Consider the following 144,179-nt stretch of genomic DNA (forward strand, 5'->3'; position numbering starts at 1 on the left):
TCCTTGCCTGAAAAATCACATGCACAGAGGAGCCTGGAGGGCTACAGTCCATGGGGTCGCAAGCAATAAGACAAGACTGGGCGACTAAGCACAAAGCATGAATTACTCTCTTGAGAAAATCAAAGCCATAAATAACCTGCAGGTAAATAAAAAGCTTGTTGATGCCATGTGCCTTCTGTCGCTTTTACAAAGCTCTAACTTTCATGCAAACAAGGCCTGCCTTGAGAGAAAACTTCAGCTATGTGTGGAATGCCCCACAGCATCTTGTAAGTGACTCTGTGATGTAATAATAAACCTTTGCTGGTTTAAAGTTGTTGTAACCCCCAGTGTGATTTAGTACTGGAGGGGTTCCCTGGTAGTTCAGTTGGTAAAGAATCTGCCTGCAACGCAGGAGACCCTGGTTTGATTCCTGGGTTGGGAAGATCTGCTGGAGAAGGGATAGGCTACCCACTCCAGTATTCTTGGGCTTCCCTGGTGCCTCAGCTGGTAAAGAATCCGCCTGCAACCCGGGAGACCTGAGTTTGATCCCTGAGTTGGAAAGATCCCCTGGAGAAGGGAATGGCTACCCACTCCAGTAATCGTGCCTGAAGAATCCCAATGGACAGAGGAGCCTGGTGGTCTACAGTCCATTAGGTTGTACAGAGTTGGACACAACTGAAGCATCTTAGCACACACCCACAATTGCTTTACAATGTTATGTTAGTTCCTGCTGTATAGCAAAGTAAGTCAGCTATACATATACACATATCCCCTCTTTTTTGGATTTCCATCCCATTTAGGTCACCACACAGCACTGAGTAGAATTCCCTGTGCTATACTGTAGCTTGTCATTAGTTATCTGTTTTGTGCATCAGTTCAGTTCAGTTCAGTTCAGTCGCTCAGTCGTGTCCGACTCTCCGCGACCCCATGAATCACAGCACGCCAGGCCTCCCTGTCCATCACCAACTCCCGGAGTACACTCAAACTCATGTCCACAGAGTCGGTGATGCCATCCAGCCATCTCATTCTCCGTCGTCCCCTTCTCCTCCCGCCCCCAACCTTTCCCAGCATCAGAGTCTTTTCCAGTGAGTCAACTCGTCTCATGAGGTGGCCAAAGTATTGGAGTTTCAGCTTTAGCATCAGTCCCTCCAATGAACATCCAGGATTGATCTCCTTTAGAATGGACTGGTTGGATCTCCTTGCAGTATAAGGGACTCTCAAGAGTCTTCTCCAACACCATAGCAGTGTATAAATGTAAATTCCAATCTCTGAATTCATCCCACTCTTTCTTTCCCCCTTGGTGTCCATACGTTTGTTCTCTACATTTGTGTCTCTATTTTCACTTTGCAAATAGATTCTTCTGTGCCATTTTTCTAGATTCCACATATATGTGTTAGTATATGATATTTGTTTTTCTGACTACATCACTCTGTATGACGACATCCTTGGAAGACTCCATTAGAATGCATCCATCATGCCTTTAACACATAAAGCCCAAACTCCCACGTTATTTTCATCACTTGTATTTTCCTCTCTCTATCCTCTCAGGGATCCAGATTCACACACCTCCCTGACCTGACAAACCTGTCTATTTTATCTTTGTAATTTAAAATCTGCAGTCAAGGAAATCCCTTAGATCATACATCTCTTTTCTGAATGGTCACTGTGCTTTCTTGCTTTCTCTGCAGCATTTTTTTGTTTATTTTTTAACTTTTGTAAAGTAAACATACCATAAACTTGCCATTTTAATGATTTTTCAAATGTACAGTTCAGTGACTTTGTTGTGCAATCAACCCGCTATCCACCTCCTGGATATTTCCCCTGTAGCCCCTTTGACTGATACTATTTCTGTCTCACCTGTCAACTCTACTGGACAGGGAAGGAGAAGGTGTTTCCTCATTGCTGTTTGGGAACATTGCTCTTCCATTAGTTACTTATTGGACAACCCCAATTTACTGAAGCATGTGGAATGAGATTCAACTGAACATCAGGCTAAACCTCTCTGAGTTGAATCATCCACAGACCCCTAGTTACAATGACCAGATTTTAGCACCATGGTCACTCATTATAGAGTTAAATTAAAGTTTAATATAAAGTTAATATTTTTCTTTTCTGATTGGCTTAAATTGTTTGGGAACACATTTGCCACGAGAGAAGGGAGGTGGGATTGGCTTCTTCTCCATTGTCTTTCTCCCAAATACTAGGCAGCTGCTGACTCCTTCAGGGTGGAAGAAGAGTGGAGTGGCTTCACGGAGAAGCAGGAAGTGTTTACTTGACAATTGTCAATCTGTAATTGAGTCCTTAAAACTGATTTTTGTCTTAGGATGGCAACTTAAAAAAAATAATGTTTGACTCTTAAAAAGACGTTGAGCTTAATAGTAACAGAGCCAAGTCTGTGATTCTTTTACTTAAAAGAAAACTGCATGATAAAATAATTTTTGATATATAATTTCAACCACATTGCTTCAGGATGAGATCTCATTGGCCGGAATGCATGACAATTAGACCGTCCTTGCCAGGGGAGATTCTCTGGCAGGTTTTGGCTCAACTGTTTGTTTAGAAGGGGATTTAGCCAGATTTCATTTGGGAATTGATCAGTGAAAATACAGTCCAGTTTCTTCATGGGAAAACCCTGGAGTTAAATAATTAATTGGTTCTTAGTTTTATTTATGTACCCAGGAGAAAATAGCACTGGAATCTATAAGTAATAGCAGATAAATGCCATTTCTACCTATTTCCTAATTCTAAAGGTAAATGTTGTATTTAAAACATTCAAACCAACAAATGAACAAATACACTTTTGGGACCAATCCATTTCAAATAGCAAGCCAGGTATTACTTATTGTTAGTACCATTTGATATATCTTTTTGTCTGTTTTAATGGCTAATTGTAGTTGGAATTACAGGAAATTAAAATCAGAACATCTAGAAGATAGAGTTTTCATAGCTAAGAATTTGTGTGAAAATTTTTCCTTTGGTTTTTATTCACTGGATTTTTTTCATTTTTCTAGTTAAAAAAAAGACCCTCATTTTTCTTCCCTTTTAGGATAAAAGTATAAATTCAGCTTAAACACTACCATGAGTTTACTTGATTTTGTAAGATAAAACTAAAGAGACATTTGGCTTCATCATGTCTAATTCTTTTCCTCTTCTCATTTTTAAGGAGAATGCTGTGATGGTGAGAACTATGAGCCAGTGTAGCCCCTGGGGGGCATGGTTAGGAAAGCTGCTCCTCTTGATCGTGTTCACTCATTCAGCCCTCAAGCCAGCAATGTCTCCAGTGTTCAAACAATGACCTTTTAACATTTTCTGGGCTGCCCCAACAATGCAGTGTCAGCATTTCTTCAATGTGGATCTGAATCTTCAGTTATTTAATATTATATCAAATCCTTTGGAGACTCAGAGTGGATCAACAATTGCCGTAATTTATCCAAATGAAGTAGGGTATTATCCTTATTTCTCTCCAGAGGGAGAATCCTTTAATGGAGGGATACCACAGAATATATGCTGGACTGGATGAAGCACATGCTGGAATCAAGACTGGTAGGAGAAATATCAATAACCTCAGATATGCAGATGACATCACATTACGGCAGAAAGCGAAGAACTAAAGAGCCTCTTGTTGAACATGAAAAAGGAAAGTGCAAAAGTTGGCTTAAAACTCAACATTCAGAAAACTAAGATCATGGCATCTGGTCTCATCACTTCATGGCAAATAGATAGGGAGACAATGGAAACAGTGACAGACTTTATTTTGGGGGGCTCCAAAATCACTGCAGATGGTGATTGCAGCCATGAAATTAAAAGATGCTTACTCCTTGGAAGAAAAGTTATGACCAACTTAGACAGCATATTAAAATGCAGAGACATTATTTGGCCAACAAAGGTCCATCTAGTCTAAGCTATGGTTTTTCCAGTAGTCATGTACAGATGTGAGAGTTGGGACATAAAGAAAGCTGAGCACTGAAGAATTGATGCTTTTGAACTGTGGTATTGGAGAAGACTCTTGCGAGTCCCTTGGATAGCAAGGAGATCAAACCAGTCCATCCTAAAGGAAATCAGTCCTGAATATTCATTGGAAGGACTGTTGCTAAAGCTGAAACTCTGATTCTTTGGCCACTTGATGCGAAGAACTGATTCACTGGAAAAGACCCTGATGCTGGGAAAGATTGAAGGCAGGAGGAGAAGGGAAGGACAGAGGATTAGATGGTTGGATATCATCACCAACTCAATGGACATGAGTTTGAACAAGCTCCGGGGGTTGGTGATGGACAGGGAGGCCTGGCATGCTGCAGTCCATGGGGTCTCAAAGAGTCAGATATGACTGAGTGACTGAACTGAACTGACCACAGAATATGAGCCTTCTTACACACCTGAGGAAGACTGCTGATGACATTGCAAAAGTTATTCCTTGGTGGAGATCAGAAGGTCTTGTTTTCATTGACTGCGAAGGCTGGAAACCACAATGGGACAGAAATTGGGGCAATAGTGTAGTAAAAACCACTCTTTAGACTTTACTAGAGACCACCATCCTGATTGGTCAGAAATGAAAGTGAGAACAGTTGCCCCAAAGGAATTTGAGACTGCTGGAAAGAGTATTATGAATGCTACTCTCACACTGGCTTTAGAAATGAGACCAAAATGTTTATGTGGCTTTTATCTCTATCCAGACTGCTACAATTATGATTATAGGATAAATCCACAGACCTACACAGATAAATGCCCAAGTGATCAAATTTTCTTCAATGACCAACTTCAATGGCTATGGGAAAAAAGCAGTCTTTATGCTTCAGTATGTCAAGATCACATGCTTTGAAATTTGTTCATTATTGAGTTAGAGAAGCTATGAGAATTGCTGAAATGGCTAGATACGGCTATGTCTCACCAGTTGTTATTTTTTTCCAGACCATTTTATTTGCATAGTATTGAAACTTTGTCACAGGTAAGAAAAAATGCATTCACATGTTTTAGAAAATAAAATTTAGTAGAGTATAAATTTAGGAAAAACTGTTTTAGAATGCTTATTAAAGCTACCCCTTCAAATGTCAAGCCAATTCTGGAACAGTGTCAATGACAAATAGATCTTTACCTAGAGTTTTTAGATGATGATTCGTACCAGCTTAACATTTAGAAGGATTTCCTGCAGAACAATTGTTGAGCATAAGCTAAATTATGTAACAGATAGATTCGCTTGAACCAGGGAGAAATTTCATTTAAAAAAAGCTCTTAATACCAAAGAGTAGTAGCAATTTTTCAAATAAGAAAGACAAGAAATAGAACTTAGGTAAATTATTAACCAACTATATAATCAGCATATTGCATTTTAATGTTTTAATGCATTAGGTTTCTTGAAAAATAACATAGATCCTACTGATTTTATTGTTGAGAATCGACAATGTGATCTAGTAGTGAGTGTCAAGGCCCTAAAAATGGTTTATATAAATATAAGTCTTTGACTGTGTGGATCACAGCAAACTGTGGAAAATTCCTAGAGAGATGGAATACCAGACCACCTTACCTGCCTCTTGAGAAACCTGCATGCAGGTCGAGAAGCAACAGTTAGAACTGGACATGGAACAACAGACTGGTTTCAAATAGGAAAAGGAGTACATCACGGCTGTATATTGTCACCTTGCTTATTTAACTTATATGAAGAGTACATTATGAGAAACGCCTGGGCTGGAGGAAGCACAAGCTGGAATCAAGATTGCCGGGAGAAATATCAATAACCTCAGATATGCAGATGACACCACCCTTATGGCAGAAAGTAAAGAAGAACTAAAGAGCCTCGTGATGAAAGTGAAAGAGGAGAGTGAAAAAGTTGGCTTAAAGCTCAACATTCAGAAAACGAAGATCATGGCATCCGGTCCCATCACTTCACAGCAAATAGATGGGAAAACATTGGAAAGAGTGGCAGATTTTATTTTTTGGGCTCCAAAATCACTGCAGATGGTGATTGCAGCCATGACATTAAAAGACGCTTACTCCTTGGAAGGAAAGTTATGACCAACCCAGCCAGCCTATTAAAAAGCAGAGACATTACTTGGCCAACAAAGGTCCATTTCGTCAAAACTATGGTTTTTCCAGTGGTCATGTATGGATGTGAGAGTTAGACTATAAAGAAAGCATAGTGCTGAAGAATTGATGCTTTTGAACTGTGGTGTTGAAGACTCTTGAGAGTCCCTTGGACTACAAGGAGATCCAACCAGTCCATCCTAAAGGAGATCAGTCCTGGGTGTTCATTGGAGGGACTGATGTTGAAGCTGAAACTCCAATACTTTGGCCACCTCATTTGAAGACCTGACTCATTTGGAAAAACCGTGATGCTGGGAAAGATTGAGGGCAAGAGGATAAGGGGACGACAGAGGATGAGATGGTTGGATGACATCACCGACTCGATGGACATGGGTTTGGGTGGACTCCAGGAGTTGGTGAAGGACAGGGAGGCCTGGCGTGCTGCGGTTCATGGGGTTTCAAAGAGTCAGACACGATTGAGTGACTGAACTGAACTGGTGTGAAGAGTTGACTCGTTAGAAAAGCCCCTAATGCTGGGAAAGATTGAAGGCAGGAGGAAAAGGGAATGATAGAGGATGAGAAGGTTGGATGACATCACCAAGTTGATGGCCATGAGTTTGAGCAAGCTCCGGGAGTTGGTGATGGACAGACAGGGCTGGTGTGCTGCAGTCCATGGGGTCACAAAGAGTCGGACACAACTGAGCGACTCAACTGAACTGAATATTATTTTGAGACTTAACACAATGTGGGAAGCACAAAGATGTGGAAATGAGCTGTTTCGGAAGATAATGAATTTGCAGACATTTGAAAGTGTTCAAATTTTAGCTAGATTGTCATTTAAATAGGACGTCGTGGTAGGAATTCAATCATTGGATGGGGTGGCTAGGTGAGAAACTCCTTAAATTTCCATTCATACCTGTGAGCTCATTATTTTGCTATTCTAGTACCTAACATGGAGAAGGAAATGGCAACCCATTCCAGTACTCTTGCCTGGAAAATGCCATGGACGGAGGAGCCTGGTAGGCTTCAGTCCATGGGGTCGCTAGGAGTCAGATACTACTGAGCGACTTCACTTTCACTTTCATGCATTGGAGAAGGAAATGGCAACCCACTCCAGTGCTCTTGCCTGGAGAATCCCAGGGATGGGGGAGCCTGGTGGGCTGCCGTCTATGGGGTCGCACAGAGTCTGACATGACTGACGTGACTTAGCAGCAACAGCAGCATCTAACACAGAAGTGCTGCAGTCTGTTTATTGGGTTGCAAAGAGTTGGACATGACTGAGCGACTGAACTAACACAAAAGTGGGGCCATTGAATAGATAATAGATAGCTCACCTTCTTGAACCACTTATATTTGAGATAACAACATTTAAATATAGTATCAATTCTTCCTCAAATATTTTAGAATTAAATCTATTGATCCAAACACTGTTGATTAGACCTGACATTTCCATCCTTGAAGGATTACTCAGTATTACTCAAAATGGAGTGTTCTCAGATTTAGGAGGAAAAGAAACAGCACCATGACAAAAAGTTGAGGGTGGCAGAGGTACCTAATCTTCCTCTCACTCAAACATGCATCTTTTCTTACCTTTTTAAAGCACTTTTTGATAAGGCTTTCTGTATTCCAGAAGGAAAACTGCCATATGGGAACAATAATAATTCCTGGAAATTATTGAGTAAGTTGAGTCCTTTCTGCCTCTGGCTAACTTCATACCACTACTAGTTCTAACCCTAACTTCTGGTGCAACACTGAATAAATCAAATCCTTATTTCAAAAATCAGTTCTCCAGGTATTTGATGATGTCAGTCATGCCCACCAAATTTGTCTCAATGAGCTATTTCTCAACTAACAGATCTCTCAAATCATGTCATATTCTTAGATCCTTTTTAGAAAAAGACTAGGTTATATTTATTCATTCAAAAAATATATTGAGTGCTTACAGTGTGTTAGATACAATATATTATTAGTAACAATGAGTGGAACATAATAATCCATGCAGTCAGATAGTTTTTCTTGAGATAATGAGATGAGCTACATTTTAATGAAAGTCTTGTTTATAACTTTCCCATTTTTGGGGGTACTTTTTGATTTTTAAAGTAAATTAGGGGCTAAATATCACCTCTGAGCTCTACTTCAGTAAACCAAAATACAGAATTATCTGAATAATAGTACATTGAAATGCCTTAATGCTATCTTATTGCCTTCCATGTATCACATATCAACAAACAGCATGGATCTTTCTCATTTATTGTCTAAATAACATTTATTATGTCATAATATAATTTCTTACATTCTCCATAATATAATTATGAAATTACTCTAAACCAACTCTGCTGGATATTTTCTTTCCAGTGTCTCAATTTGAATGAGAGACTTGATTTCATTTAATGAACACAATGCTAGTTACTATGACAGAAGAATGATTTTCTTTCTCATTTCATTACGTAGACAAATTGTGAAACACAGTGCTAGGTTACTGGAGACTTCATATAATGCAGAGGAGTTTTGCTGTAGCATAGCCTTTTTCTCATTCTTGCTTTTGAACATTTTTCCTTTATACTGGATCTCTGGTTCTCCACACCTTGCAGGGAAGGAAAGAATGCAGACTGTCCATCAATCATTGCTTCTGTCTTTGATCTCTCCCTATTTCCTGCTTTGTTCTTGGTCTATAATCATGAACATGACCTCCTCTGTTTCTCATCCTGGTGAGTTATAATCTACTTAGTCATCCCACTTGAAAGTCACTTGGATGCCTCCCTTCTCTCTCCATTATCCAGTAGGTAACTAAATCTTATCCATCTTAATTTCCAAAGAACCGTTCAATCTGTCCTCTCTGCTTTACACAGACTGACCTTGCCTTTGTTGAGATCCTTATCATTTCTCACTGAATGGTTTACATCATCTCCTAATTGGGGTCCCTGCCTGACATCTTGACTTCTCCCTCCAATATATCTTTATGGGACAGTCAAATACCTATCAAGATTGCAAATATGTGGTCTTGTACTACCAAAATTTTCTTATAGTTAACCCCTCATACTTTAAATAGCTTAAAGAATAGCAGAAAAGACACTGTATTTGGATTTTATTTACATAAAACGATCCAGATGCCTTTACTTCTCCCCAAGTCCTCTGTACTTTTTATCATAAGAGTTACTGACACCTCTCTGGATGGACCAGGCTTATCCCTGTGTATGAGTCTGTGCTATTTTGCTTCATATTGGATATAAAACTCTTATGGGACTTTATAAGGGATTAGTCTATCATTTAAATGATTAATACTCTTTGTATTTTGGTAAGGCTCTTTCTCCTGAGTCTTACCAAAATACAAAAGTTACGTATTAGTAATACTAGGCTTTCCAGGTGGCGCTAGTGATGAAGAACCTTCCTGCCCTCGCAGGAGACTTAAGAGATGCGGTTTTGATCCCTGGATCAGGAAGATCCCCTGGAGAGGGGTGTGGCAACCCACTCTAGTATTCTTGCCTGGAGAATCCCATGGATGGAAGAATCTGGTGGGCTACAGTCTACAGGGTTGCAAAGAATTGGACACGACTGAAGATACTTAGCATGCACACACATGGATAATGGAATCACATTTTGAAAGTGATCTAACTAGATCTCTGTTTCCCCTATAGGGGACCTGCTTGTCTGTGCAAAATATTATTGAAGGGCCATTGGGCTTATGCTGTTAATGTTAATATGCAGTCAAAGTCTATGTAACAATAATGGGGGATGTGTTTGTAAAACAACTGAGTCTTCCTCCTGTCTCCATATACCTGAAAGTAGCAGTAAGAAATACATCCAAAATAAGACCTTGAGGGTCACCATTTCACTAGCCAATAAACTGTAGACAATAAAGAGCATAAAGGATGGATTTGTGTGTCACTGCTGTTACTGTCATGGTTGGCGTAGAGACTCTTGCCAGCAACATTCTTCAGATGTCTTGAGAGAGAAGAACAAGGCTCCTATGGCTAACTTCTGATTATCAGTTTTTCTCAGCACGACCTTATCTGTGACTCTGTTAATTGTTTTTCACCCCCTATTGCACGTCAATTTTTCCTTGAAATACTGAAGAGTAGAAAATGCTGATTTTTTTTCTTTAACTTCAATTTACTTCTTTTTTTTATTTTTATTTTTTTTAAAACCTTTTGCACAGCAAAGGAAACTATAAGCAAGGTGAAAAGACAGCCTTCAGAATGGGAGAAAATAGTAGCAAATGAAGCAACTGATAAAGGATTAATCTCCAAAATATACAAGTAACTCCTGCAGCTCAATTCCAGAAAAATAAATGACCCAATCAAAAAATGGGCCAAAGAACAGACATTTCTCCAAAGAAGACATACAGATGGCTAACAAACACATGAAAAGATGCTCAACATCCCTCATAATCAGAGAAATGCAAATCAAAACCACAATGAGGTACCATTTCACGCCAGTCAGAATGGCTGCTATCCAAAAGTCTACAAGCAATAAATGCTGGAGAGGGTGTGGAGAAAAGGGAACCCTCTTAACACTGTTGGTGGGAATGCAAACTAGTACAGCCACTATGGAGAACAGTGTGGAGGTTCTTTAAAAAACTGGAAATAGAACTGCCATACGACCCAGCAATCACACTCTTGGGCATACACACCGAGGAAACCAGAATTGAAAGAGACACGTGTACTCCAATGTTCATCGCAGCACTGTTTATAATAGCGAGGACATGGAAGCAACCTAGATGTCCATCTGCAGACGAATGGATAAGAAAGCGGTGGTACATATACACAATGGAGTATTACTCAGCCATTAAACAGAATACATTTGAATCAGTTCTAATGAGGTGGATGAAACTGGAGCCTATTACACACAGTGAAGTAAGCCAGAAAGAAAAACACCAATACAGTATATTAACGCATATATGTGGAATTTAGAAAGATGATAACGATAACCCTGTATGTGAGACAGCAAAAGAGACACAGATGTATAGAACAGTCTTTTGGAGTCTGTGGGAGAGGGCGAGGGTGGGATGATTTGGGAGAATGGCATTGAAACAAGTATATTATCATATGTGAAACGAATCACCAGTCCAGGTTCAATGCATGATATAGGATGCTCGGGGCTGGTGTACTGGGATGAACCAGAGGGATGGGATGGGGAGGGAGGTGGGAGGGGGGTTCAGGATGGGGAACGCATGTACACACAGGCAGATTCATGTCAATGTATGGCAGAACCAATACAATATTGTAAAGTAAAAAAAAGAAAAAAAGAAAAAAATTTACTTCTAAAATATTTGTTACCTTTAAAGTTTAAAAAACAGGTAATCATTGGCTCCATGCATTGATAGAGCAAGTATTTATTGGATGCTTACCTCATGTAAGGCACTAAGTATAAGGATGTGAAGTACCAAAGTCTCTGTCCTTGGGGAGCTTAACTTCTTATAGGAAAACGAATGAAAATACATAAACAAATATGTTTATATCAAATGGGGCTAAGTGCTGTGGAGAATAACAAAGCAGGGTAAAGGGACTGGGGAGAGCACTGGAGAATGTATCCAGGGTCGTCAGACACAGCTCCCTCATGGGAGGACCTGAAGGTAGGAGAACCAGATGACAAGATGTCTGAGAAGAGCATTCTTGGAATAGGGAAGAACAAATGCAAGAGATTATGTGAGAGCAGGTTTGGAGGGTTTCAGGTCCTCAAGAAGGCCAGTGTGACTGATGCAGAAGAAAGAGTGGGTCAGGTCATTAATTAAGTCTATTTGAACTAGAATCTGAGTGAAGTGAACTTTAAAAAAATAATTTAAGAGAAATTTCTGGAGGAAAATGAGTCAAGAGTATCTAGATTTTATTATTATTTTTTAAATAAGTATCAGTTCAGTTTAGTCACTCAGTCACGTTCGACTCTTTGCAGCTCCATGAACCGCAGCACGCCAGGCTTCCCTGTCCATCACCAACTCCCGGAGTTCACCCAAACCCATGTCCATCGAGTCGGTGATGACATCCAGCCATCTCATCCTCTGTCGTTCCCTTCTTCTCCTGCCGTCAATCTTTCCCAGCATCAGGGTCTTTTCAGATGAGACAGCTATTCGCATGAGGAGGCCAAAGTAGTGGAGTTTCAGCTTTAGCATCAGTCCCTCCAATGAACACCCAGGACTGATCTCATTTAGGATGGACTGGTTGGATCTCCTTGCAGTCCAAGGGACTCTCAAGAGTCTTCTCCAACACCACAGTTCAAAAGCATCAATTCTTTGGTGCTCAGCTTTCATTATGGTCCAACTCTCACATTCATACATGACTACTGGAAAAGCCATAGCCTTGACTAGATGGACCTTTGTTGGCAAAGTAATGTCTCTGCTTTTTAATATGCTGTCAAGGTTGGTCATAATTTTCCTTCCAAGGAACAAGCGTCTTTTAATGTCATGGCTGCAATCACCATCTGCAGTGATTTTGGAGCCCAGAAAAATGAAGTCAGCCACTGAGGCCACTGTTTCCCCATCTATTTGCCATGAAGTGATAGGACCGGATGCCATGATCTTAGTTTTCTGAATGTTGAGCTTTACCAACTTTTTCACTCTCCTCTTTCACTTTCATCAAGAGACTCTTTAGTTCTTCTTCCATTTCTGCCATAAGGGTGGTGTCATCTGCATATCTGAGGTTATTGATATTTCTCCCGGCAATTGTGATTCCAGCTTTTGCTTCTGCCAGCCCAGCATTTCCCATGATGTACTCTGCATATACGTTAAATCAGTTCAGTTCAGTCGCTCAGTCGTGTCCGACTCTCCGCGGCCCCATGAATCACAGCACGCCAGGCCTCCCTGTCCATCACCAACTCCCGGAGTTCACTCAAACTCATGTCCACAGAGTCGGTGATGCCATCCAGCCATCTCATTCTCCGTCGTCCCCTTCTCCTCCCGCCCCCAACCTTTCCCAGCATCAGAGTCTTTTCCAGTGAGTCAACTCGTAGCATGAGGTGGCCAAAGTACTGCAGTTTCAGCTTTAGCATCAGTCCCTCCAATGAACATCCAGGATCGATCTCCCTTAGAATGGACTGGTTGGATCTCCTTGCGGTACAAGGGACTCTCAAGAGTCTTCTCCAGCACCACAGTTCAAAAGCATCAATTCTTTGGCGACCAGCTTTCTTCACAGTCCAACTCTCACATCCATACATGACCACGGGAAAAACCATAGCCTTGACTAGACGGACCTTGGTTGGCAAAGTAATGTCTGCTTTTCAATATGCTATCTAGGTTGGTTATAACTTTCTTTCCAAGGAGTAAGCGTCTTTTAATTTCCTGGCTACAATCAGCATCTGCAGTGATTTTGGAGCCCAAAAAATAAAGTCTGACACTGTTTCCACTGTTTTTCCATCTATTTCCCATGAAGTGATGGGACCAGATGCCATGATCTTTGTTTTCTGAATGTTGAGCTTCAAGCCAACCTTTTCACTCTCCTCTTTCACTTTCATCAAGAGGCTTTTGAGTTCCTCTTCACTTTCTGCCATAAGGGTAGTGTCATCTGCATATCTGAGGTTATTGATATTTCTCCCGGCAATCTTGATTCCAGCTTGTGCTTCTTCCAGCCCAGCGTTCCTCATGATGTACTCTGCATATAAGTTAAATAAGCAAGGTGACAATATACAACCTTGACGTACTCCTTTTCCTATTTGGAACCAGTCTGTTGTTCCATGAACAGTTCTGACTGTTGCTTCCTGACCTGCATACAGGTTCCTCAAGAGGCAGGTCAGGTGGTCTGATATTCCCATCTGTTTCAGAATGTTCCTCAGGTTATTGTGATCCACACAGTCAAAGGCTTTGGCATAGTCAATGAAGCAGAAATAGATGTTTTTTTGGAACTCTCTTGCTTTCTCCACAATCCAGTGGATGTTGGCAATTTGATCTCTGGTGCCTCTGCCTTTTCTAAAACCAGCTTGATCATCTGGAAGTTCACGGTTCACGTATTGCTGAAACCTGGCTTGGAGATTTTGAGCATTACTTTACTAGCTTGAAATGAGTGCAACAGTGCTGTAGTTTGAGCATTCCTTGGCATTGCCTTTCTTTGGGATTGGAATGAAAACTGACCTTTTCCAGTCCTCTGGCCACTGCTGAGTTTTCCAAATTTGCTGGTATATTGAGTGCAGCACTTTCACAGCATCATCTTTCAGGACTTGAAATGACTCAACTGGAATTCCATCACCTCCACTAGCTTTGTTCATAGTTTGTTTGTGTTTGTTTGTTTGTTTGCTTGCTTCCTAAGGCCCACTTTACTTCACATTCCAGGATGTCTGGCTCTAGGGGAGTGATCACATCATCATGATTATCTGGGTCGTGAAGATCTTTTTTGTACAGTTCTTCTGTGTATTCTTGCCACCTCTTCTTAATACCTTTTGCTTGTGTCCTTTATTGAGCCCATCTTTGCATGAAATGGTCCTTTGGTTTCTCTAATTTTCTTGAAGAGATCTGTAGTCTTTCTCATTCTATTGTTTTCCTCTATTTCTATGCATTGATCGTTGAGGAAGGCTTTCTTTTTTTTTTTTTGGTAATTAATTTATTTTTTATTGGAGGCAAATTTTCTTATCTCTCCTTGCTATTCTTTGGCACTCTGCATTCAATGGGTATATCTTTCCTTTTCTCCTTTGCTTTTTGCTTCCCTTCTTTTCATAGCTATTGGTAAGTCTTCCTCAGACAGCCATTTTGCTTTTTTGCATTTCCTTTTCTTGGGGATGGTCTTGATTCCTGTCTCCTGTACATTGGATAGAACATATACTTTGATTAGATGTTGCAAACACCTGGAGTAACTGGCAAATTTGGCCTTGGAGCACGGAATGAAGCAGGGCAAAGGCTAATAGAGTTTTGTCAAGAGAATGCACTGGTCATAGCAAACACCCTCTTCCAACAACACAAGAGAAGACTCTACACATGGACATCACCAGATGGTCAACACCGAAATCAGATTGATTATATTCTTTGCAACCAAAGATGGAGAAGCTGTATACAGTTAGCGAAAACAAGACCAGGAGCTGACTGTGGCTCAGATCATGAACTCCTTATTGCGAAGTTCAGACTTAAATTGAAGAAAGTAGGGAAAACCACTAGACCATTCAGATATGACCTAAATCAAATCCCTTATGATTATACAGTGGAAGTGAGAAATAGATTTAAGGGACTAGATCTGATTGATAGAGTGCCTGATGAACTCTGGACGGAGGTTCGTGACATTGTACAGGAGACAGGGACCAAGACCATCCCCATGGAAAAGAAATGCAAAAGAGCGAAATGGCTGTCTGAGGAGGCCTTACAAATAGCTGTGAAAAGAAGAGAGGCGAAAAGCAAAGGAGAAAAGGAAAGATATAAGCATCTGAATGCAGAGTTCCAAAGAATAGCAAGGAGAGATAAGAAAGCCTTCCTCAGTGATCAATGCAAAGAAATAGAGGAAAACAACAGAATAGGAAAAACAAGAGAGCTCTTCAAGAAAATTAGAGATTCCAAGGGAACATTTCATGCAAAGATGGGCTCGATAAAGGACAGAAATGGTATGGACCTAACAGAAGCAGAAGATATTAAAAAGAGGTGGCAGGAATACACAGAAGAACTGTACAAAAAAGATCTTCACGACCGAGATAGTCACGATAACGTGATCACTGACCTAGAGCCAGACATCTTAGAATGTGAAGTCAAGTGGGCCTTAGAAAGCATCACTACGAACAAAGCTAGTGGAGGTGATGGAATTCCAGTTGAGCTATTTCAAGTCTTGAAAGATGATGCTTTTAAAGTGCTGCACTCAATATGCCAGCAGATTTGGAAAACTCAGCAGTGGCCACAGGACTGGAAAAGGTCAGTCTTCATTCCAATCCCAAAGAAAGGCAATGCCAAAGAATGCTCAAACTACCGCACAATTGCACTCATCTCACACGCTAGTAAAGTCATGCTCAAAATTCTCCAAGCCAGGCTTCAGCAGTATGTAAACCGTGAACTCCCAGATGTTCAAGCAGGTTTTAGAAAAGGCAGAGGCACCAGAGATCAAATTGCCAACATCCGCTGGATTGTGGAGAAAGCAAGAGAGTTTCAGAAAAACTTCTATTTCTGCTTTATTGACTATGCCAAAGCCTTTGACTGTGTGGATCACAATAAACTGTGGAACATTCTGAAAGAGATGGGAATCCCAGACCACCTGACCTGCCTCTTGAGAAACCTGTATGCAGGTCAGGAAGCAACTGTTAGAACTGGACATGGAACAACAGACTGGTTCCAAATAGGAAAAGGTGTACGTCAAGGTTGTATATTGTCACCTTGCTTATTTAACTTATATGCAGAGTACATCATGAGGAACGCTGGGCTGGAAGAAGCACAAGCTGGAATCAAGATAGCCGGGAGAAATATCAATAACCTCAGATATGCAGATGACACTACCCTTATGGCAGAAAGTGAAGAGGAACTCAAAAGCCTCTTGATGAAAGTGAAAGAGGAGAGTGAAAAGGTTGGCTTGAAGCTCAACATTCAGAAAACAAAGATCATGGCATCTGGTCCCATCACTTCATGGGAAATAGATGGGGAAACAGTGGAAACAGTGTCAGACTTTATTTTTTTGGGCTCCAAAATCACTGCAGATGCTGATTGCAGCCATGAAATTAAAAGACGCTTACTCCTTGGAAGGAAAGTTATGACCAACCTTGATAGTATATTAAAAAGCAGAGACATTACTTTGCCAACCAAGGTCCGTCTAGTCAAGGCAATGGTTTTTCCCGTGGTCATGTATGGATGTGAGAGTTGGACTGTGAAGAAGGCTGACCGCCGAAGAATCGATGCTTTTGAACTGTGGTGTTGGAGAAGACTCTTGAGAGTCCCTTATACTGCAAGGAGATCCAACCAGTCCATTCTGGAGGAGATCAATCCTGGATGTTCATTGGAGGGACTGATGCTAAACCTGTAACTGCAATACTTTGGCCACCTCATGCGACGAGTTGACTCACTGGAAAAGACTCTGATGCTGGGAAAGGTTGGGGGCGGGAGGAGAAGGGGACGACGGAGAATGAGATGGCTGGATGGCATCACCGACTCTGTGGACATGAGTTTGAGTGAACTCCGGGAGTTGGTGATGGACAGGGAGGCCTGGCGTGCTGTGATTCATGGAGTCGCGGAGAGTCGGACACGACTGAGCGACTGAACTGAACTGAACTGAACTGAACAATGGTCTTTAGATTCTAGTTGTTAACAACAAATTGGGAAATTTGTAATAAGGTCGTATGAGATATGGAACCCACAATAACATGGGAGCTAAGGAAGGCAACCGTTGTGTTATAGCTGTTTCTACTCCAGGGATTGGGAATTCTACTTGACACAAGAAACCCCAGGTTATCAAATCATGGGTCAATAGGGAATCTATAGTGAATACTACAGGGCTCAATTTCATTCCAAATAATTCATTTGGCAATCATCAATATCAGAAGGTAAGTCCTATTAGACTCTCATAAGTTGGAATTTATATAAGAAATTCCTTGATGTGATGATACTTGCTTGTTTATTAAAGTATAGTATATCTAAGCAATTTATTTTCTCTTAGTTTTTAATTCATGGCAAGCCATTTGAAAATTTCTCAATGCCCCTTGATCTGACCTAGTTGTAATTCAGATAATTTTCTTTCATAAAGACTCAAAGGAGATTACAATCCCAAATATTGTTTTCCTCCTTAATTTAGGGGATGTGTTATCTTGCCTTATACTTTTCAAATATTAGACTTTTGTATGTATTTTATTCAGGCATATAGAACATAGATAGGTAGATCCCTTTCAGATTCAAACTTCATTTGTTTGTGTATTCATTCATTTTCAAAAGAAGTAAAAGTTAAAGGGGCAGTGAGCCAGATTGGGGGCTGTTTGTAAGTTCACCTATTTTGTTGGTATCCTGCTGTTGCAAAGCTGCAATTGAAGTAATTAGGTTCTTGTGCCCAGGCAAGACGGAGAAGGCAATGGCAAGCCACTACGGTACTCTTGCCTAGAAAATCCCATGGACGGAGGAGCCTCGTAGACTGCAGTCCATGGGGTCGCGAAGAGTCGGACACGACTGAACGACTTCACTTTCACACATTGGAGAAGGAAATGGCAACCCACTCCAGTGTTCTTGCCTGGAGAATCCCAGGGACGGGGGAGCCTGGTGGGCTGCCGTCTATGGAGTCACACAGAGTCGGACACGACTGAAGTGACTTAGCAGCAGCAGCCCAAGCAAGAATTTTTTTTTTTTTTACCACTGTTAATAAGTTGGTGCTAAGTCATGATAAGTGAAAAAGAATAGCTCCTTCTATCCTTACAGTGAAAACTTTTTCAACAATTATATGAGTCTTGATATGCAGTGAATTCCAATAAGGCAGGCAAATATATATATTAATATATATTATCACCATTTTGAAGATAAAGAAAATAAGAAATATGATATGGAGCTATTAGAGATATAGCAAATTTTACCCACTAATCAGTGAATATGTAAAAGATGTCATCAGTTCAGTTCAGTTCCAGTCGCTCAGTTGTGTCCGACTCTCCGCGACCCCATGAATCACAGCACGCCAGGCCTCCCTATCCATCACCAACTCCCTGAGTTCACTCAAACTCATGTCCCACAATAACATGGGAGTCGGTGATACCATCCAGCCATCTCATTCTCGGTCGTCCCCTTCTCCTCCCGCCCCCAACCTTTCCCATCATCAGAGTCTTTTCCAGTGAGTCAACTCGTCGCATGTCACTAATCTCCATTGTTTAGCAGTGCCTCCAAAATAGTCAAGGCATAAGAAAAAGAATTAAGGTAGATAAAAGAAAAAGGGAAAACATATGGAAAATACATAGAAAATATGACCTTCAATTCTATTACCCACAAATGATCAGTTAAGTTTTTATAAATTAAAAATTTTTATTTCACTTTAATAGCGAGACAAAGAAACTAAAACCAAAGGATGGCATATTTCTAACAATCGATACTTCAAAATTTTTTGTTTGTTAAAAATAATCTGCTCAAGTTAAACATAGATTGTGGAAAACACTGAATTATTGTTATTTATTTTGACTTGTGTAACTTTGGGTTTCCAGACAACTGTCTCACAAAAAGTTATGTCTAATCCAAAACCAAACATAAACATTTCCATTTTTCTTAAAGATCAGAATTTAAATACCATTCCTATGGCATAATTCTCCAAGAGACTTTAATAAAGGTTACAAATGTAAGCAAAATATCTTATAAACTCTACAAACTATTTTAGTAAATGAAACATACCTTCTAAGATGACAGATGATATCTGTTAGAAACCCTGAGAGTTCCCATCTCCTTCCTGAATTAAAGATACTTTGTTCTCTAATTCAGTGTTGTTTCTTACCTTCAATTAATTGCTAAAATCACAGTACCCTTGATTGGAGACCCATGAAATATTTGTTTTCTTCCAGTGTTGTAGTTGTTCTACACCATACATTTTTTAATCAGAAGGAATATGTGTCTTCATCTCAGAAGCACTATGTCATAATTATACTTTCTGGTCTTTAGCACATTCATATCATTGTGCTTATTTGCATATGGGAGCTATTTTTCACAAAGCCTCCTAGTTTTCTCTTCTCATTTAGACTCTTGTATTCAGCTCAGGATAATTTTCTTTCATAATTTTTCAAATGGTTCCCTTTCTTTCATTCTCTCTGTTCATTTAAGAAATTACTATCAGATAGGCCTTTGTCCTTTTAGATCTATACTTGGTATTGCTTTTCTATCATGTGTTCTAAGGCTTTGTCTTTCTCTTTGTATCATAGATTTGCCCACTTTTTCTTCTAGAATACTACTTGAATCTTCACCATGTTCTGACACTCATGTTTTTAATCCCAAAGAATTCTTTTCTTGTGTGTGAAATGTGACCCTTGGCTATCCATTTACAGCTATGAAGAAACAGAGTGATTCTCTGTCATTAAGGATCTCCCCAATCCCGCTAACCTCCTGCATTTGTTTGGATATATATTTATGCAACAGGACTCTTATGTTGAAAGGGAGAATGGGCTATAGACTGTGAAAGGGGCTGAGGTATGTTGACAAGTAAGATTCCATCTGGAGCAAGTGAGCAGAAAACAGGCAGGTTGCTAGGAACCCTCACAATTATCAAAGTAAGGAAAAAATTATCTTGGAAGAGCAGTATAATTTGCTTAAGGACTGAGCAGCCTTTCCCTTTTGCTCCTCTCCATGGGCTTTTCTGGTAGCTCAGACGGTAAAGCGTCTGCCTACAATGCGGGAAACCTGGGTTTGATCCCTGGGTCGGAAAGATAACCTGGAGAAGGAAATGGCACCACACTCCAGTATTCTTGCCTGGAAAATCCCATGGACCGAGGAGTCTGGTAGGCTACAGTCCATGGGGTTGCAAAGAGTCGGACATGACTAAGCGACTTCACTTTATGCCTGCTGGGGAGATCCAGCTATATCCAGTTTAGCACTGCTCTTTTATTTGGCCCCAAAGCCCCTCTTAACCCTCCCTGGGAAGATCTTTCTCTATGTTTAAATGTCCTGGGGTCACATGTCTCTTTTACTTGTCCTTCTACGTACTCTGGGAAGCTGAGTGGTCTGACTGGTTTTGCTGTCCAGGAAGCAGTGTTTTAGTTGACTGCTCCGACAATTGGTCTTTCACGCACTTGTGTTTTGTGGATCTGTTTGTTGTCTCTGCGCCTAATGATTCTCTCCCCAGTGGAAGTGGCATTCACACCTCTAAAGTAAATTTCTACTGTTAAAAATTTTCTGATTCAATTCCTTCTGTTTTCAATCTTTGAGTTATGTCACCCCTTCTGATTTTCAACTTTAATTGTACTTTTTCTAAGGACATCTACCGAAGATAACACAGGAAACACAGGTTCCCAGTTCATCTTGAACCACCGGTTCTGGTAAATTAGTGTATTTACTCAGGATGATAACTAAGACCCCACTAAGAAGCTGTCATTCCATTATCGTCAAGGATAAGTGAAGTCACTCAGTCGTGTCGGACTCTTTGCAACCCCATGGACTGTAGCCTACCAGGTTCCTCCATCCATGGGATTTTTCAGACAAGAATACTGGAGTGGGTTGCCATTTCCTTCTCCAGGATCATCAAGGATAGCACATTTGGAAATCTTTCCAGTTTACAGCTATTTTTACCTCTTCATTTTCCAACTAAAGTATCAATCAGTTTTCTTTCAACCTCTTCAGTCAGTGAATTTAAACTGGGTACTTTCAGAAAGCAGTGGTCACTTGTACCTATGTGCTTTTAAGAGAGTCTGAGTTTGGTTATAAAGGGATGTAATGCCAGCCTCCAGTTTAACTTGGAGGACTGAGTCACCTCTGTAATGACATGTTTCTCTGAACAGCCACAGGGCATCCTTTTGCCACTGAATCTCTGCTCTGCATCAGGTGACTAAAGGACTGGCAGCAAACAAAAGCAAAGGTAAAAATATACTTTTTGTTTAGTTTGAAAATTTTTTAGACTGTTTTTAGAAACACGCTCTCTCAGAGGAGTTTAGAGGAAAACTAGTTTTGTTTCATTTCTTGGTATACTCCAATTTCTTTTACAGCTGAACTTATATTTGTTTACTTTCCAAATTCAGTTATCTTTCAGAATGTGAACTTGCTATTCTGAACCTAACATTGTAAAAAATACATTTGTTACTGATACATAGAACTTAAACTCCAGTTCATTTTTTATTTACTATAAATTTGTATTTGAGGATTATTTTCACATCAATAACTATTCAAAACTTGTTTCATTTCTCTTCTACATGCACAATTTCTCTGAAAAGCATCTATGTTGGGTTATCATAACCTAGTACTTCACTTACAATAACATCAGAATGTATTCTCTGAGGCAGGTTAGTAAACTAACTTATATAAGACATAGAATATATGGCTTTATGAGAGAGCCAATAGCTGTGAAGAATTCTTCAAGCTAACTTTATATACCTAAATGTTTTTCTTTAGAGTATAAGTGTATTTCTTTATTTGATAAAGGTTTTATTTTTGCATGATTGTTTTAATAAAAGTGTACTTTAAAAGATATGTTACATAGTTTTCATACCTACTGTATTGGATAGTATTAGAGAACTGTTATTTGGAACACGTATTGCAGTTTTTAGGAAACATATGACATTTAAAATGGTTCAGAAGATGGTTATTTTGGAAGAATAAAAATAGGTTTAAAATTTTCTTTCCAAATACTAATAAATAAAGGGACTGAATACTTAGAGATAAAAATCAAAGGCACTTCATATAAGAAAATCAGTAATTGAGAAGAGGATGTAAATGTATACATACATAAAGATAGATAATTTAGATTTTCCAGGAAAGAAAGAACAAGTACCAAAACAATACAAGAAAGACAAATGGAGTTAAATATACCCTCTCTAACTCCTTCATTGCCAGCTCCTGAACAATGAACTTCTATCTAGAACCATTAGTAAGATATTCATGTTATTAATAAATATTTATATTGTAAAATACTTGAGAGTTTAGTCACATGATTTATTTCAGCCTCATCTATAAATTAGAATTCAGTCTGATGACAGAAAGTAGGTTCCTTGTTATAAAAGAAAGTGAAGTCACTTAGTTGTGTCCAGCTCTTTGCGATCCCATGGACTATAGCCTACCAGACTCCTCCGTCCATGTGATTTTCCAGGCAAGAGTACTGGAGTGGGCTGCCACTTCCTTCTCCAGGGGATCTTCCTGACCCAGGGGTCGAACCAGGATCTCCTGTGTTTCAGGCAGGTGCTTTACCCATATATTCTTAACATTTAAATAGAGTCAGGAGCAAAGAGTTGTAAAGATGTTAAGTGGAGAATGTCAAAATACTTAAAAAACAATAAGCTATAAAAAACTTCATGTTCAGAGATTCAGGGTTAATGTCCTTTATAATGTTTTTGAGAATCATAACATATACCATATTTTCTTAGCAATAAACTTCCATGGGAACCTGATTCTTTTTTGTGAAAAACTTCAGCAAATTCAGTAATTAGATTTATAGTTATTATACTTACATCATCATCTATAATTACTAGTTTGTTGAACCTAGTCTCCTTAAGCACATTCCTTGAATTTTTCTACATATAATTGAATTGCAGATGCTATGAATTGCTAACAGGAACAATTTTCAGTAGTCTTTCTCACAGACTGAAGTTTTTCACCTAAGCATTGGTCCAGTGTTCATAATAGATTCAAATCAATAAATCCTTGATTGAGTTCCCTCTCATCAAGTATATTTAAAAACACACACACACACATTCCAATTTTCAAGGACCACCATTTTCTAGACGCATTATATTGGGTGGTTTAAGAACTGGCTGTTATTCTAGGCTGAAATTACTCTGCTTTTGTCATAGGCATTCCAGAATAAACTTGTTGCAGCCTTAGTGCAACCCAGATCCTAAGACTGGATTTCCAAATTTTCTTATAGTATTAGGAAATTCTCTCAAGGTTACATTTGGAAACTAAAATGTATTTAAAAATATTTTCAAGTTATATGGTTTATGTTAAGCACATGTGTGCATGCTGTCACTACAGTAGTGTCTGACTCTTTGTGACCCAAAGGACTGTAGCCCACCAGGGTCCTCTGTCCATGGGATTCTGCAGGCAAGAATACTGGAGTGGATAGCCATGCCTGCTTCCAGGGGATCTTCCCCATCCAGGGATAGAACACTCATCTCCTACATTGCAGGCAGATTAATTACCTCTGAGCCACTGGGGAAGCCCCTATGGTTTGTGTAATTGCATACAGTTAATGGTCAGTCCTCTTGTCTGGAGAATCCCATGGACGGAGGAGTCTGGTATGCTATAGTCCATGGGGTCGCTAAGAGTTGGACACAACTGAGTGACTTCACTATCACTTTTCACTTTCATGCATTGGAGAAGGAAATGGCAACCCACTCCAGTATTCTTGCCTGGAGAATCCCAGGGACAGGGGAGCCTGGTGGGCTGTCGTCTATGGGGTCGCACAGAGTCGGACACGACTGACACGACTTAGCAGCAGCAGCAGCATCAGCAATGGTTTTGAACAAATTAACTTTTTAAGGAACAACAAATTCATTGTGTAAAAAAGCATTTACTTCACATTTATGGTTTGTATATACTACTATAATTAATGTATAAACTCAACTTTCTTTACTAATATTAAAGTGCAACACATTTCTATCACGTGAATGGGCAATTCAGTAGAGAATTAGTTCTATAATGATCTTTTTCAAATTCATACAAATCAGTGACTAGTTACTATATTTGGTGTTTCAACAGTTTATTATAATTTTTTTAGAAAAAGCATAATTTCTTCAATTTCACAATTGTAGATATTATTTCTTATTAAAATCTAATGGAGCTCAGGCTGACTGGCACATTTGGTTGCAACGTTAAGAACTTTACCTTTCATTCAGCAGGTGTACCTGAAGTGGAAGCCTGGAACCTCAAAAGGAGATATGAGATATCTAGGTAGCTAAGCATGTACGATCCAAACCTGAAAAGTGAAGAATACATGCCAACACAATTTCTCCAATGTTTACTTTTTTATGTACCACAGTCTTTTCAGAAAGCTTAACTGTAATGGGTTTGACAGTTTATAGGCAAGTTTACTGAAGGCTGACAAGGATGTTAGCTGCAATGCCAAAGGGCACTGCAAATTCAGGTATGTATCGACTGAGTATCAGGAAGTCAGGCCATAGTGGAGAGATGTCCAGAGAGCAATTCAATTCAGACGGATTGCCATCTTGGTTAGAAAATCTGTCCTGTGTGAAAATGTCAACAGAAGGCTATAAAGTTGCAGAGAGGCGTGGAGGGAGGGGTGATGGGTTAGATTCCATTCCATATTCATATATTTAAAAATTACAGTTCACGTTCACAAGAATAAATTTCAAAAGCTGAGGAACAGAGGATAGATATCAGTACTATATTTAGATATATAAAATGCAATCATTATTTATCATCATACCCTTGTCCCTACCCTCCTGGAAATACAGTACTATGATATGCAGTGAAGGCAAATTAAAACTATATAAATAAAAATCGAACAGGTGAGACAGTAAAACTTTTCCTAGTGGACTGATGGTAACTGGTCCTGGAACCTAAGATTTTAACCTCTGCTCCATCCTGACTTCTGTTATATTGCACAGAGATTTCCTTATTTTGTGCTGTAAACACACCAGGGTAGTCGGACAGAACTCAAGGAAAGAAATATGGTTTGGGAAAGGATTTATGGTAGAGAGGCATGCGGAAGAATAAAAAATAAAAATAATGCCATAAAAACTGAAGAATTCTTTTAAAAAAAGGTCAGAAGTAAATTTCTGTCCAAAAGGTACAATTGGACAAAATACAGCAGAACTGAAGTGCTTAGAAAAACACAAGAAAAAAATGATCTGAAGTTGAACAGGTAAAATCCAATTCCCTGTGTTATTTAAAATTAGTTGGGTAAATCACCAAAATTAAAGTATAGGCAAGGAAATACAAAGAACACTCCAAGCATCATTTTCATATCCAGTATCTCTGAATACCTCTATCATTCTGACTAGAGCTTTGCATTGTTTACAACCAGGGAAGGCCTATTGCTCGACAGCATATTTTCTCACTTGTAATAAATGATATAGTGGTACTGGGCATTGCCTTTTGTAGAAAGTAATAACACTAATAAATTTTTTCAGGTCTGTCTACTGTTAGTTTTCCTTTACCACAAATATTTAATCTAAAATTAGCTTTTAATACTCATGTGTCAGAATAGAGTGGTAACTTGAGTTACATGGCTGATACTATTTACTACAATTACAAAAAAAAACCCTCTTATTTACTGAAAAGGGCCTTTTCTTGCCATATTGCAGAAAAACCTACCATTTTTTTCAAATAACTTCATAAAAAATTATCTTTGTAGTAAAATCAACTCAAATGTTACCATTTTTAATCAAGTTATGCCTGATTCCTTATAGTCAGTATTAATGTACCACTTCTTTCTTTTCTAAAGAACTTTATTTTTTTTAATTTGAGTAATGGTTTTGAATAGCTGCTAAATCAACATAGTACAAAATCCAAACAGAAGTTTCCTTCACACCAAAATCTCATCCCACCTCTGCCCATTTCTTTCCTTCAGCCACAAGGTCTTTTTCCTGGAGGCAAACAATACAACTGACTATTCTTCCAGAGATACTCCATAGTACACATATCACAAATCTACACATACACATTACACATATAAAGTGTTAGTCATCCAGTAATTTGTGACCCCATGGATTGTAGCCCATCAGACTCCTCTGTCCATGGAATTCTCCAGGCGAGGATACTGAAGTGGGTAGCCATTCCCTTCTCCACGGGATCAATTGCAGGCATATTCTTTACCTTCAGACACCACAGCCTACACATACTTATATATACATGTACATATCATTTTCTCAGAAAAATAATGGCAGCATTGTGTGCATCAGTTCAGTTCAGTTCAGTCGCTCAGTCGTGTCTGATATCTATTTCTGCTTCATTGACTATGCCAAAGCCTTTGACTGTGTGGATCACAATAAACTGTGGAAAATTCTGAAAGAGATGGGAATACCAGACCACCGGACCTGCCTCTTGAGAACCTGTATGCAGGTCAGGAAGCAACAGAACTGGACATGGAACAACAGACTGGTTCTAAATAGGAAAAGGAGTACGTCAAGGTTGTATATTATATGCATATCTAGCTTAAAATTTTTTTAAGTATATTTTAAGACATATACATAAAACAAACATATACCTTAAAGAATAGTTATGAAACCTGGTGAATATCCTTATTGATAAGGAGAAGAAACCTCATTCTTTGTTTCAGCTGCATAGTGTTTCATTGCGTGGAAAGCCATGGTTTATTTAACCAGTCCCTTGATGATGGACATTTTTTTTCCAAGTTGCAAATGATAGGCAATGCTGCAGTGAATAACAAAGAAGTGTGATTTCTGGGGGAAAGTTTTTGTGCATTTGTAATTCATATAGAAATTTCCAGTCTTCTGTTTCTTCATTACAAACAGTTTGGAGCCAGTGCCTGCACATTTCACCTTGCTCAAATTTCCTACCTTGCTAAAATATGTATGCTTGTACAGAGAAATGGGTGCTGTGAGCAAAACCAGGCCAACCCTAGATTCAAAGCCATTCCAAGACAAGGGCAGAAATCAAAATTAAGTCATGCTTACCTAAAACAAAACACTATGACCTGGCCACAACCTTTGTCCTTCCACATGCCTGTCCTGCCACTCCAGTGCGCAGCCTGACATTCAGTTCTGGTATCTGGTATCTGACATTCAGAACCGAGATCAAACTCCTATTTAAATATCATCGCAGTCCCTGGACCTGAGGTTTGGCCTCAGGCTCTTGTTCCTTGTTTCTGTTGCTTATTCTGCCTGTATCCCAGCTCTTCTAGTCAATGACTTGCAAAATATTTTGGGGTAATTGGGTGTTTTAAGTTATAATCTTGACCATGGACATTGAAAACAATCTTAGTAACATTTCATAGGCCACTAAATTGTTTTATAGTTCAAAAACTTTGAGTAGAAAACTGAGGATTTAAATCAACCTAATGTTATTTTAAGGAGCTTAGTTAAAAACGGCTTGACAGAGGGAACATTTTATTCAAAATGTGGTCCTAAGATTTTGTATGCTTTTCCAAGAAAGCTGTTGATCTTGACTGAAAGAAATTTCAAGTTCTGAAGGAGAAGTAACACTTCTTGACAATGACTAAGTGTATATGCTTATGTAAAGATAGTTACTCTTTCAGGTTGTAAAATGTTCCTGCTTCATAAAAACCATGGCCTTTCACACTGAAGAGTGAATTTCCTGTTAGCACAATAACACTGAAACAGGCATTTTCATATACTTACAAAACTTAAGTTCATTTTTAGGAAGGGAAGCATTTTTGTACAATCAGGATAGTCTAGTAGTTCTAAAATTTGTGCAGATGGAGGAACACTCGTGTTCTTCAATCATGATGTAGAGTTAAAATAAAATTCAGTACCTAATGATGAATTGTGAAACTTACAGCGATCTCATCATATAGTAGATTATAAACTTATATGCATCAAGTTGTTAAGAAAAATGTATAGGAAATCTCTATCCATTACAATATAAATTTTCTTCTGCTGGAATAATTAGGTCTAGCTTTTACAATATTGATATTTCATGAGAGAATAACTTAAGAACCATCAGGATAAGACAGTGATTAACTGACTAAGGCAATAATATCCTTCAGAGGAAAAAAATGGGAGCCTGTCATTGGCTTTTTCTCTAATTAGCAGGTTAACAATTATTTCTACAAAGTTGATTTGAACTCAGCAGCTCTGCTCTGTTTAACATTCTGACAAACATTTAGCATATATATATATTTATTATTGGCAACAAAATACCACTCAGAAAATACTTTCCTTAAAGGTTTGGAAGTAAAACACTGCATTTTAAAATTTCCAATAAAAATGGGAACCATGACCAGGATGTCTAAACAGGATGTCTGTTTAAACCCTGTGGATTTAGGGGCAGGCACTTGGAGTCTTAAAGGTTTTGAAAACAAATACCAATAGCATGAAAAAGAAAAAGAAACAGAAGAGTTGTAGATTAGGGAAATTAATTCCTTTCACTAATATATTAATATTGAGATGCATGTGTATGTTTTAGGGGAATACTTCCCAGAGTATTTCCTCTAATCTTACGGATTAGTATGAATCACCATGTTCTATGGAAGAAAAAACTACCTTGAGTGTATAACAGAAATTTAGAGTGGCAATCAAAATTAAAACTAGCAGGATTAATTTATGGATGTAAAATATTATTATTTTTCTGTGTTGGTGATGGTGAAAAATACTGTGAAGTTCTTCCAAATAACTGGATCTTGCCACTCTCATCTCTGTCCTGGATTGACAAGGGCCTCCTCCCAGGCTTCCTGCCTCTTCTTTCCTGTGCCCTTTCCCTTTCAGGCTGGACTCAGCACAGCTGCCTGAGGAATCTGGTTAAACCGAAGTCATTCTTCCCTCCAAACTCTGTAATTCCTTCCCATCTCATTTAGACTGATGGCCAGAGCCTCAACAAGGTCCTGAAAGACCCTTCTCTTATCTCTCTGTCCGTTGTCTTTAGTCACTGGGATCTTTGAAGTCCCTGAAACACGGCAGGCATGTGCCTGCCTCAGGGCCTTTGTATCTGCTTTGCTCCCATACTTCTCCAGACATCCTCCAAGCTTACACTCTATCTTCTTTTCATATCACTTCTTTTCAGAATGCTGAGGCATTCCCATCTAAACAGAATCCTTCCTTAATTCTTTTCTTTGCTATTAACGCTTTCCAATGAACTGTATATTCATTTGCTCACCTTGTTTATTGTCTGTTTCCCTTGCAAGGATTTAAGCTCTGTGAAGGCAGACGGCTTTTGTCTGTTTTGCTCACTACTGTATTCCTAGTACTTGGAATGGGAACCTGGTATACAGAAGGTGCTTGATACAAATTTCTTGAACACTAAATACTCTGCTTTCACGCAGGTACTGGGGCCCCAGAGACCACCAGGGACACACCTGTCATTCTGTGAGTTGGGTGATGACATGTGGTAGCAAAGGAAGATGCACCCATGGGAGCTGGAGTGTCTCAGTGAGAGGGTGTCAGAGTTTAGGTTGAGTTGGGTGATTTGGCAGAGGGTCTGAGAAAACAGGGATTTGCTCTGGATTGGAAGTGGTCAGGACACAGGGGCACTTCTATGTGAATAAAGAACAGAAGTCATTCATTTAGCAAGAGAGGGATGTTTGATGTTCTGAGGGTAGCCCCGGGTTCCTGGTTTTATCTCTGCTTAGACATGATGAAAAAGTGGCCTTGCTTAGTCTCATTTTCTTATGGTATGAGAGTAAACATGTTTGAAGTTTGCATTCTGTGAGATTGTTTATGACTAGTATGAGAATAACAAGGCCTAGTTGTGAGTGCTGACAACTTCTGAAATCAGAGGTGGTTAGGGGAATGCTTTTTTAAGAATGTATCACAAGCAAGTAAACTTTGGGGGAGGAAGGCATGAGAAGGAACATAGGGATAAGCAGAGCAGAGAGACTTCTTTTTAGACTCTTGCACCTGTACGTGACAGGCCTTGGAAAAGCCTCTGATACTGGGAAAGATTGAAGGCGGGAGGAGAAGGGGATGACAGAGGATGAGATGGTTGGATGGCATCACTGACTCAATGGACATGAGTTTGAGCAAACTCCAAGAGTTGGTGATGGACAGGGAAGCCTGGCATGCTGCAGTCCATGGGTTTGCAAAGAGTTGGACAGGACTGAGTGACTGAACTGAACTGAACTGAACTGATGATGGGCCTTCTCCCCCAGAGGTCCCCTCTCCCTCCTCACCATCCTTCACAGTCAGGACAGAGTAGGCTTACTGAGATGAAGTCTGAAGCCTGCTTGATAGTAAACAGTCCCCACCTTTTTGCTGCTGTCACACTCTCCTCTCAGTGGATGAAGAAGGTCAGAACTGAAGCGAAGGTCAAAGCAGTGGCAGCTAAGCCTTCATCACTAAGACTTCCTTCTACCAGAGGAGGTTCTGAGGCGAAAACTACTTGTCTTTACCCTATGGCTTTCATGTACATGTCACTTTGCTGGGAATCATTTATCCAGGGCCCTTCAAAGTGCCTTCATTGAAGTTTCCCAGTTGGAGGAAAGGAGTTTGTCCTTACTACATGCTCAGAACAAACCTAAAAGGAGAAAACTGGTTGATAAAATTTAGGGGAAGAATCCAGGTTGCACTATTGCATTCCCACTCCTAATATCCTGCCAGTTCTTCCTAAAATGTCACCACTTAGAGATTTCTTTAAAGGAGTAAAACTTCCTGGACAGATTGTGAGAGGGAGGAAGGGAAAAAAAACAAGGAAGGTGTTCCTGGTGACTCATGGTTAAGTGTGGATAATTCACAGATTGCTATGCTCTGACGACTAGTCAAGATACAGGTAGAACTGGGCAGTTAGGATTCTGACGGCCTGAGTGGGGTGAGGGGAAGCGGTCTAGAGAGATTCTGAAGCAAAGGGTGGGCCTGGAGAAGTTCCCCTGTGAAGGAAGGAGGGTGGGAGAAGCACACAGATAATGATTGCACAATGTGGGGAGGGAACAGGAAAAAGTGTCTGGAGGTGCCCAATGAGGGCGTCTCCTCTCAGCAAGCCATGGTTATTAGGAGAGTGACTGAGAGGACACCAGGGCCATGACCTGCCCACGTGGGAAGCAGAAACACAAGACAAACAGCAAACAGAAGACACAGGCAGTGAATTTTCCTTATTTATTTTGCCTGTATTTGCTTCCACTTGCACATTTTGTCGGGAGGTCTGCCAGCCGACTGCCATGGAATGTGCGCCTCCTATTAACTGGAATAAAAAGATGAACAATGTTCATGAACAATGAACAAGGGATAGGAGGCAAGAACCGCTTGGTAACTTTGTAATAAATGAAAGAAGACCATAGTGTGACAGTGATGAGGCAGCTGACCAAAGAGGGAACAATAATCAGTGGAAAGTGATGTTCTGAATAAATGCAAAAGCCAGAAGCATTCTGGGAGGACAGATTTTTTTTTTTTTTCTGTATCCATATGTAAACTTCTCTAACATAAACTGAGAGAAAAAGTTTTTTTCTATTAATGTACCACCTTATGTGCATTCATTTTTTGTTATCCTAAGGTAAAATATAATAAAAAAATTCAAAGATAAGGAGCACTTTTGAAGACTACAATTCTTATTGTACTCATAAAATTACACTCCCTTGAAAATATTGTTCTCTTCCAGCCATAATTTATGCCTTCAGTATATTTCATGTTACTAAGTAATCTCCCTCATCGGTGTGGTGAAGAGGAATACAGATATTTATTCAATGAATGGGTGAGGAAAATACCTAACTCCATAGCTCTTAAAAACTGATATTTTGCACATGTTCATTAACTCGTGCGGTGCTGTGCTTAGTTGCTCAGTCGTGTCCGATTCTTTGTGACCCCATGGACCGTGTCTCGCCAGTCTCCTCCGTCCATGGGGATTCTCCAGGCAAAAATGCTGGAGTAGGTTGCCATGCCCTCCTCCAGGGGATCGTCCCAACTCAGGGATAAAGCCCAGGTCTCTTGCATTGCCGGCGGATTCTTTACCGTCTGAACCACCAGGGAAGCTCATTCATTAACTTAAGACTTCTTAAATGTCTTTGAATAAATCTTACTTACAATTTTTGTTTACCTCAGTGTCCTAGGTCTGAGAAATCTTGTAAGGTTTGGCTGGTGACACCTGGTGGTTAAAAATGATAATTACATACAACATGCCGCCCATGGTGATCAATTTTGCTGTGAGAAATACAAGCCACAGTTTCCTTGGAAAGCATTTCTGTCTGAGTTCCTGCTTGGAAGCAACCAAAACAAAGCCTCTCTGACCTGAGCAGAAAGGCAGTGTTCCATGAGCACAGTGCGGCCACCTAACGTTCATACCGTGGATATCAGATTCTGGATGCCCCGTGTCCACTCCTGGACACCGGAATTTCTGTTACCACTGGCACCATCTTTTAGCCCCTTTGATATTCCCAAGATCTCAATTCAAAGTCTAAAGTAGGATAAATATAAGTGACCTGGCCACAGTCACATATCAGCACCCTAGCTGCAAGGAAGGCCAGCAAAGCAACCAGACATTTGGCTTACTGAATGAAATAATGAAAGGTATTATAAAATTAAATAAATATTTATTCAAGACCTAAGAACAGAACCTGAGATTTGATAGATTTTCCAAAATGGCAGTGAATACTATTTTGCATCTTTGATCATAAGGTATTTTTGAAGGCAAGGACCACATCTGAGTCATTTTGTATTCTGGACACAGCGTCTGATGCTCCATGAATGTTTGTTGAATTGCATTGCTTGCCCTTGATTAGAAACTGGGTCACTGCAATCACTTTTGTGTCTCAATTTATTTATAGGGATCTTTAAGACCTTCGGCCACCTCATGCGTCGAGTTGACTGACTGGAAAAAGACTCTGATGCTAGGAAGAATTGGGGGTGGGAGGAGACGGGGACGACAGAGAATGAGATGGCTGGATGGCATCACCGACTCGATGGAAATGAGTTTGAGTGAACTCCGGGAGTTGGTGAGGGACAGGGAGGCCTGGCGTGCTGTGATTCATGGGGTCGCAAAGAGTCAGACACGACTGAGCGACTGAACTGAACTGAACTGAACTGAAGACCTTTAAATAAAATGCACTTAGTGAAAGTGAAGTCGCTCAGTCATGTCCGACTCTTTGCGACCCCATGGATTGTAGCCTACCAGGCTCCTTTGTCCATGGGGTTTTCCAAGCAATAGTACTGGAGTGGATTGCCATTTCCTTCTCCAGGGGATCTTCCCGACCCAGGGATCGAACCTGGGTCTCCCGCATTATAGACAGACGCTTTACCGTCTGAGCCACCAGGGAAGGGATATAAATATATAAAAACTATAATAACCAGCTAATGTGTTTTGAGTCTTTTTCCTCACAATTATCACTAACAAAAAATTAAATCTCTCCACAGGTCTTCCAGAGTGATATTAAAGTGGAAGATAAGATTTTTATCTCATCATGAAACCATTATCTGAAGGACAGCTAAGGTTTTATGTTGTTCAACCAATACATCTCATATCATGGCTATTCATACTTTTCATTCTGAAGTCTATCTCTCCCCTGAAACCTGCCCGACTTCCAGTTTATCAAAGAAAGCCCTTTATAGCTGCCTGGAATGCTCCAACAGATCAGTGTTTGATAAAATATAATATAAGGCTGAATTTGAAAATGTTTCAGGTGATTGGAAGTCCACTGGCCAGGGCCAGGGGGCAAAACGTCACTATATTTTATGTCAACAGGTTGGGATACTATCCATGGTATACACCCCAGGGAGTTCCCATTAACGGAGGTCTCCCCCAGAACATAAGTTTGCAGGTACATCTGGAAAAAGCCGACCAAGATATCAGTTATTACATCCCTTCTGAAGATTTCAGTGGGCTTGCTGTTATAGACTGGGAATACTGGCGACCCCAGTGGGCCAGGAACTGGAACACAAAAGACATCTACAGACAGAAGTCAAGAAAGCTTATTTCTGAGATGCAAGAGAACGTATCAGCTGCTGAAATTGAATATTTAGCCAAAGCAACCTTTGAAGAGAGTGCAAAAGCTTTCATGAAGGAAACCATTGAACTGGGGATTAAGAGCAGACCCAAAGGCCTTTGGGGGTACTATTTATATCCTGATTGCCACAATTATAATGTTTATGGCCCAAACTATACTGGGTCATGCCCGGAAGAAGAAGTTTTGAGGAACAATGAGCTCTCTTGGCTCTGGAACAGCAGTGCTGCTTTATATCCTTCTATTGGTGTCAGGAGATCTCTCGGAGACAGTGAAAACGTTTTGCGTTTCTCACAATTTCGGGTGCATGAATCTATGAGGATCTCTACTATGACATCCCATGATTATGCCCTGCCTGTGTTTGTCTACACAAGGCTAGGCTACAGAGACCAGCCTTTACTTTTTCTTTCTAAGGTAAGATGCCTCTTGCCAAAGATAAAGAGAGTTGTTCTTATTTCTGAAAGAGACATTGCTTTGTTAATTATGTTCTTTTAAGGATTCTCAAATAGTAGTCCATTAGGAGCATAATTCCTCCTTTGAGTAGTCATCCACTCAGATCCTCCATTTATACAGACTGGATTTGGATTATCTTATTCATTATTAGTCTTTCAAGGAAGAAAGTATGTAGGGAAGGGGGTTAAAGGACAATGTCAGTAACTATTTCTGCTCCCTAACTTTGATTGCTCTCTTGAAAAGGTTATTAAAATGGTTGGGGGTGATCAGGTTGGAAAATCAGAAAGGACACTGTAAAATGGAATAGTTTGCTCATATGTGTGGAAGCAGAATTGTAGGCATTTCTGCTGCTGGCATCACCATTAAAAATCTTAAGAGAAGAAAACTATTTTCTTTTTAACGAACAATAGCAGGTTTGATGAAAGGCACAAGGGAAGCACAACAACATGAATATACTTAGAAATAACTAAGATAGTAAATTTTATGTTTTTCTCCACAAATAAAATTAAAAATAATTTTTAAGGGTATAAGGGAATTATGAATCTGCTAAAAGTAGGTAGCCTTAGAGATTTAACCATCTGGTTTATTCTTGAGTCTATGACCAGAACTCATGGAAAGTTGGTAAGAGAGGTATGAATTTCTGAGTTCAATAATAAATTCATTACTAGTATATGGCTTTGTAACTCTAGGTTGAATCTTACAAATAGAAGTTTTGTACTCAAGTCATATATATAACCAAAGACCTCACACAATCTGTCACTTTTAAGATAGATGAAGCTAGCTAAACTTAAGTTACTTCAGTCCTGTCTGACTCTTTGCGACCCTATGGACTGTAGTCTTCCAGGCTTCTCTGTCCATGGGATTCTCCAGGCAAAAGAATAAACTTCTCCAGGCATAAACTTTTTATGATGAGGAGGCTTGAGCCTGGTTCACCTTCACATTTGCGGAATATAGGTGTCTTTAGATACTGCTGTAACACTAGGGGTGGATCATTTTTCTTTTTTCTCCACCATTATGAGTTTCAATTCACCAGCATGTATTAACCTGTAAAGATGCTCTGGTATTAAGCATCCAAAGGAAGAGATTCGGGAAACACCCTCGTGAGGGCTCTACCATGGCCAGTAGGTATCTGTGGAGCAGACGGAGAGTAGAGCTTACTTCTCCGAAAGCACAATGACACGAATCATCAGGATTTGGTAGCACTATGCCTCTGACACCGTTGATGAGATGAGTAAGGAAAAAAATTCTCTCTTGTAAACTGATCATCATACTACCTAGAATAATCAATCAGCAACAACTGATTGAGAAGGATAGGAAAAGTTCTTTAGAATTGAAAATTAAACAACACCTTCTTAAGTATGAAACGTCTTTTGCTTTTCAATGTTTGCCTCAAGCAAGTTCCTTTCTTTAGTGATAACACATTAAGTTTTGGAAGAAATAATAAACTTTAAAAGACAAAGTGTTCATTTTAAAAGATTAGTTTAAACAACTGGTACATTCTGTGCATTCTGCAAGCTGATGGTAAGCTCCTTCTTGAATAACTACAGCCTCAGAGACGTACTGTTCTAAGGGAATAAGGAGCAACAGTTAGAGTCTCACCCCGAAACAATTTTCTTTGTGAGTCCCATGGTATCACTCTGTAAACTTTCTGGATGCAAGGCATTTCCTCATGTTTGAAACCATCAAACCACCACTTTATTCCATCTTCCATAAAAATCTGCCCATAAAAGTTAAAAAATCTGATATTCATTTACACCAAATTGTAAGTACTAGTAATGACTTCCATTTCTGACTTTCTGAAGATATCTGCATTTTAGAATGTGTGTGTGCATGTGTACACAAATATAATTAAGATTAGAAAAACAATTTATCAATAAGTGGCAAATCTCTTATCTCTCCAGACCTCAGCACCTCGCTGCTTAATCTACAAAATGGCACAATATTACCTACCTTACCTACCTAGGAGAAACATTATGAAAAGTGAGAATATAAAAATGAAAATTTAAAACGTTAGAAAAACATATATGGTGTAGCTGCTCACTTTCTAATAAGTATCAGAGCCTTGAACTTGAAAGAGGAATATGTAAGAATGAAATTTCAGTCAGTAGCCATTATATGTGGAGAAGGCAATGGCAAGCCACTCCAGTACTATTGCCTAGAAAATCCCATGGATGGAGGAGCCTGGTAGGCTGCAGTCCATGGGGTCGCTAAGGGTCGGACACGACTGAGCGACTTCACTTTCACTTTTCACTTTCACACATTGGAGAAGGAAATGGCAACCCACTCCAGTGTTCTTGCCTGGAGAATCCCAGGGACGGGGGAGCCTGGTGGGCTTCTGTCTATGGGGTCACACAGAGTCGGACACGACTGAAGTGACTTAGCAGCAGCAGCAGCAGCAGCCATTATATGGGGGCTGTAAAACCTCATTTCACACAATAGATTGCCTAAACCACATATATAAATGCAATGTTGATATCACTTGAGCTGTGCTTTAAAAAAAATAACAAAAGGGATTTTCCTGGTTAATGATTTAAAGGTGTTTTCCCCTGTAATTAATATTCCCTCTGGTAACACACAAAGGGAGCTCATTAGTGATGCTCCAGCTCCCCACAGTGGGCTCCTTACTTACATGCACTGTGGTAAAACTTCAGGGACTAAAACCCAAGTGTAAAGGATAAATCCTCTGTGTGCCCCTGATTTGTATTTCCAAAACCTTGATTTGAGCAGAGAATCGTGGGCAGGGCATAGCAGCCCTACAACATGTTGGGACCTGAAAGATGTGTTGCTATTATGTCATATGCTGTCCATTTACTTCTCCTTTTGTGTGACATCACTCATGTGGTCCAGCTCTCAGGTGGTCCCAATTTACTCCTAGAGGCATCTTACTTGTGACTTCAAGCACTGAGTAGTGTCCTTGCTTTTCTGGTCCTCTAAACATAGCTGTTCTGTGATTATTCAGCACCCTGCTCTCCACTAGGTGACAGTGAGCTAATTTGGTCACTAAGAGGATTTGGCCTAAATATCTACTAATGACTCCTTACCTCCAGTTAACATGCTAGAAGACTTGCCATTTTGAATCATTCCCAATAAACTCTCTTTGATAATGACTCTCAATGGCACATTGGAAAGAAACCAACATTTCCTCCTGATATCAGCCTCAGAATGGGTAGCCTTCACCACGAATATCTGTAGTTTCCCTAGTTACTGCACATGGATCAACAACATATAAATAAGAATTATAAATTCTGTGTCTCCCCCGCTCCCTGTGATGACAAAGCCTTAAACTAAAGGAATTCATGGACAATTTCTGTTTCCAGTTCAGCATGCAAGAAGCTTGAAAGTTGCCACTCAGCCCTAATAAATAAAAGGTTAAACAAACTGAAAAAAAATCAGCTCGTCTTAGAATAATAAGAGAAGTGTGGACACACAGGGAAAATTGCTGCCTTCAAATCTGGAGAGATAGACAGGTGAATACAGAGAAACCCAGCTTACCAGATCAGAAACCCTTGAGCAGAATCCTCTGTGGGAACCACTGACAGAGTTTGGAAACCTGAACTGCAACAAGACTGAGAGATTAAAGACTCCAGGGGCACCCAGTAATGGGGACTGGGGGAGCACACTTTCACCTGCAGGAGCTCACTAGGTCCTTCCAGTGAATATTGGAGAAACCCTCCCCTCATGGATCTAATAGGTGAAGGAGAAAAAGAACCATTTTGAGTATTCCAGAGCATTCTGTTCTTCTAAACAGAAGGTCCACCCCCATGAAAAACTGTTTAACCACAGCCAAATTGCGGAGGTTTTACCAGAACCTAACTGATCTGCAGAAAAGGAAATACTCAGCTCCATCTGGTTTTAGATTTCCACTTGGAAGAAGGAACATACACATTTCTAGCCCCATCTGGCCAGCCTGTCCCACCTAACAGGGAGTGGGGGCAAAAACTGAGAAGCAGTTGTGAAGTTCCCAGTCCAGAGGCAAAACCTCACTAAGACTGAGATCTAATCATAGGACTGTAAAGGCTTCCATTACGCCCACATCTTACTGGCATATTACTAAAGGTCTATTTATAGCAGCTACTCTTGACTCAGGGTAAAGAATCCACCTGCAATCCGGAGACCTGGATTTGATCCATGGGTTGAGAAGATCCCCTGAAGAAGGAAGTGTCAACCCACTCCAGTATTTTTTCCTGCAGAAACCCCATGGACAGAGGAGCCTGGCGGGCTACAGTCCATGGTGTCACAAAGAATCAGACACAACTGAGTGATTAACTCTTTCACTTTTACCTAGTATGAGCTATCTATTTATGGAGAAAAATCAAATCATATCTAGCTATCAAGGAAACAATTACAAGACATACTAAAAGGCAAAAACACAACTTGCAGAAACAGAGAAAACACCAGAGCTTGACTCAGATACAGCAGGGATGTTGGAATTATCAGACCAGGAATTTAAAGCCATTATGATTAATATCATAATATTAAGTGAGAAACAGATTTAAGGACTAGATCTGATAGTCAGAGTGCCTGATGAACTATGGATGGAGGTTAGTGACATTGTACAGGAGACAGGGATCAAGACCATTCCCATGGAAAAGAAATGCAAAAAAGCAAAATGGCTGTCTGAGGAGGACTTACAAATAGCTGTGAAAAGAAGAGAAGCGAACAGCAAAGGAGAAAAAAAAATATACCCATTTGAATGCAGAGTTCCAAAGAATAGCAAGGAGAGATAAGAAAGCCTTCCTCAGCGATCAATGCAAAGAAATAGAGGACAATGATAGAATGGGAAAGACTAGAGATCTCTTCAAGAAAATTAGAGATACCAAGGGAACATTTCATGCAAAGATGGGCTCGATAAAGTACAGAAATGGTATGGACCTAACAGAAGCAGAAGATATTAAGAAGAGGTGGCAAGAATACACAGAAGAACTGTACAAAAAAGAGCTTCATGACCCAGATAATCACAATGGTGTGATCACTCACCTAGAGCCAGATATCCTGGAATGTTAAGTCAAGTGGGACTTAGAAAGCATCACTACAAACAAAGCTAGTGGAGGTGATGGAATTCCAGTTGAGCTATTTCAAATCCTGAAAGATGATGCTGTGAAAGTGCTGCACTCAATATGCCAGCAGATTTGGAAAACTCAGCAGTGGCCACAGGACTGGAAAAGGTCAGTTTTCATTCCAATCCCAAAGAAAGGCAATGCCAGAGAATGCTCAAACTACCACACAATTGCACTCATCTCACACGCTAGTGAAGTCATGCTCAAAATTCTCCAAGCCAGGCTTCAGCAATATATGAACATCCAGATGTTCATGCTGGTTTTAGAAAATGCAGAGGAACCAGAGATCAAATTGCCAACATCTGCTGGATCATCGAAAAGGCAAGAGATTCCAGAAAAACAGCTATTTCTGTTTTATTGACTACACCAAAGCCTTTTGTGGATCACAATAAACTGTGGAAAATTCTGAAAGAGATGGGAATACCAGACCACCTGACCTGCTTCTTGAGAAACCTGTATGCAGGTCAGGAAGCAACAGTTAGAACTGGACATGGAACAACGGACTGGTTCCAAATAGGAAAAGGAGTACGTCAAGGCTGTATATTGTCATCCTGCTTATTTAACTTATATGCAGAGTACATCATGAGAAATGTTGGGCTGGAAGAAGCACAAGTTGGAATCAAAATTTCCAGAAGAAATAACAATAACCTCAGATATGCAGATGACACCATCCTTAAGGCAGAAAGTGAAGAACTAAAGACCTCCTGATGAAAGTGAAAGAGGAGAGTGGAAAAGTAGGCTTAAAGCTCAACATTCAGAAAACTAAGATCATGGCATCTGGTCCCATCACTTCATGGAAAATAGATGGGGAAACAGTGGAAACAGTGTCAGACTTTATTTTGGGGGGCTCCAAAATCACTGCAGATGGTGATTGCAGCCGTGAAATTAATAGACGCTTACTCCTTGGAAGGAAAGTTATGACCAACCTAGACAGCATATTAAAAAGCAGAGACATTACTTTGCCAACAAAGGTCCGTCTAGTCAAGGCTATGGTTTTTCCAGTGGTCATGTACGGATATGAGAGATGGACTGTGAAGAAAGCTGAGCACCGAAGAATTGATGCTTTTGAACTGTGGTGCTGGAGAAGACTCTTGAGAGTCCCTTGGACTGCAAGGAGATAAAACCAGTCCATCCTAAAGGAGATCAATCCTGGGTGTTCATTGGAAGGACTGATGCTAAAGCTGAAACTCCAATACTTTGGCCACCTCATGTGAAGAGTTGACTCACTGGAAAAGACGTTGATGCTGGGAGGGATTGGGGGCAGGTGGAGAAGGGGACGGCAGAGGATGAGATGGCTGGATGGCATCACCGACTCGATGGACATGAGTTTGGGTAAACTCCGGGAGTTACTGATGGACAGGGAGTCCTGGCGTGCTGCGATTCATGGGGTTGCAAACAGTCGGACACGACTGAGCGATTGAACTGACTGACTGATAATTAATATGTTAAGGGCTCTAATGATTGAAGCAGAATGAATGCAAAAACAGACAACATAAGCAGAGAGATGGAAGTTCCAAGAAAGAAGCAGAAAGAAATGCTAGCAATCAAAAACATTGTAACAGAAAGGAAGGAAATCTTTGATGGCTTTATTATTATACTAGACACAGCTGAAGAAAGAATCTCTGGCCTTGGAGATATCTCAGTTCAGTTCAGTCGCTCAGTCGTGTCCGACTCTTTGCAACCCCATGAATCACAGCACGCCAGGCCTCCCTGTCCATCACCAACACCCGAAGTTCACTCAAACTCATGTCCACAGAGTCGGTGATGCCATCCAGCCATCTCATCCTCTGTCATCCCCTTCTCCTCCTGCCCCCAACCTTTCCCAGCATCAGAGTGTTTTCCAGTGAGTCAACTCGTCGCATGAGGTAGAAGCCTCCAAAACTGAAAAAGCAGAGAGAGCAAAGACTGAGGAGAAAATTAAAAAATACAACAGAACAGAATATCTAAGAACTGTGAGAGAGCTAAGGTGTAACATACACATAACAGGATATCACGGGAGACTGTTAGGGGATTTTGCCTCTCTGAACATGTCGTGTGATTATGACATCTCTATATTCAGGAAAGTTTCATTGTCGAGTGGAGGGAGAAGCTCTGCTCCTTTAGGTCTTTGTTAAAAGAGGCAATGGACCTGGACCCAGCAGAGACCTCATTCTGGGCTCTGCATCACTTACTCCTCCTCTTTCTAGTATTTCTCATATCATAGATAATTATCAAAACCATTTCACTTACACTATCTCATTTGAACCTCACAAAAACTCCTCCCCTTCCTGTTATGTCATCTCTGATCTGTTCAGCAGACATCGTGGTCCTGGGAAATGGAAAGAGATATGAACCTGAAAACAAATTAAACCAAAATTACCAGAAAATTGCCCAGAAAAAAATTTTTTTTGAAAACTGAGATTGTAAAATCTTTCATTTAGTGGACTATGAAAGTGTGGGTAAGGAGGCATCTCTCTCAAGTATTGATATTAATATAAAATGCCCAAGATGAACACCATTTAAAAGTTCTGCTTTTAATTTCTACCAGATTGCCCAATGATATTTCCAGCACATAACTGATGGAAATTAATCCTTCAAGTAAAAGGTTAATGCTTAGCATTCAAAAGAATGAGAGAATATATTATAACATAGCAAACTTATTTAGAAAGTCAATTGCAGAAACTTAATTTAGGAAGCCAACTGTACACATTCAAGTTTTAATTACCCTCTGAAATTACCTAGATTCATGCTAATCTTTAAACACTAAAACAGTAATCCTTCAGGATTACAAAACCAAAACTCTCTGCTGAAATTTTGTTTTCATCTATCTTAACCATATTGAGAAAAATCCCAGTGGCCTTACCCTGACTGGATGAATCATAAATAAACCCATTAATCAGGTACAAAGAATTAAATATAAATAATTTCAGGGACCAAATAAAAGCGCCAGATCAAATCAGATCCTGCGGATCTATAACACTGTGTTCCTTTGACTAGACAGGGAATCCAAATGACACAAAACCCCTCTAATAGAAAATAAAAATGAAAAAAAAAAATACAACCCCAACTCTCCCCACCCTCCACCCCAAGCCTGTAGAAGCAAAGTTTTCAGGAGAGTTGCAAACTGAAAAGGTAATTTGGCTGAGATGACTGCAAGGCATTCCTCACATTTAGAGAAGGAAAACATTTGGATTCTGTTTCCAGGTCATATACTTATTATTGATTTGTGTGTGTATGCCCCTGGTCAACTTTGATGGGAAGTACTAGTTGCTCAGTTGTATTCAAGTCTTTGAGACCCCAGGTACTGTAGCTAGCCAGGTTCCTCTGTTCATGTAACTTGATTAAACAACTTTAAATGGCTATTTACAGGCTGTCTTAAAAATAATATCCTGTTTGGCAAAATATGTTTTAAAAACATATATTTAATATGCTTTCTGTATGATTATAGAGTATAATTTCTGAGCCCTGGTTCATTTGTTTATAACATTTGCATTACTCTAAGAAGTTGGAGAATAGGGTCATCCTATTTTATTGAATTTTGCTTCCAATCCTAATTCCTGGCATGCTGTTTTATATTCAAATGAATAATGAACTCTACTGTCTTCAATCTAGCAAGATCTAATCAGTACTATTGGAGAAAGTGCTGCCTTGGGAGCTGCGGGCATTGTTATTTGGGGAGACATGAATTTGACTTCATCTGAGGTAAGACAGTACCTTAGGGGTGTATTTACTATTATTTAAATTCTTGCTCTGTTTTCCAATAAAACTTTAATCAGATCTCTCAGGTCTCCCATAGAAAACCTGTTTTATGATTAAAGTCCAATTTAGCACCTGATACATAGAAGGAGTACAATAAAGGTGAACTTTTGCTAAGATATTAATCATAATACTGACCATTGTTGAATATTTACTATATGCTAGGATTGTACTAAGTGCTTTTTTGTTTTGGATTTGCTCACTGATCATAAAACCCTTATGAGGTAGGGACTAGCATCCTCATTTATAGACGAGGAAATGGAAGGAAATCTGATATAAGAGCTACTTAGGTTTGCTAATGGTGAAGCTGCCACTAACCATAAAGTGTACAACTTTGGAGCCCTTCCATTTAGCCATTATGTGAAATGTGTGATAGCATATTTTGAAAAATGGAATCAGATAGTAATTTTTAATGTCTACACTGAACTTATTTTTCTTCCTTGGAGAAATTAGCTGAAAATTAATAGTATTTAAAGTAAGGTTTATGTTTTTTTCAAATTTCTTCCAGCTTAAATACTATCTACTCTGTCTTTCTAGTTTTCTCCAATCCACATTAATTGTAATCTCCTCTGTATTTCCAGGTGCTGTCTGTTCATCTCTATAGTGTAATACATTTTGCTTTGAATTATACTACTTGTTTCCTCAATGATTTTGTTAAATTGAATTTTTGCAAGTTCATGGTGATTTGATATTTTTTTAATTTCACACGCTCAAGTTGTTGCTACTGAGATGCTGCTCATGAAACTATTTGTGACAATATAAAGTCTCCTCTGTCCACATATGAGAATTAGGTAGACACTGAGAGGATCAGTACCTGACTCTCCAGCTGTGATATTTCCCCTTCAGTCCATGTGACTCCTGAAAAGATGGTCATCAGGAAGCTGGGTACACAACTAGGTGGCCTCCATTTAGAACACACAATAGGAAGAATGCACAAATGACCTGGTTAGCCTTCTAGACATCCCTGTCTTTGAATTGTGCAGAGGTGGCTAGATCCCAGGGTGGCAGATATTTGAGCATAACTAACAGGAAAATCCGAAAGGCTCAGGTTGACAGTCAACAATAATTTGGTAGAACAGGAGGATTCAGGTTCTAACACAATCCTGAAAGGTACACACAGCTGAAAGACGGCCAGAAGACAGAACTCTGGTGTGATTTCTAAATTTCGGCTTGTTCATCTTTTTTTCACACTGATTAACTTGGGATCTAGAAGGAAGAGGAAACAAGGATATAAATTGTAAGAAGGCATGGTCATGTATGCTGATGCTGGGGCCCATTTCGAAGCTCAGTTAGCCTACACTAACCTAATCACCATCTCCTGTCACGACCATCTCTCATTTTTTCAGGTCTGGGTCCCCTGTGTTACAGCATCTGAGCCTGACTTCACAGGCAGGAACCAAGCCATTAAGTTTCAATCCAGTTCAAAGAGTTGCCTTGTGTCTAGATGAACCAACCCTACCAGCACCAGAAAAAACTAAACTCCATTTGTTTCTACAATTCTAGGGCAACTGTACAAAGGTGAAGCAGTTTGTGAGTTCTGATTTAGGGAGCTACATAGTCAATGTGACCAGAGCCGCAGAGGTGTGCAGCCTTCATGTCTGCAGGAATAATGGGAGATGCATAAGGAAGGTGTGGAAAACACCTGATTACCTTCACCTGAACCCTGCGAGTTACCACATAGAGGCCTCCAAGGATGGGGAATTTACTGTGAAAGGCAGAGCATCTGATACAGACCTGGCAGTGCTGGCGGAGAGATTCTCCTGTCATTGTTATCAGGGATACCAAGGGGCTGACTGCAGAGAAACGAAGACGGCTGATGGCTGCTCTGGGCCTTCCTCTTCTTCGGGCTCACTACTCACACTATGTCTGCTGGTTTCCACAGGTTATCAGAGCCGTCAGTGGTGATATAGTTGAGCTTAAAGGGAATTGTGTGGCCTCTAGAATCATCACTTAGGGAAGAGATGAAACTTGTGACAGTTTTTTTCTCACATGAAATCCATTGAGAGGCACTATTAGTAGACATGTGTGTCACTTGATATAAACAGGAAACACTGCATTCTTTGGCTAAGAAGCCAGATCCAGGAGTAAAATCAATGCACTTTTCTTCCTTACTGGAATGTTTAAGCTGTATTTAACCTAGAACTAATATATTTTAGTCTTCACATGAATATAGATACATAAAAGTATACACATAAATACTAAATTATTGAGTTCAAAGACTGGTTTTCTAGCAAGCAATTTACTTAAGTATATATTACTAAGCAATTATCTGATTTAACAAATGGGGTCACCTCAGGGTGTGACCTGGTCTTCTGGTCCATTGAAGAGGATTAAATGCAGAATTCCCATTCAAGCCTATGTTCAAACTTCTTCTGCTTCTTCTCCTTGCCTGGGCTCGATGAATGTAGAACAAGTGGCTGATGTAACTTCTCACACGGGCACAGGAACTGAGGCAAGGGGAGCTGTAGTCAACTCCCTGTGAAGGCATCTATTCCAATATGGCACCTCTCTCACCCACCATGAGTCTCTCCCTCACAGACACTGGTCATGTAGATACAGTGAAAGACTTCAGGATAGTATTCATGCTTGCCTAGGCTGACATTGCTCTAGATGTAGAAACTGGAGCCATGCTAATAACCCAAAGTCATTAATAAAAAACATTTTAGTAAACAACATTTAAGGGACCCAGAAGTGCAATTGTGAAGGGATCCTACTAGGAAATACTCAATATTTTGGTCCCCATATATGAGTTTAGAGTAGTGGTTTTAGAATCAGTTTAAGTTTGGTTTCAGTCACTGTTTCACTATCCTTCTGGCCTTGTAACTCTGGGCAGGTTACTCATAGTCCTTTTTAATCTGAAATTTGTTAGTATAATTCCTAACTCAGTGAATTTTTCTGAGGAATAAATAGAATAACACATCCCATGCGTACTTCAGCTATTAATACCATGTTGCTGATCTTCAGTTATCTTTCTTGAGCACCAAATAGAAACACTGGAAAAAGCAGAGTCTTGGGCAATTTTGTCTTTCTGATGCTATGTTCTATGTATAATCACTTATGCATGTGTTCTCTTGAAAGACCTGTTTCAGTTGACAGGATTTCCTTCTTTTGGAGATGATCTACTTGGAAGGTAAACTCAAGAAGGTATGATGCTATTATGGAAGGCATGAGAGTTGATTCACCCTCCGCCTCTGCTTCTGTTGTCTTTCTGTGAAAGACAATACAGGTGTGCCCTTTTCAGCTTGGGTCCCTGCTTGTCAGGGGTTACTGACATTGTGACACTGTGAAGGTCTAATTTCTAAATGTAAAATGCAAAACAAAAAATTTTATAATACCACTAAAGACAGGTAGCATCATGTAGATTAACTTTTTAAAAATTTTCATTTTTTAATTTTCATATCAAAGATATGAACCCTTATAGAAAATTTGTAACTAGAAGAAATAATGGAATTCACCAATAATTACTATAATATATACTGGTAACTTTTGGTATATTTCCTTTTAACCTTTCTTATAAAAACGCTTTTTTAAACATGATTGTAAATAAAAATACATGCTTACCTTTGCATATTGTGTTTTTCATTTATCTATACATTACTGAGGAAGGCTTTCTTATCTCTCCTTGCTATTCTTTGGAACTCTGCATTCAGATGCTTATATCTTTCCTTTTCTCTTTTGATTTTCGCTTCTCTTCTTTTTACAGCTATTTATAAGGCCTCCTCAGACAGCCATTTTGTTTTTTTGGATTTCTTTTCCATGGGGATGGTCTTGGTCCCTGTCTCCTTGGAAGGAAAGTTATGACCAACCTAGATAGTATATTAAAAAGCAGAAACATTACTTTGCCAACAAAGGTCCATCTAGTCAAGGCTATGATTTTTCCCGTGGTCATGTATGTATGTGAGAGTTGGACTGTGAAGAAAGCTGATCGCCGAACAATTGATGCTTTTGAACTGTGGTGCTGGAGAAGACTCTTGAGAGTCTCTTGGACTGCAAGGAGATCCAACCAGTCCATTCTAAAGGAGATCAATCCTGGGTGTTCATTGGAAGGACTGATGCTAAAGCTGAAACTCCAATACTTTGGCCACCTCATGTGACGAGTTGACTCACTGGAAAAGACTCTGATGCTGGGAAAGGTTGGGGGCGGGAGGAGAAGGGGATGACAGAGGATGAGATGGCTGGATGGCATCACCGACTCTGTGGACATGAGTTTGAGTGAACTCCGGGAGTTGGTGATGGACAGGGAGGCCTGGCGTGCTGTGATTCATGGGGTTGCAGAGAGTCGGACACGACTGAGCGACTGAACTGAACTGAACTGATACATTATAGTTTTCATGCTAATTCATAGTTTTAATAAATATTATTTCAATTATTTTAAGGTCACATCTGGATATAGCAATTTTCCTTAAATTTTGATTTTTAAATATCAAACTTTTACTATTTATTCCCTTCATCACCTCATGGCAAATAGATGGGGAAACAATGGAAACAGTGACAGGCTTTATTTTCTTGGGCTCCAAAATCACTGCAGATGGTGACTGTAGCCATGACATTAAAGGACGCTTGTTCCTTGGAAGAAAAATTATGACAAACCTAGATAGCATATTAGAAAGCAGAGACATTACTTTGCCGACAAAGGTTCGTCTGGTCAAAACTGTGGTTTTTCCAGTAGTCATGTATGGGCGTGAATGTTGGACCACAGAGAAAACTGAGCACCGAAGAACTGATGCTTTTGAACTGTGGTTTTGGAGAAGACTCCTTAGAGTCCCTGGGACTGCATGGAGATCCAACCAGTCAATCCTAAAGGAAATCAATCCTGAATATTCACTGGAAAGACTGAAGCTGAAGCTCCAATACTTCGGTCACCTGATGCAAAGAACTGACTCATTAGAAAAGACCCTGATGTTGGGCAAGATTGAAAGCAGGAGGAGAAGGGGATGACAGAGGATGAGATTGGATGGCATTACTGACTTGATGGACATGAATTTGAGCAATCTCTGGGAGTTGGTGAAGGACAGGGAGACCTGACATGCTACAGTCCATGGGGTTGCGAAGTCGGATATTACTGGGCAACTGTACAAATCAGCCCCTCATTCAGTTCAGTTCAGTTCAATCGCTCAGTCATGTCTGATTCTTTGCGATCCCATGAACCACAGCACACCAGGCCTCCCTGTCTATCACCAACTCCTGGAGTCCGCCCAAACCCATGTCCATTGAGTTGGTGATGCCATCCAACCACATTATCCTCTGTTACCCCTTCTCCTCCTGCCCTCAATCTTTCCCAGCATCAGGGTCTTTCCAAATGAGTCAGTTCTTTGCATCAGGTGGCCAAAGTATTGGAGTTTCAGCTTTAGCATCAGTCCTCCCAATGAACATCCAGGACTGATCTCCTTTAGGATGGACTGGTTGGATCTCCTTGCAGTCCAAGGGACTCTCAAGTCTTCTCCAACATCACAGTTCAAAAGCATCAATTCTTTGGCACTCAGCTTTCTTCACAGTCCAACTCTCACATCCATATATGACCACTGGAAAAATCATAACCTTGACTAGACGGACCTTTGTTGACAAAGTTATGTCTCTGCTTTTTAATATGCTGTCTAGGTTAGTAATAACTTTCCTTCCAAGGAGTAACCGTCTTTTAACTTCATGGCTGCAAGCACCATCTGCAGTGATTTTGGAACCCAGAAAAATAAAGTCAGCCCATCTGTTTCCAAACTGTTTCCACAGTTTCCCCATCTATCAGCCCCTCGTTAGAGAAGACAATTTTTGTATCATCTTTCTAATTCATTCATTCATTCACCTATTAATTAATTTATACATTAATCAACATAATAAACATTACTTCTCATCAGGCACTGTTGTGGGCTTTGAAACATATCCTGAAGAAAACAAAAGGCCTTGCCTTCATAGAGCTCATAGTCTTTCTGGGAAACAGACTTCCAACACACAAATAAGCAGTTTGCATCAGATGTTAGATCTATGGGAAAAATAGAACAGAGTCAGGGAGGGTGGATTTTCATATGTTGGGTGGCTTTGAGCAGATAATGTTTGAATGATAGAGAGTTGGCTGTGGGGATATTTGGGGGAGGGTATTTCAGGCAAATGTATCAGAAGTACACATTTGGGAGTGGGCCTGGTATGTTCAAGGAAGAGCCTAGATTGCACTGCGGTGGGATACTTCCCTTTATCATCAGTTTGCCTTGTTCATTTTCTGGTCTTTAGCATTTATTACCCGGAGAAGGCAATGGCAAGCCACTCCAGTACTCTTGCCTAGAAAATCGCATGGACAGAAGAGCCTGGTGGGCTGCAGTCCATGGGGTCGCTATGAGTCAGACATGACTGAGCGATTTCACTTTCACTTTTCACTTTCACACATTGGAGAAGGAAATGGCAACCCACTCCAGTGTTCTTGCCTGGAGAACCCCAGGGATGGCGGAGCCTGGTCGGCTGCCGTCTATGGGGTCGCACAGAGTCGGACACGACTGAAGTGACTTAGCAGCAGCAGCAGCATTTATTACCATCTGACGTAGTACAGATTAAATATATTTGCTTATTTTCTGTCTTCTCTTACTAGAACGTAAACTAGGAAAATGAGGATTTCATTTTGTTCACTGCCAGAACACTACTTGGTACAGTACCTGACACACAGTATGTGCCCAATAAGTACTTGAGTGAATAAATCAATGAGTGTTTCAGAAACCTGAATCAGTGCAAGTTATGCGTTACAGGTTTTTTAAAAAAATTCTGCACATTGATAGTTACTGCAAATAATTCTCCAGTGTTGTTCTCTTCTTATCCTAGTGCATGAGCCTCTGAAATTACATAGTTCAACTTCCCTGTGAAGAGCTGAGGCCTGAAGAGAATAAATCACTCAGCAAAGTCAAAGAGCCAGTTTGCAAAAGAGAGCAATCTGGAATCTGAGTTGCCACATTTTCTCTTCACCATAATTCTTGTTGCAACAGAATCCAAATATATCCATTCAGCTTTTGACCATGAACTTAATATATGTTTATTAATTTGGGCTGTGACTACTGATTATGTTGTCAGTCTCCAGATCTCCCAGCTGCAGACACTCTGTTTAATTTGGCTCAATGCTCCTGGATAGGAAGTCCACCTCTAAAAGCTGCTTAATGATGGCCACAGCTTCTTGGGACTGTCCTAACTTCCCTTTATGGAAACAGCAAGGTGTTCAGGCTCTCCGACCTTCAGTGTTCTCCTTGACAGAAGGAAGATCATAATGGTATCTCTTCCCCTTTTATACAGTTTTGATCGTATCAAGTAGATAAAATACTTAGCATAATACCTGGCACACAGAAATCCCCTACCAAATGTATTACCAAGCACTTTCAATAGTACAGTGGGATAGCATTTAGCTTAAAAAGGAATGAGGAAGCTCTCTATCTGCTAATGTCAAAGACATCTAAAATGCAAGTGTTTTGTTTAGGTTTTATTTTGACTTCTCTCTGATCATATTGAGGGAGACTCAATCTTACCCATTTCCAATTACATTTTAGAAACAATTCCCAGAGATAGTTAAACTAAAGTTTCTTGATCATCTATTGGGGATGGAACTCTAAAGTACACAAATATAAAAGCCATAAATGGCTGGCCAACCACAATAATCTCATTAAGAAAAGGGAACCAGAAGAAACCATTATCAAGCCATGTACATCAAATACAAAGTGATATATAGAGCTATCAATTTTTAAGCTATTTGCTTATTCTAAATGTTGAGCAGCAACTTTATTATTATAATTTAAAATTACAGAATAAAATCTAATACTTGGAAAATATTTTCTCAAAGTGAATTCTTGTATTAATATTATCCCTTTTGTTTCTATCAGAGGACTAAATATATAAAGTTACTTCATCCTTTGTCTTTATTACTAATCTTAAGAACTTGGAAAATATTTAATGCTACTGAATGTTCATTTATGAACTTGACACTTTGTTCCTCTCTGCGAGTCCAAGAACCATCAATTTTTCAAGTACCACTTTTATTGTGCAAACTTAGAACAGGGTACTCTGTTCTTTGTCTGGAAAGTAGAAGTCTTACGTCATTATTGAGACCAGTTACTGCATTTAAAAATACTTATTTATTCCGCTGTGTCAGGTCTTAGCTGTGACACATTGGATCTTCGTTGCAGAATGCTGGATCTTTCATTGCACTGGAACTTCTCTCTACTTGTGTTGGCGTGGTCTCCAGAGGACCTTCCTGACCCAGGAATACTGGAGTGGGTAGCCTATTCCTCCTCCAAGGGATCTTCCTGACCCAGGAATCGAATTTGCACTGCACGTGATGAGCTCTTAAGCAAATCAATTCAAAACAACTCAAACCTAACATGGGAAAAGGAGATGGACCAAAAATTAAAGCAAAGAAAAGATGCATAGCCCAATTTCTCAAAGTAAAATAAATTATTATTAAATGAGATACCATTTTTACATTACTCAGATTGGCAAAGGCTGTGCAAAGCATAATAATACAGTGTTGTTTGGGTATGGGGAATAAGCACTAATTTTTGGAGGAAGCGTTAACCGGGACAATCTCTTTAGGAGTCAGCTTTATATATTATACACCGTAAAACAGATAAGAATTGTCTTTTTAACTCTGATTGCCCTTTCTCATTTTTCTCTTTGAATTCTGTAACAGCATTTGCTGCATTCCGAATGTTTGTGCCCATCAATCTTCATATGCTGACCTCCTAATGCCTTTTGTGATGATATTAGGATGTGGGCCTTTTGGAGGTGTTTAGATCATGAAGGATGGGTGCCTTTATAAAGAAGGCTCGAAGAGTTGGCAAGACTCCTTCCTCCAAGTGAGGACTGCAACTCCAAAGAGGGCCCTCATCTGATCATGCTGGAACCTTGAGCTGAGGCCTCCCAACCTTCAGAACTGTGAGAAACAAACTTGTGTTGTTCATGAGCTACCCAGTCTGTGGAATTTTGTTACAGCAGGTCAAATGGATTAAGTCAGCATTTATCAGTCTGAAAATACTTGTTTACTGTTTTTCTTACTGTTTGTTTCTTCCTATTAGAATGCAAGCTCCAGAAAAATAGATCCTGGTATATGTGGTATCCTCCATGTTTGTGCTTGGATGTGATGAATGCCCCACTTTAAATAGTTGAATCGTTAAGTAATTGGCACTTGTAGTGTGGTTTGAAATGACCCAGTGATTCTAGAACACTTCCTCTATAGCCCCCTGCAGTGTCTGAAATTCTCATTTAGGCAGTTAACACACAGAGAGAGCCTATTAAACTATTCCTTCATGAAAATATAAACAGAAGTAAATTAGCTAAGGAACTGGAGCAAGAAAGGAGTAAACTTTAACTGAGGCTGTGGACAAGTTGAGATCAGAATCATGCCGTAGATTTTAATTGATTGCAAACAAGTAGATGACAGATCTTGGAGGGAGGGTGGGGAGCCTCACTTGGGTTGTGGAGATTATCCAACCCAAGTAGGACAAAAGATGTCTTAAGATAGTACAGAAGAGAAACCAGATTCCAAACCAAAGCAGATGGAAGACTACAGTGTCCATCAGAATGCTCTGAACAGGGAAGTGAAGGCAAGGGCACAGAGGAAAATTGAACGCATTGGAACAGTTCAAGCAGACAGAAGCAGCAGATTAGAACAAAAGCCTAGAGAGAACAGCAGGGCTGAGTGTAGAATCCATTTTCTGGGTGAAGGGGAAGCATTTGAGGTGCAGTGATTTTAGACAGAAATAAAGGAGACTCCCCAATTTTACCACTAGTAGGAATATGGAAGGGGCAGGGTTGAGGTGTGGAGCAGTCTCTGTCCTTCCTTGTAGGACCCTCTGTCATGGTCCAGATGCTGCCAGGGCTACACTTGACTGCAGACCAACGCTACAGGAGACAGAGGGCTCCGGACACAGCCTAGGTTCAGCCAAACTGCTGGTTTGGCATTTTGGTTCCAGCCACACCTCTTCAGGCACTTCCTACAGTTGTCTTTCTCAGATTAAAAAAAATTATTCTAAGGGAGAGTTCCTTGGTGGTCCAGTGATTGGGATTTGGTGCTTTCACTGACATGGCCCCAGGTTCAGTCCCTGGTCAGGGAACTGAGATCCCACAAGCTGAGTGCTATGTCCAACATTTTAAAAATGATAAAAGTTTTAGTCTGTGTCTTTGAGGATAGAACAAGGCTTCAATATATAACTTTAATTAATCACTATTGGCAAAGTTAGAAGGTCACAACATTAACCAGATCAAAGACCTCCACAAATATTAATAATTCAACTCACTTCTACTTTAGGTAAAGTGTTGGTCTCTTAGTTTAAAGGACTTCGTGTTCTAACTTCCTGGGTCCCAGGATGTGGAAAGTTAGTAAATGTTAATATAGCATTTCCATTTTCTGAATCAAGACTGAGGAAACTAACTTAAAACATAAGACATAATTGTCACACTAACACTCCTAATCATTTGGAGCACACATACACACACACACACACACACACACACAAACACACAAATAGCTGTGTGAAAAAAATTAATAAAAGAACAATTCTGTAAAAGTTATCTAAATCAAAAACAGGCAGATAATAGGTTAGGGGCAAGACAACTGCACTAGGATCTAACTAAATGCATACCTTTGGAGATATTTCAGTTCAATCGCTCAGTCGTGTCCAACTCTTTGCGACCCCATGAATCACAGCACGCCAGGCCTCCCTGTCCATCACCAACTCCCGGAGTTCACTCAAGCTCATGTCCATCGAGTCGGTGATGCCATCCAGCCACCTCATTCTCTGTCGTCCCCATCTCCTCCCGCCCCCAACCCCTCCCAGCATCAGAGTCTTTCCCAGTTGGAGATATTTAGACAGTTTTAATTCCTTTTTCTACTACTACTACTAAGTCACTTCAGTCGTGTCCGACTCTTCCTTTTTCAAGTGAGGTTAATTCTAATAGCCAAATGATGGCTAAATATACAAACAGAAAGATGTCCATCTTCATACTTAGATAACTAAGATATTCAAGCACCCATTCAGGAAAATGTCCTATGTTTGTCTCATATTTTCATCTCTATGATAGTGGCTCATATAATAGAGAGCATTGGGCAAAGCTTGAACATGAGAATTAGCTAGAACTGGGTTTTCTAGCTTTAGGATGGGTGGGCCAGTTATTTAATCTTTTTCTAATGCTTATTTCTTCATTTGGGAAATGAGGATAATTCCTCCACCAGGGCACTACTAAAATATTTAAATACCATAATTAACTGTTTACTGGAAGTCCTTAGATAATTTCATGATCGATTGTTGTCTGATTTTTAGAGATTTGGTTGTAATCACTTCCTTGTGAACACACTCTCTTGAATTTTGATGAAACTCTTGCTATTCTCATGTTAACATTTAAAATTTAATATTTCACACTTGATTGATGGCAGTTTAGGCCATCAATAAATACTACTTATATCTTGGGTTTTTTAAAAATTTTATAAGTTAAGCATTGAAATCAACTAAGCCATAAAAATGAATAAAAACAATTTTCTTTGTCCAAACTATAAACATTCATTAAGAAGCTAAATTATTAAATAGATGCAACCTTGGGAGACCCACAGCCTTATGATTAAGTTGACAAGTGAGTACAGGCCTTTGAAATTTCTTTTTAAGTCTTTGAAGTTATCTTATTATCCATCTATTCTGGCTTTTTGTTATTGCTGTTGTTGCAACAACCGTGGGTCTTATGAAGCTCTTTGAACTGTGGTGCTGGAGAAGACTCTTGAGAGTCCCTTGGACTGCAAGGAGATCCAACCAGTCCATTCTAAAGGAGATCAATCCTGGGTGTTCATTGGAAGGACTGATGCTAAAACTGAAACTCCAATACTTTGGCCACCTCATGCGACGAGTTGACTCACTGGAAAAGACTCTGATGCTGGGAAAGGTTGGGGGCGGGAGGAGAAGGGGATGACAGAGGATGAGATGGCTGGATGGCATCACCGACTCTGTGGACATGAGTTTGAGTGAACTCCGGGAGTTGGTGATGGACAGGGAGGCCTGGCATGCTGTGATTCATGGGGTTGCAGAGAGTCGGACACGACTGAGCGACTGAACTGAACTGAACTGATACATTATAGTTTTCATGCTAATTCATAGTTTTAATAAATATTATTTCAATTATTTTAAGGTCACATCTGGATATAGCAATTTTCCTTAAATTTTGATTTTTAAATATCAAACTTTTACTATTTATTCCCTTCATCACCTCATGGCAAATAGATGGGGAAACAATGGAAACAGTGACAGGCTTTATTTTCTTGGGCTCCAAAATCACTGCAGATGGTGACTGTAGCCATGACATTAAAGGACGCTTGTTCCTTGGAAGAAAAATTATGACAAACCTAGACAGCATATTAGAAAGCAGAGACATTACTTTGCCGACAAAGGTTCGTCTGGTCAAAACTGTGGTTTTTCCAGTAGTCATGTATGGGCGTGAGTGTTGGACCACAGAGAAAACTGAGCACCGAAGAACTGATGCTTTTGAACTGTGGTTTTGGAGAAGACTCCTTAGAGTCCCTGGGACTGCATGGAGATCCAACCAGTCAATCCTAAAGGAAATCAATCCTGAATATTCACTGGAAAGACTGAAGCTGAAGCTCCAATACTTCGGTCACCTGATGCAAAGAACTGACTCATTAGAAAAGACCCTGATGTTGGGCAAGATTGAAAGCAGGAGGAGACGGGGACAACAGAGAATGAGATGGCTGGATGGCGTCACCGACTTGATGGACATGAGTTTGAGTGAACTCCAGGAGTTGTTGATGGACAGGGAGGCCTGGTGTGCTGTGATTCATGGGGTTGCAAAGAGTCGGACACGACTGAGCGACTGAACTGAACTGAACTGATCCCCATCCCTCAAACTCACAGTTGAGCCATCCCCCAATCTCAAACTAGGTTCAAACACTTCAAAAAATTCTAATCATGCTTTACAATGGTAGGCAGAACAGCCTACCATCCTAATGAATATTTCTGGATATTTCTATGGCTGATTTCCCCGTCTTCCCAGAGTTCTGTCTTCCCTGTGCCTTTTCCCAGCTGGTGAACCTCAAGGACACTCCTATCCTGTCATAAACTGGCCAGATTCTTAGCTGCCTGTCACAATAGCTCTGTGTTCCTAATTCTCTGGTCTCAGGTGGGAATCATAGGCGACTCCTGTTTACCTCTGTTCTTGGTCAGGAGACAGAATTGACTGCTGTGCTCATCCACGAGGGTAAATGTGCTCGGCTTTTTATGGAGTAGTGGAGAGGGGCAGAGATGACAAGAACTATCACGCACCTTTGTAATGCCACTAGGAAGCTGACATCGTAGTTGGTTTTTCTTTTTGATAGCACCTGTCACATGTTTTGATATATATGTGATGTGCTAGGTGTATTATTTATTTTGATAACAGCAATAATAATGGTTATTAATGATGATTCCTATTGTGTAGATGTAATAAACCTGCTAACAGCCAGAGTAGGTTTGATGCTGAGAGATACTCCTGTTAACTATTGCTGCTTTGGTTTTTGGTAACTACTCTTCTTTCTTTTCTGTGAAATAGAAGCCTGTTTGGCCATACTAATATCTAAAAAACTAACACTGTAAAAAATCTGGAATCTATACTAATAATTTGTTTTAAAATGTTACTCACTTATATGCCACTTGCTTGTTCCATAATCCAATTTAAAAGACTGAAAAGAAGTCATATTTGACAGGTCAGAAAAACATTCCAGTCAGACTTAGTAGACTTTTCCACCAGCTGCAAAGAGGCAAACAAATAAAAAAGAGAGGAAGACATATTAATGCAACATACAGCACACACTAAGGCTTGAGTTAGTCTGATGTGCTAATAAAGCACACGGAGACCTCAGAATCCATGGAGACCTCATGCAGGCTCCCTCTCAGGGCACATAGTGCAGTGATAACTGAGGCACAATGATACCATTAGATCTGGCTTCTCTGTACTATGACTGTGCTTAGTATTTCATTTCCACCAGGACAACTGCCTGTGGGTCACACATTTACATTAAAAACTTGAGGGGAGCGGGCAGTGGTTTCCTAGAGAAGTTTTAATGTCAGCAGGTCTGTGAATCATTAAATGGTCTTTGGGTTTCCATTTCTTTCATGTTCTTCTTTCCTTTTATATAGAAGAGGGTGTAGATGAGATGATTTTATTAATGACAACAGGAACAGCTTCCATTTATTTGGTATGTACTATGTGTCTGGTGTAATAGTGGAAAAGGAACTTTATCCTCTTAGGTTCTATAACTGGAGCCTGCGAATTCAACTGGAAAAAAACCAGATGAACAGGAGAAAAGCATAAACTTTATTGAATATTTTTACATGCACATGGAAGCTTCCATAGCAAAAAGGGAGACCCAAAGGAGAAGTTAGGATCAAGAGTTTACAGATCTTTTCAATAGAGAATGATAAATTATGAAAAAGTGACAAGAGAAAGAGCTTTGATGAGCAGTAAACTGTGACTAGGAAATATCTGAGGGAAACTACTGGAAGACAAGGGTCATTTTCATAGGATTGTGCAGATCCATTTTGGCATCAACTACCTTCCTCTGGTGATAAGATGTTCCCTGCATCCTGCTAGAGTACACATTTCACATGGGAAATCTTCAGGAAGAAAGGGGGAAGTTCAGTTCAGTTCAGTTGAGTTGCTCAGTTGTGTCCGACTCTCCGCGACCCCATGAACCACAGCACGCCAGGCCTCCCTGTCCATCACCAACTCCCGGAGTTCACTCAAACTCATGTCCACAGAGTTGGTGATGCCATCCAGCCATCTCATTCTCTGTCGTCCCCTTCTCCTACCGCCCCCAAACTTTCCCAGCATAAGAGTCTTTTCCAGTGAGTCAACTCGTCGCATGAGGTGGCCCAAGTAGAAGTTAGAGAGACTCTATTTGCTGTTGCTGCATCACCTTCAGCTCAAAATAATCACAATAATATAGGAAAGTGGCACATTTGGGGGTAGCATGCTCTGAACCCTTCACGGGCTTTGTGTTAAGTGGTCAGTGCACTTTACCTAATGAAAATTTCACAACAGACCTGTGCGAGTGCTGCTATTAATACGTCTTTTTAGTTGGAAAAAAAATTAAAGACAAGAAAAACTAAAGTGTTGTGAAGTTAAATAGTTTGGGCAAAGTCACATTGCTCCCAAGTTGAGAAGCCAGATTCCAGGCCTGCTGGTCCTCACATAGAAAACTAACTTGCTTAGTCCAGCAGTTTATTCATTTACAGACATGAAGGAGCCCTGAGACAGCTCAGAATTCTGTTGTGGTTGCTGAAGAGGTTAAAGAGAATTAATAACATACCCAAGACCACATAATTAGAAAACAGCTGCACTGAGGATGCAGTATCCAGGTGTGTCAGGCTGAAAGCTTTCGAGTATCAAAGTGGTTTGATCCATTCCACAGTAAAAAGTACATCTTACACTGTGACCCAGTGCACACAGGTATAATATATATAGAAAAGGTTTGTAAATTCATACTCATGCTTACTGTATGGGGGTGTAGCACTTTCTGTGTTTCCTATTCTGTCCCATTGTATTCTATCTTACTGTATTCCACTCTATTATTGTCTATTTCACTTATTTACTTTAAATGCTCATTCCAACTAATTAAATCAATTCCGAGGTCCACTGTTTGTGACCTACAATTTGGGGAAAAAATGTTAGGGGTAAGCCTACTCAATGTCACTTTCTTAATCATGTTCACAGTTACCCTGCATTTGTGCCTAAAGTGCACAGACTACTTAGGTGATTTAGTTTCTGCTCTGAAATGCTCTCTGTGAGTGGATTTAGACCAGTGACGATCTCAGTGAAGAGATTAGCTGTGCTCTTATGGAAGCACTGAGTGAGCTCTCCTATTTCCTTACTTCACTTGGAATACACTCTAGGTTCATCCATCTCATTAGAACTGACTCAAATTCATTCTTTGTAAGGCTGAGTAACATTTCACTGTATATACATATCTTATTTATCCATTCATCTGTCGACGGACACCCAGAGTGCTTCCATGCCCTAGCTATTGTAAACAGTACTGCTGTGAACACTGGGATACATGTGTCTTCTTCAATTATGGTTTTCTCAGACTTATATGCCAAGTAGTGGGATTGCTATGTGATCAGTTCAGTTCAGTTCAGTCATGTATGACTCTTTGTGACCCCATGGACTGCAGCACAACAGGCTTCCCTGTCCATCACCAACTCCTGGAGCTTGCTCAACTCATGTCCAACTGTCAGTGATGCAATCCAACCATCTCATCTTCTGCCTTCCCCTTCTCCTCCTGCCTTCAATCTTTCCCAGCATCAGGGTCTTTTCCAATGAGTCAGTTCTTCACATCAGGTGGCCAAAGTACTGAAGCTTCAGCTTTAGCATCAGTCTTTTCAATGAATATTCAGGACTGATTTCCTTTAAGACTGACTGGTTTGATCTCGTTGCAGTCCAAGAGACTCTCAAGAGTCTTTTCCAACACCACAGTTCAAAAGTACCAATTCTTCAGCACTGAACTTTCTTATGGCCCAACTCTCACATCCATACATGACTACTGGAAAAACCATAGCTTTGACTAGACAGACTTTTGTCTGCAAAATAATGTCTCTGCTTTTTAAAACACTGTCTAGGTTTCTCATAGCTTTTCTTCCAAGGAGCAAGCATCTTTTAATTTCATGGCTGCAGTCACCATCTGCAGTGATTTTGGAGCCAAGAAAATAAAGTCTGTCACTATTTCCATTGTTTCCCCATCTATTTGCCATGAAGTGATGGTACTGGATACCATGATCTTAGTTTTCTGAAAGCTGAGTTTTAAGCCAGCTTTTTCACTCTCTTTCACCTACATCAAGAGGCTCTTAGTTCCTCTTTGCTTTCTGTCATAAGGGTGGTGTCATCTGCGTATCTGAGGTTATTGATATTTCTCCCAGCAATCTTGATTCCAGCTTGTGCTTCAGCCAGCCTGGCATTTTGCATGATGTACTCTGCATAAAATTTAAATAAGCAACATGACAATATACAGTCTTGACCTACTCCTTTCCCAAGTATTTTTTTTCAAGGAATCTCCATACTGTTTTCCATAGTGGCTGTAGATAAACTGAATATTATTCAATAGATAACTTGCCTTTGGGAGAATGTGCTGTGTTGTGCTTGGTTGCTCAGTAGTCTGACTCTAGGTGACTCCCATGGGCTGTAGCCCACCAGGCTCCTCTGTCCACGGGGATTCTCCAGGCTTGGAGATTACTGGAGTGGATTGCCATGCCTTCCTCCAGGGTATCTTCCCAACTCAAGGATTGAACCCAGCTCTCCTGCATTGCAGGCAAATTCTTTACTGACTTGAGCCACCAGGGAAGCCAGGGAGAATGGTAGGACAATAAAACTGATGCAGTGAAACTTAGGGAAAGGAAAAAAAAATAATTTGATAAAAGGATTAACAGATAGATTCACTTATTCACCCACTCAATTAAATACTTAGGGACCTCCTACTACATGACAGGCACAGTACTGGAAATTAGAACATAATAGTGAATTTACAGTCTGTCAGGGAGGCAGACATTTCAAATTTGAAGAGAAATTGTGGCTGGTGCTAAGAAACAAGTACATTTTTTCTGACCACTTTGGTACACTTAAAATAGCCTTGGTGGCAATCAGAGATTAACACTTCAGTAGTCAGATCTGTTGATATTTGGAAAGGCTGCACAGTGGGAACAGTCATATAGAGTTATATCCCTAGGCTTATAATTGAGATTTTTAAAATCTAAGAAGATTAACATGAGAGGTACACAACAGAATCTCACTGGAATAAGACATATAGAATTTCCATATAGAATTAATTCTGTCTATAAGAGCCTGTAACTCCCCAAACTTCTCCTTCAAAGGAATAGGAACTTTCACGTACACTGAAAAATTTGTTTTATTTTTGTTTGCATCTTGGCTGAAAAGCTGGCCTAGACTGGATTGTCACACGTTCCTGCTGAGAAATCATCTAGTTGCTTGAGACTTCAGCCATGGTTTTTGCTTTCATAAAAGCAAAGCATGGTTATGCATTCTTATGGTAGACTGAAGAATGTGGCTTTTAGGGTGATAAATGTTAAATCACTTAAAATTCTGACATTTTTTAACCAGTCCTCTATTCTAAGAAAAAAATTCAGTCTACATCTTGGGTGCTCCATGTAGAAGCCTGATATCTCTGTAGGCTTCAGATATCTTAAACAGATATGATGAAAACATCTGTTTGTTGTATTGTCTTCTGAAGCTGAGCTCATCTTTTTCTTTAACATATTTATCTTCACCCTTAGTAAATGCGCTCATGTATATTTAATGCCACTGGGTCCCTCTTGTCTTTGGAAAAAGGAAATTTATGAATAGACAGATGTTTTCTGTTGATGTTAGAGTATAGTGACCATTTGAACCTCTGCTATAATCCCATATGTAGAAGATTTAGTAACTGGGACTTTGATGATTCAGAGAATAAAACCCAAGAGTCATCTGACTCGTCAAGGGAGGAGAAACAATGCTTATGGCTAATAGGAGGCCAAGTGCAAACTCATAGCCCACGTTATATCTATTTTACTGCTGTGAATTTCATTGTACAAAGCACTGGTAAGATTGGAGGTGTTCATTATTCTTCCTGAACTTGAACTTGACTGGTATTGTCCAGAAGGGGAAACTATTCCTTGCTACCCCTTTTGAGTTTTTGTGCATGGACAAGTAATAAAATTGACATAAGACAGATTAACAGGACAAAAATTAATTTCATGTACACCAGAGATCACAAAATGATGCTTAGTGATCAAAAGTGGGCAGCTTTTATATCTTTTATGTAAAGAATAAATTTGTGAGCATTTACCATCATTGCTAACCCTCTTGGTTAGGAGGCACTTGAGTTTCTAGGATTCAAACACACATATTCAAACATATACACACATGTATGGGCACACACAAAAAAGCCCCTTTCCCCCCATCATACAATAACATCTTAAAAGATTTAAGTCTTTATTTAGCTAACTGGGCAAAGATCTGCCTTTTCTCCCAGTAGGTTTAAACACTGCAGAGCTAATAGATTGAAACAGTTTCTAACGTACTGACTTCTTAGAGGAAAACTTTTAAAGGTGCTTCAAAAATAAGTTGTTTTCTAAAATTGTACTGCATAAACTTAGGGAAAATGAGGTATGGCTTTTGGTGAAAAAAATTAGAAGTTCCATAATGTGCTGTTTTTAAGACTAACACTCTGGGTTTGGAGGTTGTTTGGCATTTAATTGTGCTTACTAGAGGCTTCCCGGGTGGCACTTGAGGTGAAGAAACTGCTTGCCAACTCAGGAGACATAAGAGATGTTTGATCCCTGGGTCGGGAAGATCCCCTGGAGAACAAAATGGTAATCCACTCCAGTATTCTTGTCTGGAGAATCCCATGGACAGAGGAGCCTGGCGGGCTACAGTCCATAGCATTACAAAGAGTTGGACATGACTGAAGCAATTTATCTTACAGGGGATACACAGATTAAGAATTAGCGATTTCTTTAGCCTTGAGGGTCTCCAGTCTGTGCAAATTTAATCTGTGGGAGATACTGACAAACTTGAGACAAAGTAGAAGGAACGAATAATAAAGAATACTGGTGATGATAATAATAAACGGAAAAGGAGTCATTGGAATGCAGCCACAAATGTCATTAACTTCTCTTATTGAATCAAGTTTATTATCTATTTCCGGCCACATTACTTATAAAACATTATGACTTATTCTTATTAACAAGAATTGGTTATGATAATGAAGATCCCAGCCAGTCCAAATATGCTCTTTGCTACTCATAAAGCTCTGGACTTAGGCTAGTTCCTTTAACTGGGTCTCAGAAGTGAATGTTGAGAACCTCGAAGTTTCTGCTTTAAATGTAATTCATTTAGTTCTCTGACTATAGTCAGAAACCTCTGATCTGTGATTTCTCAATCGTGCCTTTGTATTTTAGACCTAAAAATGTTCCTGTTTCATTTTCTCTCACCTATGTATTAACACAGCAGTCTCCCAACTATCTATTTGCTTGGAGAAATTAAATTCCTGTAGATCTCTTCCTAGGGCTTCTCTGGTGGATCAGCAGTAAAGAATCTACCTGCAATTCAGGAGATGTGTGTTCGATCCCTGGGTCGGGAAGATTACCTGGAGAAGGGAATGGCTACCTACTCCAGTATTCTTGCCTGGAGATATCCATGGACGGAGGAGTCTGGCGGGCTACAGTCTGAGGGGTAGCAACTGCACACACACATACAGAGCTATTCCCAATGAAACTCAAACCTGCAATCAGTTTCAAGCTCAAGTGAGTCTTCCTGGCCTCATGGGTTTTTGCCTCTGGTCATTGCCTTGGCTCACACAGACACCAAACATCTTGCTGTGTATGAAACAGTGACATTTGAGGTTAGGTTGACGATCATCAGGTGGCCCAAAGGATGGAGTTTTACTTAAACTCGAAGACTTCAAGAAGATTTTATTCCACAGAATGAGTCTGAAAGATGCAGTTTCTGGTTCTGGCTCTGTCACTGGTTTGTTATAATTAGGTCAGTTTGAGTAAAAACAGTTACATTATGATGCATATAAACATGCTAATTTTTAATCTTGACGAGGAAACTGGTTTGAGAAAAGAAACTTGTAGAAACTACAATCCTTTTTACCTTTGGTGATTAGAATGAGTTTTCTAGGGTTGCTGAAATAAACTGTAATTAACTTAGTGGCTTAAAACTACAGAAATTTATTATTTAGTTCTGAAGGCCAGAAGTTCTAAATCAGGGTGTCAGCAGGGTTGTGTTCCCTTTCAAGACGCCAGAAAAGAATCTTTCCTTGTCTTTACCCAGCTTCTGCTGGCTCAGGGCATCCTTGGCATTCTTTGGTTTGCAGCTGTGTTAGTTCACTGTCTTCATAGTCACATGGCCTTCTTCCCTACATCTTTGTGTCCTTTACTCTTCTTATATAGGTACCAGTCACTGAATTTAGGGCCTCCCCTAACTCCAAGATGATATCATCTTATATCTTTAACTATTTATATTTGCAAAGACTCTACTTCCAAATAAGGTCATATTCTTATGAGGCTTGAGGTGGAATTGCAATTGGCGGGGGCACACTGTTCAACACATTAGAGTAACTATCCTCCTTTAAATGTCACAGCTTTGTTACTTTTTAAAATTTAAATTCACAATTAAGGATGGAAGTGTCCGTTCTTTTTTTGACAATTTCTGTAAGTAGAGATCGTCCCATTAGGCTCATTCTTTCCCAAGCTTTTCTTATATAAAATGATCATGTGGAAATTAGGTTTGAACATTATTTCAACAAGTTTAACCTAATCCTTTCTTTATTCCATGTAGTTGTCTCACTAGCTGCCATTCAGGTGTTTATATTGGTAGTTTAAAGGAGTGTTTCCAATGCTACTTTCGGTGAAGATTTTCCAGGTCCTAAGGGTACCTCATGCGACGAGTTGACTCACTGGAAAAGACTCTGATGCTGGGAAAGGTTGGGGGCAGGAGGAGAAGGGGACGACGGAGAATGAGATGGCTGGATGGCATCACCGACTCTGTGGACATGAGTTTGAGTGTACTCCGGGAGTTGGTGATGGACAGGGAGGCCTGGCGTGCTGTGATTCATGGGGTCGCGGAGAGTCGGACACGACTGAGCAACTGAACTGAACTGAACTGAAGTAAGAAAGTTTATAAGGGCTTAAACTGTGAAAATTTTTGGTTCTTTTACATGTTTTAAACATTAGCAGGGAAAATCCATTTTCTTCAAAGCATGAGACTGTAATGGCTCTTAAGATTTTATTTTATTCTGTCTGTGGTGGTCTCTTTAGAGTAATTCCTTTTTCAGCAATGGGAATAAATGGATATCTATGCTAAGACCACATGTTCATGGGAAAAACGTTAAATTCTCATTATACAGTTACATAGCAGTGTGCTAGTAATCCAATTCAACATTCTAGTTTCCTCCTAGACTCACAGAACATTTAAATATGTCTTCTTGCAGGTAATTTTTACAAATACCAAATGTTAAATAATACATAGCTTAATTTCTTATCCTTGACTCAGACTGTTTTATTGTACCACAAAATGTGCCCTAACACTTCACACTGTGACAATCAAAATGATATAATACAATCTCAAAATAGAAGACTATAAAAGGCCAAAGTTCATATATTTCTTTTCATGAAGTAGGCCAGAAGCGATCCTTTTACTGGAAGATATAAAGTCATAAAATATTTTATTAACTTTAAACACAAATGTACATTACTTTGATATAGTATGGAGCACTGTTAAAATAGCACTTCAACGTACCCCTCAAAAGGCGATTTTATTTGATTCAATAATTTCGAGCAAACATTTGACTTATTTCCTCTGGCAGAAGTGACTTTTACCTCCTCCTCTACCTGCCTTCCTTAAGAAAGTGGAAAAAAAAAAAAAAGGTAAAATCTCACCATTCCATGAGAGGTTTTTTTCCACTTTTTGGCAGAACACTAAAAAATGTTCTTTCAAGAAATAACAAACTGAGAGGTTCAACTTGGAATTTATTTTTATTTAACAGTTTGTTGCTAAGGCATTGTTTGGTGCAGCATTCTGCACAGCTAGGAAGGCATAAGGTAAAAGAGCCACCTTCACTTCTCTGTAGGTTCAACAGTGATTTGGAAACATGAGACAAGTATTAGTCACTATATGATCCGTATCACACATAAGAGAAAATAATTTTATTAATTCAAACACAGGAGTCCTTCATCTTCAAACATTGAATTAAACTCCCTGCACTTAAAGTCAAGAACTTGACTGTGAAGCTTAAAATCTCTGACATGGAAATGTAGTGTAATGACACATTCTACATTTACTATTATTTTTTTTTTTCAGTTGCAGATGAAGCAACTTGCAAAACATTCCTAAATACGAAGAAAGAAGAATATTTAAATGTAAATCATCATTATTCATTTTCATCCATCAAAGTGGCTTCATTCCACTCTATGTGTTCATATCTTGCATCAAATATTAGGTAAACCAAAGCGTGTAGGAGAAAAGAGTGCTTTTCATAGTCATCGCTCTTTGTGATGAGAATGCTAAGGCACCACCATATCTCCTTTAGGAGCTCTGTTGGGTCTAGTGGAGCACCCCAGGCAGTGTTCGCCTTCCTTCTGCTTCCATGTTGTTTGGCTCTGGACTTCAGAGCACCCCCTCTTATTTCAAACACTTCTTTCCTCTGGGCCTGGAATGCGCCAGTTGAACGTTGTGTTAACAAAAGATTTCAACTACCTCCAGATCTGAGACTCTTCTCTGTAAAAGGAAGCCCCCAAAAAAGTGCTACGGGACAATTTATTACATTATTTTATGCTGATAGACTTGGCTACTATCCTCATATAGATGAAAAAACAGGCAACACCGTACATGGAGGAATTCCCCAGTTGGGAAACTTAAAAAATCATTTGGAGAAAGCAAAAACAGACATTGCTTATTACATACCAAATGACAGCGTGGGCTTGGCGGTCATTGACTGGGAAAACTGGAGGCCTACCTGGGCAAGAAACTGGAAACCTAAAGATGTTTACAAGGATGAGTCTGTTGAGTTGGTTCTGCAAAAAAATCCGCAACTCAGTTTCCCAGAGGCTTCCAAGATTGCTAAAGAGGATTTTGAGACGGCAGGAAAGAGTTTCATGCAAGAGACTTTAAAATTGGGAAAATTACTTCGGCCAAATCACTTATGGGGTTATTATCTTTTTCCTGATTGTTACAATCATAATTATAACCATCCTACTTACAGTGGAAATTGCTCTGATTTAGAAAAAAGGAGAAATGATAATCTCAACTGGCTGTGGAAGGAAAGCACTGCCCTTTTCCCTTCTGTTTATCTGAATATCAAGTTAAAATCTACTCCCAAAGCTGCCTTCTTTGTTCGTAATCGTGTCCAGGAAGCCATTCGGTTGTCTAAAATAGTGAATGTTGAAAGTCCACTTCCGGTTTTTGTATATGCCCGTCCAGTTTTTACTGATGGGTCTTCAACATACCTTTCTCAGGTAAGCAAATCAAGCAAGGTAAGAAGGCTATGGAATATTGTCCACAATGGTGTTTAGTGGAATGGAACATCATTTTTAAAGGGAGTAAAACTTAGCTTTTAATAATCTTTAGGAATATGCACTCAGGTAGTTCTGCATCCTTATATGAATGTAAAATAAGAATATATTTCATTTTTAATGTAATCATACAATATCTTAGCAACCATAGAGAATTGGGTAGTATAGACAATGTATTAATTCAGCTCCTTTTATGGGCCTACTCTCTTGTCAATGAAAGTAATTAAAATAGTAGCAGAAAATTCATGTTTTTGTTATAGTAGGACAGTGGTGGCATAAAAGATAGAAAGGAATAGTGGAGAAATACTTAACATAATTATTGTTGGGTCAGCATTCGTGGCTTTGGCCTTACTGTTTATGTATAGCACTTCATTGTGTTCCTCCCTGTTAACTCTCCCTATCACCTTTGCCAGGGTGACCTTGTGAATATGGTTGGTGAGATCGTTGCTCTAGGTGCCTCTGGGATTATAATGTGGGGCAGTCTCAATCTAAGCCTATCTATGGTAAGTTGAAATGATGAAAATAGATGTGGAAACAGATGAAAACATTTCTACTTTGAATGTTTATGAGAATTGTTGTGGGATTGAGTAAAAAACATGATCTTTGGCACAAAGTAGTTGGTGCTCAATTAATAGTGGTTAAATCAAATGATCAATTGTATGGTTGTGTTGTAAGGCAGTTTTCCAGTGAGGAAACAGAAATTTGTTGAGATTAATTGAAATCTCTATGCTACCTGGCTGCTGCTGCTGCTGCTAAGTCACTTCAGTCGTGTCCGACTCTGTGTGACCCCATAGACGGAAGCCCACCAGGCTCCCCTGTCTCTGGGATTCTCCAGGCAAGAACACTGGAGTGGGTTGCCATTTCCTTCTCCAATGTGTGAAAGTGAAAAGTGAAAATGAAGTCGCTCAGTCGTGTCCGACCCTTAGTGACCCCACGGACTGCAGCCTACCAGGCACCTCCATCCATAGGATTTTCTAGGCAAGAGTACTGGAGTGGCTTGCCATTGCCTTCTCCGGCTACCTGGCTAAGAAGTAGCAAAAACAGGACTACAGTCCTGGTGTTTGGTGTTTTTTTACTCTGTTGTGCCGTGGTGCTTCTCAAAAGAAGAGCTCAACTAGTCAATATTCATTCACTCATTCTTTCATTCAACCAATTACTGTTTTATTAAGCACTTATTTATTTACTAAGTTAATGACAGTTTATTGTGGGGGGTCAGCAACTGGGATGGAGAGGTGTGGGCAGCTGGCAGTTAGCTTTTGAAAATGTATTAGATTGTTCAAAGCTTTCCTAAAGGAGAGGAAAAGGAACACTTTTTTTGTATTTAATATTTTAAGCAAAACTTGTTTTATTAGGAAGGAAGGTTTATCTAGCTCTACACAGTATGAATTGTATTCATTTTTTTCCTAATGCATATTCTTTACTTCAAAAAGCCTTAAACCACTCTATCGTGACCTACTCCTTTTCTCTCTTTCTTTCTATTTTCTCTCTTTCCTTCTCCATATCAGGTCTTTATCCTTCTCCTCCTCAGTATTCTTGACTCAAAGCATGAATAGAGCTGTCACATGGACATTGCTGAATTGGAGTTTAACTTTCCTTCTCTGATCGATGTGGAAATAATAGTAACCTAGGTGCCATGGAGTGTGTCTAATGAAGCTCTTGGTACAGAGGTTTCACCCCAGGACTTACGAAGAACAGAATTTACACTCTAAGACCAAAACAGATCTTTTGTATCTTGTTCTTCAGATAGACTAGCCGTATTTCTCCTTCATTTATAAAGGTATTTAGCTTTTTGAAATTCTTTTCAAGATTATCTAAGCCCTCCTACCTATTTGGTAGATTCTATTATCTCTGGTTTGATCACCAGTAAAGGGAAATAATATAGACTACAAGTTCAGAGAATGGTGTATGTCCCTTTTATAAAATCTTTTATATGTCAGAAAATTATTCAAGAATTTAATTCTTCTAAGAATACTCCTAATTTTTATCAGTTGTTTTCTCAAATGTATAAACTCTTCTCAAGGATCCCATTAGTTCTTTGATGGAACCATTTATAAATTCCCCATTTATAATTTTTTTTTTTTAATTTGGAACTTCACACTTACTCTGATGAGGAATGAATCAGGCATTCTCCAATTAGTAGGGTGACATTAGCAGTATGACATGGCATAGAATTTAACTGCCACACTTTTTTTTTATTGCACTTCAATCTTAGATTCACATTCTACCATGACTCTCAAATCATCTTCAGTATTATTCACATAGAGACAGTCCTTCAACTTTAATATGAAGACTTCCTTGTTAATGACACTGATTTGAACTTATTCCCTGTAGACCTTTCCCAATTTATAATCATTTTGAATGTTAATTCTGTCATTACTTTGCCTTTTTCCTATGTCATCAATACTGTCATAAATTGCTTGTGTTTTCTCTGATCCACTGACAACTTAAAAAACTGGTAATTGCAAGTTTACTTGCAATGACTGGAATTGACTTAAAACAATGATTATCAAATGTAGGCAAACCATTCCTTCCATTTCATCTTACTAGACCCAACTGTGAGACAGAGACAGCTTCTACTGGCTTTAGTTCATGAGACCTCATTGTTAAATATTCAGAAATTTTGTGAACTGTTTGTTAAAAATTAAATTATAAAAACTTAGAATAAGTTTTGCAAAAACAAAAGTATGCCAAGTATGCTAAAAACTAAAAAATAATAAATACTAAAAATGTATCAATTATTCATTTTCTATTATCCATATTTTTGATTTATTTATATCTATCATATCTGTATAAGTGGAAATGGTATTATGCAATGGTGTGTTACGTCCTACCATAATACTGTCCTATGTAATGGTGATGTCATGCTGGTAGCTTAAAATTGGCCATGGTATGAGTATTTACAGCATGGATTTTGACAAATGCTATAAACTAGACTTTATGCCTTAGAGAAAGACTTTAAGCCTACAAAGACTGCATCTTGTGTAGGCTACTGATTCTCAGACATTCTCATCCTTTCACTCCTCTTCCTGCCTAGCTCTGTAGACAACTCTAATGTAATCTGTACTAAGTTGCTTCAGTGGTGTTCAACTCTTTGCGACCCTATGGACTGTAGTGCATCAGGCTCCACTGTCAATGTGATTCTCTAGGCAAGAACACTGGAGTGGGTTGCCATCTCCTTCTCCAGGGGATCTTCCCAATCCAGGGATTGAACCCTTGTCTCTTATGTCTCTTGCATTTGCACATAGGTCCACTCGCACCACCTGGGCAGCCCAGATCAATGTCTTTTGATCTTGGTTTAAATTCTCATATACCCCTGGCACTGGTGATTCTGTGTTGACTACTGACAAAGTCCCTGCCTTCATGAAGCTCATACAGTTGGAGGGATAAAAACAATTGTTCTTGTTGTTTGGTCGCTAAGTTGTGTCTGACTCTTTTGAAACCCCATGGACTGTAGGCCACAGGATCCTCTGTCCATGGGATTTCCCAGGCAAGAATACTGGAGTGGGCCGCCATATTCTACTCCAGGGGATCTTCTCTACCCAGGGATTGAACCCACGTCTCCTGCATTGGCAGGCAGATTCTTTACCACTGTGCTACCAGGTAAGCCCAACAGAGGCAATATGAAACAATAAAAATATTTTATGTGGTAGTTCTATGCGGAAAATTAGAATAGAGAGATGTAAGAAAATGAACAGGAAAGGTGTCTAAGAAGGGTCTGGTCTAATGAAAACTGCAATCTGAATGACAAGATGGAGTCAGTGATGTTAAAAATGAGACTGAAGAGCATTCTGGGCAGAGGAAACAGTAACTGCAGCTTGAAATGAACCTGCCATGCTTGTGAAATAACTAGTATGTCTAAGGCCAAGTGGGTGAGGGTACAAGAGATGGGAGAGGTTATACCTCAGCAGGCTGTATACAAGTTGAATTGTATTCTAAACGCCATGTATAGCTATTAGAGGGTTAAGAAGAGGTTTTCTATTGCTGCCATAAAAACTACAACAAACAGTGGTTTAAACAGCAGAAAATTATCTTACAATTCAGTAGTTCAGAAGTTCAGCATGGACCTTAATGCACTAAAATCAAGATGTCAGCAGGACTGCATTCCTTTCTATGGAAAGACCCTCATTTGCTCATTTGGGTTGTTGGCAGAATTCATTTTCTTGTGTTTGTAGCATCAAGATCTCTATTGACTGTCTGGCTATGGTTAAGGCGATTTTGTTTCTCATGAAACATAACTCATGTTTATGTTTGTCACCATATTCTTCAGCTTTTGGCCTTTTCCTCTACATTCAAACCCAGCAATGCTGGGTTGAGTCTCCCTTACCTTTGTATTTGTCCTCTTTCTCCCAGCTCATTTTTAAAATCCAAATAGAAAGTTTCTAATTTTTAAGGACTTATGGTTAGATTGAGTCCACCAGATGGTTCAAGAAATTCTCCCAGCTCCTCCTATCCAAGTACTAATCAGGTCCGACCTTGCTTAACTTCCGAGATCAGATGAGATCGGGTACATTCATGGTGGTTTGGCCCTAGACTTTCCCGATCTCAAGATCCACAGCCTTAATCATATCTAGAGGGTCCCTTTTGCCACGTAAAGTAACACAGTCACAGGTTCCATGGGATTGGAGTATGAACATCCTTGGAAGGATCTTATTCTGCCTACCATCAATGGCATCATCTCAAGAAGGTAACAAGAAATAGATTCAAGTGGAAGCTGCCAAGGTTCCTCAACTTGAATGCCAATCTACCACAAACACACACTTCCTTAGATCTCAATGAAGGATGAGCACAGCCAACTCACTCAAAAACTGTTGATCCTGAAAGAAAGCAACTACCTTCTAAGTTTTGAAAAGGATGGATTCCTACTTTTAAGAAGTATCCATTTCAAGATGAATCATTTTAGTGACTCATCACTCATACTCTGCCAAATAAGTATATCTGCAAAACAACTGTCATAGTTCAACCGTACTTGAATTATATATAACATTTAATATATAGTCGGTTGAATCTGTTTAGGTGTTTTTGAGCTAGAAGTTTTTCTTTTTGTTAATTTAAATATTTAAAATTTTTGTTTACAAGGCTGTGTTGGTCTCTTTCATACAACAATGCAAATCAGCCATAATTATATATACATCCCTTCCCTCAGCCTTCCTCCCCTCCCCAATTCCCACCCCTCCAGGTATTACAGAGTGCCAGATCGGGCTCCATGACCTACACAGCAACTTCTCACCACTTCTAGTGAGGTGGATGGACGCAGAGCCTGTTATACAGACTGAAGACAGTCAAAAAGAAAAACCACAAATATAGTATATTAACGCATATGTATGGTATCTAAAATGGTACTGATGAACCTCTTTGCAGGGAAGGAATGGAGATGCAGATGGAGAGAATGGACTTGCGGACACAGTTGGGGAGGGAGAGAGTGGAAGGAAGGGAGAAAGTAGCACCAGCACACACACACTATCGGGTGTCAAGATGGGACAGCTGGTGAGCCAGCAATTCAGAAACCACTCTTTCCAGTGCTAAAAGTGTCTGAGAAATGTGATACTTCTTATCTTTATTTGTACTTCATATCACCTATACATTGAGGTAAAATTGATATGTTGGACCCTGCGTTTAGCCCTTTCAGGTACACTGTATCCTTTCATCTTCACAACTACCCTATGAAGTAGATGATGAAGCTGAAGCATGGTCAAGTTAATTAATTAATTTTCCCAAGGTCACCCAGAAAGGAAACCAAGACTTAGAAAGTTTAAGGGATTCCCAAGCTCACATAGCTAGCCATTGATGGTACTGTGACTACAATCTGGGCAGATGGACTCCAGACTCCATGCTCTAATCCCTCCACCCCCACTCCACTCCACTGTACCATTCCACCCCTTCCATCCCCGTTAGTGTAGGAATTATTGAGGAGACTGAGGCTAGGGTATATTAAACCTCAATTGGTCAATGATTTAGTGACATGAAATGGCATGTGAAACTTACAAATGTCACACACAAAAAAATAGCTGGAATGGTCTTGATAAAGCAAAAAAGATGAAATATTTCCTACCTCTTATTGGTTTTTTGGTTCTTCCTTTAAATTGCTTTATGTGGTGAATTAATTCGTATATGAACTAACTTACTTAGATCTTAATAATCTGATCTTATAATTTTACAGCAATCTTGCATGAACCTAGGCAATTACTTGAACACCACACTGAATCCTTACATAATCAACGTCACCCTAGCAGCCAAAATGTGCAGCCAAGTGCTTTGCCACGATGAAGGAGTGTGTACAAGGAAACACTGGAATTCAAGCGACTATCTTCACCTGAACCCAGTGAATTCTGCTATTCAAACTGGGAAAGGTGGGAAATACACAGTATCTGGGAAAGTCACACTTGAAGACCTGCAAATGTTTTCTGATAAATTTTATTGCAGTTGTTATGCCAACATCCACTGTAAGAAGAGAGCTGATATAAAAAATGTTCATAGTGTTAATGTATGTATGGCAGAAGACATTTGTATAGAAGGCCCTATGAAGTTACAAGCCAATGATCATGCCTCTAGCGAGAATGAGGCGTCTACTACCACCTTCAGCAGTATCTCACCCTCCACTACAACTGCCACAGTACCTCCATGCACGCCTAAGAAACAGTCCCCTGAATGTCTCAAAGCCAGGTGTTTGGAAGCCACCTCCAATGCCACCCAAGTGGGGTGTCAAAGCGTTAAACAGGAGAACACTTCTCATCAGTCACGTATTCAAAATCTTAAAAATCAAACAACATATTAAAATACAAATTCAGTACTTGTTAAGTTTCCTGTCTACATGCTTTGTGTTCTTATATTTTGTACATTTTTATATTTAATATTTAACCAGATCATTTTTTTTTTAGGCAAGTAATGATACCTGTATAAAGTTTTACATTTGAAATGTGAATCAAAACTCATGGGCAAGATAGTATTTTAATTTTTTGAGCAAAGATTGTTTTTTCATGATCAAATTGAACTTGAAGTTATTATTAATTGATAAAGAATTGTGACCAGTGCCTTTAATTTTCAAAATCATAGTTGGGGCAGTGTTAATAAATCCACTGATACCACATTTTGCTTTTGAAACTCAAAGTAGACACTTGATAAAGAAGATAGAATTTGCTTTGTAAGATATCCAATTTTGTACTTTCTAATTGCCATGTGAAAGGTTCTCAGTTGTGTTGGACTCTGAGACCCTACATAACTATACAGTCCCTGGAATTCTCCAGGCCAGAATACTGGAGTGGGTAGCCCTTCCCTTCTCCATGGGATCTTCTCAACCCAGGGATTAAACCCAGGTCTGCCGCTTTGCAGGTGGATTCTTTACCAGCTGAGCCACCAGGGAAGCCCAATTGCCACGAGTGTATTGCAAATATTTCACATACTGTGAATGTACATATACTAAGAGGTACCTGTTATATTCTTGATTCTACCAAAGACTGATTATAAGGCCTAGAATACTCAGAGTCCTAGTTTTCTTCTGAGAAAAGTAAAGATGTGAATAATACCAATTTACTGCAAATAAATGTCTTTACAAGTAGCTTGTAATATGTAATAAAAGTGTCAAAAATATTAATTCCAATATCTTATCTTTTAAAATGTAATATCCTAAGTATACTAGTCTGTCTGAAACATGGAATTATGTTTTTTATTTCATCTTGATAATGTGTTCAAGTTCTGTTTTATAAAAAGATAATCTTTAAAAAGTGATTACCCTGTCAACTTTTGTACATGGTTTAATATGTCTTTAGAATTCTTATATATTCTAATTTTCTTTTCATCATTATTTGTCAAATTTGACAGTCTTGTATATCTGAAATGTCTTATTTCATTTAAACATCTGCATCTTTCATAGAGCATTTATTATTTATTCTCTGCCAGGCATAATATTAAGAGTCCCAGATTCAAGGTGAAATAGTATGCTTCTTGCCATCAATGAGTTTGCTGTATATTTGAAGATAGATATATTTCCACTGAAAGTGGAAAATTGCAATGCAATGTGTGGGAAGTGCTATGAAATAGTTCAGTATGCTCTGGCATACAAACAAGAATCTGAGGGCATCAGAGAAGGATTTCAGAGACATCACGAAAGAGATGATGTGGCCTTTGCATTGTAGGTTGAACAGCAGTTAGCTCATGTGAAGACATGAGAAAAATGGAACTTCAGAACAGAATACTGAATATTATTATTATAATGGTATTCAGTAGATGCAGATGGTTGTCACCTGGTGAGGGCTGCTGTAAACATACTAAGATGTACGGACTTTACAAGGAAGATGCTCCCGAACTTCTTGACCCACCTTATTTTTTCCCCATGCACATATATCACAGCATGACATATTTCTCTATTTTTACTTCCCATCACCTTCCTATAAGGGAAATATCTTGCCGCTGTAATCCCCAATGTAATGAACAGCATCTGAAACTTAGTCATTATTGCTTCATCGCTAAGTCATGTTGGACTCTTTTGTGACTTCATCGACTATAGCCCACCAGGCTCCCCTGTCTGTGGGATTTCCCAGGCAAGAATATTGGAGTGGGTTGCCATTTCCTTCTCTAGGACTTAGTAGATGCCCACTAAATATTTGTTGAACAAATCAAAACCAATGGGGAGCCACTAAAGAATTTTAAGTGTGGGAGTTGTCATGGTCACTTGAATCCTCTCGAACTGATGCTGCCCTTTTCCTTAGTTCTGTCCTTCAGATTTTGCTCCAATTATGATTCTACTGTGAAAGCCATGTTCTCACAAGGAAGCCACAAAAAGAGACAATTTGATAATGCTCTGAAAAGGTCGCTATATGTGGACTAGGTTCCTTAGAATACATAAATGGTTGTCAGGTGATAGAATGGAGACAGCAAGATGAATTGAAAAAGGTATGAATTTTGGAGATGGTCAGTTATGGGGCAAATCCCAACTTTCAACACTGACTGGCTATATGAACCTGATGTTAACTTGGATCAGTTCCTATTATATTTTGTTGTTCAGTTGCTCAGTCATGTCCAGCTCTTTGAGACCCCATGGACTGCAGCATGCCAGGCTTCTCTGTCCTTCACTATCTTCCGAGTTTGCTCAAACTTATGTTCAGTGAGTCAGTGATGCCATCCAACCATCTCATCCTCTGTTGTCCCCTTCTCCTCCTGCCTTTAATCTTTCCAACCATCAGGGTCTCTTCCAATGAGTTGGTCCTTTGCATAAAGTGGCCAAAATATTGGAGCTTCAGCTTCATCATCAGTCCTTCCAATGAATATTCAGGATTGATTTCCTTTAGGATTGACTGCTTTGATCTCCTTGCTGTCCAAGAGATTCTCAAGAGTCTTCTCTGATAACACAGTTCGAAAGTTCCTAGCCTTCTTTATGGTCCCAACTCTCACATTTGTACATGACTACTGGAAAAACCATAGTTTTAACTATATAGACCTTTGTTGGCAAAGGGACGTCTCTGATTTTTAATATGTTGTCTAGGTTTTAGTAGCAATAATTATACCTTTTAGGGGTTCTTGAGATTATTGAATAGCACATGAAAAGCATTTGGCCTTAGAAATAACACAGTAAATGTCTGTGGGAGGGGTGGATATGTTTTCAATGGGTATGGGAGATGCTTATATTACTATTGTTGGGGGAATGTCAAAACAGTAAACTTCCATCATGGCAGACTTTGCCATGAACCCCATGAGAAAAGAGGCCACTAAACAGAGAAAGAGACTTGGCAGGCATATTCTATGTAACTTTGTATATGGTTAAGTTTGTAGAGGCAAAGTTGTATTTCCATTTAGATCCAGGATTTTTGCAGGGACCATCCTTGTATTTGAAATACAAAGAGAATAGTAGAACAGTAACCCTGCTCTTCATGAACTTGCACAATGATAGGGATGCTAGGTGTATAAACAGAACTTGTCCATAGATTGTGGCATAATCCTGATACAAAAAAAGTGCTATGAGAACACAGACTCATCTAATTAACAGAGTACAAAGGAATTGCATAATTTCATTTCAAAAGATAGGGAATTAATTTGTTAGATGTAGATGGCATCTCTGAACTTTCATCTGTCATACAAAACCTGTCTCCTTTCCAGCAGAGGGCTCAGTCCCAAAGTTAGTAGAGAGAATACATGCCTTTATTTCTGCAAGTGAATTTGAAAGGAGAATAATATATAGTAGACCTCTGGATTTACTGCATAGATATAATTCAATATTGTGGGAAGTAAACAGACATTCACTAATGCAATGAATTAAGGGTATTAAGTAGTAATGAGATGTAGTGTTAAAAACCTCCAAGCAGTGAACTTTGGATAAATATACTCATTTAGGAAAATTAGTTGTTGGATTATGCTAACACAAAAATGACTAACAGGAAAATGATAGCCCACAGGAGTAGATATGATAAAAGGAAGAGTATAAGGCCACGAAACAAGAAGTATTTTCAAAATTTTGAGCTTTACTTGGTAAGGCAGGGGCAATAAAAGGAATTTCTCAATTTTTAAAAATAAATCGGCTGCTGGCAAATTTATTGATCTTTAAAGAGAAAGGCTACCCACTCCAGTATTCTGGTCTGGAAAATTCCATGGGCTGTGTAGTCCAGGGGGTCGCAAAGAGTCTGACATAACTGAGCAACTTTCACTTTCATTTTAGAAGGTGCATAACTGACCACTGAGGAGGAGGACAGTTAGGCACATACTACTGTGGTGTGACCTGATATTTGAGGATGGTGAGGACATTTACTTGCCATGTATCTTCACACTGCACTGCTCTAGGGATTTCTGACCTGTATTCTCTCCACCCCACTCCCAGATAAGCTTAGTGAAGGCACCACCGTGTGCTGAGATCCTATGACACAGCACAATTGCTGGCACAGAACAGGTGCTCAATAAAAAGTTGAAAAAATGTTGCAATGATTACTGAATATAATTACTATGGATTGAGAGCCAATCTGATATGTTTCTAATTTAGTTGGTTAGCTACCATGTGATGAATGCATTTTTTTCTTTGCTAGAAAGGTATTTGAAACATTTCAAATTATTTTTTACTTCATTTAAAAATAGTTTTTCGACTTTGGAAATGCACCTCACCACTCTCCTCTTTCTTTGGGCACATGCTGAAAATGATCTCACTCCTAAATTCCTGTTTAATAAAACAGAGTAATAATTATATTTTTTATTTTCTGCATACTTGGATGTTCTGACGTCTTAAAACACCTTTCTTGCAGAGAAGGGCCTGCCTCTTCCAAAGCTAGTCAGTCTTGAGCAGTAGCAAAAAACATGCTATTTGATATGAAAACTAACCAATCCAGAGTCCTACCTCCTCTCTGCAGCCTACACAGAAAAGTGAAAGTGAAAGTTACTCAGTACTGTCCAATTCTTCGTGACTCCATGCACTATACAGTCCATGGACTTCTTCAGGCCAGAATACTGGAGTGGAAAGCCTTTCCCTTTTCCAGAGGATCCTTCCAACCCAGGGATTAAACCCAGGTCTCCCTCATAGAAGGCAGACTCTTTACCAGTTGAGCCACAAGGGAAGCCCAAGAGTACTCGGGTGGGTAGCCTTTCCCTTCTCCAGGGGATCTTTCTGACCCAGGAATTAAACCGGGGTCTCCTGCAATGCAGGCAGATTCTTTACCAACTGAGCTATCAGGGAAGCCCCAGGAGACAATACTCCTCTGCCTTCATTATCCCAGGGCCAAGTACCAGGCAATGAGAGAGCACCTCGATAGCCCTGATGTGGTTCAGAACACACTTCCCTAAATATGTCACTTTTGCATACTGAAAATTTTAAGCTGAAGGAGTTTTGAGAAAACAGCAGGAGCAGGAAGATCACTTTAAGAACCTCCCCACCTCACCCTTCTTCCCCCAAAGACACTAGAATCCTCATGTGAAAGTTGTCCCCTGGTGGACCTGGAGGAAAGCAGCAGCTTTTTCATTGAAGACAAAGGGATGCTAAGAAGAACCTAACCAACAGCCCTTGTTGTTTCCCCCAGTTTCCTACAATTACCTCATACTCCTTAACCTGTATTTCTCTCCCATTGCCCTTCTTAATGTAGCCTAGAATAAAAACACACAGGTTTAACTTTCTTGGGGCCTTCATATTTTTAATGAAGGCTCTGATGTCCTATAAAACTTACATTAAATAAATCTGTATGCTTTTCTTCTGGTAATCTGCTTTTGTCAGTTTCATTTTCAGACCCAACCAAGGACCGTAAGAGGGTCAAATAGAATGTTTCCCTCCCTGCAGCCCAAAGCCAGTTGAAGCTATTCAAATGAGCCTGTACTAAACCGTTCACCCTGGTGTAAGTTCTCCCCTGCTCCTGCTTCTGTGTTTTGTCCAAAATCTGATATTTCTCATGTGGTCCTCTGTGTAGCCACTCAGTCACCTTTATAAATGAAGAGTCACAGAACAAATGGGAAAGCAGAAATTCTTTTCCCTTTGTTAGTATTTTGTTCTTTTGTAATAAGTTCATAAACCTACTTGGTAGCTGAAATGAACAATATGTCCATTTTAAGGTTTGCTTTGTATACTAATTGGGTTCCAAAGAAGCATCCCTCATGGAGAACTCATTTTGGACAGACCTTTTTGAATTACTATACCTGGTGAATGGCAGTTTCCGTTGAACTTGACAAACAGTGCAATCTCAATCCTGGGTCTACGACTGATATTTCAGGATTCAGCAGTTTGCCCACCAGTTGCCCCAGCTTAGAGGACTAAGACTCACATGATCTGTTTCACAGGCAAAGCTGCCAGGATTTTGTCAACACAGTCATCCTGCACAAGATACCGACATTTTGATGACACTGAAATTTCATATGGCGTGGTTAAACTTTGGAAATTGAAAACCTATCGACAAAACCCATCAATAAAATTCAGTATTTTCTTTTCTCCTCTGCTTGCAGTCAGATGGCGAGGGAAGAAAGGAGGCGTGGGAGAGTGGGTGGGAGAAAAGAAAATAAAAGGAGAGAAGAGACAAGGAAAAAGATATAGAATGCTTTCTGATTCCACTGAGGACTTACTTTGCACAGGGTTGAAAAGAACTTCAGATGTAGCCACAGTTAGCCTTCAATTCTCTGTAAAATAGAAGAGTGCTTGTACTTGAATGCCCTACCTGGGCTCATCTGCACAAATGTCACTGCCACCTCCTTATACTTGGGCCTCGGATTTCTTTTAAGAAGAAAACACAAAGGCACACAGCGGTGGCACTGTTTGGTATGTGCCAAATCCACAGGGGGCTACAGACTTGCAGGTTGTGGTACAAAGTCACTAACATCTTAAAAGTAAACTGTCTGAGGCATTCTGTTTCCTGTGAGGAAAAAAGAACATGTTCTATTTGTTACAGACTTTTTCTCTTTATGTTTAAACTTTGATGGACTTGCAAAAGCAATCAAGATGATTCAGAGTGTTATTGTACATTTTTAAGCTCCAATAATTTTTTTTTTGATGGGTTTCAGCAAATGCCTGATCCATTTCTTTTTTTTTTTTTTATTTTACAATATTATATTGGTTGGTTTTGCCATACATTGACATGAATTCGCCCCGGGTTTACATAAGCTCCCCCTCCTGAACCCCCCTCCCACCTCCCTCCTCCCTTTATCCTCCCTCTGGGTCATCCCCGCATGCCAGCCCCGAGCATCCTATAACATGCATTGACCCTGAACTAGTGATTCGTTTCACATATGACAACATACGTGTTTCAATGCCATTCTCCCAAATCATCCCACCCTCACCCTCTCCCACAGAGTCTCAAAGACTGTTCTATACATCTGTGTCTCTTTTGCTGTCTCGTATACAGGGTTATCATTTGCATCTTTCTAAATTCCATATATATGCGTTAGTATACTGTATTGGTATTTTTCTTTCTGGCTTACTTCACTCTGTATAATAGGCTCCAGTTTCATCCACCTCATTAGAACTGGTTCAAATGCATTCTTTTTAATGGCTGAGTAATACTCCATTGTGTATATGTACCAAAGCTTTCTTATCCATTCGTCTGCAGATGGACATCTAGGTTGCTTCCATGTCCTGGCTATTATAAACAGTGCTCCAATGAACACTGGAGTACATGTGTCTCTTTCAGTTCTGGTTTCCTCGGTGTGTATGCCCAGGTGTGCGATTGCTGGATCATATGGCAGTTCTATTTCCAGTTTTTTGAGGAATCTCCACACTGTTCTCCATAGTGGCTGTACTAGTTTGCATTCCCACCAACAGTGTAAGAGGGTTCCTTTCTCTCCACATCCTCTCCAGCATTTATTGCATGTAGACTTTTGGATAGCAGCCATTCTGACTGGTGTGAAATGGTATCTCATTGTGGTTTTGATTTGTATCTCTCTGATTATGAGGGATGTTGAGCATTTTTTCATGTGTTTGTTAGCCATGTTTATGTCTTCTTTGGAGCAAGGTCTGTTTAGTTCTTTGGCCCATTTTTTGATTGGGTCATTTATTTTTCTGGAATTGAGCTGCAAGAGCTGCTTGTATATTTTGGAGATTAATCCTTTATCAGTTGCTTCATTTGCTATTATTTTCTCCCATTCTGAAGGCTGTCTTTTCACCTTACTTATAGTTTCCTTTGCTGTGCTGAAGCTTTTGATTTTAATTAGGTCCCATTTGTTTATTTTTGCTTTTATTTCCAATATTCTGGGAGGTGGGTCATGGAGGATCCTGCTGTGATTTATGTCGGAGAGTGTTTTGCCTCCAATAATTTTTTATACACGTGTCAACATGGAGTCTTTTATACTGTCTCAGTTTAAAATCTTTTTTTATTCTTTTAAAGTTATTACTGCTCACAGTAGAATAATATAACATTACATAGTGGAAAATCAAAAGTCCTCTTCCCTCTACCAGTGATAACTTCTTGTTATGGTTTCTTGTATGTAATTCCAGAAATTCCCTAGGAATAAGGAAGTGAATTTGTGTGTTTGTTTCTAAAAGGTAAAATGAGGCAAGTGAACAATTTTAAGTTTATCTGAGCAAATATCAAAGAGAATTCAGTAGCACCAAACCAGAAGTGGTTAGGGGTACTCTGAGGTCAGGCACCAGGGACGAGACTTATACAGAGAAAGTGCAGAAACAAAGAAAGAAAATTATGGTGGCTCAGCTGGTAGAGAATCTGACTGTAATGTGGGACACCTGGGTTCAGTTCCTGGGTTGGGAAGATCCCCTGGAGTAGGGAATGGTTATCCACTCCAGAATTCTGGCCTGGTAAATTCCATGGATTATGCATGGGGTTGCAGAGTTTAACACCTACTGGGCTATTTGTGAATAGTTGTCCTTGGCATCTTGATTTTACAACACTGAGGCACTTAAATGACAAAAATTAATTCTCTGACTCTCTTGTATTCTTCCATACCTGTCATTTTATCTAAACCAGTAAACATTACAGGTAAACACAAAGCAATTATACAGTATACTTGTGCATAAATGTAATATCCTTTCTGCCTAAAGTTATTGTGTCTGGTATGTAACCCATGGGCTTCCCACGTTGCACTAGTGGTAAAGAACCTGCCTGTCAATGCGTGAGACCTAAGAGACACAGATTTGACCCCTGGTTCAGGAAGATCCCCTGGAGGAGGGCATGGCAACCCGACTCCAGTATTCTTGCCCAGAGAATCCCATGGACAGAGGAGCCTGGTAGGCTACAGTCCATAGGGTCGCACTCAACTGAAGCAACTTAGCATGTTCACCCACTGTTGACATTTCCCTTGATGGTTCCCTGGGGCCAGTGGCACAGACTCTGCAGTGTTAACCAGTTAAGTGGGGAGAAAGGGACCTGAACAGCGTTTCAACAGTCTCAACCACAGCTCAACTCGGCCACCCCAGTAAGATGCAGGCTGACATCTTTCTGGTTGTGACCACAGAGCACAACCTTCCCACCCCCAGAAGCACCAGCAGCCAATGTAACGAATGCCTCCATCAACAACACATTCCCCTTCCCACGGCAGAGCTGCTGGCTCCAACCGGCCATCTGGAGCTGGAACAGGCCGCACAGCACCGACCTAAGACCCATTCTCAGACCCCAAAAGGCCAAGAACTGCTGGTGATCGCGGTTCCCCTGAGCTTGGTTCTGGGAGAGCTGCATCTCCCATCAATGCAAACAAACAAACAACAACAAAAAGAATGGAGAGAAGAGAGAAACTAGGCCTGGGCGAGACTGCTGTAGCAATAAACCTCGTTTCTCTGCAGTGGGGAGCAATAGCATTTCCTGCCCCCTGTTCTGAACTGAGGCACCGGACTCCATTCCCTCCTGAGATCTTAAAGAGAGATTAAAAACCAAGTTATGGTCCGATTCATTCATATTTGGGTTTCAGTCCCTGATCTACCCACTCCTGAAACCTCTGGCATTGGGAAGATCACAACACTACACGTGCTCAGTCCATTCCAGCAACTCCATAGACTGCAGCCCGCCAGACGCCTCTGTCCATGAGACTTTTCCTGTAAGAAGACTGGAGTGGGTTCTTTCCCACCCAGGGATCCAACCCCTTCCCTACCTCCTGGGTCTTCTGCATTGGCAGGCTGATTCTTTACCAAGGCGCCGCCTGGGAAGCCCAGGTGAAGGAAGGTGTCCCCTACATCGGGGTCGTAGGAGGAGAAGCGAGGGCCAGTCCAGGAGCCCAGTTACTACGATCAAGCAGCTCCTGCAAGAAGATCCCCGCGAGGCCTGACAGTAAAGTCTGAACCTGCAGCAGAGGCACGGACCCGGGTCCGAGCGAGCAGCGCTCCAGGACAGGCCTGCGGACCTGACACTTCCCTGCTCCCCGGGCAGGTCCGAGAGGCGGCCTCCGGCCCGCACTGCCCGCACCCAGGGAGCAGGGTGAGAGAGGCCTGGCCGGCAGTCCGACCCTCCCCGCGCCGCTCCCGCCTCCTTCCCCACTCCCACTTCCCGGCGCTCCCTCCCGGGCCCGGGAGGCTAAGGTCGGGGCGGCGATGCGGGTCTCGGCCACTGACCACACATTTCTTGCCGAGGAAGGTGAAGAGGGACTCGTTCTCCTGCGGGGTGAGCAGCAGGGACCCCACGTTGATGACCCTCCGCGGCGGCGGCGGCTGCTGCTGGCCGGAGCTCATGGTTTCGCCGGCGGGGTAGGGAGGCCAGGGCCGTCTCCTCCGGCGAGTGGGATAAACTCCCAACTCCTCCAGCCCTCCTTTGACAGCAGCTGCGCGGGCGGCCGCACCATCCACCCCGCACAGCGAACTCCGTACAATCCAAGCAGGCGGGGACTGGCGAGACCACACGACGCAAGACGTGGGGAAGACACGCCCCCGCCAACGTCGAGGCTGGCGGCGCCCGAGGCCACGCCCCTTCCGGCCGAGGCAAGGGCCGAGCTGCCCGAGGCGGGGCTGCGGGTTCCCGGTTAGCAGAGCCCGGGAGAGAGGAGGCGTCCGCGGCCGAGCTGCCCGCCCCTCTTCTGCGACGCACAGCTTTGCGGTGCATCAGTGCAGACTCTGTCCTCCCTTCCTGAAATAGCTCTTCTTTCTGAGGAGTGACAGCGGGCTATTTGCACCTCCTATGAGAAAGGAAGCTGGAGACGAAGATGGGAGAACGGACGCGCTCCTCCGTGCTCTTTGCCCAGTTCCTTAGCAGTTGCCCGCGGTTTCTTAAACCTTGTCCAAACTTTTGGGAATGGACGAACAGGCCTCTCCCAGGATTGTGAAAGAGATCTTGCTGATGGATATTTCAAAAAAAGCAACGTACATAGAAAAGATTTCTACCGCCTGCTGGTGTGTCTCATAGGATAACATTGCAATTCAGGCTTATGTATCTGAGAGTCCTCCACACGTCTCGCACCCGCCAGTTCTGTGAATTGAAAAATATGCCCCCCCCCCCCCCGCACCTCGCCTTTTCTTTCTCTCAGACCCCAAAGGACTTGTTTTCTTTTTATCGAAAATGAAAGTACCCATTTAGGGATGTCACTCTGGAAAAATGTATCATCCGATCTAATCCTTACACTAAGTTTCAGGAGTTTTTTTTTTTTTTTGAGTTTGTATGCCCCAGAATATTGAAAACTGCCTAGGATAACCGCCTCTGTTCAGTAAATTAAACACTAGACAACTGCCTTAAAATGAAGTTTTGGAATATAGAAATGATAAATGATAACCACGGCTGTGAATTATTGAGTAAGCATCTCCATTTTAAACAAATTAGCGTTTGTTGCGTAAACTTTATTATGCTTGACAATTATTTCGTTTCAATAAACAAAAAGTTCCCTATATTAAAGACATCTATGCCAAATAAAATTTGGTAGAACGACTTGGTTTTAACATTTTTGAAAGCTCGCAGTATAAATTATGAATGTACTAAACAGATTGCTAAACCACTTTGAAAATATGAGGCTTCCTTCATAGTTCAGTTGGTAAAGAATCCTCCTGCAATGCAGGAGACCCTGGTTCGATTCCTGGGTCTGGAAGATCCCCTGGAGAAGGGATAGGCTACCCACTCCAGTATTCTTGGGCTTCCCTTGTGGCCCTACTGGTAAAAATCCACCTGCGATATGGGAGACCTGGGTTCGATCCCCTGGAGAAGGGAAAGGCTACCCATTCCAATATGCTGGCTGGCCTGGAGAATTCCATGGACTGTATAGTCCATGGGGTCTCAAAGAGTGGGACACGACTGAGGACTTTCACTTTCTCTAAAAATATAGTTAAAAAACTGGAGTTCCCTGGTGGCCTACTTGCTAGGATTCTGACTTTTACTGCCTAGGCCTGGGTTCAGTTCCTGGTGGGGGAACTGAGATCCTACACAGCCTGGAAGCCTGGCCAGAAGCAAAAAGAAATGTTACAAAAAATTAAAGCTATTCATAATGAAAATAGCTAAGTAGTAATAAATCTACAAAAGAAAATGAGATCGTATAGTCCTAGGAATTTTCACATGAAATTTGGGTTAAACTTCATTAATAATGTTAGGTTAAAAAGTGATTTTTATTTTTTTTTTATTTTTTATTTTTTCTTCTTTTTTTTTTTTTCCCGTGTCTCTCTCTGGGCAGTGGATGCTGGGCCAGGAAGCAGAGAGAACTCTGGTGTAGCGCCTCCTCCCACCCCCAGCATTTAAGTGTTGGCCGTAGGGTCTTTCCCATTCTGGGGAAGACGTAGATCAAGTTTTCCTTGAGAAATGACAGGTTAGTAGTGATCCAGGGGTTTCAAGGGCCAGGAGGGACTCAAGTGTTGAGGTCTGTGGGGCCCTCTGGGACCAGGGTATGTAGGGGGCACTGTGAGGACAGCTGGGGCTCATGGCCTGGCTCTGCCCATTGGGCTGGAGATGCTTCCAGAGCGGGCATGGCTGGATCTCTGCAAGAAGGCCTCTGTCTGCATCTGAACCATCCTTCCCTGACCCCACCCCCAAAAAGTGATTTTTAAAAAGCAGGCAAACTTTTTATAAAATAATCAGATTTAGTAGGGAAATATTAGAAATATAAACCAGGAGTTGACCCTGAATTTCAGAACTAACAAGATAAACTCAGAAGCTGAATCAGTTTGCCTCTAGTATCAAAAGTGAGGTCCCTATGAAATAAAGCCACACTGAGAGTGGAAAGGATTATAAATTCCTGAGAAGTAGAGATTAGAGCCCTAACTGTTTCAAACCTGTGAACCAGGATAGTGACAAAAATATAGGTTTCAGATAGTCCTGAATTGGAGTTCTGGTTCTTCCATTTTAACCTTATGGGTTTGGCCAAGTTGCTTTTCTAAGTTTGTTTCCTTATCCATAAAATGAAAATAATTTTTATTTAATAAAGAAATAGAAATCATTAATCCTACTTGAAAGTTATAATATTCACCAAGGTTGCATATGTAAAGTACCAGTGCAGAGTTGTTACTCAAATACTACTTGTTTTGTCATTGACCATCATTCCCTGTGGTCTGCTCTGCCTTCATTTAGCTAAGGGAACAAGCTGTTGAGTTGAAGTGTTATTTTTTGCTTGTTGCATCTAAGCCTGCTACTTTGAAATTGTCCTTCATTTTTGGCATCCTATGTAATTCTTCAAGTACTTCCCTCATAGCTCAGTCGGTAAAGAATCTGCATTGTAAGTCTTCAAATATATAGTGGTGGATTTGGGGCATAATTTCTTTTTTAGCAGTATTTCTAATCAGGCCATTAAGTTATGCCATGTAGGCTGTATGTATCCCAGAAATGTTTTGGGAGAAATTCTAAAATTTTTTAAGTTACAAGTCTAGAGAAAGAATCATATTAGTTTCTAATTATTAAAATATGAAAGGTAGTAATTTTTATGCCAGAATGCCAGTTTTTAAATTGTAGACTACCAAACTGTTTTGAAGATGGGAGACAGATGTGGAAAAGCATTGTGAAAAAAAGAAACTATATAGGAAGACAGATGAATGGACAGTAGCTATGAGTTGAAGAATCTATCCCATGCTGAGAACTGCTGGGTTCCAGTCCTTTTACAACCTCTTGTTAGCCTCGACTATATATGTCTTAATTGATTTTTTTCTGTCAGAAAATTTTCAACATCTTATCTGTATCTGTTGACTTGGTTTATGGGCATGTCTTGGATGGAGTTTAGACAACGGCTTACATCCTTTTTGGCTAGGCCATCCCTCGTTGCTCATGTCTAACTTCCTACCTAACATTTCTAAATGCAATTTGTTGACTACTTGCCCTTCTTTTTTCTTTATAAATGAAAGTGGAAAATTATAATAACAATGTTTTGGCTCAAGTCAAAAATATTTTTTAACCTTTCCTCCAAATTGTAAGTATGGTTTTGTCCACAATATTGCAAATTAAGTTCTTATTTGATTCCCTTTCATTGTTATTTTTGCTTTTCTCCTGGGTTTTCCCAACTCTTTTTTCTTAAAATATGGAAAATGTAAGTGAGAAATCACACTGCAAATAGAATTCCTTACTCTCATGAACATGTGGGCAAGTGATATTTGGATGTGCATACAATCCCACATATCTGGATTTTTCAGTTACATGATTCCCCATTGCCTAGCACAGATTCTCAATAAATATTTGCTGTCTAAAATTTGGAAGAAACATAGAAGGGAAGGGAAGAGAGAAAGGAAGGGAGGGAAAATCTAAAATAAGACTGTTCAGAGTTCTAAGAAACTACTTTATATTGTTGTAGTTCTCCATCTCCTTTTCTTCTAAATAATCTTGGCTTTCCCAATGCAAAATTTTTAAATCCATGTTGAGACTTCTGTTCTGATCCATCAGGATATCAATGTTAAAGCTCCCCTCTACATCCAGGTAAGTTCCTTAAAAATTCTCCCATTTTCATTGGGAGAGCTTTTGCCGGGGACCAGTTCCCTGTCCCGTCTTACTTGCCTTTCTTGACACTCCTGATACATAATTGTCTCATAAGCAAAGAAAACAAGTTCATTTTGAAGGTGGCGATGACTGTGAGTGATAGAAATGCATGAAATAATAGTAGAATACACTTCCACTGCAAAAATGCAACATTTAAGACAGAAGCTGATCATTTAGAACATTTTTATTTACCATTCAAAGTATATATTAACCAGCAAATTTGTAAATTTATCATGGAAAAATGAACATACCTTTGTCTGAAAGCTCTTGTCTTTTATTTCTCTTGAATTAACAAAGCTACAAGTGATAAAGAAAATGAATTGTTACACTGAGAATGAAGAAAGAGGATAATCAGTGGTGATATTGCCTGTACAGAACAATCTTGTTTTCTAAGCTAGTTGGGCAGGAATAGGAAAGAGAGACCAAGCCTGTAAATAAAGAGAGAAATTAACAATATACAATTGTTGGGGCTACAATATGTTATGGATTTATGCCAGGCAAGGTTTTAAAATGTAATCATTCATTGGAGAAAGAACTTCAATTAAGACAGTTTAAGCCAAGGCTATGACTAAAACTATTTCATACCAAAGAATAGGAAGTAAAGCATGGTCACAAGGAGCTTTATTCTCTGGATATGTTCTATCACTCTCTTTTGTTAAGTCAGGTTTCATTTTTTATCGCTTTACTCTTCCTAAAGCTGTCTTTACTTCCTTCCAAAGATATGCTTTCCTGATGTTTCTCTATTTTGCCTGTTGCTATTATTTTATTATCATGCATATTCTCTCTTCGGGACTTCCCTGGTGGCTCAGTGGTAAAGAATTTGCCTGCAATGCAGGAGATCTGGGTTAGATCCCTGGGTTGGGAAGATCCCCTGGAGGAGGAGGACATGGCAACCCACTCCAGTAATCTTGCCTGGAGAATTCTATGGACAGAGGAACCTGGCTGGCTACAGTCCATAGGGTTGCACAGAGTTGGACAGGATTGAAGCAACTAAGCAGCAGCAGCATTCTTTCTTCAACAAATACATTGTTGGGTTTTCCACTCTCCAACTTCTAATCCTATAGTTCTTAACTGAAAAGTTCTACTAAATTTGGACTTCTAATAGCTTATATTTTCTTCTGAAAGCAAGGGAATTCCAGAAAAACATCTACTACTTTTTCATTGACTATGCTAAAGCCTTTGACTGAGTGGATCACAAAAAACTGTGCAAAATTCTTAAAGAGATGGGAATACCCGACCACCTTACTTGTCTCCTGAGAAACTTGTATGCAGGTCAAGAAGCAACAGTTATGACCAGACATGGAACAATAGACTGGTTCAAAATTAGGAAGGGAGTATGTCAAAGCTGTATATTGTCACTTTGCTTATTTAACTTATATGCAGAGTACATCATGAGAAATGCTGGGCTGGATGAATCACAAGTGATTGGAATCAAGATTGCAGGGAGAAATATCAGTAACTTCAGATATGCAGATAACACCAGCCTTATGGCAGAAAGCAAAAAGGAACTAAAGATCCTCTTGGTGAGGGTGAAAGAGGAGAGTGAAAAAGCTGGCTTAAAACTCAACATTCAAAAAACTAAGATTATGGCATTTGGTCCCATCACTTTACGGCAAATAATTAGGGGAAAATATGGAAACAGTGGCAAACTTAATTTTCTTGGGCTTCAAAACCACTGCAAACAGTGACTGTATCCATGAAATTAAAAGATGCTTGTTCTTTGGAAGAAAAGCTATGACCAACCTAGACAGCATATTAAAAAGCAGAGATATCCCTTTGCCGACAAAGGTTCATATAGTCTAAGCTATGGTTTTTCCGGGAGTCCTGTATGGATGTGACAGTTGGACTATAAAGAAAGCTGAGAACCAAAGAATTGATGCTTTTGAACTGTGGTGTTGGAGAAGACTCTTGAGAGTCCCTTGAACTGCAAGGAGATCAGACAAGTCAATCCTAAAAGAAATCAACCCTGAATATTCATTGGAAGAACTGATGCTGAAACTGGAGCTCCAATACTTTGGCCACCTGATGCGAAAAAATGACTCATTGGAAAAGACCCTGATGCTGGGAAAGATTGAGGGCAGGAGGAGAAGGGGACGACAGAGGATGAGATAGTTGGATAGCATCATCTTCTCAATGGACATGAGTTTGAGCCAACTCTGGGAGATAGTGAAGGACAGGGAAGCCTGGCGTGCTGCAGTCCATAGGGTGACAAAGAGTCAGAGATGACTGAGAGACTGAACAACAAGAAATTCATTGGAAGAACTGATGCTGAAGCTCATATACTTTGACCACCTGATGCAAAGAGCTGACTCATTGGAAAAGACCCAGATGCTGGGAAAGATCGAAAGCAAAATGAGAACGGAGCAGCAGAAAATGAGATTTTTTTTTTTAAGTCATACACACTCTACTTGTCCCAATTCCAAAGTCCTCTATAGGCTTTTATTTGGGAACCTGATTATATTTATAGCAATTATCATTTCTTCCTAACAAATCTCCAGATTCTCCTGTCATTCTTACCCACCAGGTGGTGCTACTTCCTTACATTTCCTAAAGACCTCAACTTCTGAAGTAACTTTTTTCAGGAAGTTGAATTCCATGTGTTAATATTCAAATTCTCAAACTTCTGTTATTTGACACTCATAATGCAATAAGGAATTTTGTAAATGGAACCCAGTCAGTTGTAGTTGAAAAGCTGGTTGCAATACATTCAGATGTTTAACTCTGAAGTCACTCTTGTGCATTTAAACCAGAAGTAAAGCCAAAGTTAAGGGCAAGCTGTGGGGATAGAAGCCATGCAACCAGCAGACTCCACTCTTCTACTTGTGTGGTGCCTTACTACTGACAGGTATAAGAATAGATGCCTTCTCATTCCATAAACACTGCTTCATTATAAAACACATGATATTACCTACAATGACTTAGAACTTAGCTTTTAATAAAGATTTGTAAAGATTTTGCAGTATTCTTCCTTGACCATGATATGGAAAGCAGTCTCTAAAACAGGGATAATAATATTTATCCTGAATTTAAAAGCAACCTTGGAAATGAAAGACCTGAAGTCAGGAGAGGGCAGGAGGCTGGATACACGGATTATGTTCAGGGAGCCATGGCAGAACAGCTCAAACATTCCATTTGCTCTCCTGCATTTCCTCCTCATTTTGCAATTAGATGGGTCCGAAGGACTAGTTCTGACCAGCAAAATACTAATGGGTGTAACAGCATTATTTGAAACGCCTTTGCAAGTGGCTCGTTTCCCCTTTCCCCCTAACAGAACACTTGAGGAAGCTGCATGCTCAGGCTGGTGCAGCTACAATATGGAGGCAGCTCCACTGGCCTGGGTCTCTGAATGACCGTGTCGTGCAGAAAGTTGGCCAACGCATAGTGGGAGATGTAATGTGGACAAAAAATAAACTTCTTATGTTAAGCTACTCAGATTTTTGGGTTGATCGTAACCCTTGAGCACATACCCAGAATAATGCCAACTTTCTCTCAGCAAATATGTTCTGCTTTCTTACATCATTCCTAACCAATACATGACTTGAATCAATTTTATATTATTTAGCTCTGAGGCTCTTGTTAATGTATAGATTTTAAATCGATCTATATTCATCTGTATTACATATTGTGTTGGAATCCTTGACTTTCATTTTCTTCTCTTTGTAAGGATTAACCACAAAAATTTCGAGAAAAGGCATTTTAGCAGGAATTTGGTATATAGAATTGGTTGAAATCCCAATAAAGTCATTTTATAACTTGTGTTACAGAAACTTCATATCATTGATCTCCTTTCTAAAATAGGATTAATAAAAACACTGATCTTAGAAGTTTGATGGGAGAGTTGGTTAAATTAGATAATAAATATATTTTGAGTAATTTTTAAAATAAATAATTTTCTTTTTGGCTTCTCTAAACTCATGACTTTTATCTTGGTCTTAAGAGAGTTTCTATCTGTGCAGGATAAATCTAAAATTTGTTATATGAGGAATACAAATAGAATATGTTAATAAATTCTGATTCTGACTTAGACATTTGGATCGTGTAGTACTATGACAGCCTTATAAGCTTGGAGGATTTGGCTTAGCAGTTCACCAGTGATGGAGAGATCTTACCCCTTCTACCTGCGATGGCAGCCAGGCCCTCTCTGGGGTAAAACTCACCACTTTCAAACGAAGGGTAATTATGGGAAGAAGAGAACAGTAAGAGAGTGAAGAAAGCGGATGTCTCTCCACATTTTTCCCTCTCTGGGTTGTGGCTCTGGCCTAGATCTGGGCATTCTTTAAGTAAGAGGAACACCAAGAGTGGAGAGGTTCACTTTTACCCTCTACTCTCCATCTGAGGCTCTGGGAGGAAGCACACATGTGGGCGGTCATATCCCAACCTGAGAATGAACCAAGGTCAGGAGGAGTAAGTCGTGGAGCTTTAGGTTTCCTGCGTTGCCTTTGAGCCTATATAGGATAAGCTGACCTCAAGATTGAACATTGGGCTGGAGAGCTTTCAGCAACATCCTGATGGATAAAGAAATTCCACTGAAACCAGAAGAGGCAGAGGACATGATATTTGAGACCCCTGATGGCTTCCTGCTGCTGTGAGGTCGTAGGAGTTGCCCTCATGTAGCCCTGCGTGAAAGGACACCATCTCTAGGGGAGAGGCAAAATTGAGGAGACCAGGTGAGACTTTTATACTATAGAAAGAAACATTATACTTTTAAAGACTTTGGATTGGATTAAATTTAAAAAGAATTGGATAGTTAAAATTTTTTTATTCAGATGTAGAGGATTGAAACTGAAAACCAAAGTAGTTGTGGACAAAGCAGTTGCATTTTATGTAATTTTTAAGACAATAAGTACATTCATAAATAGACATATATATGTGAAATATATATGTGACACAATATGACTTAAAAAAATGACCATGCTATATACATTAAATAATGCATCCATCATGCTTTGCTGGAGCATCCGTGAAGAGATACCCTACGACAAAGGTAAGAGAAACCCAAGTAAGATGGTCGGTATTGCGAGGGGGCATCAGAGGGCAGGCACACTGAAATCATAATCACAGAAAACTAGTCGATCTGATCACACGGACCACAGCCTTGTCTAACTCAATGAAACTAAGCCATACCGTGTGGGGCCACCCAAGACAGACGGGTCATGGTTGAGAGGTCTGAAAAAATGTGGTCCACTGGAGAAGGGAATGGCAAACCACTTCAGTATACTTGCCTTGAGAACCCCATGAACAGTATGAAAAGGCAAAATGATAGGACACTGAATGAGGAACTCCCCAGGTTGGTAGGTGCCCAGTATGCTACTGGAGATCAGTGGAGAAATAACTCCAGAAAGAATGAAGGGATGGAGCCAAAGCAAAAACAATACCCAGTTGTGGATGTGACTGGTGATAGAAGCAAGGTCCAAAGCTGTAAAGAGCAATATTGCATAGGAACCTGGAATGTTAGGTCCATGAATCAAGGCAAACTGGAAATGGTCAAACAGGAGATGGCAAGAGTGAACATAGACATTCTAGGAATCAGTGAACTAAAATGGACTGGAATGGGTGAATTTAACTCAGATGACCATTATATCTACTACTGTGGGCAGGAATCCCTTAGAAGAAATGGAGTAGCCATAATGGTCAACAAAAGAGTCTGAAATGCAGTACTTGGATGCAATCTCAAAAACGACAGAATGATCTCTGTTCATTTCCAAGGCAAACCATTCAATATTACAGTAATCCAAGCCTATGCCCCAATGCTGAAGAAGCCAAAGTTAAATGGTTCAATGAAGACCTACAAGACCTTTTAGAACTAACACCCCAAAAAGATGTCCTTTTCATTATAGGGGGCTAGAATGCAAAAGAAGGAAGTCAAGAAACACCTGGAGTAACAGGCAAATTTGGCCTTGGAGCACAGAATGAAGCAGGGCAAAGGCTAATAGAGTTTTGCCAAGAGAACGCACTGGTCATGGCAAACACTCTCTTCCAACAACACAAGAGAAGGATCTACACATGGACATCACCAGATGGTCAACACCGAAATCAGATTGATTATATTCTTTGCAGCCAAAGATGGAGAAGCTCTATACAGTTAGCAAAAACAAGACCGGGAGCTGACTGTGTGATCATGAACTCCTTATTGTCAAATTCAGACTTAAATTGAAGAAAGCAGGGAAAACCACTAGACCATTCAGATATGACCTACATAAAATCCCTTATGATTATACAGTGGAAGTGAGAAATAGATTTAAGGGACTAGATATGATAGACAGAGTACTTGATGAACTATGGACAGAGGTTCATGACATTGTACAGGAGACAAGGATCAAGACCATCCCCGTGGAAAAGAAATGCAAAAAAGCAAAATGTCTGTCTGAGGAGGCCTTACAAATAGCTGTGAAAAGAAAAGTGAAAAGCAAAGGAGAAAAGGAAAGATATAAGCATCTGAATGCAGAGTTCCAAAGAATAGCAAGGAGAGATAAGAAAGCCTTCCTCAGCGATCAATGCAAAGAAATAGAGGAAAACAACAGAATGGGAAAGACTAGAGATCTCTTCAAGAAAATTAGAGATTCCAAGGGAACATTTCATGCAAAGATGGGCTCGATAAAGGACAGAAATGGTATGGACCTAACAGAAGCAGAAGATATTAAGAAGAGGTGGCAGGAATACACAGAAGAACTGTACAAAAAAGATCTTCACGACCCAGATAATCACGATGGTGTGATCACTCACCTAGAGCCAGAGATCCTAGAATGTGAAGTCAAGTGGGCCTTAGAAAGCATCACTACGAACAAAGCTAGTGGAGGTGATGGAATTCCAGTTGAGCTATTTCAATCCTGAAAGATGATGCTTTTAAAGTGCTGCACTCAATATGCCAGCAGATTTGGAAAACTCAGCAGTGGCCACAGGCCTGGAAAAAGTCAGTTTTCATTTCAATCCCAAAGAAAGGCAATGCCAAAGAATGCTCAAACTACCACACAATTGCACTCATCTCACACGCTAGGACGGAGAAGGCAATGGCAAGCCACTCCAGTACTCTTGCCTAGAAAATCCCATGGATGGAGGAGCCTGGTAGGCTGCAGTCCATGGGGTCGCTAAGGGTCGGACACAACTGAGCGACTTCACTTTCACTTTTCACTTTCACACATTGGAGAAGGAAATGGCAACCCACTCCAGTGTTCTTGCCTGGAGAATTCCAGGGATGGGGGAGCCTGGTGGGCTTCCGTCTATGGGGTCACACACAGTCGGACACGACTGAAGTGACTTAGCAGCAGCAGCAGCAGCACACGCTAGTAAAGTCATGCTCAAAATTCTCCAAGCCAGGCTTCAGCAATATGTGAACCATAAACTTCCAGATGTTCAAGCTGGTTTTAGAAAAGGCAGAGGAACCAGAGATCAAATTGCCAACATCTGCTGGATCATGGAAAAAGCAAGAGAATTCTAGAAAAACATCTATTTCTGCTTTATGGACTATGCCAAAGCCTTTGACTGAATGGATCACAGTAAAGTGTGGAAAATTCTGAAAGAGATGGGAATACCAGACCACCTGACCTGCCTCTTCAGAAACCTGTATGCAGGTCAGGAAGCAACAGTTAGAACTGGACATGGAACAACAGACTGGTTCCAAATAGGAAAAGGAGTCTGTCAAGGCTGTATATTGTCACCCTGCTTATTTATCTTACATTCAGAGAACATCACGAGGAATGCTGGGCTGGAAGAAGCACAGGTTGGATTCAAGATTGCCAGGAGAAATATCAATAACCTCAGATACGCAGATGACATCACCCTTATGGCAGAAAGTGAAGAGGAACTAAAAAGCCTCTTGATGAAAGTGAAAGAGGAAAGTGAAAAAGTGGACTTAAAGCTCAAAATTCAGAAAACTAAGATCATGGCATCTGGTCCCATCACTTCATGGGAAATAGATAGGAAAACAGTGGAAACAGTGTCAGACTTTATTTTTGGGGGCTCCAAAATCACTGTGGATGCTGATTGCAGCCATGAAATTAAAAGACACTTACTCCTTGAAAGGAAAGTTATGACCAACCTAGATAGCATATTAAAAAGCAGAGACATTACTTTACCAACCAAAGTCTGTCTAGTCAAGGCTATGGTTTTTCCAGTGGTCATGTATGAATGTGAGAGTTGGACTGTGAAGAAAGCTGATCGCTGAAGAATTGATGCTTTTGAACTGTGGTGCTGGAGAAGACTCTTGAGAGTCCCTTGGACTGCGAGGAGATCCAGCCAGTCCATTCTAAAGGAGATTGATCCTGGGTGTTCATTGGAAGGACTGATGCTAAAGCTGAAACTCCAATACTTTGGCCACCTCATGTGAAGAGTTGACTCACTGGAAAAGACTCTGATTCTGGGAGGGAATGGGGGCAGGAAGAGAAGGGGACGACAGAGAATGAGATGGCTGGATGGCATCACCGACTCTGTGGACATGAGTTTGAGTGAATTCCGGGAGTTGGTTTTGGACAGGGAGGTCTGGCGTGCTGTGATTCATAGGGTCGCAAAGAGTCGGACACGACTGAGCGACTGAACTGAACTGATGTCTATTTACATTTTAAAATTCTGCTCACCTGTTTATTGTTGGTAGACTATAAGCTCTGTGGGGGCAAGAATCTTGCTATGAACTGTTGTGTCTTCCTAGTCCAGTAACATTAGCTGCACATAGAAGGGTTCACTAAATATTTGCTGAAGGGAGGAAGAGGGAAGGGCAAAAGTAAGAAAGTGAAGAAGGAAGGAAGGAAAGATGTGGGTAACAAATTAATGACCTTAAGTCCAAATCATTAATGGAATTCGTTATGATGACTGTAACATATCTTAGAGCTTCTCTGGTAGATCAAACGGTAAAGAATCCACCTGCAATGCGGGAGACTAGGGTTAGATACTTAATCATGAACACTTAATTCATCAAGTGTTTCTAGCTTCCTGCCTTCAGATAAATGGTAGGAATGTAGTTTCTGGTCCCTGTTTTTGTTGGGTGGGGCCATGTGGCTATTTCTTGGGTAATGAGTTGTAATGGAAGTGTTATATGTAATTCCCAGACAAGAGCATATATTACTGATGCAAGGACTTTCAAAGATTTTTTTCCCTCTGCCATAGTTTCACCAAAAAAAGCCTTTATGTTGCTTTTTTTTATTGTTTGTTGTTTATGTGTTTACGGGCTTCCCTGGTGGCTCAGATGGTAAAGAATCTACCTGCAATGTGGAAGACTCGACTTGATCCCTGGGTAGAGAAGGTCCCCTGGAGAAGGGAATGGCAACTCACTCTAGTATTCTTGCCTGGAGAATCCCTACGGACAGAGGAGCTTGGTGGGCTACAGTCTGTGGGGTTGAAAAGAGTCAGCTATGACTGAGCAACTAAGCACAGTACAAACATTTTCCCCAATTATTAAATTTTGATGAATTTGCGTAGCATTTGCTTTATTTCATAAACCTATTACTTCAACATATCTTGGAAATCTGTTTTTATTAACTCTTCATCATTCATTTATTCACTCGGCAAGCATCTACTCTGTATCAGAGACTCTACCGTGTTCTTGGGATGGATCAGTGAACAAGAGACCATGGTGTTCACCATTTCAAAGCTTGCACTCTAGAGTTGTAGAGATAGAAAATAGATATAATATTTATTGTGCAAAGGCTCTGAGGAAGACAGCTCACTGGTCTGTTTTCATGACTCCAAGGGTGCCCGTGTGACTACAAAGAGTGATCCTGGGGAGAATCAGGAGAGGATGTCAGAGAGGTAGGTAACTGTCCTAATCATGCAGGGCCTTCCGAGATCATATAATACCTTGTTCTATGCTGAGACACATGGGGCATCATTGAAGAGCTCTGAGCACAGGAGGGGTATGGTCTGACTTAAGAGGTTTTAAGAGGACTCTGTGGTTGCCATTTTGCAACTAGATTGGAGGATGCAGGAGTATAAGTTGGGAGACTTGTGTGTGTGTGTGTGTGTGTGTGCATGCCGTCTGTTGCATTTGACTCTTTGTGAGCCTATGGACTGTAGTCCTCTGTAGGCCTCTCTGTCCATGGAATTTTCCAGGCAAGAATACTGGAGTACTTGCCATTTTCTGTTCCAGGGGATCTTACAGACCCAGGGATCAAACCTACACCTCTTGGGCCTCCTGCATTGACAGGCATATTCTTTTCCACTGCACCACCTGAGAAGCTCATGGAAGACTTGTAAGAGGGTATTACAGTCATTCAGGTGAGGCACCCAAATTTATCAGTTAACTCTAAATACATCAGTAGACTTATTCCAAGGTCCTTTCATATTGTTAAATAGTAGTGCCACTTCTCTCTGACTGATTCACATTCAAAGTATTCTCTTTTCTTCCTTCCCCTCACGGCCTTACACAAAGATGTGTTATCTCTTAATTGTACATTGCCTGTAATTTTCTTGTTATGAAACAAGAAAAAATGACTTATTTTCATAACTCCTTTTTAGGTAATATTTTCAATTCTTTACTCTTTCATGAGCAGTCCATTTTCCTAGATCTTTTCAAATATATACTACTTTGAAAGGCAATTATGAATTCTTTTGTTAACATTTTTGTTAATCACTTTTTATTTATTCATTTTGGCTCCATATTTTTTGTTCTTTTTAGCAGACATATTTTTCTACAATGAATGTGTTGCATTTTAAACTAGGTCTTTCTTTGACTTCAATCCCAATATGAATTTTTTTCTGAATACATTTTTTTGGTACATGAAATCATTATAAAGTAAAAATAGATGTTTCTTTTGGTACTTAAGTCAAAAAAGTCTATCATCTGTTATGATTTAATTAGAATGCAGTCACTGTTTCTCTGCATTTAAAAATTCTTTCTAGTATAATACTCATCCATTTCAAATCTCAATGTTATTTTGAAACATACTTTATTATTTTGTATTTCTATTTCATTCTCTTGAAACCTCCTTAATTTTCCTTTATCAACTGCTCATTTCTTGTCCCCTGTTGACTCATGTGGATGTGATCAATTTTGATGTTTACTTATATATTTCTCATTAATTTTTGGTTTATACTAAAACACTTGAAAAAAATCTTATTAAACTAAAAAATTTAGAAACTAAAACAAAAAAGAAATTGAGATATAACTTATGAAGTGAAGTGTTAGTCGTTAGGTCATGTCTGACTCTTTTAGGACCCCAAGGACTGAGGAGCAGGCTCCTCTGTCCATGGCATTCTCCAGGCAAGAATACTGAGTGGGCAGCCATCTCCTTCTCCAGGGATCGAACCAGGTCTTCTGCTTTGCAGCCACCAGGGAAGTCCCATAACTTATATACAACATTATATTAATGTTGTAGATATAGAGCATAATGATTTGATATTTGAATATACTGCCAGATGGTATCCATCATAAGTCTAGTTAACTGTCACCATATATAGTTACAAAATTTTTTCTTGTTATGAGAATTTTTAATATTTATTCTCTTAGCAACTTCCAAATATGAAATACAGTATTCTTAGTGATGATCACTCTGCTGTACATTACATCCCCATGGATTATTTTATAACTGGAAGTTTTTACCTTCTGACTCACTTTACCCATTTCTCCCATCTCCTCCTTCCCACTCCCCAATCTGGCAACCAGCTGTCTGTTCTCTGTATCTATGAGCTTGGTTTTAGATTCCTCATATAAGTAAGCTCTTATTGTATTTGTTTTTCTCTATCTGATTTGTTTTACCTAATGTAATCTCCACAAGATCCATCCATGTTGTTGAAAATGGCAAAATATCACTTTTTATGTCTAAATAACATTTCATTATATATACATATGTGTGTATCACATTTTTTAATCCATTGATCCATGAACCCAGATTGTTTCCGTATCTTGGCTATTGTAAATAAAGCTTCATCGAACGTGGGAGTGCATATATCTTTTCTAGTTAGGTATTTTTGTTTTCATTAGATAAATACCCAGAAGTGGAATTGCTGTATCATGTGATAGTAGCACATTTAACTTTTGAGGAACCTCTGTAGTGTTTTTCACGGTGACTGCACCAATTTACTTTACTGCCATTAGTGTACAAGGGTTCTCTTTCTCCACATCCTTCCTCACCAGCATTTGCTATTTCTAGCTTTTATAGTTGGAGAAGGCAATGGCACCCCACTCCAGTACTTTTGCCTGGAAAATCCCATGGATGGAGGAGCCAGGTAGGCTGCAGTCCATGGGGTCGCTAAGAGTCGGACACGACTGAGCGACTCACTTTTCGCTTTCATGCATTGGAGAAGGAAATGGCAACCCACTCCAGTGTTCTTGCCTGGAGAATCCCAGGGACGGTGGAGCCTGGTGGCTGCCATCTATGGGTTCGCACAGAGTTGGACACGACTGAAGTGACTCAGCAGCAGCAGCAGCAGCAGCGTTTATAGTAATATTCACTCTCATAGCTGTCAGGTGGTATTTCACTGTGATTTTGATTTGCATTTCTTAATGATTTGTGATGTTGAGCACCTTTTCATGTAACTGTTGGCCTTCTCTATGTCTTCTTTGGAAAAACTAATATTCAGATCTTCTGCCCATTTAAAATCATTGTTTTTTTTTTTTCATTGAGTTGTTCTGATTCTTTGTATATTTTGAATATTAACCCTTGATCCTATATGTTTTGCAAATATTTTCTCCCATTCAGTAGGTTGCCTTTTAATTTTGCTGATGGTTTCCTTTGCTGTGTAGAAATTTTACTTTTATGTAATCCAACTTGTTTATTTTCTTTTTTTCCCCCGAAAGTTTTAGTTTTATTTATGTATTTTTGTATTTATTTTTTAAAAATTTTAATTGGAGGCTAATTACAATATAGTATTGGTTTTGCTTCATTGCCCTTATTTCTAGTATCAAATTAAAAAAAATCATTGCCAAGATGAATTCAAGGAATTTATGACTTGTGCTTTCTTCTAGGAGTTTTATGGTTTCAAGTCTTACATTCAAGACTTTAATCCACTTTGAGTTAATTTTTGCATATGGTATAAGTTAGTGGTCCCATTTCATTCTTTTGCATGTGGCTTTTTGGTTTTCCCAACACCATTTATTGAAGAGGCTTCCTTTCCCTATTGTATACTCTTGGCTCCCTTCTCATAATTTAATTGACTATGTATATAAGTGGGTTTATTTCTGAACTCTCTATTCTGTTCCATCAATTTATGCATCCAAAACTATTATTTCTTAAATTCAAGTGGTATTGAGTGGGGTTGGGGGTAGCATTTAGTTATGAATCCAGAAAAGAAATTTTTGTTTATTCTGTATGAATGGATGTTAACCTTCTCTTGCAAATATATAAAATATTTCAGTGTGCTCATTAACTTGAACCAAAGATTATATGAAGACTTTCCTCTCATGAGAAGAGGGGAAAAAGTATAAATTGGTTTAACAAAGATTACTAATAATTCTCTAGTTAAATTTTAAAATAAAAAACCTACTCATTTCTAAGCTGTTAAATTCCCATAAGGAATAAAGTTAATAAAATTCTCATATCAACTGACGTCACCAATTTATTGTTTCGATTTCACATTTTTTGCAATTTCTTATATTCCTCCAATTTGTAGGCAAATTAGAAAGTACTTTAAAGCGTATTTTTTTGTCTTTTGTTTTACTCAGGCAGTGTCCTCTCCCTCTTGCTCCCCAAAGGAAAAGAAGAATGATCATCAGTGGCAAATGGCAGTTGCAGAACAGACACCAAGAAGCAGCTTCACACTCAAGAGGGAACAGTGAGCTTCTTACTTAGGGTTTCGGGTGCTCTACACATTTAGAGAAACTTCTTTCATAATGAACTAGGGATTGAACCCGGGTCTCCAGCATTGCAAAAAGATGATTTTACTGTCTGAGCCATGAGGGAAGCTCATAGAAATGATCCTTGAAATTTGAAATTTCTATTTTTGGTGCAGACGGTTCCTGACTTAGGGTGGTTCCATGAATTTTCTGCTTTACAATGATGCAAAAGCAATATTTATCCAGTGAAAACCATACTTCAAGTCTTGAATTCTGATCTTTTCCAGGGGCTATTGATTTGTTCCACTTACTCTCTTGTGATGCTGGGCAGCTGCAGTGCCACAGCTTCCAGCTGGCCACATGATCACAGGGGTAAATAGCTCATACACTTATAACCTTTCTGTTTTTTTATTTCCTTGGAGTAGTCAATAAATTTCATGAGATGTTCAATACTGTATTATAAAATAGACTTTTGTTAGTTGATTTTGCCCAACAGGAGGTTAATGTATGTGTTCTGATTGTGTTTAAGGTAAGCTGCACACAGCTATGATGTTCTATAGATTAGGTTTACTAAATGGAGTTTCAACTTATAATGGCCTTATTGAGACTTAAGAAAGTGAAAGTGAAAGTCGCTCAGTCGTGTCCAACTCTGTGACCCCATGGACTATACAGTCCATGGCATTCTCCAGGCCAGAATACTGGAGAGGATAGCCTTTCCCTTCTCCAGGGGATCTTCCCAACCCAGGGATCAAACCCAGGTCTCCCGCATTGCAGGTGGATTCTTTACCAGCTGAGCCACAAGGACTTAATCCCATGGTAAATTGAGAAAGATGTGTGTTATTCTTCTCCTCAGTCTATATAGGGCACTTACTACATATGCTCAGTTCAGTTCAGTTCAGTCGCTCAGTCGTGTCCGATTCTCCGCGACCCCATGAATCACAGCACGCCAGGCCTCCCTGTCCCTCACCAACTCCCGGAGTTCACTCAAACTCATGTCCACAGAGTTGGTGATGCCATCCAGCCATCTCATTCTCCGTCGTTCCCTTCTCCTCCCGCCCCCAAACTTTCCCAGCATCAGAGTCTTTTCCAGTGAGTCAACTCTTTGCATGAGGTGGCCAAAGTATTGCAGCTTCAGCTTTAGCATCAGTCCCTCCAATGAACATCCAGGATTGATCTCCTCTAGAATGGACTGGTTGGATCTCCTTGCAGTATAACGGACTCTCAAGAGTCTTCTCCAACACCACAGTTCAAAAGCATCGATTCTTCGGTGATCAGCTTTCTTCACAGTCCAACTCTCACATCCATACATGACCACGGGAAAAACCATTGCCTTGACTAGACGGACCTTGGTTGGCAAAGTAATGTCTCTGCTTTTTAATATACTATCAAAGTTGGTCATAACTTTCCTTCCAAGGAGCAAGCGTCTTTTAATTTCATGGCTGCAATCAGCATCTGCAGTGATTTTGGAGCCCAAAAAAATAAAAAGTCTGACACTTGTTCCACTGTTTTTCCATCTATTTCCCATGAAGTGATGGGACCAGATGCCATGCTAGATGTACATATTTATTGTCTGAATTGTAGCTAAATTAAGAATTAAAAGGTGCCCTACTAATAATCACCTGGGATAATGGGTGTAATTGTGACAGTCCCTAGCACACAAAGCATTTGCCTGAAATGTGGGACACCCAAGTTTGATCCCTTGGTTGGGAAGATCCCCTGGAGAAGGAAATAGCAACCCACTCCAGTTTTCTTGCCTGGAGAATCCCATGGACAGAAGAGCCTGCCAGGCTATAGCCCATGGGGTAACAAAGAATCAGATACAGCTGAGCAACTAAGCCAGCACACCAAAACATCTGCTCACCCTATAGACATGTATTAGAAAGGCACATTTCAGTTCAGTTCAGTTCAGTCACTCAGTCGTGTCCGACTCTTTGCGACCCCATGAATCACAGCACGCCAGGCCTCCCTGTCCATCACCAACTCCCAGAGTTCACTCAAACTCATGTCCATTGAGTCGGTGATGCCATCCAGTCATCTCATTCTCTGTCATCCCCTTCTCCTCCCTCCCGCAATCCTTCCCAGCATCAGAGTCTTTTCCAGTGAGTCAACTCGTCGCATGAGGTGGCCAAAGCATTGGAGTTTCAGCTTTAGCATCAGTCCTTCCAATGAACACCCAGGATTGATCTCCTTTAGAATGGACTGGTTGGATCTCCTTGCAGTCCAAGGGACTCTCAAGAGTCTTCTCCAGCACCACAGTTCAAAAGCATCAATTCTTCGGTGATCAGCTTTCTTCATAATCCAACTCTCACATCCATACATGACCACTGGAAAAACCACAGTCTTGACTAGACGGACCTTGGTTGGCAAAGTAATGTCTCTGCTTTTTTTTTTTTTTTAATTTATATATTTATTTATTTTTTTTTGGTTGGAGGCAAATTATTTTACAATATTATATTGGTTGTAGACTCTCTAGGTTGGTCATAACTTTCCTTTCAAGGAGTAAGCGTCTTTTAATTTCATGGCTGCAATCAGAATCCGCAGTGATTTTGGAGCCCAAAAAAATAAAGTCTGACACTGTTTCCACTGTTTCCCCATCTATTTCCCAAGAAGTGATGGGACCAGATGCCATGATCTTTGTTTTCTGAATGTTGAGCTTCAAGCCAACCTTTTCACTCTCCTCTTTCACTTTCATCAAGAGGCTTTTTAGTTGTTCTTCACTTTCTGCAATGAGGGTGGTGTCATCTGCATATCTGAGGTTACTGATATTTCTCCCGGCAATCTTGATTCCAGCTTGTGCTTCTTCCAGCCCATCGTTCCTCATGATGTACTCTGCATATAAGTTAAATAAGCAGGGTGACAATATACAGCCTTGACAGACTCCTTTTCCTATTTGGAACCAGTCTGTTGTTCCATGTCCAGTTCTGACTGTTGCTTCCTGACCTGCATATAGGTTTCTCAAGAGGCAGGTCAGGTGGTGTGGTATTCCCATCTCTTTCAGAATTTTCCACAGTTTATTGTGTACTGAAGAGAAACAAATTTCCAGAATAGTATGGTAGGAACACTTCTCTTTCCTCTGCCTTGTCTCTTATCCATCCCTTGAAGAAGAGATTGATGAGTTTGGGAGAAAGCTGAGCATGAAATCTCCAAGTATAACTACTGCCAAAGCTACCAATGTAATACTTGATACCTCCCAAAATAAAGATTTCCCCAGATGCCTGTTGCAGAAGTTTCTGATATTTTATAAAATAAATTTGCTTGATAATTCTAAATTTAAATATCCATATGGAGTTCTGAAAAATTAAATTTAAAAATATCTCTCTCTTCCCTACAGCTCTCTCTGTTATAAACCTTTTCATAATCTTCAGGTAGAGTGTTTTTAAAGGAACACTTTCTTCTCATTTTTCCATATTATCAAAAAATGGCTTCTCTGTTTCTGGGAATCCTGTTTAATAAAATTTAAAATTATCCTTTGCATTTTTGTACCCATTAAGGGTACAAATCAAGCTCAAACCACTTTACTTTGTGTATTCTAGAGCTACATTTATTATTAATCTAAAGTTTAAAATCAAATTCAATGTTGAGGAGCCCAAGTTGGGAAGTTTTTATTTTGTTTTTTCATCTTTTAAAGACTTCCCTACAAAAGTTTGCAGCTTGACTATATGTCAGTGTTGAGCAGTTTATACCTTTTTCCCTGTTACTGACTCTTTAATTTTAAAGTCAGAAACAAAAGGTGCTAAAGGCAAAGTTAAACATTAACAAATGCCTATTTTAAACTGTTTGAAAAGAATAAATGGCTTAATAAATTAAAAAGAAAGATACAATGATATTCAAATGTAATGTATTTTTTAGATTATGAAATATCTATAGTAGAATACTATTGTAAAAGCTAGCATTACAGTTATCTCTTAAATCTGTCAAAACTGACATCAAGCTCCACACACCTGATTATTTTGCTATGATTCTCAACCTAATATCAGTTTGATCTTTTAGTTCATCAGGAGTAAATCAGTTGAGTATAGTGAATTCGTCTAGTTAAGGCTATGGTATTTCCAGTGGTCATGTATGGATGTGAGAGTTGGACTATAAAGAAAGCTGAATGCAGAAGAATTGATGCTTTTGAACTGTGGTGTTGGAAAAGCTCTTGAGAGTCCCTTGGACTGCAAGGAGATCCAACCAGTCCATCCTAAAGGAGATCAGCCCTGGTTTGTTCATTGGTAAGACTGATTTTGAGGCTGAAACTCCAATATTTGGCCATCTGATGTGCAGAGCTGACTCTTTTGAAAAGACCCTAATTCTGGGAAAGATTGAGGGCAGGAGGAGAAGGGAATGACAGAGAATGAGATGTTTGGATGGCATCACTGACTGAATGGATGTGGATTCAGGTGGACTCCGGGATTTGGTGATGGACAGGGAGGCCTGGTGTGCTGCGGTTCATGGGGTCGCAAAGAGTCAGACACGACTGAGCGACTGAACTGAACTGTCAGTTCAGTTCAGTCGCTCAGTCGTGTCCGACTCACCGTGACTCCATGAATCAAAGCACGCCAGGCCTCCCTGTCCATCACCAGTACTGATAGTGAATTCAAGAGTCCTGAACCATCCAGGAAAAACCCAAGTTGGCAGAGTAGAAGGATGCATGCTCATCTTCTCCTGTGAGAACTCCAAAATTACAACTCGCTGCTGAACAATCATTGACAGGAGAATGTTGGATCCCATCAAAAAAATACCCCATGTCTAAGGGCAAAGCAGAAGCCCAAGAAAGATGGTAAGAGGGGAGAAATTGCCTTTAAAAATCAAACCCCATACCCACAAGAGACACTCAGAAGGCTCAAACAAAACCTTGTTCGCACCAGGAGACCCCACAGAGACTGGGCCAGACTACCTGCCTTTGAGTGTTTGAGTGTTTCCTGCAGAGGTCCGGGTCAGCAGTGGCCTGCCACAGGGACAGGGGCTCTGGGTGCAGCAGACCTGGGTGTGGTATAAGCCATGATGGAGGAGGTCAGCAGTAACCCCAGCATAGAGCCACCAGTAAAGTAATACTCAAAATTCTCCAAACTAGGCTTCAACAGTACATGAACTATGAATTTCCAGATATTCAAGCTGGCTTTAAAAAAGGCAGAGGAACCAGAGAACAAATTGCCAACATCGTTCGATCATTGAAAAAGCAAGAGTTCCAGAAAAACATCTACTTCTGCTGTATTGACTATGCCAAAGCCTTTGACTGTGTGGGCCACAACAAATTGTGTAAAATTCTGAAAGAGATGGGAATACCAGACCACCTGACCTGCCTCTTGAGAAATCTGTATGCAGGTGAAGAAGCAACAGATATAACTGGGCATGGAACAACAGACTGGTTCCAAATTGGGAAAGGAGTACATCAAGATTATATATTGTCACCCTGCTTATTTAACTTATATGCAGAGTACACCATGAGAAACGCTGGGCTGGGTGAAGCGCAAGCTGGAATCAAGATTGCCAGGAGAAATATCAATAACCTCAGATATGCAGATGACACCATCACTATGGCAGAAAGCAAAGAAGAACTAAAGAGCCTCTTGATGAAAGTGAAAGAGAAGAGTGAAAAATTTGGCTTAAAACTCAACATTCAGAAAAACAAGATCATGGCATCTGGTCCCATCACTTCAAATAGATGGGGAAACAAATAGATGGGGAAACAGTGGAAATAGTGTCTGACTTTATTTTTTGGGGCTCCAAAACCACTGCAGATGGTGACTTCAGTCATGAAATTAAAAGTCCTTGGAAGGAAAGTTATGACCAACTTAGACAGCATATTAAAAAGCAGAGACATAACTTTGCCAACAAACGTCCATCTAGTCAAAGCTATGGTTTTTCCAGTAGTCAAGTATGGATGTGAGAGTTGGACTATAAAGAAAGTTGAGTGCCAAAGAATTGATGCTTTTGAACTGTGGTGTTGGAGAAGACTCTTGAGAGTCCCTTGGACTACAAAGGAGATCCAAACAGTCCATACTAAAGGAAATCAATCCTGAATATTCATTGGAAGAACTGATGCTGTAGCTGAAACTTCAATCCTTTGGCCACCTGATTCAAAGAACTGACTCATTAGAAAAGACAAATTAGGGTTAGGATGAGGGTTAGGGTTAGGGCTGGGCAAGATTGAAGGCAGGAGGAGAAGGGGGATTACAGAGGCTGAGATGGTTGGATGGCATCACCGACTTAATGGGTAAACTCCAAGAGTTGGTGATGGATAGGGAGGCCTGGCATGCTGCAGTCCATGGGATCGCAAAGAGTCAGACATGACTGAGTGACTGAACTGAACTGAGAGCCATCAGAACTTACACAGGACTGGGAAAACAGACTCTTGGAGGGCACAAACAAAACCTTGTGCAGTCCAGGACCCAGGAGAAAGGAGCAGTGATCCCACAAGAGACTGACCCAGACTTGCCTGTGGGTGTCCAGGAGTCTCTAGCAGAGGCATGGGTCGGCAGTGTCGTGCTGCAGTGTTGAGGGCACTGAGTGCCTGCATGGGACCTTTAGAAGGAGGTTGCCATTATCTACATTCAGTTCAGTTCAGTTCAGTCGCTCAGTCGTGTCCGACTCTCCGCGACCCCATGAATCACAGCACGCCAGGCCTCCCTGTCCATCACCAACTCCCGGAGTACACTCAAACTCATGTCCACAGAGTCGGTGATGCCATCCAGCCATCTCATTCTCCGTCGTCCCCTTCTTCTCCCGCCCCCAACCTTTCCCAGCATCAGGGTCTTTTCCAATGAGTCAACTCGTCGCATGAGGTGGCCAAAGTATTGGAGTTTCAGCTTCAGCATCAGTCCCTCCAATGAACATCCAGGATTGATCTCCTTTAGAATGGACTGGCTGGATCTCCTTGCAGTATAAGGGACTCTCAAGAGTCTTCTCCAACACCACAGTTCAAAAGCATCGATTCTTCGGCGATCAGCTTTCTTCACAGTCCAACTCTCACATCCATACATGACCACGGGAAAAACCATTGCCTTGACTAGACGGACCTTGGTCGGCAAAGTAATGTCTCTGCTTTTTAATATACTATCAAGGTTGGTCATAACTTTCCTTCCAAGGAGCAAGCGTCTTTTAATTTCATGGCTGCAATCAGCATCTGCAGTGATTTTGGAGCCCAAAAAAACAAAGTCTGACACTGTTTCCACTGTTTTTCCATCTATTTCCCATGAAGTGATGGGACCAGATGCCATGATCTTTGTCTTCTGAATGTTGAGCTTCAAGCCAACCTTTTCACTCTCCTCTTTCACTTTCATCAAGAGGCTTTTGAGTTCCTCTTCACTTTCTGCCATAAGGGTAGTGTCATCTGCATATCTGAGGTTATTTATATTTCTCCCAGCAATCTTGATTCCAGCTTGTGCTTCTTCCAGCCCAGCGTTCCTCATGATGTACTCTGCATATAAGTTAAATAAGCAAGGTGACAATATACAGCCTTGACGTACACCTTTTCCTATTTGGAACCAGTCTGTTGTTCCATGACCGGTTCTAACTGTTGCTTCCTGACCTGCATACAGGTTTCTCAAGAGGCAGGTCAGGTGGTCTGGGATTCCCATCTCTTTCAGAATGTTCCACAGTTTATTGTGATCCACACAGTCAAAGGCTTTGGCATAGTCAATGAAGCAGAAATAGATGTTTTTCTGAAACTCTCTTGCTTTCTCCATGATCCAGCGGATGTTGGCAATTTGATCTCTGGTGCCTCTGCCTTTTCTAAAACCTGCTTGAACATCTGGGAGTTCACGGTTTACATACTGCTGAAGCCTGGCTTGGAGAATTTTGAGCATGACTTTACTAGCGTGTGAGATGAGTGCAATTGTGCGGTAGTTTGAGCATTCTTTGGCATTGCCTTTCTTTGGGATTGGAATGAAGACTGACCTCTTCCAGTCCTGTGGCCACTGCTGAGTTTTCCAAATCTGCTGGCATATTGAGTGCAGCACTTTCACAGCATCATCTTTCAAGACTTGAAATAGCTCAACTGGAATTCCATCACCTCCACTAGCTTTGTTCGTAGTGATGCTTTCTAAGGCCCACTTGACTTCACATTCCAAGATGTCTGGCTCTAGGTCAGTGATCACATTATCGTGACTATCTTGGTCATGAAGATCTTTTTTGTACAGTTCTTCTGTGTATTCCTGCCACCTCTTCTTAATATCTTCTGCTTCTGTTAGGTCCATACCATTTCTGTCCTTTATCGAGCCCATCTTTGCATGAAATGTTCCCTTGGAATCTCTAATTTTCTTGAAGAGGTCTCTTGTTTTTCCTATTCTGTTGTTTTCCTCTATTTCTTTGCATTGATCACTGAGGAAGGCTTTCTTATCTCTCCTTGCTATTCTTTGGAACTCTGCATTCAGATGCTTGTATCTTTCCTTTTCTCCTTTGCTTTTCGCCTCTCTTCTTTTTACAGCTATTTGTAAGGCCTCCTCAGACAGCCATTTCGCTCTTTTGCATTTCTTTTCCATGGGGATGGTCTTGGTCCCTGTCTCCTGTACAATGTCACGAACCTCCGTCCAGAGTTCATCAGGCACTCTGTCAATCAGATCTAGTCCCTTAAATCTATTTCTCACTTCCACTGCATAATCATAAGGGATTTGATTGAGGTCATATCTGAATGGTTTAGTGGTTTTCCCTACTTTCTTCAATTTAAGTCTGAACTTCGCAATAAGGAGTTCATGATCTGAGCCACAGTCAGCTCCTGGTCTTGTTTTCGCTAACTGTATACAGCTTCTCCATCTTTGGTTGCAAAGAATATAATCAATCTGATTTCGGTGTTGACCATCTGGTGATGTCCATGTGTAGAGTCTTCTCTTGTGTTGTTGGAAGAGGGTGTTTGCTATGACCAGTGCATTCTCTTGACAAAACTCTATTAGCCTTTGCCCTGCTTCATTCCGTGCTCCAAGGCCAAATTTGCCAGTTACTCCAGGTGTTTCTTGACTTCCTACTTTTGCATTCCAGTCCCCTAGAATGAAAAGGACATCTTTTTTGGGTGTTAGTTCTAAAAGGTCTTGTAGGTCTTCATAGAACCGATTAACTTCGGCTTCTTCAGCAGTACTGGTTGGGGCATAGGCCTGGATTACTGTAATATTGAATGGTTTGCCTTGGAAACGAACAGAAATCATCCTGTCATTTTAAAGATTGCATCCAAGTACTGCATTTCGGACTCTTTTGTTGACCATGATGGCTACTCCATTTCTTCTAAGGGATTCCTGCCCACAGTAGTAGATATAATGGTCATCCGAGTTAAATTCACCCATTCCAGTCCATTTTAATTCACTGATTCCTAGAATGTCGACGTTCACTCTTGCCATCTCCTGTTTGACCACTTCCAATTTGCCTTGATTCATGGACCTAACATTCCAGGTTCCTATGCAATATTGCTCTTTACAGCACCGGACCTTGTTTCTATCATTGGTCACATCTACATTACCTCCACCATAGTTTGGTCTTAGGTCAACAACAGGGAGGGAACACAGCTCCACCCATCAACAGAAAATTGGATTAAAGATTTACTGAGCATGGCTCCACCCATCAAAACAAGACCCAGTTACCCCCACAGTTAGTCTCTCCCATCAGGAATCTTCCATAAGCCTCTTATCCTTCTTCCTCAATGGAATGAAAGCCAGGGTCATAGAAAACTAATCAAACTGATCACACAGACCACAGCCTTGTCTAACTCAGTGGGACTGTCAGCCATGACATGTAGGGCCACCCAAGACAGACGGGTCATGGTGGAGAGTGCGGACAAAACATGGTCCACTGGAGAAGGGATTGGCAAACCACTTCAGTATTCTTGCCTTGAGAAGCCCATGAACAGTATGAAAAGGCAGCTTCTCTACTGGAGAAGACTGAAAAACTCCAGAAAGAATGAAGAGATGGAACCAAAGCAAAAACAGTGCCCACTTGTAGGTGTGACTGGTGATGGAAGTAAAATCTGATGCTGTAAAGAACAATATTGCATAGGAACCTGGAATGTTAGGTCCATGAATCAAGGTAAATTGGAAGTGGGCAAACAGGAGATGGCATGAATGAACATCAACATTTTAGGAATCAGTGAACTAAAATGGACTGGAATGGGTGAATTTAACTCAGATGACCATTATATCTACTACTGTGGGCAAGAATCCCTCAGAAGATATGGAGTAGCCCTCATAGTTAAAAAAAGAGTCCAAAATGCAATACTTGGATGAAGTCTCAAAAATGACAGAATGATCTCTGTTTGATTCTAAGGCAAACCATTCAATATCACAGTAATCCAAGTCTATGCCCCACCAGTAATGCTGAAGAAGCTGAAGTTGAATGGTTCTGTGAAGACCAACAAGAGCTTCTAGAACTAACACCCAAAAAAGATGTCCTTTTTATCATAGGGGACTGGAATGCAAAAGTAGGAAGTCAAGAGATACCAGGAGTAACAGGCAAATTTTGCCTTGGAGTACAAAATGAAGCAGCTCAGAGGTTAACAGAGTTTTGCCAAGAGAACGCACTGGTCATAGCAAACACCATCTTCCAATAACACAAGAGAAGACTCTGCACGTGGACATCATCGAATGGTCAGTACCGAAATCAGATTGATTAAATTCTTTGCAGCCAAAGATGAAGAAGCTCTATACAGTCAGCAAAAACATGACCGGGAGCTGACTATGGCTCAGTTCATGAACTACTTATGGTCAAATTCAGACTTAAATTGAAGAAAGTAGGGAAACCACTAGACCATTCAGGTGTGACCTAAATCAATCCCTTACGATTATACAGTGGAAGTGACAAACAGGTTCAAGGAATTAGATCTGATAGAGTGCCTGAAGAACTGTGGACCAAGGTTCATGACACTGTACAGGAAGCAGTGATCGAGACTGTCCCCAAGAAAAAGAAATGCAAAAAAGGCAAAATGGTTGTCTGAGGAGGTCTTACAAATAGAAGAGAAGAGAAAGGCAAAGGAGAAAAGGAAAGATATAAGGATCTGAATGCAGAGTTCCAAAGAACAGCAAGGAGAGATAAGAAAGCCTTCATCAATGATCAATCAATGCAAAGAAATAGAGGAAAACAATCGAATGGGAAAGATTAGAGATTTCTTCGAGAAAATGGGAGATACCAAGATAACAACATTTCATGCAAAGATAGGCACAATAAAGGACAGAAATGGTATAGACCTAACAGAAGCAGAAGATATTAAGGAGAGGTGTCAAGAATATACAGAAAAACTATATATAGTTCAGTCGGTAAAGAATCTGCCTGCAATGCAGGAGACCCGGGTTCAATTCCTGGGTTGGGAAGATCCCCTGGAGGCAGAAACGGCAACCCACTCCAGTATTCTTGCCTGGAGAATCCCATGGACAGAGGAGCCTGGCAGGCTACAATCCATGGGGTCCACGAGAGTCAGACATGACTTAGCGGCTAAACCAACCAACACAATACAAAACAGATCTTCAGTTCAGTTCAGTCAACTCTGCGATCCTTGAACCACAGCACACCAGGCCTTCCTGTCCATTGCCAACTCCCAGAATATACTCAAACTCATGTCCATTAAGTTGGTGATGCCATCCAAAAAGATCTTAATGACCCAGATAACCATGATAGTGTGATCACTGGACTAGAGCTAGACAACCTGGAATATAAAGTCAAGTGGGCCTTAGGAAGCATCATTACAAACAAGCTAGTGGATGTGATGGAATTCCAGTTGAGCTATTTCAAATCCTAAATGATGATGCTGTGAAAGTGCTGCACTCAATATGCCAGCAAATCTAGAAAACTCAGCAGTGGCCACAGGACTGGAAAAGGTCAGTTTTCATTCCAATCCCTAAGAAAGGCAATTCCAAAGTATGTTTAAACTACTGCACAATTGCACTCATCTCACACATTAGCAAAGTAATGCTCAAAATTCTTCAAGCCAGGCTTCAACAGTACGTGAACCATGAACTTCCAGATGTTCAAGCTGCATTTAGAAAAGGCAGAGGAACCAGAGATCAAATTGTCAACATCTGTTCGATCATCAAAAAAGCAAGAGATTTCCAGAAAAACATCTACTTCTGCTGTATTGACTACTCCAAAGTAATAGTATGCAGGTCAGGAAGCAAGAGTTGGAACTGGACATGGAACAACAGACTGGTTCCAAATAGGAAAAGGAGTACATCAAAGCTGTATATTGTCACCCTGCTTATTTAAATTATATGCAGAGTACATCATGAGGAACGCTGGGCTGGAAGAAGCACAAGCTGGAATTATGATTGCCTGGAGAAATATCAATAACCTCAGATATGCAGATGACACCACCCTTATGGCAGAAAGTGAAGAAGAACTAAAGAGTCTCTTGATGAAAGTGAAAGAGGAGAGTGAAAAAGTTGGCTTAAAGCTCAAAATTCAGAAAACTAAGATCATGGCATTTGGTCCCATCACTTCATGGCAAATAAATGGGGCAACAGTGGAAACAGTGTCTGATTTTATTTTTGGGGGCTCCAAAATCACTGCAGATTGTGATTGCAGCCATGAAATTAATAGACGCTTACTCCTTGGAAGGAAAGTTATGACCAACCTAGACAGCATATTAAAAAGCAGAGACATAACTTTGTCAACAAAGGTCCATCTAGTTAAGGCTATGGTTTTTCCAGTAGTCATGTAGGGATGTGAGAGTTGGACTATAAAGAAAGCTGAGCATTGAAGAATTGATGCTTTTAAACTGTGATGTTGGAGAAGACTCTTGAGAGTCCCTTAGACTGCAAGGAGATCCAACCAGTCCATCCTAAAGGAGACCACTCCTGGGTGTTTATTGGTAGGACTGATGTTGAAGCTGAAATTCCAATACTTTGGCCACCTGATGTGCAGAGCTGACTCTTTTGAAAAGACCCTGATGCTGGGCAAGATTGAGGGCGGGAGGAGAAGGGAACAACAGAGGATGAGATGGTTTGTTGGCATCACCAACTCAATGGAAATGGACATGAGTTTGGGTAAACACCAGGAGTTGGTGATGGACAGGGAGGCCTGGTGTGCTGCAGTTCATGGGGTCGCAAAGAGTCGGACACGACTGAGCAACTGAACTGAACTGATCTGATGAGGTTGCAAGGAGTCCAACATAACTTAGCACCTGAACAGCAACGTATATATGTAGACATATATGTTTACATACACATACACACGGGTTTTTAGAGCCATGTTAATTTGTTCACATTTTTGGTTGGTTCACATTATTATGTGGTATAACAAATAACTTGGTAAAAGCTCATCTTTTTCACCTTTGATGCTATCCTTGACAGAATTGAATGTGAGACCCACAGGACTGTGAATGCTGTTGGCAAAATGATGTCCCTTTCCCAGTACTTCTCAGTACACAGTGTCTAATACATCATAGACAGCTGGAGGTTATCATTGGAACTGACAATTTACTTCCCTTTCTAAAAAATAAGTTTTATTGGCATATAGTTGCTTTACAAAGTTATATTAGTTTCTGCTGTATACCAAAGTGAGTCAGCTATACATACACATATATCCCCTCTTTTTGGATTTCCTACCTATTTAGGTCACCATGAGCACTGAGTAGAGTTCCCCGTGCTATACATTTGTCATTAGTTATCTATTTTGTGCATAGTAATGTATGAATCCCAGGGACGGGGGAGCCTGGTGGGCTTCCGTCTATGGGGTCACACAGAGTCGGACACGACTGAAGTGACTTAGCAGCAGCAGCAGCAGCAGCAGCAGCAGCAGCAATGTATGTATGTCAATCCCAATCTCCCAATTAATTCAACTCCTTCCTCTCCCCTTGGTGTCCACCCATTTATTCTCTGCGTTTGTGTCTGTATTTCTGCTTTACAAATAGGTTCTTCTGAAACATTCTTCTAGATTCCACATATGTGCATTAATATATGATATTTGTTTTTCTGACTTACATCACTTTGTATGACTTTCCTGTAAGACTCCATCAGAATGCATCCATCACATCTTTAACACATAAAGCCAAAACACCCAGGTTATTTTTATCATTTGTATTTTCCTCTCTCTATCTTCTCAGGGAGCCAAATTCACATCCTTCCCTGACCTGACAAATCTGTCCATTTTATCCCTGTAATTTAAATCTGCAGTCAAGAAAATCCCCTAGATCATACATCTCTTTTCTGAATGGTCACTTAATTTTCTGCGTATAACAGAAAACTGGCTGTCCTCTGCTTCCCCTGAAGATTTGTTTTTAAGTATTTTTTAACTATGGTAAAGTAAACATACCATAAACTTACCATTTTAATGGTTGCTTAAATGTACAGCTCAGTGACCTTAAGTGCATTCACATTGTTTTGCAATCAAACCTCTATCCACCTCCTGGATATTTTCCCCTGCAGCCTTCTTGATTGATGGTTATTTTGTCTTTCACCTATCACCTCCCATTGGTGTGGAAAGAGTAGGTGTCTCCTCATTGCTGTTTGGGAATATCGCCCTTCCATTTGCTACTTATTGGACAACCCCAATTTACTGAAACACTTGTTATGAGATTGATCATCAGGCTAAACATCTCAGAGTTGCATCATTCACAGGCCCCTAGTTACAATGACCAGATTTTAGCACTCTGGTCACTCATTATAGAGTTAAATTCAAAGTTTAATAGAAAGTCAATATTTTTCTATTTCTTTGGCTTAAATCTGTCAGGAACACATCTGCCACGAGAGAAGTGAGGTGTGTTTGGCTTCTTATCTGTTGTCTTTCTCCCAAATACTAGGCTGATGCTGGCTCCTTCAGGATGGAAAAGGGGTGGAGTGGCTTCGGGGAGAAGCAGGAAATGTTTATTTGACAGGTATCAATCTGTAATTGAGTCTTTAAAACTGACTTTTGTCTTGTGAGGACTTTCATGGCAAAACAAGAGAAAAAGTTAAAAGACAATGAAAAACTAGGAAATACTTCACACTGTTTAATGGAATTACGTATTTCATAATATACTTAACAAATTCCTTACTGATCACGCATACATGTTGTTTCTAGGTTTTCTGTATTGCACATATAGCTCCCATGAACACAGTTTTATCAATAATGCTTTCTCACTTATATTGATTTTATTTTTCAAAGAATTTTTAAGGGACTTCTCTGATGGTCCACTGTTTCAGAATCTGCCTTCCAATGCTGGGGATGTGGGTTTGATCCCTGGTCAGGGAACTAAGATCCCTCTTGCCACAGGTCAACAAGCTCCTGTGCAGCAACTAGAGAAAGACCAAGCACCACAATGAAGACCCAGTATAGCAAACAATAAAAAAAAAAAAAAGAATTTTTAAGCTCACAGCAAACTTGAGCAGAGAGTACAGAATTTTCTCACACTTCTGTCTCCACATATGCACGGCCTCCCCCACTATCAATATCTCACATCAGAATTCTTTGTTTATTAAAATTAGTGAACTTAGAGTGACACATCATTATCACCCAAAGTCTGCAGTTTACTTTATGGTTAACTCTTGACATTGTCTGTCTACGGGTTTTGAAAAATGCATAGTGAATGAATCCATGATTATTGCATTATATAGAAAAGTTTCACGGCCCTGGAAGTCCTCTATGCTCTTCCTGCTTATCCCTTCCTCCCTCTTAAATCCTAGAAACCACTGTCTTTTTACCATTTCCATTGCCTGTTCCAGAATGTTATATGCTTGGAATACTTTTCAGACTGATTTCTTTCACTTAGTAATACACACTTAAGTTTCCTCTATGTCTTTTCACAGCTTGATAGTTCATTTCTTTTCAAGGCTGAATAATATGCCATTGTCCAAATGTATCATAGTTTATTCATCCATTCATCTATTGAAAATCCTCTTTGTGGCTTCCAACTTTTGTCAATTATGAATAAAGCTTCTATAAGCATCTTTGTGCAGGTTTTTGTGTGAATATAAATTTTAAAGCAATTTGGATAAATATCAAGGAGCACAATTTCTGTATCATGTTGTAAAAGTGTGTTTAATTTTGTAAGAAATGGACAAAGTGGCTCCCAAAGTAGCTGTTGCATTTTGGATTCCCATCAGCAGTGGATGAGAGTTCCTGTTGCTCCATGTCTTCACCACATTTGGTGTGACAAGTGTCCCAGATTTCGGCCATTCTAATATATGTGTAGTGAAATATCAACATTGTTTTCATTTGCATTTCCCTGATGACATATGATGTGAAGACTCTTTTTATATGCTTACTTGTCATCTCTATATCTTCTTTGGTAGAGGTGTCTGTTCAGATCTTTTGCCCATTGTAAAGTTGAGTTGTTCATTTTCTTATTGTTGAGTATCAAGAGTTTTGTTTTGGTAGACTTTGGATAGTGATCCTTTGTCATATGTGTCTGTTGCAAATATTTTCTCCCAGTATTTAGCTTGTTTTCTCATTTTCTAGATATTGCCTTTCACAGAGCCGATGTTTTTATTTTAATAAAGTTCAACTTATTAAATCTGTGTTACATGGATTGTGTTTTTGTATCCAAAAAGTCATTGTCATGACCATAGCCATCTAGATTTTCTCCAGTGTTATCTATTGGGAGTTTTATAGTATTGCGTCTTACATTTAGGCATCTATAAATTTTTGCAATGTGTAGAATTATGTTGGTTTTGCCACTGCATCCCTAGACTTGGCTCTCTTCCTGAAACATATCTGATACTCAATCAAGAGTTTTTGATTAAAAAGATCAAGTATGCATATGTATGTGTGAATATGTGTGTGTGTGTAAATATATAATGTCAGAAAACTGAAATCAAGTTTTATATTCTAAGTAATAAAAATGGCTAGAACATAGAATAAAATTTCACTAAACAGCATGGGGCAAAAATTATATTTACAAATTCATACAATTCATAAAGACTGAACAGATGGAGCCAAAGCAAAAACAACACCCAGTTGTGGATGTGACGGGTGATAGAAGCAAGGTCTGATGCTGTAAAGAGCAATATTGCATAGGAACATGGAATGTTAGGTCCATGAATCAAGGCAAATTGGAAGTGGTCAAACAGGAGATGGCAAGACTGAACGTCAACATTCTAGGAATCAGTGAACTAAGATGGACTGGAATGGGTGAATTTAACTCAGAAGACCATTATATCTAATACTGTGGGCAGGAATCCCTTAGAAGAAATGGAGTAGCCATCATAGTCAACAAAAGAGTCCAAAATGCAGTACTTGGATGCAATCTAAACAATGACAAAATGATCTCTGTTTGTTTCTAAGGCAAATGATTCAATACCATGGTAATCCAAGTCTATGCCCCCACCAGTAATGCTGAAGAAGCTGAGGTTGAACGGTTCTGTGAAGACCTACAAGACCTTTTAGAACTAATACACAAAAAAGGTGTCCTTTTCATTATAGGGGACTGGAATGCAAAAGAAGGAAGTCAAGAAACACCTGGAGTAACAGGCAAATTTGGCCTTGGAGTAGAATGAAGCAGGACAAAGGCTAATAGAGTTTTGCCAAGAGAATACAATGGTCATAGCAATGTCTTCCAACAACACAAGAGAAGACTTTAAAAATGGACATCACCAGATGGTCAAGACCAAAATCAGACTGATTATATTCTTTGCAGCCAAAGATGATGGACATGAGTTTGAGTGAACTTCGGGAGTTGGTGATGGACAGGGAGGCCTGACGTGCTGTGATTCATGGGGTTGCAAAGAGTCTGACACGACTGAGTGACTGAACTGAACTGAAAGATGGAGAAGTTCTATACAGTCAGCAAAAACAAGACCGGGAGCTGACTGTGGCTCAGATCATGAACTCCTTATTGCCAAATTCTGACTGAAATTGAAGAAAGTGGGGAAAACCACTAGACCATTCAGGTATAACTTAAATAACATCCCTTATGATTATACAGTGGAAGTGAGAAATAGATTTAAGGGACTAGATCTGATAGACAGAGTGCCTGATGAACTATGGATGGAGGTTCGTGACATCATACAGGAGACAGGGATCAAGACCATCCCCAAGAAAAATAAATGCAAAAAAGCAAAATGGCTGTCTGAGGAGGCCTTACAAATAGTTGTGAAAAGAAGAAAAGCCAAACACAAAGGAGAAAAGGAAAGATATACTTATTTGAATGCAGAGTCCCAAAGAATGGCAAGGAGAGATAAGAAAGACTTCCTCAGTGATCAATGCAAAGAAATAGAGGAAAACAACAGAATGGGAAAGACTAGAGATCTCTTCAAGAAAATTAGAGATTCCAAGGGAACATTTCATGCAAAGATGGGCTCGACAAAGGACAGAAATGGTATGGACCTAACAGAAGCAGAAGATATTAAGAAGAGGTGGCAAGAATACACAGAAGAACTGTACAAAAAAGGTCTTCACAACCCAGTGATCATGAAGGTTTGATCACTCACCTAGAGCCAGACATCCTGGAGTGTGAAGTCAAGTGGGCCTTAGAAGCATCACTATGAACAAAGCTAGTGGAGGTGATGGAATTCCAGTTGAGCTATTTCAATCCTGAAAGATGATGCTGTGAAAATGCTGCACTCATTATGTCAGCAAATTTGGAAAACTCAGCAGTGGCCACAGGACTGGAAAAGGTCATTTTTCATTCCAATCCCAAAGAAATGCTCAAACTACCATACAATTGCACTCATCTCATACGTTAGTAAAGTAATGCTCAAATTCTCCAAGCCAGGCTTCAACAATACGTGAACTATGAAATTCCAGATGTTCAAGCTGGATATAGAAAAGGCAGAGGAACCAGAGATCAAATTGCCAATATCTTCTGGATCATTGAAAAAGCAAGAGAGTTCAAGGAAAACACCTATTTCTGCTTAGTGACTATGTCAAAACCTTTGACTGTGTGTATCACAATAAACTGTGGAAAATTCTGAAAGAGATGGAAATACCAGACCACCTGACCTTCCTCTTGAGAAACCTGTATGCAGGTCATGAAGCAAGAGTTAGAACTGGACATGGAACAACAGACTGGTTCCAAATAGGAAAAGGAGTATGTCAAGGTTGTATATTGTCACCCTGCTTATTTAACTTATATGCAGAGTACATCGTGAGAAATGCTGGACTGGAGGAAGTGCAAGCTGGAATCAATATTGCTGGGAGAAATATCAATAACTTCAGATATGCAGATGACACCACCCTTATGGGAGAAATTGAAGAGTCTCTTGATGAAAGTGAAAGAGAAGAGTGAAAAAGTTGGCTTAAAGCTCAACATTCAGAAAACTAAGATCATGGCATCCTGTCTCATCACTTCACGGAAATAGATGGGGAAACAGTGGAAACAGTGTCAGACTTTAGTTTTTTTGGCTCCAATATCACTCAAATGGTGATTGCAGCCATGAAATTAATAGACGCTTACTCCTTGGAAGGAAAGTTATGACCAACCTAGACAGCATATTAAAAAGCAGAGACATTGCTTTGTCATCAAAGGTCCATCTAGTCAAGGCTATGGTTTCTCTAGTGGTCATGTATGGATGTGAGAGTTGGACTAGAAAGAAAGCTGAGTGCCAAAGAATTGATGTTTTTGAATTGTGGTATTGGAGAAGACTCTTGAGAGTCCCTTGGACTGCAAGGAGATCCAACCAGTCCATCCTAAAGGAGATCAGTCCTGGGTGTTCATTGGAAGGACTGATCTTGAAGCTGAAACTGCAATACTTTGGCCACCTGATGTGAAGAGGTGACTCATTTGAAAAGACCCTGATACAGGTAAAGACTGAGGGCGGGAGGAAACGGGGACAATGGAAGATGAGTTGGTTGGATGGCATCACCAACTCAATGGACATGTGTTTGGGTAAACTCCAGGAGCTGGTGATGGACAGGGAGGCCTGGAGTGTTGCAGTTCATGGGTCACAAAGAGTCGGACAGGACTGAGGGACTGAACTTTACTGAACTGAACAAATCATAATGCTTAATTCTGTTACTGTAGAAGTAGTATGTTATAAAATATATACTGGTGAAGAAGATAATGCTAAACCAATAAGTTTTCCATAGACTAGTGACAAAAGAGACAGGGTATAATTTTATATAAATAGAATGCATGATTAAAATACTTTAGAAAAGAAAATTTATAATTGGGTTTTGCTAAAGCACAATATTTTAGATTTATAGCCCTTTTTCTTAATTTAATATAATATCACATTTAACTAAATATATATACCCATTTATACCATACATGCTCTCATGAGAAGAAGGACATAAAGAGTGATATTTATGGATAGAGGGTCCTCTTTGATTTTCCCTGGATGACAAAGATAAGAAAAAATATTGGCTCTTTTTTTGAGGGGAGGAGTTACCTTAAGGTCCGTGGCTGGAGAAGAGTGAAGAGAATAGAGTATCTCTGGTGACTGAGGGACTCATCTGATGCCATGATATAAATTCCTCATGAAGTTAATTTTAAAAATAATAACTACTTTATTTAAAAGAGTAAATTATCATTCATAGCTACGAATAAATCTTCAATGTACAGGGAGACAATGACTTACTCAAGTTTCTTTATAAACTTGGGATGCTGTGTTGCAAGAGTTAAAATATGACTTTGGTCAGTACCTCTTCCTGAATTTAATATATTAGATAATATATTAGATAAATTCAGCAAGAACTACCAAAAAAAGAAGGTTTGACTTTTAAAAAGACACTGAATTTAATTACATCATAGACAACTTTGTAATTCATTTATTTAAAAATAACTTCATGATAAAATCATTTTGATACATAACTTCAACCACATTGCTTTCATGGTGAGATCTCATTGGCCAGAATGCATAACTATTAGACCATCCTTGTCTGGGAAGATTCTTTGGCAGTTTTTTGGCTCAACTGTCTGTTTAGAAGGGATTTAGCCAAGTTTCACTTGGGAATTGATTGGTGAAAATACAGTCCAACTTCTTCATGGGAAAACCAGGAAATTAAACAATCAGTTGGTTTCTAAATTTATGTACCAAGAGAAGATAGCAACAAAATCCATAATCAATAGCAGGTAAACGCCGTTTCTACCTGTTTCTATTTTAGCCTGTACTAATTCCAAATATAACTATCATCTTTTAAAAACAAACAAACCAAAAAATGAAGAAGCCCACTTTTGAGTCCAGTGAATTCGAAATAGTAAGCAAGGTATTATTTACTGTTTGAACCATTAGATATTTCTTTTTGTTCCATTTAATTTTTGTTAAAAATGCCAAATGGTTATGCAGTCAGAATTATAGGAAATGAAAGCTAGAACGACTAGCAGACAGAGTTTTCATAACTGAAGAGTTGTGTGAAAATTTTTACTTTGGTTTCTATTCACTGGATTTTTTTTTTTTTTACTTTTCTAGTTTTTAAAAAAAGCGCCTCATGTTTCTTCCCTGTTAAAAGTATAAATTAAGCCTACATATCAATAAATCTCATAAATCTTTTAAAAAGTCAGTCTACAACTCAAACTGTAGCTTAAACACTACCATGAGTTTACTTGATTTAAGGAACATTTGACTCCATCATGTTTAATTTTTCTTCCTCTTCTCATTTTTAAGGAGAATGCTGTGATGGTGAGAACTATGAGCCAGTGTAACCCCTGGGGGGCATGGTTAGGAGAGCTGCTGTTTTTGATCGTGTTCACTCATTCAGCCCGAAAGCCAGCAATGCCTCCAGTGATCACAGAAAGACCTTTCAACATTTTCTGGGCTGCCCCAACAATGCAGTGTCAGCATTTCTTCAATGTGGATCTGAATCTTCAGTTATTTAATATTATATCAAATCCTTTGGAGACTCAGAGTGGATCGACAATTGCCGTAATTTATCCAAATGAATTAGGGTATTATCCTTATTTCTCTCCAGAGGGAAAATCCTTTAATGGAGGGATACCACAGAATATGAGCCTTCCTACACACCTAAGGAAGACCGCTGGTGACATTGCAAAAGTTTTTCCTTGGTGGAGATCAGAAGGTCTTGTTATCATTGACTGGGAAAGCTGGAAACCACAATGGGACAGAAATTGGGGCAATAGAGTAATATATAAAAACCATTCTTTAGACTTTACTAGAAACCGCCATCCTGATTGGTCAGAAATGAAAGTGAGAATAGTTGCCGAAAAGGAATTTGAAAGTGCTGGAAAGAGTATTATGAATGCTACTCTCACATTGGCTTTAGAAATGAGACCAAAATGTTTATGGGGCTTTTATCTCTATCCAGACTGCTACAATTATGATTATAGGATAAATCCACAGACCTACACAGGTAAATGCCCAAGTGATGAAATTTTCCGCAATGACCAACTCCAATGGCTATGGGAAAAAAGCAGAGCACTTTATACTTCAGTGTATTTGGATAAAATATTGAAGTCAAGTTTAAATGCTTTGAAATTTGTTCATTATCGAGTTAGAGAAGCTATGAGAATTGCTGAAATGGCTAAAGATGACTATGTTTTACCAGTTTTTATTTTTTCCAGACCATTTTATTTGCATAGTATTGAAGCTTTGTCACAGGTAAGAAAAACATACAGTCACACACTAAAAAATGGAAATTTAGTAGAATATGAAATTTAGGGAATAATGTTTTAGGATGCTTCAGTTCAGTTCAGTTCAGTTCAGTTCAGTCGCTCAGTCGTGTCTGACTCTCTGCGACCCCATGAATCACAGCACGCCAGGCCTCCCTGTCCATCACCAACTCCCGGAGTTCACTCAAACTCATGTCCACAGAGTCAGTGATGCCATCCAGCCATCTCATTCTCTGTCGTCCCCTTCTCCTCCCGCCCCCAACCTTTCCCAGCATCAGAGTTTTTTCCAGAATATGAAATTTAGGGAATAATGTTTTAGGATGCTTATATCCCCTTAATAACAGAATGCTATTCTATTACTAAAACCATGTAGTCCTTCAAATGTCAAGCCAATTCTGAATGTCATTGACAATTAGATGTTTGCTTAAGAGTTTGTTGAGAAAGAAATGGCAACCCACTCCAGTATTCTTTGCCTGGAGAATCCCATGGACAGAAGAGCATGGCAGGCTGCAGTCCATGGGGTCGCAAGAGTCGGACACGACTGAGCAACTAAACTACTACTACTACTACTAAGAGTTTGTAAGTGACGATTCTTACCAGCTTAGCATTTCCAAGGGTTTCCTGCAGAACTGTAATTAAGTTTAAGTTTAATCATGCAATGGATTAAATTTAACTAGGGAAAAAATTCATATTAAAGAATCTCTTAACACGAAACAGTAGCAGCAATTTTCCAAATCAAAACTGTAAAAAGGAGAGCTTGGGTAAATTATTTACCAACTATATTTTCAATATATTGCATTTTTATGTTTTAATTGATTATTTTACTTAAAAAATAATATAGATTGTTGATTTTATCTTTAAAGATCTAAAATGTAATCTAGTGATGAGTGTCAAGGCAATGAAAGTGGTTTATATAAAAGTATTCTTAGACTTACACAAGGTAGGAAGCACAAAGATGTAGGAATGAACTGGTTTGGAAGATAATGAGTTTGTAGACACTTGAAAGTGTTCAAGCTTTATCTAGATTGTCATTTATATAGAATATTCTTGTAAGGATTCAATTATTGTGTGGGTGGTCAGGTGAGAAAACCCTTAAATCTCCATAATAGCTGTGAGCTCACAATTCAGTTTTTCTAGTACACAACACAGAAGCAGTACTGAAACCACTTACATTTGTGATAAGAACATTTAAATGAAATATCAGTTCTTCCTCAAATATTTCAGAATAAAATCTATTGACCCAAATACTGTTTAGTAGGCTTTATATTGCTATCCTTGTAGGATTACTCTGTATTATTCAAAATGGAATATTCATTCAGTGTTTAGGAGGAAAAGAAATATAGCACCATGATAAAAGTTGGAGGATGTCAGATATACCTAATCTGCCTCACCCTCAAACACAGATCTTTTCTTACTTGCTTTAGCACTTTTTTTTTCATGGGGTTCTTCCTATTCTAGAAGGAAAACTGTCACTTGGGAACCCAATTAATCCCTGAAAAGTTCTTGACTGTGTTGAGTCTACTCTGCCTCTGGATAACTTTGTATCACTACTAGTTCTAATCCTAACTTCTGGTGCAATACAGAATAAATCAAATCTCTATTTCAAAAGTCAGTTCTCCAAGTATTGGATGATGTCAGTCAGACCTACCAAAATCTTCTCAATAAATTATTCATCAAGTAACATATTTCTCAAATCATATCACTTTCCCAAATCCATTGGGGAAAAGACTAGCTTATATCTATTCCTTCAAAAAATACTTATTGAGTGTCTACAGTATGTCACAATATATTATGAATAATGAGTAGAAAATAATAATCCATGCAGTCAGATATTTTGCCTGATAGAAAAGGATAGAATGAGATCAGCCACATTTTATTGACATTCCAGTTTGTAATGTCCCCGTTTTGGGGTAATATTTGATTTTCAAAGTCAATTATGGGCTAAGTATCACCTCTGAGCTCTATTTCAGGAAACCAAAATTATAGCGTTATCTGAGTAATAGTATACTGAAGTGTTTTAATACTATGCAATTGCCTTTCCCTTTTCACATGAATTTTTTCCTTTTCACATGAACAAACAGCATGAATCTCATTTATTGTTTAAATAGCATTATTATTTTATAACACCCTTTATTCCCTGGAGAAGAAAATGGCAACCCACTCTAGTATTCTTGCTGAAAAATCCCATGGACAGAGGAGCCTGGTGGGCTACAGTCCAATGGGTCACAGAGTTGGACATGACTGAGCGACTAAGCACAACATCATTTATTATGTTCTTCATATTGTGATTGTGAAATCACTTAAAGCTAACTCTGCTAGATATTTCCCTTCCAGTGTCTCAATTTGAATGAGACTTGGTTTTCATTTAATGAAGGCAATGCTAGTTAGTATAATGGAAGAATGATTTTTTTTCTTGTTTCATTACGTAGACAAATTGTGAAACACAATGCTAGGTTACTGGAGACTTCATATAAGGCAGAGGAGCTTTGCTGAAACATGGCCATTTTCTCATTCTGGCTTTTGAATACTTTACCTTTATACTGGGTCTCTGATTCTCCACACCTTGCAGGGAAGGAAAGAATGCAGATTGTCCGTCTATCATTCCTGCTGTCTTTCATCTCTTCCTATTTCCTGCTTCTCTGCTCTTGGTCTGTAATGATGGACATGACCTCCTCTGTTTCTCCTCCTGGTGAATTATAATCTACTTAGTCATCCCACTTGAGAGTCAGTTGGATACCTCCCTTCTCTTTCTATTATCCAGTAGGTAACTAAATCTTATCCATCTTAATTTCCAAAGAACTGTTCAATCTGTCCTCTCTGCTTTACAAGGACTGACCTTGTCTTTTTTGAAGCTCTCATCATTTCTCACTGAAGAGTTTTCATCATCTCCTAATTTGGGGTCCCTGAGTGTCATCTTGACTTCCACCTCCAATATGTTTTTATGACAGCTGAAAATATCTGTTTTACAAATGTGTGGCCTCCCAGTGTCAAAACTTTCTTTTAGCTAAGCCCTAACACTTTAAAATTGTGTAATAAAATATACACAAAAGACGCTTGTATTTGGATGTTACTTATTTATTGGGTTGGCCAGAAAGTTCATTTGTGTTTTTCTATACAATATTTCTGGTAAAACAGTTGTCTTAAACTTCATTCGAAACAATTCTTTAGATTGTATTGTGACAGCTGTCATATCAGAGTGCAAACAAACTGAAAACATAAACAGACTCATAGATACAGATAACAAACTGATCGTGTCCCATGGAAGGAGGTAGAGGGTTGGAAATTATAAAATAAATAAGACCTAGAGATATAATGTACAGCATAGGGAATACAGTCAATAATACTGTGTCAACATTCAGAAAACTGAGATCATGTCATCTGGTCCCATCATTTCATGGCAAATAGATGGGGAAACAGTGGAAACAGTGGCTGACTTTATTTTTTTGGGCTCCAAAATCACTGCGGATGCTGATTGCAGCCATGAAATTAAAAGACGCTTACTCCTTGGAAGGAAAGTTATGACCAAACTAGATAGCATGTGAAAAAGCAGAGACATTACTTTGTCAACAAAGGTCCAACTAGTCAAGGCTATGGTTTTTCCAGTGGTCATGTATGGATGTGAGAGTTGGACTGGGAAGAAAGCTGATTGCTGAAGAATTGATGCTTTTGAACTGTGGTGTTGGAGAAGACGCTTGAGAGTCCCTTGGACTGCAAGGAGATCCAACCAGTCCATTCTAAAGGAGACCGGTCCTGGGTGTTCATCGGGAGGACTGATGCTAAAGCTGAAACTCCAATACTTTGGCCACCTCATGCGAAGAGTTGACTCATTGGAAAAGGCACTGATGCTTGGAGGGATTGGGGGCAGGAGGAGAAGGGGATGACAGAGAATGAGATGGTTGGATGGCATCCCCGACTCGATGGACATGAGTTTGAGTGAACTCCAGGAGTTGGTGATGGACAGGGAGGCCTGGCGTGCTGTGATTCATGGGGTCACAAAGAGTTGGACATGACTGAGCGACTGAACTGAACTATGTATGATGACAGATGGTAACTAAGCTTATGGCGATCATTTTGTAATACATAAAAAATCAAATCACTAAGCCATATACCTGAAACTAGCACAATATTTGTAAATCATTTATACTTCATTAAAAGTATAAAAAATTAAAAGTTAAAAATGTCTTATCCAAATGAGTGAATTTTTGTGTAGCCATTTTAATACTGAGGATGGAAGCAAAAAACATTTTCTGCATATTATGCTTATTATTTCAAGAAAGGTAAAAACAATAGAAATGCATAAAAAGATTTTTGCAGTATATGGAGGAGGCGCTTTGACTGATCAAACATGTCAAAAGTGGTTTGCAGATTGTCATGCTGGAGATTTCTCACTGGACAATGCTCCAAGGTGAGGTAAACAAGTTGAAGTTGATAGTGATCATATCAAACCATTAAATGAGAACAATCAACATTATACCCCATGGGAAATAGCCAACATACTCAAAATATCCAAATCTTGAAAATCATTTGCACTAACTTGGTTGTTTTCATTGTTTTGATATCTGGGTGAAACAGAAAAACACCCTTCTTAACCAAATTTCCACATGCGATTGATTCTCTACTTAAACATAACAAAAAATGTTCTGTTTTTACAACAAATTGTGATGGGCAATGAAAAGTGGATATTGTATAACAATGTGGAATGGAAGAGATCATGGGGCAAGTGAAATAAACCACCACCAACCACACCAAAGGCCTATCTTCATCTAAAGAAGGTGATGTTGTGTATATGGTGGGATTAGAAAGGGTGGCTTTTATTATGAGCTCCTTCTGAAAACCAAACAGTTCCAACAGCTACTGTTCCAATTAGACCACTGAAAGCGGCACTCAAACAAAAAAGCATCTAAAATTAGTCAACATAAAATGCATTATTGTCCATCAGGATAGCTTGAGACTGTATCTTTCCTTGACGACCAGGCAAAACTGTTATAGCTTGACTGGGAAGTTCTGATTCATCTGCCATATTCATCAGACACTACACATTTGGATGTCCATTTATTTTAGTCTTTACAAAATTATCTTAATGGAAAAAAATTCAACTGTTTGCTCAAAAAGATAAAAAATTTTGGGAAGATGAAATTATGAAGTTGCCTGAAAAATAACAGAAGGCAGGGGAGCAAAACAGTGAGTATTTTGTTCAGTAAAATTCTTCATGAAAATGAAAAATGTGTCTTTTATTTTTACTTTAACTCCAAAGAGCTTTTTGGCTAACCTAATACAAGGATTCAGATACATTTACTTCTCCCCAGATCCCCAGTGCTTTTTACCTACCGTAAGAGTTACTGACACTTCTCAAGGAATCTCACTTTTTCCTACATATGACTCTGCCTTTTCTTTTATTCCTACTGGATAAAAAACTCTGCTCTCTTAAGTCTATTTTATCCATTTATACTCCTTTCCAAAGACCATTCTGAAATTTCACCTCTTGAAGGAAATCTTCCCATACACTTTCATGCAGCATTAACCACTTTCTCTAAACTATGTATGTCTTGTGGGTGCTAATCTATAATTTAATTTGTTACCATGCAATTTTAAATGTCTGTCATAATCATCACACTAAAACATACTCTCAAGAACAAGAAATATAATCTATTTCATTTTTATATTCTTAGTGTCTAGAGTAATGCTTGGAACATCATACATATTTATCAGGTAAGTATCCCAGGCAGAATTACCTTTTCCGATCTTGCTTTATAGTCCTTTGTTTTAAAAACAAAGATAACGTTATCAGTGTGTTCTTTACCACAGTTGATGGACTGAGACATTATTGAATTGTCAGTGATTAAATATGGTTGGCAGAATCTCCTTGTGACCCTTCTCTTTTTTAGGAGGACTTAGTGCACACAATTGGTGAGAGTGCAGCACTGGGGGCATCAGGAGTAATATTGTGGGGAGGATATGACTATTCTGATTCAAAGGTAAGCAGTGGTTTCCCCACCAGCATCTTGGAGATATTCCAGATATTGGTTTTTGTGTGTGTTTTTTAATATAAATTTATTTATTTTAATTGGAGGTTAATTACTTTACAATATTGTATTGTTTTTTACCATACATTGACATGAATCTGCCATGGGTGTATATGTGTTCCCCATCCTGAACCTCCCTCCCACCTCACTCCCCATCCCATCCCTCTGGGTCATCCCAGTACACCAGCATCAAACCTGGACTGGTGATTCATTTCACATATGATAATATACATGTTTCAATGCCATTCTCCCAAATCATCCCACCCTTGCCCTCTCCCACAGAGTCCAAAAGACTGTTCAATATGTCTGTGTCTCTTTTGCTGTCTCGCATACAGGGTTATCGCTACCATCTTTCTAAATTCCATATATATGCATTATTATACTGTATTGGTGTTTTTCTTTCTGGCTTACTTCACTCTGTATAACAGGCTCCAGTTTCATCCACCTCATTAGAACTGATTCAAATGTATTCTTTTTAATTGCTAAGTAATACTCCATTGTGTATAAGTACCATAGCTTTCTTATCCCTTTGTCTGCTGATGGACATCTAGGTTGCTTCCATGTCCTGGCTATTAGAAACAGTGCTGTGATGAACATTGGAGTACACGTGTCTCTTTCAATTTTGGTTTCCTCTGTGTGTATGCTCAGAAGTGAGATTGCTAGGTCATATAGCAGTTCTGTTTCCACATTTTAAGGACTCTCCACACTGTTTTCCATAGTGGCTATACTAGTTTTCATTCCCACCAACAGTGTAAGAGGGTTACCTTTTCTCCACACCCTCTCCAGCATTTATTGCTTGTAGACTTTTGGATAGCAGCTATTCTGACTGGTGTGAAATGGTACCTTATTGTGGTTTTGATTTGCATTTCTCTGATTATGAAGGATGTTGAGCATCTTTTCATGTGTTTGTTAGCCATGTTTATGTCTTCTTTGGAGAAATGTCTGTTTAGTTCTTTGGCCCATTTTTTGATTGGGTCATTTATTTTTCTGGAATTGAGCTGCAGGAGTTGCTTGTATATTTTTGAGATTAATTCTTTGTCAGTTGCTTCATTTACTATTATTTTCTCCCATTCTGAAGGCTATCTTTTCACATTGCTTTTAGTTTCCTTTGTTGTGCAAAAGCTTTTAATTTTAATTAGGTCCCATTTGTTTATTTTTGCTTTTATTTCCAATATTCTGGGAGGTGCGTCATAGAAGATCCAGCTGTGATTTATGTTGGAGAGTATGTTTTGCCTATGTTCTCCTCTAGGAGTTTTATAGTTTCTGGTCTTATGTTTAGATCTTTAATCCATTTTGAGTTTATTTTTGTGTACGGTGTTAGAAAGTGTTCTACTAGTTTCATTCTTTTATAAGTGGTTGACCAGTTTTCCCAGCACCACTTGTTAAAGAGATTGTCTTTTCTCCATTTTATATTCTTGTCTCCTTTGTCAATGATAAGGTGTCCATAGGTGCATGGATTTATCTCTGGGCTTTCTATTTTGTTCCATTGATCTATATTTCTGTCTTTGTGCCAGTACCATACTGTCTTGATAACTGTGGCTTTGTAGTAGAGCCTGGAGTCAGGCAGGTTGATTCATCCAGTTCCATTCTTCTTTCCCAAGATTGCTTTGGCTCTTTGAGGTTTTTTTGCATTTCCATCAAATTGTGAAATTATTTGTTCTAACTCTGTGAAAAATACTGTTGGTAGCTTGATAGGGATTGCATTGAATCTGTAGATTGCTTTGGATAGTATACTCATTTTCACTGTATTGACTCTTCCAATCCTTGAACATGGTATATTTCTCCATCTATTAGTGTCCTCTCTGATTTCTTTCACCAGTGTTTTATAGTTTTCTATATATAGGTCTTTTGTTTCTTTAGGTAGATATACTCCTAAGTATTTTATTCTTTTCGTTGCAATCATGAATGGAATTGTTTCCTTAATTTCTCTTTCTATTTTCTCATTATTAGTGTATAGGAATGCAAGGGATTTCTGAGTGTTGATTTTATATCCTGCAACTTTACTATATTAATTGATTAGATCTAGTAATTTTCTGATGGAGTCTTGAGGGTTTTCTATGTAGAGGATCATGTCATCTGCAAACAGTGAGAGCTTTACTTCTTTTCCAATCTAGATTCCTTTTATTTCTTTTTCTGCTCTGATTGCTGTGGCCAGAACGTCCAAAACTATGTTGAATAGTAGTGGTGAGAGTGGGCACCCTTGTCTTGTTCCTGGCTTTTTAGGGGAAATGCTTTCATTTTTTCACCATTAAGGATAATGTTTGCTGTGGGTTTGTCATATATAGCTTTTATTATGTTGAGGTATGTTCCTTCTATTCCTGCTTTCTGGAGGGTTTTTTTTTTTTAATCATAAATGGAGGTTGAATTTTGTCAAAGTCTTTCATGCATCTATTGAGATATTCATATGGCTTTTATTTTTCAATTTGTTAATGCTGTGTATTACATTGATTGATTTGCAGATATTGAAGAATCCTTGGTCGCTGGGATAAAGCCCCCTTGGTCATGATGCATTATCTTTACAATGTGTTGTTGGATTCTGATTGCTAGAATTTTGTTAAGGATTTTGGCATCTATGTTCATTAATGATATTGACCTGTAGTTTTCTTTTTTTGTGGCATCTTTGTCAGGTTTTGGTCTTAGGGTGATGGTGGCCTCATAGAATGAGTTTGGAAGTTTACCTTCCTCTGCTATTTTCTGGAAGAGTTTGAGTAGAATAGGTGTTAGCTCTTCTCTAAATTTTTGGTAGAATTCAGCTGTAAAGCCATCTGGACCTGGGCTTTTGTTTGCTGGAAGATTTCTGATTACAATTTCAATTTCCATGCTTGTGATGGGTCTGTTAAGATTTTCTATTTCTTCCTGGTTCAGATTTGGAATGTTGTCCTTTTCTAAGAATTGTCCATTTCTTCCAAGTTGTCCATTTTATTGGCATATAATTGCTGATAGTAGTCTCTTATGATCTTTTGTATTTCTGTGTTGTCTGTTGTGATTTCTCCATTTTCATTTCTAATTTTATTGATTTGATTTTTCTCTCTTTGTTTCTTGATGAGTTTGGCTAATGGTTTGTCAGTATTATTAATCCTCTCATTGAACCAGTTTTGGCTTTGTTGATTTTTGCTATGGTCTCTTTTGCATTTATTTCTGCCCTAATTTTTAAGATTTCTTTCCTTCTACTAACCCTGAGGTTCTTCATTTCTTCCTTTTCTCATAGCTTTAGGTGTAGAGTTAGGTTATTTATTTGACATTTTTCTTGTTTCTTGAGGTATGCCTGTATTGCTATGAACCTTCCCCTTAGCACCGCTTTTACAGTGTCCCACAGGTTTTGGGTTGTTGTGTTTTCTTTTTCATTCATTTCTATGCATATTTTGAATTCTTCTATGATGTGTTGGTTATTCAGCATCGTGTTTTTCAGCCTCCATATGTTGGAATTTTTAAGTTTTTCTCCTGTAATTGAGATCTAATCTTACTGCATTGTGGTCTGAACAGATGCTTGGAATGATTTCAAATTTTTTGAATTTACCAAGGCTAGACTTATGGCCCAGGATGTGATCTATCCTGGAGAAGGTTCTGTGTGTGGTTGAAGCAAGGTGAAATTCATTGTTTTGGGGTGAAATGTCCTATAGATATCAATTAGGTCTCACTGGTCTATTGTATCATTTAAAGTTTGTGTTTCCTTGTTAATTTTCTGTTTAGTTGATCTTTCCATAGGTGTGAGTGGGGTATTAAAGTCTCCCACTATTATTGTGTTATTGTTAATTTCCCCTTTCATACTTGTTAGCATTTGTCTTACATATTGTGGTGCTCCTATGTTGGGTGCATATGTATTTATAATTGCTATATCTTCTTCTTGGATTGATATTTGGATCATTATGTAGTGTCGTTCTTTGTCTCTTTTCACAGCCTTTGTTTTAAAGTCTATTTTATCTGATATGAGTATTGCTACTCCTGCATTCTTTTGGTCTGTATTTGCGTGGAATATCTTTTTCCAGCCCTTCACTTTCAGTCTGTACGTGTCCCTCGTTTTGAGGTGGGTCTCTTGTAGACAACGTCTATGGGGGTCTTGTTTTTGTATCCACTCAGCCAGTCTTTGTCTTTTGGTTGGGGCATTCAACCCACTTACATTTAAGGTAATTATTGATGAGTATGATCCCATTGCCATTTACTTTATTGTTTTGGGTTTGAGTTTATACACCCTTTCTTTGTTTCCTGTCTAGAGAAGATCTTTTAGCATTTGTTGGAGAGCTGGTTTGGTGGTGCTGAATTTTCCAAGCTTTTGCTTGTCTGTAAAGCTTTTGATTTTTCCTTCATATTTGAATGAGATCCTTTCTGGGTACAGTAATCTGGGCTGTAGGTTATTTTCTTTCATCACTTTAAGTATGTCCTGCCATTCCCTCCTGGCCTGAAGAGTTTCTATTGAAAGATCAGCTGTTATCATTATGGGAATCCCCTTGTGTGTTATTTGTTGTTTTTCCCTTGCTGCTTTTAATATTTGTTCTTTGTGTTTCAGCTTTGTTAATTTGATTAATTTGTGTCTTGGGGTGTCTCGCCTTGGGTTTATCCTGTTTTGGACTCTCTTGGTTTCCTGTACTTGGGTGATTATTTCCTTCCCCACTTTAGGGAAGTTTTCAACTATTATCTCCTCAAGTATTTTCTCATGGCCTTTTTTTGTATTCTTCTTCTTCTGGGACTCCTATGATTTGAATGTTGTGATGTTTAACATTGTCCCAGAGGTCTCTGAGATTGTCCTCATTTCTTTTAATTCGTTTTTCTTTTTTCCTCTCTGTTTCATTTATTTCTACCATTCTATCTTCTACCTCACTTATCCTGTTTTTTGCCTCTGTTATTCTACTGTTGATTCCCTTCAGAGTGTTTTTGATCTCATTTATTGCATTACTCATTATATATTGACTCTTTTTTATTTCTTCTAGGTCCTTGTTAAACCTTTCTTACATCTTTTCAATCCTTGTCTCCAGGCTATTTATCTGTAACTCCATTTTGTTTTCAAGATTTTGGATCATTTTCACTATCATTATTTGGAATTCTTTATCAGGTAGACTCCCTATCACTTCCTTTTGTTTGGTTTGGTGGGCATTTATCCTGTTCCTTTACCTTCTGGGTATTTCTCTGCCCCTTCATCTTGTTTATATTGCTGTGTTTGGGTGGCCTTTCTGTATTCTGGCAGTTTGTGGAGTCCTTCTATTTGTGCAGTTTCCTCACTGTGGATGGGGTTGGACAGGTGGCTCGTCAAGGTTTCTTGGTTAAGGAAGCTTGTGTTGGTGTTCTGGTGGGTGGGGCTGGATTTCTTCTCTCTGGAGTGCAATGAAGTCTCCAGTAACAGTTATGAGATGTCAATGGTTTTGGAGTGACTTTGGACAGCCTGTATATTGAAGCTCAGGACTATTTCCTGTGTTGCTGGAGAATTTGAATGGTATGTTTTCTTTGGAGCTTGTTGGCCCTTGGGTGGTGCTTGGTTTCAGTGTAGGTATGGTGGCGTTTAATGAGCTCTTATCGATTAATGTTCCCTGGAGTCAGCAGTTCTCTGGTGTTCTCAGGATTTGTACTTAAGCTTCCTGACTCTGGTTTTCAATCTTATTCTTACAGTAGCCTCAAGACTTCTCCATCTATACAGCACTGATGATAAAACTTCTAGGTGAAAGATGAAAAGTTTCTCCACAGTGAGGGACACCTGGAGAGGTTCACAGAGTTACATGGAGAAAAGAAGAGATGAGAAGAGGGAGGAAGGAGACAGAGGTGGCCAGGAGGATAAAGGGAGGAATCAAAAGGAGAGAGACAGATCCAGCCAGTAATCAGTTCCCTACGTGTTCTCCACAGTCTGGAACAGACAAAGAGATTCACAGAGTTGGATAGAGAAGAGAAGGGGGAGGGAGGAGATAGATGCGAACTGGTGGAGAGAAATGCGAGTCCAAAGGGAAAGAGAGCAGCCAAGCCAGTAATATCACTCACAAGGAAAAATGGGTACTGAAGTTTGGGTTCTTAAAGGTACAAAATTGATAACAATTACCAAAAAGTAAAGATTAAAAGTCTAGAGTAGAGGTTAGATTCTCAAAAATACAACATTAAAGAAAAAAATGCAAAGTCACAAAAACTATAAAAATATATATATATATATATATATATATGAAGTTTGCTTTAAAAAATAGGTTCTTCCATTTTTTTTACTCAATGGACATGAGTTTGAGTGAACTCCGGGAGTTGGTGATGGACAGGGAGGCCTGGCGTGCTGTGATTCATGGGGTCGCAGAGAGTCAGACATGACTGAGCGACTGAACTGAACTGAACTGAACTGAATAGCAAAGTGAAGTGAACTCATTCAGTCATGTCCGACTCTTTGTGACCCTGTGGACTGTAGCCTACGAGGCTCCTTTGTCCAAAGTAATAGTATGTTATAAAAATGAAAATTAAAAGAGTAATAGAGGACTTAAAAATTTTAAAAAATTTATAGAATGGTAATATAGAAATATATCTAGGACTTTCCCTGGTGTTGTTGTAGACAGTGTGGGGTCAGTTCATTTTCAGACAGTTCCTTGATCCAGCTTATACTTCTCAACATCTATAGGCCCCTTCCTTCCTATGTAGTTGGTGCTAACTACAGAGTTTTAATCTATTGCACCTGTCTCTTCCAAGGCTGTTCCCTCTGTTTTAGCTTCTTCTATTTGCTGGTCTCTTCAGTGTCTAATTTCCGCCCTGACACAAGGGGGCAGTGGTGGACACTTTTTTAGGCTCCCTTGTTCAGTCGTGCTGTGGGGAGGGAGAAATGCTGCAAACAAATAACACTGGTGTGTGCTCGCAGTATCTTAACCACACTGGTGTGTGTGCATTCCCTGTCTACACTGCTTAGGTTCTAGGCTGCTCTGCTGGGAACTGAGGCCAGCCCTGGGTTGTATGCACTTCCCAGGTCTAAGTTGCTCAGGTTCAGGTACTCAGGTACTCCTCAAAGGTGCAGACTCAGTTGGGGCTGCGTTTTGTGCCCTTCCCAGGTCTGAGCAGCTCAGGTGACCAGGTGTTTGGCAAGCGCGGTTGCTGCAACTTATCGCCTCCCCATTCCCTGCCTCTCTCGGTTTTCTGGGTGTACAACCGGTGCACCTTCTCAGGCAGATGTCAACTATCCAGAATGCCAAGAAGTCTTGGTTAGCAAGGAAGCCTGCTTGCAGTTTGATTGATGATGCCTCTCTGGGGCCGCAATTGCCCCCTTCTGGCTCTGGCTGTCCTGGCCTGCCTGTCTCTGGCGGGGGATGGGCCGGTCTGCAGCCGGCTAGCTCTTGTCAGTCCTTTGTTCTGTGAGCGGGCCTGGCGGTGTCTTAGGTTAGGGCTTTTCTCAAGGTATCTATCCCACAGTATGGTTTGCTATCTCAAGTTAGGGCCCTCAGATTGCCCTTGGGGCATTCAGGCCCGGTCCTTTCTCTAAGCAATGCAGCCCGCACCTCCCTGCCCAGCCCCTGCTTGCTCGTGGCGGATGCGGGTGTCTGTGCTGCTTCTCCGCTGGAAGTTACTGTTGGGCACGTAATCTGTGGGTTTTAATTATTTATTTATTTTTCCTCCCCGTTATGTTGCCCTCTGAGGTTCCAAGGCTCACCACAGACTCACCATTTGGAGTGTTCCCTGGTGTTTGGAAACTTCTCTTTTTTCAGACTCCCTTCCCAACATGGATCTCTGTCCCTACCTCTTTTGTCTCTCTTTTTATCTTTTATATTATTTCCTACCTCCTTTCGAAGACAATGGGCTGCTTTTCTGGGTGCCTGATGTCCTCTGCCGGCATTCAGAAGTTGTTTTGTGGAATTTACTCAGCGTTCAAGTGTTCTTTTGATGAATTTGTGGGGAAGAAAGCGGTCTCCCCGTCCTATGCTTCTGCCATCTTCTGGCTTTTGTTTTAATTTTTCATGTCAGAGACAAACGGTTTCTAACTATCTGCTCAGTTGACTTTAACAAAGCTCAGCACAGGGACTCACATTGAGCAATTTGTCTGTACCAGCCACAGTGTTGTAAAAAGAGCACAAGTTTTCCAATCAGACAACCCTAAATAAGAATACAGATTTTATGTTCTAGGGGTGTAATCTTGGGCAAGTTAATTAACTTCTCTGAGTACCCATTTTTTCATCTAAAAAAAAGTACTGAAAGAAAACCTACTTTGTAAGAATTTTGGTAGATGGTGGCTCAGTGACCAAGAATCCACCTGCCAATGCAGGAGACGTGGATTTGATCCCTGGGTCTGGAAGACCTCCTGAAGAAGGAAATGGCAACTGATTTCACTGTTCTTGCCTGGAAAAATCCCATGGACAGAGGAGCCTGATGGGGCTACATCCATGGGAGTTGCAAAAGAGTCCAGCATAACTTAGCAACTGAACAACAGCAAGAATGATATAATATGTATGCAGAAAAAAGAGAATACCAAATTTTAAAAATAAATATTTTTCAACCACACAAAGGATGGATTCTCCAAAACTGATTCTTTATTTTCTGATTATGTATGATAGAAATGCTTATGGTCTGGAAATATATATGTATACATGTATATATAAACATTTATTAACATTCTACTCTTGATAGCAATTCTCATATGGAATAACTCTATTATTTTTCCACAACTGACTTTGAAGATGTTCAGTTGGCGGCCTGTTGTACTACCTAAGTGAAAACTCAGAAACCACAGTTTTCCTCATTTTTAGCTATTAATGAATTGGCTTCCCAGGTAGCTCAGTGGGTAAAGAATCTGCCTGCTGTGCAGGAGATGCAGGAGATGCGGGTTCGATACCTGGGTGGGGAAAACCCCACTCCAGTATTCTCGCCTGAAGACTCCCATAGAGAGAGGAGCCTGGTGGGCTACAGTGCATGGGGTCGCAAAGATGTGGAACATGACTGAAGTGACTGAGCATGCACTTATGCACAAGTATTAACAAATAGTTCACTTTTCAGGTATTAAAGCGTTCAGTCTCATAAAATATAAAAACAGTCAGCTCTTTCTCATTTGGCATTCCACAAATCAGCATGCTGGTATTGGTAAGAGGAGGAGGCCTAAGGTTGAATGACTTGAATTCCAACTTTCACTTTTTGTCTCCTACTAGCCAACGACCTTGAACAAATCTCTACAATTTCTTTATCTGTTAAATGGTGAGAATAATAGTATCTATCTCATAGGGCTGTTATGAGAATTGCAATATTAATACATGTAAAGCACTTAAACAGTACCTGGCACATGCCAAGTGCCATCTAAGTGGTGGTTGTTATTATCCAGGTTAAAACTTCTTGCTTCTCCTCCCCACACCCTAAGCTTGGGTCTCAGTTATGGGGAAGAGGAGTACCATTCATTTCTTTGCTCATTTGCTTCAAGGATGAGTGCAGGAGACTGGGATAGACAGGAGACAAAGTGAGCAAAGTAATTTTTATTTATATGGTGTCTTTTAAAATGACTGTGGTCTCTTGAAGACCATCCCACACAGATGCCATGTAGGGTCTGGCTCTTTCTTGCATGAGGTTAGAGATGCTTCCAACCCCCACACAACTTGCATCTTCAAGGTTTTGCTCCTGAGGCATTGGAGAGAGGGAGCTGACATATGTTGAGATAGGCTGGGAAGAGGATCAGGGGATCACACTGGAATGGGTTAAGGTTGATGAAGTGTTTGTGAGACACCCAGATAGAGATGTCAAATAGGTAGGTGGGTGTACAGTTGATCAGAGATAAATTCTGGGAAATACACATCTAAGAGTTCTATTTAAGGCAATGAGAAGGGGTACGTTTATCCAAAGAGAGTATAGCTGGAAAAGAGAAAAATTAAGCCTAGGGCACTCCAGGGTTAAGAGGTAGGGAAAATGAGCTAGTAAATGAGATTAAGAAGGAGCATCAGAGAGAAGGGAAAAATCCAGGGGAGTGTAATATACCAGAAGATAAGTGAAGAAGGAATTTCAAGGAAGAGGGCTGGGACAGAACAGGGAAACCCAAGTTGAACCTGATTGGGTTTACCTGTACTCTGTGCTCCGACTCGTCTCTCCCCCAGTCTTCTTTCTTCCTCTTCCCTCCTTCTTTCTTACTTCTCCCTTTCTTGTTTTGTTCAGTGGTTTCCCTGTTCTATTTTTCCCATCTGTCCTACAAACTTCCTCAGATGTCTCAGATAAGGAGCCATGCCTTAACTAAAAATAGCATTTATTCCTAAACATAATGTGAGGCTGACCTAGACTGAATGTGCCTGGAACAAAAATATTACACACGGATTTTCAGAACTTGTTATTGCCCAAAGTGACACGTTGTTCATCTGCCTCCCATTAGTAGTTTATTCTGCCTTATGACTTTCCATTTGAACCCCTGAATCCTTTCCACATGGATTCACAGTTTGGGGCCTCTTCTTGCAGAGAAACTGTCCTACTTTAAATTAATTGGAGTTTAATTATGCATTCATGTTATGTATGCATGCATGCTCAGTCATGTTCGACTCTTTGTGACCCTTTGGACTATAGCCTGCCAGGCTCCTCTGTCCATAGAGTTTTCCAGGCAAAAATATTGGAGTGGGTTGCCATTTCCTCCTACAAGGACCTTCCCAACCCAGGGATCAAATCTGAGTTTACTGCATCTCCTGCATTGCAGGCAGATTCTTTATGGCTGAGCCATCAGGGAAGCCCTTCCATTAGAGTTAGTATTGATCAAAATAATTGAAATGTTGATAGAAAACACATTTTTATTAATGAATCTACTAGGATTTTCCCATGGTACTTCCTTTATGGATTAAGGCAAGCATTGATGAAAATTCTAGCCAGATTCTTCCAGGCTAGCCAATGGTACCATTTCAACTTGGCCAGCACATCCTAGCTGCACAGTGTGATCATCAGTAGGTAGAACTATGTACTAGCCTTAAAACTCAAGGTTGTGGACAATCAAAGGTGCCTAGTGGCAGATTTATGGGAAAACAATCTAACTTTCCATATGCTATACAAGTGACTCAGGAATTTGGTAATAAGTAATAATCTTTTATAGAATCCCTCGTACAACCCAGCCAATGGATACATAAAGTACGATGTATTTTTACTATGAAACTGAACCACAGCTACATTTTTTTTTTAAGAGCTACATGTATGAATGTGAGGAAAGGATCTTGAAAATGTTTGCAAAGCAAGTTGTAGAAAATAACATATTCCAAATGATATAAATTTGTATAAGAATTTAAAACACAAAATAATACTATTATACATATTGTTCATAATTACATTTACATGTAGTAAAGTTATAAAAACATGGATGTAAGTACTACCCCTCCCCATTTCAGGAGACTAACTACCTCTGAAAAGATAAGGAGAAGAATGGGATAACTTGGTAGTCTGAGAAAAATCTGACCTGATGTTAACAAATATGAAGTATCAGCATCAAAACTGTTTCACGACTTAAAAAAAATCATCCCACATTAAAGATTTTCTTTTTAAAGTGTCAGTACAAATATCTCTTAAAGGATACTCTTGTGGAGAAATGTGAAATCATCCTCCCCAGAAAATGATATGAAATTGGTTCATTACAGTATTCCTAACCAAAGGCATCGGGGAAGGCAATGGCAAGCCACTCCAGTACTCTTGCCTAGAAAATCCCATGGATGGAGGAGCCTGGTAGGCTGCAGTCCGTGGGGTCACTAAGGGTCAGACACGACTAAGCAACTTCACTTTCCCTTTTCACTTTCACACGTTGGAGAAGGAAATGGCAACCCACTCCAGTGTTCTTGCCTGGAGAATCCCAGGGACGGGGGAGCCTGGTGGGCTGCCGTCTATGGGGTCACACAGAGTCGGACATGACTGAAGTGACTTAGCAGCAGCAGCAACCAAAGGCATGGATCATCACTTAACGGGATTTTATAAGGGCTGGGAGAAATATCAATAACCTCAGATATGCAGATGACACTACCCTTATGGCAGAAAGTGAAGAGGAACTCAAAAGCCTCTTGATGAAAGTGAAAGAGGAGAGTGAAAAGGTTGGCTTGAAGCTCAACATTCAGAAAACAAAGATCATGGCATCTGGTCCCATCACTTCATGGGAAATAGATGGAAAAACAGTGGAAACAGTGTCAGACTTTGTTTTTTTGGGCTCCAAAATCACTGCAGATGCTGATTGCAGCCATGAAATTAAAAGACGCTTGCTCCTTGGAAGGAAAGTTATGACCAACCTAGATAGTATATTAAAAAGCAGAGACATTACTTTGCCGACCAAGGTCCGTCTAGTCAAGGCAATGGTTTTTCCCGTGGTCATGTATGGATGTGAGAGTTGGACTGTGAAGAAAGTTGATCGCCGAAGAATCGATGCTTTTGAACTGTGGTATTGGAGAAGACTCTTGAGAGTCCCTTATACTGCAAGGAGATCCAACCAGTCCATTCTAAATGAGATCAATCCTGGATGTTCATTGGAGGGACTGATGCTAAAGCTGAAACTCCAATACTTTGGCCACCTCATGAGACGAGTTGACTCACTGGAAAAGACTCTGATGCTGGGAAAGGTTGGGGGCGGGAGGAGAAGGGGACGACAGAGAATGAGATGGCTGGATGGCATCACCAACTCTGTGGACATGAGTTTGAGTGTACTCCGGGAGTTGGTGATGGACAGGGAGGCCTGGCGTGCTGTGATTCATGGGGTCGCGGAGAGTCGGACACGACTGAGCGACTGAACTGAACTGAACTGAATCTTTCATTGCTCTGTCTCCTCAGGCTTACCAAATACAAAAGTCAATATTAATAAATACTACCTGGACAATTGAATCATGTTTTGAAAGTGATCTAAATAGATCTCTGTTTTTCCCACAGGAGACTTGCTTGTCTGTGCAAAAATTTATTCAAGGGCCATTGGGCCATTATGCTGTTAATGTGACAACTGCAGCCAAACTCTGTAGTCAAAGTCTATGTAACAGTAATGGAAGATGCATTCGAAAAACATCTGAATCCTCCTCCTATCTGCATATGCCTGGGAGTAGCAGTAAGAAATATAGCCTAAGCAAGAGACTGAGAGTCATCATTTCCCCAGCCAATAAACTGAAGACAATAAAGGACATGAAGGATGGGTTTGTGTGTCACTGCTATCATGGCTGGCATGGAGAGTCTTGCCAGCAACTTTCTTCAGATGTCCTGAGAGGGAAGAATAAGGCCCGTACTGCTAATTTTAAATTATCAGTTTTTCTCAGCATGACCTTGTCTGTGATTCTCTTCATTTTTCTACCCCCATGACAATGTCATTTTTTCCCTTGAAATTCTGAAAAGCAGAAAATGCTGTTTTTTTTTCTTTAATATACTTCTGAAACATTTGTTCTCTTAAATAAATAAATAAAAGGAGGGGGTGGGTAATCTTGGGCTCTATAGAGCCATTAGATAGAGCAATTTTTTCTTGGATGCTTACCTCATGCGAGGCTCTAAGGATAAGGATGTGAATGTACCAAAGTCTCTGTCCTTGGGGAACTTAAATTGTTGTGAGGAGATGAACGATAATAAACAAATTCATTTGTATCAAATGGTGCTAA

General features: G+C 39.8%; 3 protein-coding genes, 1 non-coding gene and 1 pseudogene across 4 annotated transcripts; 4 read left to right on the forward strand and 1 right to left on the reverse strand.

The window, feature by feature from the left end:
* The first annotated feature begins 3,166 nt into the window (after window positions 1-3,166).
* Window positions 3,167-28,930, forward strand: LOC148778378 (hyaluronidase Ccc Hy-4-like; annotated as a pseudogene).
* A 4,576-nt stretch (window positions 28,931-33,506) lies between these two features.
* HYAL4 (hyaluronidase 4) lies at window positions 33,507-45,196 on the forward strand. Its single transcript, XM_055421202.2, has 3 exons — window positions 33,507-34,460; window positions 43,148-43,237; window positions 44,795-45,196. The coding sequence occupies exons 1-3, from the start codon at window positions 33,507-33,509 to the stop codon at window positions 45,194-45,196; spliced, it is 1,446 nt and encodes a 481-aa protein (XP_055277177.2).
* A 21,134-nt stretch (window positions 45,197-66,330) lies between these two features.
* Window positions 66,331-74,275, forward strand: LOC129552613 (hyaluronidase PH-20-like). Its single transcript, XM_055421203.2, is given in 3 exon segments — window positions 66,331-67,290; window positions 67,761-67,850; window positions 73,505-74,275. Coding segments are annotated over 3 exon segments (1,776 nt in total). The 3' UTR covers window positions 74,231-74,275.
* Window positions 74,276-85,416: 11,141 nt separating this feature from the next.
* On the forward strand, window positions 85,417-143,889 carry LOC129551969 (hyaluronidase Ccc Hy-4-like). Its single transcript, XM_088831815.1, has 7 exons — window positions 85,417-85,450; window positions 91,867-91,985; window positions 102,184-102,293; window positions 102,763-102,823; window positions 123,708-124,658; window positions 130,555-130,644; window positions 143,473-143,889. Exons 1-7 carry the CDS (start codon window positions 85,417-85,419, stop codon window positions 143,887-143,889), a joined length of 1,782 nt encoding a protein of 593 aa, XP_088687941.1.
* LOC129552871 (small nucleolar RNA U3) lies at window positions 102,178-102,397 on the reverse strand. The gene has a single exon (XR_008685354.2). It is a non-coding gene; the product is annotated as a small nucleolar RNA U3 (small nucleolar RNA).
* Window positions 143,890-144,179: the final 290 nt, after the last annotated feature.

This window comes from Moschus berezovskii, chromosome 3, assembly GCF_049115385.1.
Source record: "Moschus berezovskii isolate FMDL1 chromosome 3, NW_MosBer_1.0, whole genome shotgun sequence".
NCBI lineage: Eukaryota > Metazoa > Chordata > Mammalia > Artiodactyla > Moschidae > Moschus > Moschus berezovskii.

Bases quoted from the DNA above. Each gene is read 5' to 3' on its own strand.
- HYAL4 (XM_055421202.2), top strand. From the start codon at position 33,507: ATGAAACCATTATCTGAAGGACAGCTAAGGTTTTATGTTGTTCAACCA. The intron at 34,461-43,147 runs GTAAGATGCCTC...TCTTCAATCTAG, and splicing joins CTTTACTTTTTCTTTCTAAG to CAAGATCTAATCAGTACTAT. The intron at 43,238-44,794 runs GTAAGACAGTAC...CTACAATTCTAG, and splicing joins TGAATTTGACTTCATCTGAG to GGCAACTGTACAAAGGTGAA.
- LOC129551969 (XM_088831815.1), top strand. From the start codon at position 85,417: ATGATAAATGATAACCACGGCTGTGAATTATTGA. The intron at 85,451-91,866 runs GTAAGCATCTCC...TCCCCCTAACAG, and splicing joins CCACGGCTGTGAATTATTGA to AACACTTGAGGAAGCTGCAT. The intron at 102,824-123,707 runs GTAAGCTGCACA...CTCATTTTTAAG, and splicing joins GTGTTCTGATTGTGTTTAAG to GAGAATGCTGTGATGGTGAG.